General features: G+C 41.8%; 2 protein-coding genes across 2 annotated transcripts; both read right to left on the bottom strand.

The window, feature by feature from the left end:
• Positions 1–83,135: 83,135 nt before the first annotated feature.
• On the bottom strand, positions 83,136–118,707 carry LOC145418265 (uncharacterized). Its single transcript, XM_080286709.1, has 3 exons — positions 118,582–118,707; positions 94,270–95,439; positions 83,136–83,267 (listed from the first exon to the last, which is right to left on the bottom strand). The coding sequence occupies exons 1-3, from the start codon at positions 118,705–118,707 to the stop codon at positions 83,136–83,138; spliced, it is 1,428 nt and encodes a 475-aa protein (XP_080142835.1).
• Positions 118,708–120,653: 1,946 nt separating this feature from the next.
• On the bottom strand, positions 120,654–123,364 carry LOC145418264 (uncharacterized). The gene is made up of 2 exons (XM_080286708.1): positions 123,166–123,364; positions 120,654–121,171 (listed from the first exon to the last, which is right to left on the bottom strand). Exons 1-2 carry the CDS (start codon positions 123,362–123,364, stop codon positions 120,654–120,656), a joined length of 717 nt encoding a protein of 238 aa, XP_080142834.1.
• Between the last annotated feature and the right edge of the window lie 20,815 nt (positions 123,365–144,179).

The raw sequence follows: 144,179 nt of genomic DNA, 5'->3' as shown, positions 1-144,179 counted from the left end.
TCACAGTCACGTTGAACCGTAGTAATGAAGGGAATAACTGCGGAGGTTAGGGTGGAATCATTGTGGTAGTCATGTATTTGTGTATGATACTGTGTGAAGTGTAAGTGAAATGTGCCACGTATCCTCGTGATGGCATACATTATGGTGTGTGGCATACGTTAGCAATACCTTAGCAGCAGGGGTCCTCAGCAATAGGGATGCCTATGAATGACGGACATCATTGAACAGGAACTGTACCTTGGTCTGATATTTAGTGATAAATGATACTTTATGTAAAATATATGTGAACTGTGCCGCGAGTGTTCGTTTAGGTGCCTAGCGTAGGTAAGCAGTACTTTAGCGGCAGGTGTGCTGTGAAAGGTAACGATGCCAAGGAACGAGTGACGTCATTGAACAGGTACTGTACCCTGGTCTGTCATTTAGTGATAAATTATACTTTATGTAAAATATACGTGAACTGTGCCGTGAATGTTCATTTAGGTGTGTAGCGTAGGTGAGCAGTACTTTAGCACCAGGTGTGCTGTGAAAGGTAACGATGCCAAGGAACGAGGGACGTCAGTGGACAGGTACCGTACCTTGCAATGCCGGGCAACAACGGACTTCAGTGGGCAGGTACTGTACCTTTCTAAAACAATTGTTGAAATTTATGATTCTCTTCTAAAATTTTTGTGATATGTGCCACGAGTGTTCGTGGAAAATACTGTATCATGTGTTGGGGGAACGTTTGTGGAAGGAGGGGAAAATATGTCTGTGTATATATATATATATATCTATATATATATATATATATATATATATATATATATATATATATATCTATATATATATATATATATATATATTATATATATGGCACACACCCACGGACGCCAGTGGACAGTTATGAGACTGTGAAAAGACACTGAAAAGTCATCATTTATGTGAACTGTTCGTAAAAGGTGCAGCGATTGACTGTACAGAAAGATATAACATGACATGTGTAGTGCTGCTCTCAATGGAAGGTGTTGTGTGACAGTGAATAATATCTCTTCTTTTTCAGCAGAGAACCTAAAAAGCTCATACTTGACCTTCTGTGTCAGTGCTTGCCAAAATGGAGAAGAAAGGTTTGTCTTCTGACCACTGGCAAAAGGTTCTCTTTGAAGAGGAGACCGAGAGCGAAGTAGACGACGAGCTGAGTGATGTTTCAAGCGAGGAGGAATGGGACGATGTCCAAGAGGATTACCCTCGGGCGGCATTGTCCACACTTCAAGCACGACGGGATCAGACACCACCACCACCAGTGTCAGGACTATCGGCCCAATCATTGTCTTCACTTGGATGACAGACATCGCCTTGGCTTGGACCTCTCACTCCTACAGCCATCGAGATCTCTCTACCTCGAGCCTCCAGTTCCCCCTTGGCCGAGCCTATGTCACCGCTAGCAGGGCCTAATTACATGACACTGGCACCTGCATGGCGCGCATTGTCTGTGGTACAACTGGTGCAGGAGGCGATTGTGTCGTCGTCCCGTGCCTGGTCGACAAGGGCGCTGTCTTCAACAGTGTTCATCCCCCCCGACATTTCCCAGCAGCAGGAGACAGTCTTGTCCTCCTCGTCGTTGGAACCCTCACCACCTCGACGAGGCCGGTGTGGTCCTTGTCCTCCTCATCGTTGGAACCCTCACCACCTCGACGAGGCCGGTGTGGTCCTTGTCCTCCTCGTCGTTGGAACCCTCACCACCTCGACGAGGCTGGTGTGGTCCATGGCCCAGCTATGGGGGGCGGCCTAGGGGTCCCCGAGGAGGAACAAGGGTGTCGGTACGCCGACCCACTGCCACCACTGCGTGTTGCCACAATGGATCCAGGGTGGAGCAGTGGCCATTTTCACACCAGCTAATGGGCCCTTCACAGGATCCCCAGGAATGAAGGTGGATCCGCCAACAACTCCTCTCCAGTTCTTCCTGCTGTTCTTCATGAGGGAGTTGTTGATGTATTTCACCCACAAGACCAACAGCTATGCGTCATTCCTGGGGACTGCATTGGATGCATGGTTCATCTGCAATGAAGAGGAGATGGCCAAGTTCTTGGGGCTTTACTTTTTCATGGGGGTGTTTAATCTCCCCAGCATCCGGCATGACTGGATGAGATCCTGCCTCCACAACTACCCCCTCTTTACACAAGTGATGAGTGGAAGGCATTTCAAGGCGATCCTGAAACACTTCCATGCCTTCAACTCACTTGCGATACCCCAGGACAATCAAGACTGGCTCATCAGGGTTCGCACGGTGATGGAGTACCTCCTTCAGCGGTTCCAGAACACCTACTTACTCGAGGAGCACCTCAACCTGGATGAGGGCTCACTGCCATGGAAGGGGCGCCTAAGCATCAGCCTTTACAACCCAATGAAGCCCTCAAAGTATTCCATCAAGCTGTATATCCTGGTTGAGGCTTCCTTGGGTTACATCTGGAATTTTGAGGTGTATACGGGGAAGAAGAGGGTGCTGGAGACCACCGTGTGAAGCCTCATAGAACCGCTGAAGGATCACGGATACAGAGTTTACATGGACAACAATTATAACTCTGTATCCCTGTGGAAATACCTCTTCAGTGCAGAAACCTACGTGTGTAGGACCCTACGCCTGGCAAGAGGAGCACCAAAGCAGCTGCAGGACATTGCCAGGACCACGAACCTGCCAGTTGGGGGCATGACAGCGATGCACAGGGACAATGTGATGGTGTTCCTGTGGAGGGACAGGCACATTGTCAAAATGGTCTCCACCTTCCACAGCACAAGCACCATCCAGAAGCGGGTTCGAAGGAAGACCAGGGCTCCTGACAGGAGGGCAACCTATGTCCAGAAGACCGTGGACAAGCCCGTCGTGGTGGATGACTATAATCGACACATGGGTGGGGTGGACCACTTCGACCAGATGGTCCAATACTACCTCATCCAGCGGCAGGCCGTGAAATGGACCTAGAAGATCACCTTCTACTTCATCCACATGGCCATTTTCAACACATTCGCCCTGTTCAAGAAGTGCTCACGCGGGTCAGTCAGTCTGCTTGAATTCGTGGAGGAGATAGTGGACAAGCTCCTCTACTTTCATGAACCAGAGTGGCCAGCATCAGGGCACGTCATCCACCATGCCCCTGACCTTCCAACCTGACGGCCAGCAGGACATCCAGCACCTGTGGCACCTGCTGCAGTGCCAGCAAAGGTGCCATCACCACCAGCTCCTGCACCAACACCACCATCTCCAGGAGGAGAGCCAGGACAGGAGTCAGCACCACCATCGCCTGCAGGACCAGCACAGGTGCTGAGAGAACCTTCACCAGTTCCTGGTCCGTCAGGAGAACCTGCTGCCACTGCCATGCCCGGGCCTGCAGCTGCTCCTCCAGGAGGACTTCCAGCCAAGCGTCATCGCTTCATCAATGACAGAGTGCGGTTGGATGACACACTGGGCCACCAATGGGAGAGAATCCCCACCCGGAGGAGGCTGCGGTGGACCATGTGTTTCCTGGCAAAGTTGAGGAGGGACACAAGTCACATGTGTCCTGTTTGTGACGTGGCACTGTGCGTGGGTGATTGCTTTGAACGGTTCCATGCTGAGCGAAGTATTCCCTAGTGCAGCGTACACACACACAGACACACACACACACACACACACACACACACACACACACACACACACACTCACACACACACTAACACACACACACACACACACACACACACACACACACACACACACTCAAACACACTCACACACACACTAACACACACACTAACACAGACATACACACACACACACTATCACACTTACACACACACTAACACAGACTCAAACACACACACACTCACACACACACTAACACACTTACACACACACAAACACAGACACTCAAACACACACACACACACACACACACACACACACACACACACACACACACTACATACCTCCTCATCTTCCAATCTCAGAAGGTCCTACAACTCCATCAACACCCCTGGAGGAAGTGAGTTCTCCGAATTTTGTTGATATGTATATTGACTTATTATCATTACCCCTATAATTTTCAGCCAAAGAACCGTCTTCTCCTACATATTACACATATGACAGAAAGTAAAGCTTCATTAATAGTAACTTGGAAAAAGTAGTGTTCATGTGCACTAGGTTACAACCATAAAAAAACAACCTTCAAAGATTTTAGTCTGTATGGAGGAGGCGGTGGCTCAATCGGTAGTGAGGTGGCCTGTAGTCCTACTGGACCCAGGTTCAAATCCCTGCTGGAGCGGGGAACAGTTTATGGATTTGAATTTCACAAAATCAGACTTTACCGATCTACCAGAAGACCTGCCGACATGTTGTTAAAATACCCCCAGTAATACCCATACACCAGTTCTGTATGAGACAGCCCTAACATGTATTCAATATGGACGGTGGGTGTTAGCCCGAAATGGTGACATGTAGAGGTATATGGTATGTAGGAGGACTACTGGGCCTTGAGAGCAGGCTGTGAAGCCTATGCCCAGAGTCGGACACATTAAAAAAGAAAAAAAAAAAAAAAAAAAGCTTTGGGAGCATAGTCTTTAGTCGAAGGGGGAGAAACAACTTTTTTTTTTTTTTTTTGGCTTGCGGTAAATGTAGGTACCGACCAGAAGAGTAATCTTCCTTTGTCGTCCTATTACTCGAAAACTATTGGGCATATCGGCTTCCTGTAAGAACCCTGATAAAGAGCAGTAAATTCTACATATGAACGTTTGCTGACTATAAGCCTTTGGGAGCATTTTCTGTTGGAAAAGTTGGGGGAAGAGACTTTGTTTTTTTCCTCGCTAGCGGTAAAGTCAGAAGTGCTCGGAAGAGTAATCTAACTTTGTCGGCTAAGTACTCAAAAACTATTGGATGTATCGATTTCCCTTACGAACCATGATAAAGAGCAGTAAATTCTACATATGTTCATTTGCAGAATATAAGCCTTTGGGAGCATTTTCTGTTGGAATGCTGGGGGAAGAGACTTTGTTTTTTTCCTCGCCTGTGGTAAAATCGGAAGCGCTTGGAGAAGTATCTCACTTTGTCGACCAATGACTCAAAAAGTATTGGAAGTATCGATTTCCTGTAAGAAGCATGATAAAGAGCAGTAAATTTTATGTATGTACAAGACATAACAATGTAATATCTATGATAAGAATTCGTTGTTATGTAGGCGGGAATATTGCGTATGCTCTTCGCACATCACGAAAGTGACGTACGGCAGTGAGTTCCGAGTCTTTTTTGGCGATTTACTCGAAAATTATGAGGCGTATCGAAACCATTTGTAACTCCTTAGAAAGCTGGTTAAATTCTGCATAATATTATGCAATAAAAACATAACATGTGCAAGAAAATTTCTGAATTAGAGCTCCTTGAAATTGTTCAAAAATGACATTCAGTTTTTGGCTAATTTCTCGAAAACTACAAATATCACAACCGGATTTGTCTCTTTAGAAAGCTGATGAAATTCTCTATCAAAACTTCGAATAATATTTTCCTGTATGATGGAAAACATTCTAATGGTGATGTTGGGAAGTGAATGTGATGTAGCGAAATGTTTATTCACGGCTGGCTAATGTTATTTTATTCGTGTTTTCCTTTTTTTGGGTAGTGCTTATCAGCTAGAACAAACATCGACGAATAAGATGATGTAGGTTTCATGGCAGTATATTGATGTTTGGGTGGCAAAAATAAGGAGAGAATACGTGTTATTTGCCACACGCGGGCAGCCGGGCCGGGCAGCTTCACAGAAAAAATCATGTGCCGGAAAACTTACTGAAACTTATCCTGCGCGAGAGGGTTAACTGTAACCATACTTCTTTCAGATCATCAGAGGGACAACAGCTATATATCTGGAGTTACAGCTTTAAAGTTCTTGTGGTTTTCTCAAAGCCGTGTTGCAGAGAATATAACTGTGCAGATTAGAATATGGTTCTTTCTGCTATGCTAAATGGGAAAATATTAACCTGCCGACTGCCGTTGACGTGTATATACGTCTGAACGTTTTGTCACTGTGACTCCCATTGACATATATAAACGTGCTGCAATTGCAAGATCTGTCATTTGCAAATTTTTCAAATTTTGTGCGTGATTTTTGGTACGTGTACACGGGACACCTTCCCCTACCAGATGCCAGGCATGGACAATGCTTTACCAAGCATGACCTCCACCCACCCTGCACGCCATTGTCTCAGCAATTCATCTGTTAGCAGTAACCTGGCCAGTAAAGACATGTGCCACAGAACGAAATTCAAGGCCAGAATGATTCCCCAATTGATGACAATGTGGAGGAGAAAGTTTATGTAGCATAAGAGGAGGAAACAGTCAGAAATGATGATCAGGTAATATCGCCAAAAAAGATGAGGTATGTTGATGTGTTTGGTGAGTGAATATCGCCTATATTATTGTGTGAAAACCATTATACTCTTGTACTACGTATAAATTCGTACCAAATAAATAAATACCATTATGAGTGGTATGGAATAGTTACCCTTCCCATAGAACTCGTTTTCTCTGAAGCCTGCCTCATGAAAAACACAGGAAGGTAAGGGGTACTGTTACCTGTATCTAGTATTTTAAACCTCAGGTGAGTGATTTCTCTATGAATTTTCAATGTTTCTCACCAAAAGCGGAGGTTTGAGCCAGTTTTTTTTCTTTTTCCAAAATTGGTTGGGATGGGGGGGGGGTCAGTGTTGAAAATTGGTCGGTATGGGGCGGGTTAAGCCAGAATTATTCAGCAAACATTTTTATTTGGGATTTTTGACCAGATAGCTGTATCTCAATTAGTTTCTGAGATGTTTAAATTTCGATTATGCAGTTTCAAGAATAAAAATGAGTATATCATCTTCAAGAATAGGTCAAACTCATTTCTATTTGGCACAAGGACTTAGGTTACCTTAGAGCACTTTTATGTCTAATGTCACTGAGGTTGAAGAAAAGAATGCAAAATAAATAAATAAATAAATATCAAATCAATATTGACTATTTACCTCTCCTTATAATGGAGCCGCACTAAGGAAGCTTTGTCTTCACACTGCATGGGACATAAGGTATGAATAATATAAACAAGATCTGAAGACCTTAGGGTAACTTCTTGTGTAACAACAAGATATGAGGTGAAACGTGTCAAAGAATGCATGTGTAAATTTTACGCTAGTCTCAATAACTGGCTAAGTGTACATTAACTGTAACCATATTCCTTTCAGATCATAAGAAGGATCAAAGTTGTTTATCTGGAAAGTTACAGCTTTAAAGCTTTGGTGGTTTTATCTAAAACCGTGTTGCAAAGATAAAACAAATGATTTGAATTCGGTACTTTCTACAATAATAATTGGCAAAATATTAAGCAAAAACTATTCAGCAAACATATTTATCACAGGATTTTCAAACAAATACCTGTATCTCAATGAATCTGAGATATTTCAATTTTAAATATGCAGTTTTCAGAATAAAAATGAGTATGACTTCAAAAGTAGGTCATGGTCATTTATATTTGGCACAAGAACCTGGTTTACCATAGAGTACTCTCATGTAAAATAAATGTTGAAAAAAGAAAGTGCATACAACAAGAACAACAATAATAATATCAACAAAAATAATAATAATAAAAATAATAATAATAATAATAATGAAAAGGCACTCACCATCCACTCACTTGATGTATTGCTGCTCTTGGGTGTCTGCCCTTTCCTCTCCTCCCTCCTTTCCTTCCTTCCTCTACTGTCTTTCTTTACTTTATTCTTTCCTCATCCTTCTGCCTGCGGGTGACTTTACACTCCTTCTTTTGTCTTTCTTTCCTTCGTTCTTTCCTTTTATTCTGCCTATGGGTGACTACACTGGGTGATGAGCCAAGTGGTTTCCTGCACACCAGGAAACCATTTACTACCCTGGGTGGTAACCATATAACCAAATTATGGCACCCAGTGGTTTAGTGAGTAGTTGCAGCACTCCAATCGGATTGAGCCAGTGAAGGTTTATATCTGTTATGCTTGGCGTTGTTAGGTCGGCTTCCCGCCCTAGGAATGCATAGGATGCAGCTGGGTTCCCTTTCTAGACCGGAGCTTAGACACAGTATGAGAGGAACAGGGCATAAAAACACAGGGCGACAACCTTATACATATATTAACAAATTCTCTGCTACAGAACGGGAAGACAATTCACACGATATGCCAAATAAAGTTAATACACAGGCTGAGAGATGGGTTTCATGTATCATGCAGGATACAAGTTAGGCAATGGGCTCAGTATGGGTAAAGAGATAATACACAGTTTCACAGTCCTTGTATGTGAGGCTTGTTTCACAGTGAGAGGGTAAAATATAGATTTTACTGTGCACGGGATAGTTTGAGAGTCCTTATTCTGGCATTGACACTGTTTCTCGGATTTAGGATATATATGTATTATCACTGGACTTTACCTCTCGGGTTACACGAGGTGGATATGCATTGTCACAAGCGTTATTATTACGACACCGAGTTTTGCCTCTCGTTCTGCACAAGGTGGGTATGCACTGTCACAAGCATCTTTATCATTGGCACTGGAATTCATGGCTTATCTGCACTGCACAGTCTTTGCCTCTCACTCTCTGTCTGTGGGAACTATGTATCACAATCACTGGTCAGGCAAGGGGAAAGGGGAAGGCCTGGTGACTCACAATTGTCGACCTGGAGTAGGTGGAGTCCCTTCAGGAGTCCTTTTGTCCTGCGGCCACGGGACAACTTGCAGGGGCGTTGTCTCTCATTGAGGGCTGTGGCTGGGTGTGGTGAAGGGTCCCCTCACTGTTGGGGCTGGGGACTGGGGTCTGGCCCTCCGGATTAGGGCCGAACAGGTTCTGGAGGCACTCCTGCAGGCACTAAGTGGAGGAAGGATGTCACCTTCGTCGGGGAGGGGAGAGGTCTCACCCCAGGGTCCTGAGGGTGCCCTTGAGGGTCCATTGGCTGTGGTCTCCTTCCTGCTGCTCCACTGTCAGGGTGGGGCTGCGGTGCCGTTCCCGACAGCAGTCTGTCAAAAAGGGGTCCTCCTTGGGGGCTGACTGGATGGTGAACAACCCTAGGGGTAACACCGGGCCTTCCCACCAGTCTTCGGGGTGGTAGTCCTCCTCCTGGAGGTGCCTCAGTCCAGGTGGACTGAGATGTGACCTGTGCCTCCGCTGGTAGGCAGGGCTGCTTGCAGGTCGCCCTCATGTTGCAGAGTCACAGGGGGCGAGAGACTTTGGTGGCATCCCTCCCTGGCACAGCTACCGGCCATTGCCAAGGTTTCTTGGGCAACAGACGGAAGGCGGCTATAGGCTGTCCTTTCGCTGTCAGTGTGACTACCGGCCATCACTGGGGCCTAACTCCCTGACGGTACTGCAGATGAAGTGTGGCTATAGGCCGTCGCTTGGCTGCAGGTGCAGCTACAGGATGTTGCCAAGGTCCTGTATGGAGAGCAACGTGTAGGCGAGGAATGGCTACAGGCCGTCTCCTGCCTACTGGTGCAGCTACAGGCTGTCGCCCGTGTTTCGTGCCCTCCGAGGCAACTGCAGAAGGAGATGGGGTGTACCGTTCTTTCCCCACGTGCGGCTTCAGGCCATCACGGGTTCTGCAGGGGGTTTGAGTAGCACCTGTCAGAGCGGCTACAGGCTGTCTCCTTTTTGGGGGCACAGCTACAGGCCGTTGCCTTTTTAATGTGTGGCTACCGGCCATCACAAGAGCCTTTTTAATGTGTGGCTACCGGCCATCACAAGAGCCTTTTTAATGTGTGGCTACCGGCCATCACAAGAGCCTTTTTAATGTGTGGCTACCGGCCATCACAAGAGCCTAGGTCCAGGCCGTCGCCTTATTACTGGAGTGGCTACAGGCCGTCTCCTTATTATTAGAGCAGCTACAGGCCGTCTCTTGGTTTGTGTGGCTACTGGCCGTCACTGGGGTGCTGCTTGGAGCTGTATTTTCAGCTCCACCCCAATCCTGGTGAGGGCTAGCTTGGTTGAAAGGTAGTGCACTTGGACTGGGGTGGTCATGCCAGGCGCACTACGAGGAATAGGGGTGCGCAGCCCATTGGGACTTATGTCCGTTCTGCATGGATATGGCGTGCATACCATATACCCCTGCGTAGTCTCCTCCTGGGGGTTTAGTGGTGCCCTGAGTTGCCACAGCCAGTATTTCAATATACAAGGGGTGGTTGGGGTTATTGCTCACGTATTGCCATTCAGGGATGAGTGAGGCTGGTCACTCTCATCTTAACTCGCCCCGTGCCAGTGCCGTTTTAATACGGTCTGACGTAATTGCGCGCTCAGTGCCAGTGCTGTTTTAACCCTAGTTCAGTAGCGTCATCCGGGATTCTGAATTTAGGCCTACAGTGGGGCACCAATTTTCGCGCCTAATTGGGTCCAAAAATAATGCGCGAAAGTAGAATTAGCGAAAATTGGGGCATTGTCTTTATGGCAAAAAGGCTAATTGGTTCCCGGTTATCCTAAAGTAACATCAGATTTTCATTTTCACTTGCAATACAGTACATCAAATCACTATTGTACATTGCATTGTGAGATACAAACAATAAAAACTCGACTATCTTCCTTTTCATTTCATTATTATACTGCCGTTTCTTCACTCCAACACGATACTCTCTTTTAGCCTTGGCCTTTTCTCCCGACTTTGAATGTCCCGGCCACTTTTTATCACCACCACTGCCTCCCGGCCCTACCCCCACACCACCAGGCTCTCCCCCCACACCACCAGGCCCTTTCCTCACACTACCAGGTATAGTAGAGGCCATTGAACCGTGAGAATCCAACACAATGGAGCTAGCACGCTCGTACACAATGGCAGGAATGGGTGGACAGAGTGTTGACATGACGTCATTCAAGATGGCGGTGGGTTGCGGGCGGGCGGTGCAGGAAATTCAAAGTTCAAAATATTGTCCCAAACCCAAAATTTGTGCGCGAAAATCGATTTTTTTCAAGCGAAAGTGGAAGTTAGGGAATATTTGGTGCATGCCGCGAAAGTGGATTCCACGAATCCTGCTGTAGCGAAAGTTGGTGCCCCACTGTACTTTGTGTTGTGGAGGAGACGCTCCAAGGCCTACGGCGCTCAGCTGCCATGACATCTCAGTTTGTACTCTGTCCTGTGTGTGTGAGGTGATTTCGTGTTGCTCCCGTTTTTTTCTCATCTGCTGTAGCCAATAGACAGTATTCCGTACAATGCTATTAAAATAGAACCTTGTGAGTGTACCTACGAAACATATACTGTAAAATGTCGAATTTTGTCCAGGAAGGCTGGAGCATATCGGGGGACATCTGGACTTCATGTGTGGCACAAGTCATCACCATCAGGCAACACTATGGCTGGCAGTGGTGAATAGATTACAAGGATGTAGCACTGTTTGTCATTTTTACACATTTTTTATTTTTTATTTTTTTAATGTTTAGTTAAACGCATTTAGTTCATAGTTCCTAGAGTTAAGTTTAGCATCTAATTTAAGTGAAAATTTTTTGAAATAAACTGTACCATTCCTATATGTATATTTCTACCCCTAAAATTTGTCCGGGCTTCCGGACATCGCTAGTAGGCACGTGATGCTGACAACGCTACTCTTCCAGGGTTAAAACGGTCTCAATTTCAAAATTTCACTGTGACCGCAATTTTCAAGCTAGGTGCGCAAAAATTGGTGTGCTTGTAGGGCAACCCTTCCTCTATCTGCCCTTAGGCAGCCTGGCCCATACACCCACATGCTTCCACTCACTCTGCCTCACTCTGCTTGTGTCAGTCATACAGTGCAGTGATGTCTCGCCAGAGTCTCTCTGACGAGGAGATTCAGGACCTCCTGAGGGTTCCCTACACTGGGGAGAGCGATTTGGAGGATGACGACGTGCATGATAAGGACTACATCCAGCCTGAGGAGGAAAGTAGTAGTGATGACAGAATTCCCTCACCTAGAAAATCCAGGTATGTGGGCTACACTAATCAACACGTGGTAGGAGGCCACCTGCACGTTGTTGTCTTTCACGTCACGACGATGAGGAGGAAAGAGAGGAGGAAGGTAGTCCTGCAGTTGAGGGGTGGTTGGGGAGGCAAAGGATTTCACCACGTGGGGAGGAAAGTGTGAGGAGAAAGCGTGGAAGATTTGGGAAGGATCCATTTTTGGGGGAGAGTGACTTATCTCACCCGCGCCCTCCCTTGCCCCCACGTGACTCAGCTCAGCCCAGCACCTCAGGACAAAGTCTTCCCACCTTCTCCACACCCAGCACCTCATGTGAAACCCTTCCCCCATTCCCCACACTTCCCCCATGCTTCCCCACAGCCTGAGGAACATGAAGACGATGATGATGAGGAGGAAATGATGTGGGAGTGGGAGGACGGTAGTGACTTTGTCCCCCACATTCATCCATTCACCCACGAAAATGAGGCCAGGTGTAGTGTCCCTGAACTTCACCATACCTCCAGTAGGCTTGATTTTTTCAGGAACTACTTTCCTGAGGAGTTTGTTTTGAAGATTGTGGCCCTGACCAACGCCTTTGCTGCATTTGAACGTGGGGGAACAACACAGACACGACACAGCCGATTGTTTGAACCTGACATGACCCTGGGTGAAATTTATGTGTTCCTAGCACTTGTGCTTTTGATGAGGATGTTGAAAAAATATCAGCTTCCCTCGTATTCGACTGTGGATCCAGTAACGGTGACATCATTTTTTGGCAAGGTGATGGGAAGGAATCGTTTTCAGTACATCCTGATCCGCCTTCATTTTTTGGACACCCTTGACCCTGCTAACGCAAACAACACGGACAGGATGAGGAGGATACGCCTGGTTTTTGATCATCTTCGAGAGAAATTCCGTACCTCCTTTTCTCCATACTGAGACCTCGTCATAGACGAGAGGCTAGTGCTATGGAGAGGTATTATTGTTTTTCGTCAGTATATCTCCAGCAAAAGACACAGGTTTGGCTTCAAAACCTTCGTGATGTGTGACTGTAAGACTGGGTATGTGCAGGACATAGTCCTGTACACAGGTGTTCAGACGGACATCACAGAAGATAGAAGTTTGGGACTCTTAGGAGCTGTGGTGAAAACAATAATCGAGGAATGCCTTCATCGTGGGCACATCTTACACCTCAATAACTGGTACATAAGCCCCCTTCTCACCAGGTACCTTCACCTGCAGGAAACTGGTCTGTGTGGCACTGTAAAGAAGAACTGTTGGCACATGGTGAAGGTGGGGAGGAACCTTGAGAAAAACGAGGTTGTTTTTTACAAATTACATAGTATCCTCGGAACATCATGGCACCACAACCGCGAAGTATTCCTCCTCTCGTCTGTTCATCGGCCCCTTGTACACCGCACAGACAGTGTAGATTACAGGGCAGAAGGGCGGCGCCACATCTGGAAACCAGAACCTGTCTTGGCGTACGATGTGAATATGCGACAGGTGGATCAATCAGACGCCATGATTTCTAGCATTGACTGTGCCAGGCCCATGATGAGGTATAAAAAATTATTCTTCCATCTCCTCGACATCACTGTCCCTCACTATCTCCACGCACATACCACTGGCATCCAGGAGACCTTCGAGGGCTATATTCGTGAGCTGGTGTGGGAAATAGTGAGGGAATATGGGGAAGATAACAGTGCTGCTTGCCACTGCCACACCGCCACCACACCTCTCTGTCTCACCTCTAGACACTTCTCCAAAATCGTCCCTCCAAATGGAACACATCAGAATCACCAGTGGAGGTGTCACGTGTGTGCAAACAGCACTGTAAGGCCGCGTACTCAGAGGAAGGACTCAAGGTATATGTGTGCAGAGTGTGATGTAGGACTGTGCGTATACCCATGCTTCGAAGAGTATCACACTTTCGCTAACTATTGAGAAACAATAGTGTGGTAATGTCGAGCGATGAAAAGACAATCAAAAATTGTTGTAAATACGAAAAAAGACGCTCAGGAAGTGTTATTAGAAATACTGCATACAGTGATGACATGTAAATATTTTCTTGTAAGTGTAAGGACTGAACGTTGTGGAGTAAAGTTTTACGTATGTTCTCGTAAGTGTTAGACGATGTATTCACAGTGAGATGATCGAAAATACTCTGGTAATGTCTGTGTATACTGAAGGCATGTTGTAAATAATTTACCGTAAGTGAAAGGGCTGTACATTGTGAAGTCACGTTATGCATATTTTCTCGTAACTGTAAGACAATGCATTCACAGTGATACGTATAGTGTTGCATGAGTATGTGATTTTTTCTCCCCGAAACACGATTTCTTTATGAAATACCGTAATACGATTTTTTTTGGTGTGTGTGTGTGTGTGTGTGTGTGAAGTGGACAGAAAAGTGTTAAGACCATTCCTATACCTTCCCCCCCCCCCCCAGTCACGTTGGAGAGAATACCTGAGTTTACCCGGGCTCCTACGCTCCTCATGGGGAAAGGTAGGATTAGATGGATGGATGAAAACAAGATGCTTCACCATTTGTATGGCAAAGCTTAATAATAATACTGAGGAAAACCAGAAGCTTCATCATTATAATATGGCAAAGCTCAATAATATTAATGAGAATAATAATATTATTATACCGTATCTGATTGACCTGTGCACCTAAGATGTATAGGGCAAGTAGGATGTGTTTGATTTGCGGCTGCCGATTGGCTGGCGATGATGTCATCGCAGCAGACGCCGAATGGTCGATAATACTTATTTCTAAATACTTTCCTCTTGTGTTCCTGGGGATAAAATACTCAGCTGTTCATCAAAAACACGAGGAATATACAGTATTTAATCTGATATCCTGTTTTTATCACTATAAATGTGCAAAGAGCACTTGCTGTAACAAATAAATGCTCACATCTGTCGACGGCAACACTCGTCAAGGAACGTTCGATATCCTATGATTTTGTTAATCTATCATTTTCACGAAGTTTTTGTCAGTTTCAGTTATTCGTGTGATAATGCATGAATAAACTGCAGGATTTATACAACCCCTTCAGTGACCTATGTGAAATGAGTGGCTAACCCTTGTTCGCAAATGTTTGTGCAACAACGGAAATAACTCAGTATCTTGGTGAAAACAATGGTAGTTTGCAGAATTATCTTTTTCATAGGAACAAGCATAAACGATCTCTTCAATTTACTGCATGAAAGGCGAAGGTGAAGAGGACAGTAGATAACATTATAAGTACTGGATTACACGGATACAAAACGAACAGCGTTGACTGCAGATAAAGTTAGGGCAAGGGAATACGGTACCTAATTGAAGAATTAATAGTGAAATTAAACAACAGTGATGAAATAATGGAGTTTAAAAGATATGTATTGCTAACTCTTCGTTTTGTGATGCTTTCTAGCTGCCAGGTTCAATGAAAATTGATTCCCTGTTAAATGACCTGTTCTCCTTTATACCTAAGTGACTTTTATTGTAGTGATAATTTCATTCCATTATTCTCTCACACCCTGTGGGTTTAACTCCTTTCATTATTTCCTTAATCTTCTTGCTTTACTATCAAGTGCTTCTGTGTGTTTGTGTGACAGAGAGAGAGAGAGAGAGAGAGAGAGAGAGAGAGAGGCGGAGGGGAGGGACGAAGTTAATATCTAGTGGAAGACAACAAGAAGCCTATTGACTTGCCAAAAATTGAAATACGAGATGTACCAAGGGGAAACCGCATAGAGGCGCGAGAAGAGAACGAACAAGACAGACATACTGTATGTCCACAACCACCACACACCCCTCTTCTCCTCAACAGAATCCATGAGAGGTACAGTGAGCAACAGTAGTCGTGTCGCGGTTTTGTCCGAAGATTAAATGTAATGCATGAAACATTATGAACCATCCGTATGACAGACGGCGGAATGTACCAAACGCTTAGCTCGTTAGCTTATGTTTTCACCAAATTTCACAACATGATTATTGTTGCTTACTGTACATCGTCCTGCCGCTTTACCCTCTACCTGGACCAGCGCTCACCAGAATTGGGGCAAGATCTGTGTGCTGGCAGACCCCCCAAGTAGGACCATGATGACACCCACCGTGTTTGTTGGGGAGGGAGCGCCCACCATGCTTCCCTAACCTGCAGCCCCCACTGGGAGCAGGACTGCAGTGATGCCCACTGTGCTCACTGGGGAGAGGACGCCCACCATGCTCCTCCTGCATGCAGTCCCAGGGTCTAGCAGAACCACAGTGGCGCCCACCGTGCCTGCAGGGGAGGCCCCGCCCACCATGCAGGTCTCATCTGCTGAACCTTCGGCAATTACAGAGGGTCACACCTTTGCTCATCTCACTTTTCCAGAGGCTGACGCCCCTCTCACTCTCCCCACACCACAGGGAGCAGAGCAGGCTCCCCAGTGGAGTCACTGCTGGAAGAGGTCTGGAGTGGCCCTATAATGAGTCCGGGGATACACTCACTACAACCAGCGCCCCTATGTCACCAGTCACTACCATACTCCCAGAGGAGGAGAGACCACAGGCAGCCCCTGCCGGACTCCCGCTGAAGACAAGACCTCAAACGCCAGCCACAGAGGGATGCCCCCAGGACTCCCGGCTGAGACCTCCCTAGACAAGCCAGCGAAACATCCTCCACCAAGTGCGGGCGCAAGGCAGCCCCAAGGGTCAAAACACCAATGGAGGTCCCTCCAGTTAAAGGCCTCCCTCTGCACCACCAAGCAGCCCTTACCCAACAATCCAGAGTACAATAGTGGTCCCGCGCCCCCTCAGAGAGCACACACCTGACGAGACACCTCCCACACCTGGGCACCACCTGCAGTTATCTTATTAGCCCACTAGTCTCAGACTCAGATACTTATACTTCCTATAGTGTGTTTAATCTCTCACACTGTACTGTGTCAAGTCACTGTATTCTTTGTGAGTAATATAAGTGTAAGACTGATTAGCTTGTGTTTTTAAGCCCTTTTCCTTTGGTTGCATGCTCTGGACCTGGTCTTGGAAAGAGCCCAATATCAGACCCACATACCCAGAGAGCAAGAAGTTGATCTCTGAGCATGTGGCATAACACTGGTGACAGCAGTGGTTCCAGATCCTGTCAGGAGAGAGTGCACCTAGGAACGAAAAGTGAAAATCTGACAAAATGGCAGCCAAACCACATGCACAATTACCAAAATTTGACCCTGAACATTGCAATACAGACACATACATGTGTATGATTAAACCACTACTGGATATTGGATCTGAACACGACAAAGAAAAGATAGCTGTAACACTACCCAACCTGGGAAAAGCAGTCTTGCTTATCGCCACGAAGATCGTCCTCGAGCTGACCTGGGCACAATTAACACAAATTGTGACAAAAGCAGTCACACCATCACTGGGAAAAGTAGTAGCTTTGTCCCAGCTGAATGCCCTCACCTACGACAGAAACCTGGATGACACTCTCATCCAGGCTGGGCGACTAGTCACCGCCGCTTACCCAGAGGCCGATGCAGCCACTTGGGAACAACATATTATTAACACTCTGTTAAGGATCCTCCCAGCATTGTAAGAGAACGTTTCACAATCTGAGACCTTGACAGAGATATTCAAATAGTCAGGCGTCTTCTCACTCCCCACACCACCCCACAACACATTGGCGCATTGAGCAGAGTCCCGACACATAAGGTACAACAACCAGAACCATGGATGCCCCCCACCACACCGTCTCACCAACACCACCCAGTATGCCCAGGGCACTCCCCACAAAAATGATACCCTTTCCTAAGGAAAATACCAACCTGATCCCCATAAATCCGTGGGAGTTTTCAGTATGTAATCACCAGTGCCCCATTCATGACATATGGGAACAACTTAAAGCTGCCCGACGAAAAATAGCTACCCAAGGGCGTCACAAGGTCTCCTCTATAGATGATAATTGCCACGACGACAATGCACCCTTCGCTGAGTACTCCGACCCTGGTGAAGTAGGGCTGGACAAAGAAGATGCCTGACAATGACTGGATTTTTTTCGGATCGCCCCTGCACCTCCCCACAGTGGTGGGGACCACCTCCCAAAGCTATTGCTCCCCAGTCCACGATAAGATGAGACTGAATGCAGTGAAAGTGAGGCTTCTGGTTGACATGGGAGTGGCCAGATCCTGCCTCTACCACCATTTTTAATCCCGTCATAGCTCGGCTTTTGGCCTGCTTCTCTCCACTTCAGCCCATCTCGTATATGCAGGAGAAAGCCCACTGCCTATCCGTGGGGAAACTTGGGCCTTGCGAGCCAACACTCATTAGAAAGTATCAGCCAAACATCAATTCATAATTTTTTACTCAGTCTTCCGTGCTTACGATGACTACCTATGGCTGGACCTCCTGCAGAAACATCGATTGCAACAAGCAACATCTCCACTTCCATAAGTCTCCAGACCCCCCCCTAGCCACACTGCACGTGCACTCCCACACCCTCTCCCTCATCTCACTCTCCTCCCACTATGTCTTCAACCTTACTCACCACTATTCCTAACCTTCCCGCTCCACCGCATACCAATTTCCCCGCTACCATTGCCTCCTTCCTTACCATCCCTCCTCAGCACAAGGCCTGACTCCACCTTAACAGCCCCACCAGAACCTCTATCTTATTCTCCCTTAACCTGCCTTTTGGAACCATCTCCTGTCTACTGTCTCCCACCTTCCTTCCCCCCCCTACCTTCGGGTAGTATGCATTGCCAACATTTCCACCACCCCTCTCACCCTCCTTAAGGATTAGTGATCAGAGAGATTGAAGAAACCGAACCATGTGCATCCCCCCTCCTCCCCTGCCATCCTTCCTCCTCTACCTGAACACCTGACACCACACCAAGCCGACAGCCTCTGACACCTCCTCCTGGACTTTCAAGACCTGTTCTTGTCAGGACCTTCAGATATCGGCCACACCATGTACATGACACATGAAACCCACACCACAGGCCCACCGATTCGCCAACCATCTTGGGGGGAAAACCCTAATCAGCAGGCTCAGGAAGACCAGCCGGTCGAGGAAATGCTCGATGCTGGTGTTACATCCCCATCACCAGGCCCTGGTCCTCTCCAGTTGTGTTAGTTAAGAAGAAAGATAGCACCATGCACTTCTATGTGGATTACCGATGCCCTAACAACGTGACCACAAAGGATGCCACCCCGCTACCTAGGATAGATGACTCCCTCGACTTCCTGTAGAAAGCATCCTGGTTCTCCACCTTGGATCCCTGTACACCCGGAGGGCAGAGGAAAAACAGCTTTCTCGACCAGCAACGGAAAGCATTAAGAATTCAACATCCTCCCCTTTGGACTCTGCAACGCCCCTGCAACATTCTCCTGATTAATGGAGTCAGTTCTCAGTGGCCTCACCTGGGAAATCTGCCTGGCATACCTAGATGACTTTATCACCTTTAAGCCAAACCTGGGCCGACTACCTCCAGCACCTTAAACAAGTCCTCCGCATCCGACAGGCAGGGCTTAAGCTTAAGCCGTCGAAATGCATCCTGCCTGAATGGTCCGCCTCCTTACTAGGACACGTCATCTCCAAGGAAGGCATAGCACTTGATCCTGACAAACTGCATGCTATCGCAGACCTCCCCCTACCACGAGATCTCCACAAAGTCTGTGCCTTTGTTGGGCTCATGTCCTAATACCGACCCTTCACAAAGGGGTTCGCTAACATCGCAAAACCTCTCCATGACATGAATAAAGTAGGCAAACCTTTCACCTGGACAGACGATAGCATCAACTCTCTTCACACCTTCAAGACCAAGCTCATCACTGTCCCGATCATCGCATTTCCTGACTACACCCTGCCTTTTCGCCTGTATACTGATGTATCCCTAGTAGCAATTGGAGCCGTCCTTGCCCAAGTCTAGGAAGGACGAGAACACATCATCGCCTGCACCCGTTGTACTCTCAATCACGCAGAAAAGAACTATGCTGCCACCAAAAGAGAATGCCTAGGCGTCATCTGGGCCTTGGACCACTTTCGAACCTACCTGGAGGGCACTCACGTCACCATAATAACAGATCACCAATCTTTGCAGTGTCTGCGCCAGTCTCAGACCCACAGTGCCCAGATAATCAGATGGAGAGAAACCCCTCGAAGAATTTGATTTTGATATAGCGTATCAGCCTGGCAAATTACATACAAACGTTGATGCCTTGTCCCGGCTGCCCAACAACACCATCAGCACCTCCACCAGCCTCCTACAAAAATGGCAAAGCAAAGATTGCCCTGACTGGATACCACCACAAATAATCTCTATGCCTCACCAACAGGGCGACCACCTATTCACCCATACTGGACATGTAGGGCTCGATCCTGACACTGCCCTAGAAACGATGACTCACTTACACTCAGACAATAGCATACATCCAGGGACCAAGAAACTCCAACAAGTATTTAATGATATGTACTGGATACCTGGTCCCTCCAACTTGGCCAAACAAGTCATACAGGCCTGCCGCACTTGTGCACTAAGAAAGTACATGACATGGATGCTAGGCCTTTCAGGAAGCATCACTGCTCACAAGCCATTGTAACTTTTGTCCATAGACTTAGTCAGGCCCCTCACTCCTGAAGCAGGCTACAAGTACATCATAACTTTCGTGGACACCAATTCGAATTTCCTGATTGCTTGGCTGGCCAAGGAGCACCACGCCATTGCCGTGACTGACTCCCTCGTCCACCACGTTTTTCCCTACTTCGGCATTCCCCAAGCCCTTCACTCCGACAACGCCCTGGAGTTTACCAGCAAAATATGGAAAGAACTCGCCACCATCTTCGGGTACAAGCTATCTCACTCTTTCCCATACTGGCCACAGGGAAACGGGATATGCGAAAGAAGTCATCGTACCCTCCTCAACCATGTACGAGCCAGAATAGAAGAAACACAAAACAAAGATTGGCCAACCCACATAAAAACTGTGCAATTGGGGATGAACATCTTTCCCAGAGAGGACAGCATTACCCTTCATGAACAAGTGTTCGGAGAAACTCCCCTTTTCTTATCACTCCAACAGCACCTTCATCCCCCTTCCACATCCCCCACGTCCAACCCTCTTCACCACCTCAGGCACCAACTGCATCACCTACAAAACCAACAAGACCTTCAGCTGGACATCATCCCCATCAATCCCTACAAGCCTGGTGACTCAGTTATGGTGGTTCAACTATCCATCCCAAACAAACTAACACCCCAATTCTCAGGACCCTACACAATCATCAATGTTCCCAACCCCTACCAGGTAACCATCCAATATCACAACTCTCCACGCACATACTGGAATTGCCACGTGCACTCCTCACCCATCGCCCCTTGACCACTCTCCCACCCAGCAAGTCGCACCACCACTCATCTCCCCCGCCAACATGACTAATTCATATGCGTGCTACCTCACACCTACAAACTCCTCACCCTCACCTACTCCTTATTCCACACTCACGTCCCCCACCTTACCCCCACTCCTTATTCCACACTCATGTCCCCCACCTTACCCCCACTCCACATCCTCCCTACAGACCCACTCACACATCCCTGGTGACCTAACCACCCAGTTCAACAACCACCGCCACACCGCCATCACCAAAGACAAAGATGCCGCCATCCAGCCAAGGAACACCCCACCCACCTCACCTTGTGACCCGAGCTCCACGCTGCCTACACCTATCTTACCACCACCACTCCTAGATCTGGGTGTCTCACACCTACACACCCCTCACCCTAACACTCCTCAATCCACACTCACGTCCTCCACCATACCCAACACCAACTCCACATCTTCCCCCCCCCCACACCCCCGGCGACCTTACCTCCCAGATCACAACCACCAACCACCACCACAGGGCCACCATTAAACACAAAGACATTGCCACCCAGCCCAAGAACCCCCCACCTCACCCGGCCATCTCACCTTGTGACCCAAGCTCCTCACTGCCTACTCCTGTCCTCACCACCACCACTACCAGATCCGTCCATCTCTCTTGCCCACCAGCAAGATATGCACCCACACCCTCACCCCCACCCACACCAGTTCCAACACCACCCAGAGAAACCACCTGGAGCTCCCCCACACCATATACTTCCTCCATAAACCTCAAAATGCATCAAGGGGGATGTAAAATTCCAGTGGCCAGACCAATCAGGACAATTAAGGTGTGTCAGTCCCGTACTTTTCCACCCATGCGACCTCATAAAACCTAGATCATCTCACCCATCTCCAGCATTCAGCCCAGAGTCACCGGTCAGTCACTACACACTGCACCTCCAGAAATGAAAATGAACCATGTGCTCTGGACCCCTAGCCAGGGAAACAAACAACACCTCCGAGGGATACCACAACTTCTGCGTCTCCTGCGGAAGATCACACACACCTCCACCCTCGAGACAGTATAACAACCCCACCAAGAGCCAAGTATACCCACTCGTCACCGGATCTCATTCCTCCATCATCTCATGCCAGCCTACCAGACAGCTACCTTTAACGTGTACCACCTCCAGTCATGGAGAGGTGACTTCTTCAGCTGCGACGGTGGTGAAATACGAGATGTACCAAGGGGAAACCACATAAAGGCATGAGAAGAGAATGAGCAAGACAGACATACGTACACAACCACATCACGCCCTTCTTCCCCTCAACAGAATCCACGAGATGTATGTCATCCTGCCACATTACTCTCTAACTGGACCAGCGCCAACCAGAATTGGGGCATGATCTGTGTGCCGGCAGACCCCCCCAAGTAGAACTGCAACGATTCCCACATTGCTTGTCTGGGAAAGGAAGCCCACCGTGCTCCTTTCACCCACTGCCATCTGTAGGACCGCAATGACGCCCGCCATGCTCATCGGGGAAAGGAAGCCCACTGTGCTCCTTTCACCTACAGTCACCAGCAGGACTGCGACAAAGCCCACCGTGCTCATTGGGAAGGGAATGCCCACCATGCTTCTCTCACCTGCAGCTCCCACCGGCAGCAAGACGACGGCAATGCTCACCGTGCTCGCCAGGGAGAGGACGCCCACTGTGCTCCTCTCGCCTGCAGTCCCAGGGTCTAGCAGAACTGCAGCGGTGCCCACCGTGCCCACTGAGGAAGCCCCATCCTCCATGCGGGCCTCATCTGCTAAACCTTCAGCACTTACAGAAGGTCATGCCCCTTGCTCGCCTCACTCCTCCAGAGGCCAAGTGGGACGCCCCTCTCCCTCTCCCCACACCACAGCAGGGCAGAGCAGGCTCCCCAGTGGAATCGCTGCCAGAAGTTGTCTGGAGTGGCCCTATAGTGAGTCTGGGGGTACACTAACTACAACCAGCACCCCTACATCACCATTCACTGTCGGACTCCCAGAGGAGGAAAGACCACAGGCAGCCCCTGCTGGACTCCTGATGAAGGTAAGACCGCAGACACCAGTCACAAAGGGATGCCCCAAGGACTCCTGGCCGAGACCTCCCTAGACAAGCAGGCGAACCACCAAGGGTAGGCACATGGCAGCAAGCCTACTTGACCTATTCGGCTCCAGCCCTGAGGGACAACACACAGACAGAGGCCCCTCCAGTTAAAGGCCTCCCTCTGTACCACCCAGCAGCCCTCAACCGATGATCTGGAGTACAATAGTGGTCCCACGCTCCTTCAGAGAGTAATATACCTGTAAGGCTTGTTAGCCTGTGATTTAAAGCCCTGTTCCTTTGGTTGCATGCACTGGACCCGGTCTTGGAAAGAACCCAGAATCAGACCCACATACTCAGAGAGTAAGAAGTTCATCTCTGAGCATGTAGCATAACATTAATAAAATGCCAAATGGAAGAAAAAAATATTAAAAATAACATGAGAGAGAGAGAGAGAGAGAGAGAGAGAGAGAGAGAGAGAGAGAGAGAGAGAAGTCGTGTTCAGAGCTTCCCCCGCTGGCAGTGGTCTTGCCAACGACAATGGTGTGATCATTTAATCATTACAGGAAGTACTCTTTGCTTCTTTATTGTATTTAAAGCATACAGACCGTTATCTTGTTTAACAGAACAGAGTATTCTTTGTGTTTGTTATGACCAGCTGAGTATTTTATTCCCACGAATGCAAAGGGAAAGTATTCAGAAATAAATATTTTTGATGAGGTGGGGTCTGCGATGACGTCATCGGCAACCATTCAGCAGCTGCTAATCAAACTTACGCTACTCACCCCATACATCTGAAGTGCACAGGTCAGACAAATAATAATAGTAATAATAATAATAATAATAATAATAATAATTATTATTATTATTATTATCCTGTGGACAGTCACTGCACTCCATCTACTGTTTCTTAAAATGACCTTGACCATATTGGGGAAATTTGAAATTTATTTGCTATCAGCAATAGCCCATACCAGGACACATAACCTAGGCCTTTCAGATTTCTTGCACAAGTTGCACTGAAATCTTCAGTAGACATGACCAACTTATCGTGTTCACAGCATAATACTGACATGACTCTTTCTGCCATGCCCTTCCACTGCATGCAAAGAATTTTGATTTTTTTTTCTATCAGCAATGGCCCATTCAAGGAAACAGAACCTGGTCCTTTCAGATTCCTTGTAGTCTCTGGTTCTCCTGGAATCACCGCAAGACTCTGATGCATGACCAACAGACTCCACCGATGTAGTAGGTGGAGAGCCTGTTGCATCCCGTTGAAGTATATATACGTCCACATGTTATGTCACTCTCAGTCCCGTTGACGTATATAAACGCTCATCAATTGCAAGGTCCCTAATTTGCACAATTTTCAATTTTTGCACGTGATTTTTGGTATGTATACACGGGACACCTTCCTCTACAAGATGCCAGGCAGAGACAATGCCTTACCCAGCATGACCTCCTCCCCCCCTCCGCACGCCATTGTCTCGGCAATTCACCTGTTACCAGTGACTTGACCAGTAAAGACATGTCATGCCAGGGTACGAAATTCAGGGCCAGAGTGATTCCCCAATCGATGACAATGTGGAGGACAAAGTTTACATAGCATTAGAGGAAGAAACAGTCAGAAATGATGATCAGGTAATGTTGCCAAAAAAGGTTAGGTATGTTGATGTGTTTGGTGAGTAAAACAATGCTTATATTGCCTATATTACTGTGTGAAAACCAATATACTCTCATACTACATATAAATTCGTACCAAATAAATAATAAATACCGTTTATGTGTGGTGTGGAATAGTTACCCTCCCATAGAACTCGTTTTCCTTGGAGCCAACCTGATAGCAAACCCAGTAAGGCAAGGGGTACTGATACCTGTATCGAGTATTTTAAACCTCAGGTGAGCGATTTCTCTATGAATTTTTGATGTTTCTCACCAAAAGCAGAAGTTTGAGCCAAAAAATTTTTTCTCCAAAATTGTTTGCGATAGGGGGGAGTCAGTTGTGGAAAATCAGTTGGGACGGGGCAGGCTAATAATACCAGCGAAAACACTAGTCTCCACCCATGTAGTAGGTGGAGGCTAATAAATCACTGGACTAAATGAGTTTTGATGAATTTTAGTGCCGTTTCATGAGTCCGAACCTCAGATGTGTAAGTCGTCTTTCAGGATGAAAAGGACAGTCTAATGTAACTGCAGTAAAGTGACAGAGACCTCCTTGGGCTGAAAGTAGAAACTGGGGGAGAAAATTAGATACAATTAAGATGGATATGAAGATATACAAAGATAAATGTTAACAACTGCATTGTTGACTGTCATCGGTGGGTAAAGGGGCTGGAGGGTAGGGTATGTCCTGGTGAGTTGTGTTAGATGTATGAAAAGGTCCCTATACCTAAAACATGAAAACACTGAGTAAAGTATTGCTATTTTTTATGCTGATCACTCCTGCCCGTTGGTTGAAATCTACATTAGTGAGTTTAGAAGACAGGGGTAAAATGTGTGTGTGTGTGTGTGTGTGTGTGTGTGTGTGTGTGAATTCTCTAGACTGTGAGGGCCTGTGTGCCCGTGTATGTATACATGTGAGCCTGTACCTGCTTGTGCATTCGTGTTATGGTTGTATTTACTGTATGTTTAAGACTGCTTGTGTTCTTATAATGGGCTGACTTTAATGCACTGCCAAACTTTGCCAGCCACTGATGCAGTCAGTGTGGAGGATGCCTCATGTACAGTACCAAACTTAGCAGCCTTTACGACCAGGCCAAGTTTTAAAAGCCAGATTGTATACCTCTGCCAAGAACACCATTTATGTTTTTCGTTATGCTATCGTGAGACAATTTTATTCATTTTGAACTGGCTGGGTTAAATATAGATTATATTAATCTGTTCAATGAGATGGGTCTCTCTAAATGTGTATAAGATCGTGCGACCACAGCAAAGTAATACCAAAAATGTGTCAGACGACTGAAGAAGGTAGTTTCATTAACTCACTGGGATGCAAGTGCTCGTAACAGAGATTAAGAGAATGAGTTTTACGAGAAGAATATAAAAAGATGACGTGAAAAAGGGAGAGAAGAAAGAAACAAAATAAACCTGGAGAGGATTTTGAGGATTGCTATTGCAATGCAGTGTTCATCAAATAATATAATCTATGTACTACTAAAATTCCCATTCTGTTTATCTGCTTGCCTGTTTGTACCCTCAACTTAGCAGAAACGGTGCATTACAGCGCAACAATTTTTAAATTCAACATACCTAAAATGCACAAACTTAAATAATGCGTAAAAAAAAAAAGTGCAATCGCCCTCGGGTTACCAAAAATTTTAATTAACACACGTCCATATCTTATAATACGTGGTAAATGTGACGGGGCATTTCTTTGAAGTTTCATGTCTCTGCAGAGAGAGAGAAAGAGAGAGAGAGAGTTCGTCTGCTTGTCTGTCTGTCCTCTATGGAAATTAAGGGGGATGCATATAGAACTATTTTAACGGCTCAGACAGGTGTAACTTATTACGACGAATACAAACTTTTTAAATACTGTATGTACATTACATGAGCTAAAGTGGCTCCTCTGATGGCCAAGATTATAGTTAATCAGAAATATTCAAGTCAACATGGTGGAAAGATGGTTGCCAATTACCAATGAATTTTACAGCAGGTCGGATGGGTAGTCGGATTGATGGTATGGGTGGACAGGGTTGGTGGGTGGGTAATAGGAAAATAGTTCCATGAAGAATATAATCCTGAGGAAATGGGCCCAAAAATTAAATGGGAACCCGAGGGTCTTCACCCTGAACGAGTGACCATCCAAGGTCTCAGGTAATGAACGGTCATAGGGCTTTACCCAGGCAACGCCGGGTACCCCTTCTAGTATAATTCTGTCTTTGTGTCTGTGTAGTTTAGCCTAAACAGGAGAAAGGATTGCAATGAAAATTGGCAGGCAATTTTCTTTATGGTTATTTTGGTCCCTTAAAATTATCACCACAGATTTTACATTTCATTGAATGCGTTGGGGGTCGGCCAGCATCGAAGTGGCTCTTCATCTCTTTCATGCAGTGGGATATCGAGCAGCAGGGTGCTGCTCGAATATTGTATAAAATCATGTTTTCCTTAAGAAAATGTGTGGCATGGGCATCGATATACGATATTCCGTGCAATGTTGTAAAAATTACTGCTAGCTGATATATATATATATATATATATATATATATATATATATATATATATATATATATATATATATATATATATATATATATAGCCAGTCTTGTATAAATGAAACAACTGACAGGTGCGGTAAAACCTGAACCACTGAATATTCATTTTCAGCACACAGTTAGGACACCTGAAATTAAATATGTGCAGATAATTTGGGAGACTTGGCACCAGTGCTATGTTGCGAATTGGGCTGTGTAAATAGATTTCCCATTCATTCATCCACCCTTCTGCAATTGCGAGACGACTGAAAGTGAACCGGTGTAGCAAAAAGGTCTACCCAAGTATGTCTTTTCTGATCAGCCGACTGAGATTTGAAGGTGATGCCCAAGAACCCTCCGCAGAAGAAAGTGTACAGCGGTCCTACAGGGTCGCAAAGCAATTGTCAGCATTATAATCTTAAACATTCATGACATCACACACAAAAAAAATAAAGAAATTAAACAGTATAGTTTCATTGTGTGTGTGTGTGTGTGTGTGTGTGTGTGTGTGTGTGTGTGTGTGTGTGTGTGTGTTTCTTTCTGTCTGTTTTGTGTATGGACATAAATTATTCTGATGCAGTTTTATCGTAACCTATTGCCTAGCTCCATATATAAAAGACCATATAACCTTAATTCAAAGCTATATGACGACAATGGAACAGAAACGGCAAAGGAGATTTTTTTTTATGCAAGAAAGAAGGAACCAAAGACCAGGAGCCCGCAAACCGTTCCATCCAAGAAAAAAACACCAAAACAATACAAAAGAGAGCCAAATGCAAGATTCGTTCATTTCGAGTTGCCTGGACACACTGCGGTTGAAAGACTGTAGATCATAGGAAGTAGGAAATACAAACAGAGGGAGACAGTTCCAGAGCTGACCAGTTGCATAAATGAAGGACTGGGAGTACGAGTAATAGTTAACTCTTGCATTAGAGAGCTGGAAAGAAAAGGGCCGAGAATTTGTTGCTAGACAGGTGCTACGCACCCATCATAGAGGTCGAGGGATGCAAGCAGACAGTTCACAGGAGCAGTGACCATTGAAGTAGCGATAGAAAAGAGATAAAGATCCAACAGTGAGGCGAACAGACAGAGGTTGAAGGGAGCCAGTAAAAGGAGGAGAGTTGATGAGTTAAAAAGCCTTTGACTCCACCCTATTAGGAAGAGCTGTATGTGGGGAGCCTCCCCACACATGAGAGTTGCACTCCGTGTATAAAGTCAACAACTGTGCAGGGGTAAAGAAGGTACGGCTTAGCACACCCAATCTCTTGGAAGCAGATTTTACAAGAGATGCAATATGACTTTTCCAAGATAAGTCCCTAGTGAATGAAACCAAAAGGATGTTCAACGTTGATACAGGATTGAGCTGATTATTATTAAATCTTAGGGGGAACTCCTGTGGAAGATTGTATCAAATTGATAAGTGTGAAAACTGAGTTTTTGATGCATTAAAAATAACAAAATTCTTTTTACCCTAGTCAGAGGTACGAGCCATGTCAGACATCAGGTGTGCCATAGCCTCATCCTTTGTTTGTTGAAGTAACTGCTGAGATGGACGTTGTGGAAACCGAATGGAAAGGTGAAAGGTGGAATCATCAGCGTACGAGTGGATAGGGTTAGATGTGCAGCTTAGAAGGTCATTGATGAATGAAAGGAAGAGAGTTGGTGATAGGACAGAGCCCTGAGGAACACCACTGTTGATAGATCTAGGAGAAGAACGATGGCCGTTTACAACAGCAGCTATAGAACGACCAGAAAGGAAGCTATTGAAGAAGGCACAGATAGAAAGAGAGAACCGTAAGAGGGCAGTTTGGAAATTAAAGATTTATGCCAGACTCGATCAAAAGCCTTTGAGATGTCAAGTGCAATGGTAAAGCTTTCGCCAAGTCTCGAAAGGAGGATGACCAGGAGTCTGAAAGGTAGCTGAGAAGATCGCCAGTGGAGCCTCCCTGATGGAACCTATACTGACGATCAGAAAGAAGGTTGTGATAGGAAAGATGCTTTAAAATTTTTCTATTGAGATTTGACTCAAAAACCTTTGAAATACAGGATGTTAAAGCAGTTGGACGATAGTTAGAGGGATTGAAACGGTCACCCTTCTTTGGGGCTGGCTGAATGAGAGCAACCTTCCAGCAAGAAGGAAAGGTACAAGTTGACAGACAAAGGCGAAAGAGTGCTTAGACAGGGTTTAAACACTGAAGCACAGTTCTTGAGGACAACAGGAGGGACTCCATCAGGCCCAATGCCTTATTAGTATTGAGGCCTGTGATGGCAGAAAATAAATCAGCTGAAGAAATTTTAATGTCAGCCATGAGGAAGTCAGAGAGGGGAAGTGATAAAGGAACAGCACCGGAATTGTCTAAGGTGGAATTGGAGGAGAAAGTCTGAGCGAAGAGATCTGCTTTTTCGATAGAAGAAATAGCTACTAAGCCATCAGAATAGAATAGAGGAGGGAACAATGATGAGGTAAAGTTATTAGAACTGTTTTTGGCAAGGTACCTGAATGAGCAGGAAGAATTCGAGTTGGTGAGTTGAGAGCACTTAGTACAGATGAAATTATTTTTAACAGTGTGAAGAACAGGTTTAGCACGAATCCGGGCAGAAACATAAACTAGATGTGATTCAGGGTTGGGTTGGCTTTGGTACCTTTTATAGGCCCTCTCCTTGATGTGGACAGCATTAGAACAAGCGTGATTAAACCAAGGCTTTCTTGCATTAGTCAAAAGATATGAGAAAGGAATGTATGCTTCCATACCTGACAGAATATCCTTTGTAATGCGGAAGGCACACTCAGATGGCACCCGGCCATGGAAGCAATAATCATTCCATGGAAAATCAAAGAAGTACTGTCTGAGGGACTCTCAATCTGCAGCTCCGAAGTGCCATAGATGACGTTTCTTTGGAGGGTTCACAGGCCATACCGGAGCAATAGGAGAGGTTAAGGTAATAAGGTTGTGATCAGAGGACCCCAACGGAGAGGAAAATTAACAGTGTAAGCAGAAAGATTAGTTGTAAGGAAGAGGTCAAGTATGTTGGAGCTCTCTCCAAGGTGGTCAGGTACAGGTAGGGTGCTGTACAAGCTGCTCTAGGTCATTAAGGATAGAAAAGATGTAGGTTTGTTCACTAGGTGGATCAGTGAAAGAAGAGGAGAGCCGAACGTGGTGGTGATCATTGAAATCTCCTAGAATGGAGATTTCAGAGAAAGGAGAAATTGATAGAATGTGTTCCATCGTAGAAGGAAGACAGTCGAAGAATTTTTGATAGTAGAATTATGGGATAAGTAAACAGCACAGATATATTTAGTCAGAGAATGACAAGAAAGCCAAAGCTAGTGAGTAGAGAGTTCAGAAGAATCAAGTTCAGGAACACGAGAGCAAAATAAATCATTGCGTACATATACACAGCATCCACCTTTGGCTTTGAAATGAGTATAGAGAAAGTAGAAGGAAATAGAAAAGGGTTTGCTGTCGGTTGCCTCAGACATCTGAGTCTCTGTTAAGAAGAGAAGGTGAGGTTTAGTGGAGGAGAGGTGGTATTCGACAAAGAGAAAGTTTATGGAAAGGCCGCAAGTGTTGCAGAAATGAAGAAGTGAGTCAAAGGAGTACAAAGGAAAGCAAACAGCAACAGACCTCATGGTCCTTTCGAGGCTATTTGGTACAAAATAGACTATGACTACAAGATCTAATTCTACATGCTGAAGGATAAGGATAGTAAAGCAAGAAGGCTACCCCCGCCTCCAAACCCTCCAGCCAAAACTGGCAAGAAAAACCACCACGCAGCATGGAAAAACTGACATGGAAATTTCATAGGAAAGATTGAAAAAGAAAACTACATTCTATAATACATTATCTATAAGCTACCAGTATGAATAACCTGAAAGAGAAAGTAGTAAAGTACAATGAGTAATCGAATAAATAAATAACTAATGCATGTCGCTGTACAGGTACGTTGAGTTGACGAGGCGTCTGCGGACACAGTGTGGAAATTGCACAGTGCACAGCGTGGATATTCAGGGGTGGTGTGGCAGCCTTGTCTGGCGCTATTAAGGTAGGCAGCAGTCAATCAGGCCCCAGCTCCATTCATTCCACTGAGACTAGGAACTTTCCCATGCAGGACAAGCAAACAAGTCACCTCCTGAAGCAGTGACCCCTGGTACATTAAAAAAAATCCTGATGGTGGCCACGTAACTAACAAGGACCCTCAGTGACCCACAGCCCATCACAGGTCGATAGTATGAGTAGTGACCGTTAACTCACGGCTATCTGTGTATATCCTAGTTTGTGTATATACTATATTTGCATTTAATAAATTGATCCAGGCTCTAAAAAAATAAAATAAAATAAAATAGATAATTATACATACACAAGTGCTTTATTCAGGAGTAAACATATTAAGCTGGGAGTTGGATGCCAAATACTTATCCAGGCGACCTTTAAAGGTTTGTACTGTATTACAATCTATTACGCTGGAGGGCAGATTATTCCATATATTTACATCTCTATTGAAGAAGAAATGCTTTGTTTCATGCGACTGGAATCGTTTGCCAATTATTTTATGCCCATTGCCTCTAGTGTAGTTCGAGTGATCAACTGTGAAGTATTTATTGACAACCATGTTATCATGTCCTTTGAATATCTTGAATACTTGAATTAAATCTCCTCGTATCCTCCGTTTTGTTAGCGTAAAGAGATTCAGGGCTTCTAAACGTTCCTCGTACGGTTTATTTCTAAATCTGGGTATCATCTTTGTCATCCTTCGCTGCACTCTTTCAAGCTTTTCAATATCCTTTTTATAATATGGTGACCAAAGCTGAATGCAATACTCCAAATGCGGGCGTACTAAGGAATTATACAAAGTGAGGCCCCAGTTAAACAGTTGATCAAGATCTCTCTGAATTGCTTGTCTTTGCAGTACTGTATCTGCTCTGTTACCTATTTTAGTATCATCAGCAATTTTTGAAATCTTACAACACAATCCTTCGTCAATATCATTCACATATATTAAGAAAAGAATAGGACCTAACACTGAACCCTGCGGCACTCCACTTGTAACGTTTATCCAGTCTGACTCTTTTCCATTTATTACAACTCTTTGTTTTCGTCTGGTGAGCCAATCTTCTACCCACCCAAGAACACTGCCGCTGAAACCGTGTGCCTTTAGCTTCTGAAGGAGTCTTTTGTGTGGAACTTTGTCAAAAGCCTTTTGAAAATCGACCACATCGACAGATTTAGTCTCGTCATACATGTTTAGTATATCACTGAAAAAGTCCAGCAGATTCGTGAGGCAAGAGCGATTATTACGAAAACCATGTTGCGAATCTTTAATGAGATTGGTTGTTTCTAAGTGTTTTACAAACTTGTCTCTGATAATAGTTTCAAGCAATTTGCAAACCACCGATGTTAAACTAATTGGCCGGTAGTTTTCTGGTTGGGCTCTGTTGCCCTTTTTGCATATTGGGGTTACGTTAGCAAGCTTCCATTCATATGGCAACTTTCTGCTCTTAAGTGATAAGTTAAAAAGTTCAGCTAAAGGCTTTGATATTTCATTCTGTAGTTCCTTCAATACACGTGGTGATATTTTGTCCGGTCCTGGTGCTTTATTCTCTTTTAATCTGTTTATTGCAAGCAGTACGTCGCGATCGCTGACTGTAATGTCAGTGATTATGTTCCCCTCTTCTATAGGAATGGGGGAAACAGTAGGAATTGTATGTATACAGTATTTTCTGTTGTAAATACTGATGCGAAGAAAGTATTAAGAATTTTCCCCATCATAGTTTCATCATCAGTGTGCTCTCCGTTATCTGTGACTAAGGGACCGATTGATGGAGTTATTACCTTTTTGCTTCTTATGTAACTGAAAAATTCTTTGGGATTTGATTTACTGATACTTGCAATATGTGTCTCAAAATTTTTCTTACTGCATTTTATTAATTTTTTGGCTTTTCATCAAAGGGTATCGTATTCATTTTTAACACTTTGACTCTTTGTGGTATTATATTTCTTATATGCAAGATATTATGCTTCTAGACAATGTTTAATGTTGGAGTTCCACCATTTGGGTTTAGAATTTTTGGCAGGCCTTCTGTTACGCATAGGAATACATAATTTGATGGCACTGTTGAGAGTTTCTGTAAAGTAACTCCACGTGTCATTGATATCTAAAGTTTCGACAATGGGATGCCAGGCAGCTGCACCTGCAATTGCCTTTAATTTCTTAAAATTTGCTCTCTTAAAGTCGGGCACTTTCTCACAACTGGCCTTGACACTGTCTTCACTGAATTTAATGTTAAATGTAACTATGCGATGATCACTTGTACTAAATTCTTCTCCTACAATGACATTACTCACTACATTTTCTGATGTAGCTAAGACAAGATCTAGGATGTTGGCTCCACGTGTCGGATAATTTACAAATTGATACAAAGAACTTTCTTGCAAATTTGTATATAGGTCTGACCCTGTGTGTGAGGACAGTGGTTCCAGGCATCTCTCTGAGTCGTCACCGGGAGAGGGGCTGATGGTGGGGGAATTTATGGTCCCCCTCCCTGGGGACTCCAAGGCCTGATTTTCAGATGCCGCCATTTTAAATTTTAATTTTGAAAAGGAAGTGTAGTGTATACTGTACATGGTGTTGACAGTTAGAGAAACTTGTATTGGAGAGCATGCTGGCCTATTCTCTGTGTTAATGAGACATTGAAACATTTCAGCAAAGGGGGTCGGTCAGGAACTAGTCCTGAGGGCTGATGAAATGGGAGCTCCAGCTCTCTGTCATCCACCTTGGGAGTACTGCCCTGCTCGACTGGTACTACAGCCTACTCCTGTATTGTATTGTATTGTATAGATTCGTCCATCTATTATGATAGTATGGACATGGGCAGGTGAAGCCCGTCAGAGAAAATAAAGGAAAATGGATTAATGTGTGTGTGTGTGACTATCGAGGTGGTGGATAAGAGGAGACAGTGTTGAGGAGGGCTGAGATGGAGGATAGTGCAACGATCTCAGCAGCGGTGTGAAAGTGCAACACTCGTCTGACGAGATTGCCTCGTAAGGCGGAGTGAAGAGCAGTGGTGGAGCAGCAGTCTAAGAGGTAATGGAAGAGGGGTCACTCATCACTTTGGTGACAGTGGAGGCATGGTTCAGGGGTCCCTGCTGGCAATCTGCGTGAGGCACGGATAATTCAGTCATAGGTGGCGTAATTGCACTGTAAGAGTTTGGGGTGTGTGGAGGGGGAGTGAGGGGCTCATAATTAATGGCCCTTGCTTACCAAATGGCAGAGCATGAGCCTTCTGCCACTTGGTCGTCTTGATCTGCACGCGTGAGTCTGGCAGTTGCAGCGCATACTCGTCGCTTTATTTGAGAGTGATTGGGCCTGAGAGGGAAGGTTTTATTAGGAACCGTAGTGGCAGAGCGAGCCGCGGCATTGGTGAGCTCGTTGCCAGCAATGCCCACTTGACTGGGTATCCACTGGAGGAATATTTTTGCCGCCATGGAAAAGTTTAAAAGGAAAGCGAAAAGAAAATGCAAAAACATAAATAAAACATTAATAATACACAATGTAGATAAGATACAGCTTTAAAAATCAATAAAACCTACGAGATCTATATACTACTAAAATTCCCATCCTGTTTACCTGTTTGTCTGGCTATTTGTGCCCTTAAATGAGCCGAAACGGTGCATTACAGCGATACAATTTTTGAATCAACCTACCTAAAATGCACTAACTTAAAGAATGCATTTAAAAAAAAAAAAAAAAGGTGAGCAATCGGCCTGTGGCTACCAAAATTGTTTAAATTAGTACATGTCAATATCCTATATTATGCGATAAATGCCCGATTTTAGTAGTTTATGTCTCTACAGAGAGAGAGAGAGAGAGAGAGAGAGAGAGAGACAGACAGACAGACAGACAGAGAGAGAGTTTGTCTGCCTGTTTCTCTGTCTTCTGTGGAAATCAAGGAGGATGCATATAGAATTCTTTTAACAGCTCTGACAGGTGTAACGTCTTACAACAAATTTAAACGTTTTAAACGTGTACATAACATAAGCTAAAGTGGTGTCTCTGATGGCCAAGATTAAAATTAATTAGAAATACTCAGATCAACATGGTGGAAAGATGGTAGCCAATTACCGTTTAATTTTTTACTTCTATAACCATACTGTATTCTTAGCTACAGCAGGACGGATGGGTAGACGGATTGGTAGGATGGGTGGGTAGAGGGAAAATAGGTCCATGGAGAATATTATCCTGGGAAAATGGGCCCAAGGATGAAATGGGAACCAGGGGGCCTTCTCCCACAAAGAGTGACCATCCAGGGTCCCAGGTAACGCACGATCATAGGGTTTTACCCAGGCAACGCCTGGTATCCTATTTAGTAACGTAAAAAAACAGCCGTCACTCAAAAGATTAACACAAGGTAAAAACAACATTAGATGGTGTACAGAAAAGGTCGGAGCTTCACTTAAACTATCAACTAAAAGAGGGGAACGGCCAAGACAAAATACAGATGGGAAAGATAGGCAGCTAACAGCAGTATAAAGAGGGCAATCGAGGAGAGTGTATGAGCGTAAGGTGGAGGGGGAGAGAGGGAGGGGAAGGCCGAGGATGAGATGAAAGAATCGAGTGGAGATGTATATGAGTGAGGGATATGTAAGCTGGGAGCAGGGCAGTGAAATGGCGTTGGACAGGGCGACATATAGGTGATTTGATTGTGGCCATCCCTTACCGGATTGAGGCATCTGGCAATAGATAGATAGACAGATAAAGAAGAACATGGTAACCTGACGAGTTACTAAAAAGTGCAGGAGGATATCTAGACACCAAATGGCCATGAGTCAGACGAGTATGGCCAGTCCTGAGACGTGCCAACGCCGTCTCTCAACAGCGAGTACGATGAGTAGGGGTGGAACAAGTTGTCACGAAGACTTGAACAGCATGAAGTTTATCAATGGTATCTGAGGACCAATAGGACTGCCAGCACTGAGTAAGAAGCTTTGAGATGGCATGAATGAAGTCTGACACCGAGACAGATCTTGAAAGGTATACGAGGTGATCTGATGGCAGCACACCAAGCTTACAGAAAGAGATGCTTTTCCCCAAGGGGCAGCTTTTTTGTTTGTGGGAGTACTTGATTTAACACCAAAGCCACATGACAAAGTCAACTTATTCAGTTTGATTCGATGTAGACCTAACCTGGAAATACTGAAGATGAATCATAAGCAAAGATATTCTGTTTTGGAAACAATCAGTCAAAAATCGCTGTCACAAGGCAAGGTCAAAATTCGAATTGTTTGTGTCCGTGTTAACAGTATAATTAAAAGTCACCCAGAGGGCTGACTTACTACCTTCGATACAGGTCAGTTCAAACAGTCCTGATCTGATTTGGATCAAACCTAATGTAAGGACTGAGGACCATGTGAGATGAATCATTCAGTTTTGACACGGTCTGTGGAAGGACAAGGGTACAGTACAGAATCAAATGTTCCTCCCTTAGATCATTATTTTAGAGTGCGTGTTGCATACTCTTGGCGCATCTCCTTGTTTATTACTTTGGTAGACCCGTCACCCAAATTGTAACTGTTCTTTACACAGTATCTGTATTAACACTCTCATGGTCGGGACAATTCTGATAATTTATTCTAGATAATGTCAAATGATTTTATATATCTGAGTGAGTCCTAGAATTCACAGTTATTACTGTCACCATTAACCCTCTCATGGTCGGGTCTTCTATTCTCTACGGGTTAACACCAGACAATTTTATTAGCCTGATAGTGAGTAAATGAATCTGACAGTGTTAATACCCTTTAACTTAGATTTCATTTATTATTATTCATTATTGCTACCACCATGCAGCTTCTTGGGAAAATCATTTTAGTAATGAACGTGCTAAGGAGGTCGTAATTCAGCCTGTATGGAGGAGGAGGTGTATCTTCTGAGCTGCATAAAATTATTAGTTTACAGCCAAAATGATGGGGAATTGCATTATTAAAGTCACAAATTTGATATGATCCTTTATATGAGGATGCCATTATTTGGACTCGAAGATCATTGACGTCCCGTGATTTAAACTGTCTTACCTGCAGTATAGTCTGCGCGTAAATAATATACTGATGCCTCTGCATATTATTTGTCTACTGGTAAGTGTGCAGTCGGGACAACACTCTCCAAATATTTCACCTTTTTCACATGCCTGTTTCCTCTGCTGATTAATATTCCTAAAATATGAGAGGCTTGTTATGATTTTCTGGCCACAGATGATTTTGTTTTGTTTTTTCATAAAACATCAGGTGAAAAATGGTGGACATCCCCTGGGAAGTAAATGCAATGGAATAGTAGACCAGTTTTTCTCACGGAATGTTTACGCTCAAGTGCTTTTTTATGCAAGGAAAATGGAACCAAAAACGAGAAGTCTGCAAGACTGTTCCTTCCTAGAAAAAATAAAAACATAATAGCAGAGCCATATTCAAGATCCATTCATTTCGAAATAACTGGACACACTGCATTTAACCCGTGGTTGCATGGAAATTACTCAGTCGTGCATGACTGGCATCATACTGACCCCAGAGGTATTTTACTAGTATCTGGCTGATTTACAGTGGTTGATTTTACCAGGTTTTAAGTTCAGTATAACAAGAAATTATTTGTAATTTAGAATCATCATATAAGAAATTTATATCAAGACAAACTGTTTATCTGAAGTTACAAAAATCAAACAGACCATTCCAACATTCATCAACACAAATTAAAACTCTAATACGTACCTACGTACGCTATGTTCACGACATATGAATTTGCTACACACCACACACTTCTGGCTAGTTTTCTTATTGAATCGTGGGCAAAACGCACATTTGGATCCTTTCCTGTCAGTTTCGGATGGATCCTTAAGGAGGCCTCTGGTTATCGCGTCCTTGAAACATATGATTCACTCAGTTCCATTCCCAATTCAGCGAGAAATGTACAGTGCACACGATTTTTGCTGTGCATGTACGATAGGAAAACTTCTTTGTATAGAACAAAATAATATAATGTGTTATAGTGGGCAAGATCAAACAAGCTGCACCACCACACTACCACATGCCATCATCTGTGCCTGTATTTTACACCATAGGTGCCAACCTGTTCGTTCAAACAATCGACCCTGCCTTTAGTGGCGTTGTAGTAGTGGATCACCTCGGTTTCTCCTTTGGCTCATCCACCACGCCTGGAAACTTGTGCTGAGTTGACAACACAAATACATTTTTGTTCTGCTTGGCCTTATAGGATACAAGATGTATCTGGTCTTCGGCTTAGACAAACATACTGCTGTACAGTACACTTGCGTTGCACAGCTATTTTGGAACTGCTCTTCTGTTTTGACGTTTTGTCCCCACCAAGAACAGAGACTAGGCAGACAATTCTCTGGTCAATATGGTGCTGGTGACAAAGTTGTTGGTAGTAATATTTCTTCCTGAGTTATGTATAGGTGTTGGCAACTTCATAACAACATGTGTCCCCAGCTCGTGAGTTCTTTCTTCTTCTCGTCCAGTGTGCATCATAATGCTAGATATGTAACATGTTTTGCAGCAGCAAGAATCCAAGACTTGAGTCCATATATTGCCGGTTTCGAGGGCATGTACTGTATGTATCAGCAGTGACAGCTGAAGCGGTACAGCAGCTCGTCCACAGTGACACATCCAGTGTGCCGATAGCACAATCAGAAATTGTGCATAAACCTATCTACAAGAAGACACAAAGCCGATAATTTGTCCTGGACTAGTTGGCAGTTGTGGGTAGCAGGGTCGTTGAATCGCACGCAGCGGCAGTTCACTAATATTGCCTTTGAGAAACTTGGTGGGCCGGTAGATGAGTCCCATAGAGAACGTTCTGACTGGCTCTTGTTTTTGTACACGTCTCTCAGTAAACATATCCAAATATATGCCCTTAGTTCATCGTTTGAGATAAGTTCCCTTCATGGTTTGTTTCAGAGAGTATAGTTTCATACATCACAGTATAAAAAATGATATCGAATGCTGATGATGGGTTTTCAGTGATCCTCTGACCAGCATACTCAGTGATTCCAACTTTCTCCCACATTGCGTTAAGTGACTGTCGTCATCCCTGAACAGACGGGGTAGTAGCCATTTCCCATTTTTCATCTGAAGAAGCAGTCATAACACTTACTGGAGTGGAGCTGATGTATGCTGCTGCTGTTTTTTCATCTGATGATTCTTTTGATTCTTCACTAGTAGTTTCTTCAGGAACAAAAAATCTTCATCACTGATGTCTTCATTTCATTCTTCTGAATCAGAAGCGTGTAAGATACTTCATATTTCAGCACCAGTTGTAATTCATTGTCAAGCTATAGTTGCAGCACAAGGCTATGACAATTTATGTTGGATCTTCGCCTCACTAGATAATTCTGTTTACAGCACCACACACCAGCTCTCATTGAATTCTATGCACAGACTGCCACCTTTCATGCTGCCATGCAACTTAACCACACAAGACTAGTCACACAGCACATGCCCACACATGCATATGACACCTTGTCTTGCAAATGATGACATTTTATATTACAAATGATGACACGAAACTGACCCACACATGGACGCTACGACTTCTCGCATTCGCACACCCACACCAACAGCATGTGTAATAGTGTGTTTGTGTATGTATGCATGAAAGTATGGGTATGTGTATGTTTGGATGTATGCATATGTGTATGTGTGTGCATGTAGTGCCTGTGCATGAACCAGTGCATGAATTTTACATCGATATACATTTGCACGAATTATCGAAGCAATTTAACATGAGTACGAGGAGAAAATATGGCTAAATGCACTGGCATCAATTTGACCTCAGTCACACAGAAACGTACAAACATCGTGTATCCGTGAAGTAAATACAGTAAAAAAAAAATGATACTTTGCAAGACAGTGCTCCATGCAATAATAGGTAAAAGTCATGGAAGGAAAAAGTCTAGTTGAAAGAAGAAGCAAAATTATCTGAGAAAAACAATGTTGTGGGGTAAAATTGACCCCACCATGCAACTTTTTTTTTTTTTAATACAGAACGGAGGAAGGAAAAACAAATGAATAAAAAAGATAATCCAACACCAGATTACCGGTGTCCTCTGTTCATAAAATGTCTGTATCTATGGGTTAAAAAACTGGAAATCATAAGCAGTAGTAAGTATAAAGAGAGGAAGACAATTCCAGAGGTGAACTGTTGCATATGTGATGACTGGGAGTAATGGATAACTCTTGGATTAGAGATTTGAACAGAAAAGAATGAGTGTTTGCTTCAAGACGGAAGCAATGTGCCTGCCATAGTGGTGGAAGGATGCAAGCAGACAGTTCTGAAGAGCAGTGACCACTGGGGTAGTGAAAAAAAAAAAAAAAAAAAAGATAAAGATGCTACAGTGCAGTGAAGAGATAGAGGTTGAAGACAGCCAGTGACAGGAGAGAGATGAAAAGCTTTTGAATCAACCTTGCTGAGAAGTACTGTATGTGGGGAGCCTCCCCACAAATGAGAGTAGTACTCTATACAGGAGTGAATAAAACCCCTGTATAAAGTCAACAACTGTGCAGAGATAAAGACTGCGTAGAGACAGCTTAGTACACCTAATCTCTGAGAAATAGATTTTACAGGATAGGTTATATGATCTTTCCAAGATAAACCCCAAGAGAATGAAACCCCAAGTATGTCCAATGATGATGCAGCATTGAACTGAATATTGCTAAAAAATAGAGGATAACCGAGCGTAATGTTTGATGGATTGAAAGAACTGGGGTTTTCATGCATTGAAAACAAGAATATTTCTGCCCCAATCAGAGATACGAGCTAAGTCAGGGATTAGGTGTGTCACAGCCTCATCCCTTGTTTGTTGAAGTAACTGCAAGAAGTGAATGGAAAAGTGAAGGGTGGAACCATCAACATATGAATGGATAGGATTAATTGTGCAGATTAGAAGGTCAGTGATGAATAGAAGGAAGAGGGTTGGTGATAGGACAGAGCCCTGAGGAACACCACTATTGATAGGTCTAGAAGAAGAATGGTGGTCGTTTTTAACAGAGGCTATAGAGGCCAGAAAGGAAGCTGGAGATGAAGGAACAGATAAAAACTGTAGGGAGACAGTTTGGTATATAACAGTTTATACCGGACTCGCTCAAAAACATTTGAGATATAAAGTGCAATGGCAAAACTTTCACAAAAGTCACGAAAAGAGGATGAAGGAGTGAAAGAAAGGTGAGATGATTGCCACTGCAGCGTCCCTGGTGGAACCCATACTGATGAGCGGAAAGAATGTTGTGACAGGAAAGGTCCTTTAAAACATTTTTGTTAAAAATAAAATGAAAAACTATAGATGTATAGAACATTTAAGCAATTGGGTGATAGACGGCTGGGAGTGAACATACTTCTTTCGACAGAATGAAGGAGTGAACTTACAGCAAGAAAAAAATGGTACAAGTCAAGAGACAAAGGTGAAGGAGTTTACTTAGGCAGGGTTTAAGAACAGAAGTACAGTCCTGGAGGACAACAGAAAGGGCCCCATCAGGCCCATATGCCTTCTTAGTGTGGAGAACAACGATGGCAGAAAGTACTTCAATTGAAGAAATTTTAAAGTCAATCATGAGGATGTCAGAGGGGGTAAGTAATGGAGGAACAGGACCTTAATTGTCTAAGGTGGAACTGGAGGAAAAGTCTAAGCAAAGAGTTTTGCTTTTTCTGTTGAAGAAATAGCTACGGAGCCATCATAACAGAAAAGAGGATGCATAGATAATGAAGTAAAGTTATAAAGATTTTTAGGAAGGTGCCTAAAGGAGTGGGTAGAATTTGAGTCAGAATTCTGAGCATTTAGCATGAATAAAATTAATTTTAGCAGAGCAAAGAACAGACTTACCACAGTTCCAGGCAGAGACATAAAAGTGATGAGATTCAAGAGTGGGTGGTTCTGGTACCTTTTGTATACCTTCTTCATGTTGTGGATAGCATTAGAACAAGTGTGATTGTACTTTTGTTTTTTTGCTTTAGCCAGAGGATAAGAGAAAATTATGTAGGCTTCTTGGGAGGGTCCATGTGCCTAACTGGAGTAATAGGACAGGTTAAGGTGATAACATTGTGATCGGAGGAGCCCAAAGGCTAGAAAATATTAACAGTGTAAGCAGAAGGCCTAGTAAGAAAGAGATCAAGTATGTTAGAACTCTCTCCGAGTCAGTCAGGGATAGGAGCAGGATGCTGTACAAGTTGCTTCAAAACATTGTGGATAGAAACATGTAGGCTTTTTCACCAGGTGGATCAGTGGAAGGAGACGAGAGCCAAAGGTGGTGGTGATCACTGATATCATTAGATTGGAGATTTCGGAAAATGGAAAAATGGATAAAATGTGTTCCATCTTAGCAATAAGATAGTCAAAGAATTTTTTGCAATCAGTAGAATTAGAGGCTATGTACACAGCTCAGATGTAATTATTCAGAGAACGACAGGATAGCTGAAACCATAGAGAAGAGAATTCAAAAGATTCAAGTTCAGGGAAACAATAGCAAGATATGGCATTGCCTACATAGACACAGTACCCACCTTTGGCTTTTAAGTGAGTATAGAGAAAGTAGGAGGACACGGAGCAGGGTTTGTCATCAGTCGCCTCAGACAGCTGAGTCTCAGTAAGGAAGAGAACGTGAGGTGTAGGGACGGAGAGGAGATATTCAATAGATAGAAAATTAGAGGAAAGACAGCAAATGTTGCAGAAATGAAAAAGTAAGACAGACAGTTGTTCCATGTACAGTACGTAGTCATTAATGGGGAAGAGACAGATGGTGGGGATTCTCCTCCCCTTTCCTGGATTCCGAGGCTAGTTATCGAGATGCCATGTTTCTAAATTTACAGAAGAAAGTGTGGTGTGTAATGTGCATGTTTGTTTTTGACAGTTGGGGGGGGGGTATTGAAGAGTATGCTGGCCTACTCTCTGTGTAACTGAGACACTGACAAAGTTCAGCAAAGGGAGATGGTCAGAAGCTAGTTCTGAGGGCTAATGAAGTGGGAGCTCCAGCTCTCCCTGACATCAGGTTGGGAGTACCACCCCGTTTGACTGAATGTATCAGCTTATCCATTTAACCTTCCAACTGTGATATTTAGTATTATATATTTAATTTTCATGAATTGCAAACAAATTTCTTCAGTTAGGAGAGTGAAGACGTATGTAGTAAGGGTTAATACAGACTCTATAATTTTTTCAAGACGCTATTAGAGTGCTGGGATTTACATTATTCTAGTACAGCCTGATCTCTCTATCTAAAGCAAGACTCCACCATACTGTAAGGAGGGGCCATTTGCCATTGAGTTATTTGATTTGTTAGGGAGGGGCACTAACCCTTTGCCAATCCACTTGGTGACAAATGCATACCAGTTGGTTAAACGGTTACAACCCAGCATTGTAAATGGTTTCCTTGCTTACAGGAAACCATTAGGCTTGTCACTCAATGAAAAGCCACCTGAGAAGGAAAGAAGAACAATAAAAACAACGGGAAAGATGGGAAAAATAGGAAGAGATGAGGGCAGATGTAGAAAAATAACAAATGTGAAGTAAGAAATAAGAAGCACTACATCAAATGAGTGGATGATGGTTGCCACGGATAAAGCCTGATGATTTTATATAATTCAAAATAATCCTAAGTAGTCAAGGGGTTCACGTGTGTACAGGTACAATTAAATGTATTTGAACCTTTGTATGCTCATGCGTGTATGTCTATGGGCATGTATATGTCTTTGTATCAGTATAACTTACTCAACCCAAGGATGACATTCATATTGTTACTGCAGCTACTGAGTATTCATTATAATCCATCGTGCCCCACTTTAACCCTTTCGTGCACGGTAAGTTTGAAATAGTTTCGTGTTCCACAACACATCAGCTTTTCTCCCCTCTGCCCCTGCCTGCCGCCTGCTCCAACAATGTGTATTCTCGGCTTATTTTCACCACCCAAACATATTTATTTTGCCACAAAACCCACATATTCCTGATTTTCGTCGATGTTTGTTCTACATGATAAGCAAAACACACACACACACACACACACACACACAAATCTCATTATACATACCTTAGGGCTGTGTGAATAAACATTCGGAAACATTCATTTCACTTCCCAGCATCATATCTCGAATGTTTACCAATCAATCTCAAAATGTTATACCATCATAGGAAAGGAATTTCATTAGCTTTCGAATGGGGTAGGTGGCATTTTCATACGTGGTATTGTTTATAAGTAATAAGTGAAAAAGTAAAAGCTATTTCCGACAGAAAACAGAGTTTTTGTTTGGGGAACTCTAGCGAGAAACTTTTCTCAGCAGTATTATGTTTTTATTTCATCATCTTATGCAGAATTTCATGGGCTTTCATTTGAAATCAGAACGATTCTCATAAGCCTCAAAGTTTTTGAGAAAAATGATAAAAACTACGGTGTACTCATGCCGTGTCGTGACTGTAGGACACTTTCCTGCCTTCCTCTAAGCTCCTGCACGTATTTCACCAATTCCTTGTACACTACATATGCCGACTATATTCACATGATTCACAGTCACTATTCTTATAGTTGAATACTCATATTTGGTACAGGGTAGAGGCAGTGTAGTTGATTAGAAACAGTAGCACAACCTTCTTTGGGCCAACGGCTGATAACGACCAGGAATACTTCACAAACACAAAATTTCCTATTGCAAACACGCATTCTAATCACAACAGTGCCCCCAAAGTATACATTAGCACTACTGGTATAGTGAAATATGTTGCACTGCTGGGACGGGGGTAATAGAGGAGATTTAAAGCGACAAAACTACACAGTATCTTCCCCACTCACAGTTCATTTGGTAGTGAAAAACCTGTCTGCTCTCTCGCCGGTATTGGGACCCAAAGTTGCCAATTCATTACTTTTGACGAGCGCCAGGCAAACTATGATGCCTCTAAATATGATGCAGATCGGCCTAAATATTATTTTCTGGCTAAGGTTTTTGCTTTAAAGATGCCAAATGCGTCAATGCGTATTTTCGCGGCCAGACCCTAATGACCACAAACGCATCATCGTGTACGAAGAGGTTGATATATGGTCGATGTATTTGGACAGTCTTCGCCATACAACTTGTTTCATTGCCTCTTAGGCTATCCTGGTTTGGTTTTGGACAGTTTTACAGCTGGATACCTTTCCTGATGCTAGTCCTCCCATTTTCTTGTGCTTGGGACAGGTGCCAAGTTGGGGCATCTTGCATCCCCAGTAGCTGGGAGGAGTGTTTTTAATCTGAGTGCTGCTGATAGGCCCTTCTAGTACACCACAACTTCGTCAAAGCAGCGATCAAGCCCGTTTGCCACTGTAATTCAGCACTACATGAACAGGCTTGTCTTTACCCTTGAAGAGTCACCACCACCACCTTTTCTGGCTGAGGCTGAGGCTCACGAGCATCTCAGATGAGGCAGGGGATGATGTGGCCTGGCCGACCTCTTCTATTCCCTCCTCGTCCCTGCCCTTGAGAGGCCAACACTGCCTTACCAGCTGTGGTTCTGACTCCTGAGAGTCTCTGAAAAAGTGTTTAGAGGCACTTCTGTGCCTTTCTCTTTCCGACCTCTCCACCTTTTCTGGCTGAGACTTTGCTTCAGGAGGATTTTGGGAGAGGTGGGGCTGAAATGGCTTTGCCATCAACTCTGCATCCTCCTCGTCCCTACCAGCAAAGGGTCACCAACTTTCTGGCTGGGACTCTGATCAAAAAGGTCTGAAGAGACATGAGTGGGGAACTACCAATATATCCATTCTGACTGGCTTATGACTCAGGTTGGGGGAGTGCTTTTAGTCTGACTGCTGCTAGATGGCCATTCTAGTATGGCCGCACTTATGTAGTCCAGTCCTACATGATAGAAGTACGGTAGTATTCAAGCCTGCTCACCATTGCAAAGTAGCATTCCCACAGCTGGATTGAAGCAACTAAGTAATTAGATTATTTCTAAAACAGGAAAGCACCCTATCAATGAAGGTGATAATTTAAGCTACATTTAACCCCTCTGGTAAGAAAGAAAGTCATATTGAAGCCGAATCACAGCCTTCAGATAGAAAAAAAAGATGGCATGACCAAATTGAAGGGAATGGTATTTGGACAAGGGAAAGTGTGCAAACTTGTGTAAGCATGTGTGTCTGCTGTCTGAGGGGACATGAGTCTGACCCAAGCTGGGGCAAGCAACAATCTGATTATCTGATTTCCTTAAGACACTCTTTACTGATCATCCAGACGGCTCACCAACAAGAAAAAAAAGTAAGAACGCTACTACCTTTTCAGCAATCCATAGATAACTCAGGCACAAATAACTGGGAGCTATGGATACTAGCACTGAAGTGGTAACGAGCAAAGTGTGTGATATAGTGGGACTGCTTGGCCTCAGGGAGGGTGTTAAGTCTATGCCCAGAGATGTACACATAAAAAAAAAATGTTTAGTGCGTTTATGTCCACTGTTCACCATCACCATCATCTACGTCAGAACTACTATCGAGGTCGTCATATTAACGTGAAATGACCTCGATAATGCAATATCCATTTCCCTCACCAAAAAGATGGGTAATTTACTTCAACTTTTATTCTGAATGTAAAACTAGGGGTGCTCCTCACACTCCACCAATCTGCTCCCCCTCACCTCCATTTTTTTACCCACTGGAAATAACGATGTCTGGTATCAATGAGCATTATTAACCCGAGGCGTCCCAACGACGTATGGATACATTGCCACTTTTTGTCATGGTGACACCTTACAACATATCCATACGTTTTGCAAGTGTGAGGTCCATTACTTGCATATTTTTCTAGTTTCACGGGTGATTTTTGGTAGGCATATGTGGGAGACCTTCCTCTGCCCAATGCCAGGTGCAGATAATGCCTGGTCCCACCTGACCCCCCTCCCCCCCCCCGGCATGCCATTTTCTTGGCAACTCATCTGTTACCAGTGACCTGGCCAGTAAAGACATGTTGCATCATGGTCTCTCCAATGATGAAATTCAAGGCAAAAATGATTCCTGAGGTGGAGGACAAAGGAAGAAAGAAGCCAGAGGAAGAAACAAGCAGAAGTGATGAGGCGGTAACGTCATAAAGAAAGGTGCCATATGTTGATTTTTTTGGTGAGTGAACAACGCTTATATTACCTATATTATTGTGTGAAAACCAATATATTCTTGTACTACATATAAATTCGTACCAAATAAATAAATATTTATATATATGAGTGGTTGGAATAGTTACCCCTCCCAAGAAAACATCTTCTCTGGAGCCTGGCCTGAGAGAACACGGTACCAAGGTGAGGGTACTGTTACCTGTATTTGGTATTTCTAAACTCAACTGAGCACTTTCTCTCTGAATTTTTGATGTTTCTCATAAAACGTGGAGGTTTTAGCTAAAAAAAAAACTGTTTGAAAATCTGCTGGGATGCAGGGGGGGGGGGTCAATGGTAAACAATCTGCCGGGACGTGGCGGTTAAAAGGCAAATTGATTATTCATTGTAAAAAAGGTAAGGTAAATCTCCACGATATTATCACACTCACAAATTTCTCTTTTGGTAATTATCCCTAGTTTACTTATTGCCAAGTTATTTACTTATACAGATAGATCGGTATAGATGGACAGATAGATAAACAGAGAGACTGATAAATAGATAGACAGGTAGATAAATATAGATAGGGATACATAGATAGATGGACAGATAGAGCCAGCTTCGAATCCCTGCTGGGGCAGGGAACAGTTTGTGGATTTAAATTTCACTAATGCAGACTTTACCGATCTACCAGAAGACCCGCCGACATGTCGTAAAAATAGCCCCACTAATACCAGTACACAAGTCCTGTATGAGACAGCATTCACATGTAATCAATATGGACGTTGGGTGTTAGCGCCGAAGTGGTGATATATGGAGGTGTAAGAGGACTACTGGGCCCCAAGGAGGACTACTGGAACTTGGGAATAGGCCCTGAAGCCTTTGCCCAGAGTCACATGGAAAGCTTTCAGTAAACACAGGGACATTATGAAAAGTAGCTTGCCAGTTTGTATGAAACAAAAAGTACATAACGAATGTATAATTCCAGCTATGACGTATGGTTGTGAGACTTGGTAACTGACAAAATCGATGGAAAATAAACTAATTCGTTCTCAGAGAGCAATGGAAAAGTCAGTGTTGGGAATATCTTTAAGAGACAGGAAAAGATCAACCTGGGTGAGAGAGCAGACTAAAGTCATAGATATTAAAGAAGTTATAAAAGAGCAGAAATGGAGGTGGGCAGGCCATGTAGCAAGAATAAGGGATAATCGATGGAGCAAGAGGTTGACTGACTGGACATCAGGAGATTGTAAGCGTAGCAGAAAAAGGCCAGACAGGAGGTGGAGGGATGAGAGAGAAATTTGCAAAGAAAACGTGGCAAAGATTGGCTCAGTCAAGGAATTCGTAGAGAACGTTGGGGGAGGCCTTTGTTCAGCAGTGGACATGTAATGGCTGATGATGATTATATATATATATATATATATATATATATATAATCATCATCAGCTGTTTGAGTATCCACTGCAGGACCGGCCTATCCCGACCGAAGTCGGGACGATACAGCCAATGTATCTCTGCCAAGTGGCTTAGTCTGTCTGGTAGAGATTGTATGTAGGGTGAGAAGTGCTTCTAAGTGTAATTGTAGTGTTGGAGTGGCTTTGGATGTGTGTGCAGTCTGTGAACCAAGTGTAATTGGCCCACGCAAGCCGACTGGGTGCAAGCATACTTTGTAGTATGCGACACTGGTTCAACCACAGCACCCCTTGTGTCCACCAATGCAGTACATGGCTGGGTGAACACTCTCAAAGTTTATTATCCTGGCGGGGCGCGAACTCTGGTTCACCCGTGTACGAAACGCACACTCTACCACTGTATCACAGAGGCTCCATATATATATATATATATATATATATATATATATATATATATATATATAGATATATTTATATATATATATGACCATGATGATGACGATGATAATATATATGCAATATATATATATATATATATATATATATATATATATATATATATATATATATATATATATATATGACCATGATGATGACGATGATAATATATATATATATACTGTATATATATATATATATATATATATATATATATATATATATATATATATATATATATATATATATATATATATATATATATATATATATATATATATATATGTACAGTAAATCTTAAATGGTTTAGCGTTTCTTCATATATGTTCACTCCTTTGTTTTCCCAGTCTAGCTTTCTGAAAATACTTTCTAGGCATGCTATATATAATTTTGGTGAAAGTGAATCTCCCTGACACACGCCCGATCTTAATATTTTCCGAGTCCTTATGTAATTTAACTGTACTAGTTCCCTCTTTATATATGTTTTCGAGCAGCTTTACAATGTTCTCATTCACTCCTTGTTCTTGCAGTGAATTGATAATTGCTATATGCTCTACTGAGTAGAAGGCCTTTTCGTAATGAACAAAACCTAAGCACAGTTGTTTATTATATTCTGTAGTTTTCACAGTTAGCTGATACAGTATGTGTAGATGGTCAGTAGTTAAATACCGGCTTCGGAATTCTGCCTGTTCACGAGGTAGTTTTTCCTCCAAACTTGTTATTCTGTTCGTAGGGACTTTAGTGAAGAGTTTGTAAATGATAATAAGCTAATGGGTCGATAGTTACGAAGATCTTTTGAGTCACCTTTTTGGAAAGCAAAATAACTATTGCATTACATCATGTTTTGGGATTTTTTTTAATTTTCTATACATTGGGTAAATAAGTAAGCAAGCATATTTTGTACCTCTACTCCTGCATGCAACAGTAAATCTGCTACTGTTCCATCTTCTCCTGGAGCCTTTCCTCTTTTCATATTTTTTAGAGAAATATTTACTTCGTCTGGTGCTACCTGAGGTATTTCATTTGTATCAGCTGAAAAGTTAGCTATTGGTACTACTGTCTTTGATGCGTACAGTTGTTTGTAAAATTCTTCAACTCTCTTCATTTCATTTCTGCATTATATGACTTCGCCGTTTTTGTCTTTCAGTGATGTAATTTGTTTCTTTCCTAGTGCCATTTTACTTCGGACATGTTTCAGACTTTTTTCTTTTTTGATGGTTTCATTGATATCATCCATGTTCGTCCTTCTTTTTTCTTCTTTGTGTCTTTTGTTGATAAGCTTATTTAATTCCGCTCGTTCTATTCCATCTTTGTTTTTACTTTCATTTTTTTTTTTTTATAAGCTCGATTGTCTTTCCTGAATACTTCATGGGTTTGGTCGTATCAGGTTTTCCTACTACCTCCGCTGATTCTCTTAGCACTTTTGTTAGTCTGTCATTCAGCTTATCACTGTCACATTCAGCATTACTTAGAGCCTGAAATCTATTCCATACTTCCAACTGAAAGGCTGCTTTGTTTTCATTTACTTTTATTGGGCCTATCTTTTTACCTTTAATCATCTTTCTTTCACTTCTGAAACTGATTCTGGCTGTGCAACCCACCATTCTATGGTCACTTCCTGTATTTACTTTGTTGATAACTGACATTTGTGATCGTGTTATTATCTTCTATAATGAAGTCGATTTCATTCTTTGTTTCTCCATTTTGGCCTCTCCAGGTCCACTTTCTCCCTGTTCTTTTGTGAAAGAATGTGTTCATTATGCTCATGTTAAACATTTCAGCCAATTTTACCAGCATTTCTCCTTTTTAATTCCGTTCTTCCACTCCAAATTTTCCCAAACATGCTTCCCCATTTTTCGACTTCCCAACTTTTGCATTGAAGTCTCCCATGAGTATAGTATATGTGGTCTTTTCTTCTTCTATAATCTGGAAGATTTCGTCATAAAATATTTCTATTTCTTCATCTGAGCTTTGAGAAGTTGGCGCATATACTTGTCTTACTTTCAGGGTAAATTTTTTGCACAGTCTAATTACAACCATTGCTGCTATGTCATATATATATATATATATAGTAGATTGGTCCTTACTCTTGAAGTGTGGAATTTCCTTGCTTGCAACCCCTGAATTTGGTCCATTGGTTAAGAAAGAGTCAGATATGAATAATCTTTTGGACTGAATAATATTTATAGGGCGACCCTATATTCCAAAGTTCATAATCCTATATGAAGAGTATATCTCTGGCATTACTCTCCACATAACAATTGCTTTTTTCATTATTTTGCAGACGGATATGAGGAAGTCATTCTATTTACTCAGATCAATAGTGGATGACATCAAAGGCTCAAAGCTGCCCTCATATCAACAAGCTTTTAGGTACTTCATATACCTTCACCGAAAGAAGAAGCTGACAGCCCGTGAGGCTCTCCGTCAGTCTGTTCAGGCCATAGTGGCTCTGTGGAACAAAGCAAACATTCCCACACAGAAGGAGCTCCTTGCCATGACGAATCTGGAGGCTTTCTTTAACGAATGCACATGCTTGAAGTAGCACGCCTCCAGAACCAGAGAAAGCCATAAAACCAAGGAGCCTGAGTTCATAAAACGATTGGAAGATCTCTTCGACATTGTGCATGGGGACATCAAAAAGTTGGTCCACTATCATGAGGACTTGGAGTTCCTTCAGCTGCAGAGACAGAAGGACAGTCTTGGCTCAATAGGCGGTGTGGACACCATCACACCAAGAACAAAGCTGAGCGAGTGGAAGATGAAGTGGAGAGGAAGAGAAGAGCCGAAGCTGTGATGGAGGCCAAGAATGGTAGAGTTGTACTGGTTTTTTCATCATCCAGCAGCTCTAATGAATGCCAGGATGAGGAGGAGGAGCCGCCCAAAGGAGCTGGTGGAGGAGTCCCATCCCCACCTAAGAGAAAGCGAGGCACGAAGAACGGCATGACCTCCTCAGCCATTTGCTGCCTTGGACTGGACCCAAATGTCCTCCAGGAAGGCAACATTTGTCCTAGCTGAGGCAGCTGCAAGCTTCAGGTTGAACGTCTCTGAGTACAGCTTCAGTTTGGACATCTCTGAGTACAACATCAATCGGAGTTCTATTCACCATATTCGAAGAAAAAAATTCGGCTCACTGTGTTCGTAAATGTAAACATATCTAACATTAAAACATATTTCTTTAATAATTAACTTTGCCATCTTTCAAAAAGATGCTAAAACAATTTATCATACAACATTTTTCTTCTTTGCATTTGTCCTGCTTTTACCATTTCTTAACATCTAAAATGCATTAAGCTTGTTTTTGTGTCTTGCTTTGTTTCAGAATACACACTTTTGTATTTCTAGAACTTTGTGTAGTCAAACGAGTGTCACTTGTACATGCACTTTTAGTGTAGACCAAGCTATCTTTTTTATTTCTGCTTCAAATAGCTTAATTGGTGTTTTGTTTTGATGTGTTTCAGGTCCATGAGTAACTAATTTGCATGAACAGTATGGATGACTGCTACTTAGTTACTTTGTAAGTGCAACAAACAACCAGGTTCGAAACTGTCAACTGGAGGCATCTCTAGAATAAGGTCAATCATACAAGCAGGTCAAGATCGAGGAAATGAACTTCCAACTGGTTTACAGGCAGCCATATCTGAGAATGAAAACTATACACTTTAATACCAACAGACTGTGCTTCCTCGTACTGTTCAAAGTCAAAGGTGCAAAGATCCTTGAACAAATCCAGCAGTAGTAAGCCTCCTCCCCCTAAAAAGACAAGACAAACTTTGTACGTGCAGAAAAGGAGTCTGATTGGCTGCTTCATTTATGGTGCATTTCAGAAATGCTTCCATATCTCTTTGCCTCTGGACATGTAAACTATGTCTATTGTGGACTATACCTTCTACGGACAGGGGAAGCCCTTCTATCAGAAGTATCAACCCCTTTCATGAGGGGAGAACACACCATGAGGCACATCTCATGAGCAGCAAATGCCGTGTGGTCTGACATGTTCATAGAGACAACGTTCATGCTTTGTGGCCATGGTTGAGGTGGTCTTACAGGACTGACATTGAATGACAAAGCAACAAAACGATGGGCATTAAGCTTGAATGCCTATAGCTCACTAATAAGGGACCTTGCAGAAATGAGAGAAGAAACAGAGCAAGTCAGTACCCATCATAAGGATGAAACTAAGTCAAGGATTATAGCTGACAGTCAAGATCGAAAGAAACTAAGAGAGAAGCTACAGCACTGTATTGACCCATTGGATCCAGTCGGTCACCCACCATCTCTCTTCAACATTGTATCTGGAAATGTAGGTGACACTTCTGTTAATGTGCAGAATGCAGTGCAAATTGGCAAAAATGCTCTTCAGTCCTTTGGGGAGAAATTGCCCCAGGGATTCCACGACTCTTTCAGCAGCTCGGTGGTTACCATGGCCAATAAACGGACAAAAACTGTTGTTGGATCCAAAGCCACTCTTGATACAGAAGTGATCTCCAGTCGCACCCTTGGCATCATGGGTACCACAGACTTTCATACTTCACCTCTGTTCCATTACAAGCTAGCACCCTTACCAACATCTTTGTTTCAGGATGATGGAAGCATGAGACCAGCTACCGGCAAATCAATGTTGAAGAATTATCTAGCTGTAGAAAACACCTCACGAAACTTGGGGCACCCAAATGTGATTGTGTTAGATGGATGTGCTGTTGTGTGGTGTATACACTGGCCAACAGGTGGGACTGTGCGTGATTTGGTAATGGTGAGAGCAGCATACCTTGAGAATATGTTGTCTAACAACACTGTGTACCTTGTCTTTGACAGATAGGCAGCAACAAAAGCTGTACAAGAGGATGTTGAGCATCAGCATGAGTAATCTGCATCATTTCACTCTGTAGACAACTTCGGCAGCACAGTCATTCGCTCTCATACTCACAGCAATTAAAGTGGAACTAATTGATTTTATGTGTCAAAATCTTATCAAGCACTTCCAAGAGAAGCCTGTCAACAACAGCCTGCTAATTACAACAGGAGGTGCATTGCCACATGAGATGAGATTCGACAAGGCATCCACATCCAAAGGCAGGACATGGTTGTAAACCACGAGGAGCCGGATGTTATCATAGTCCAGCAAGCAATTTCTGCGTTGCAGTATGGCGCAACAGTGTGCAGGTCATTTCTGATGACACTGATGTTCTCGTTTTATTAGCACACTTCTACACTTCACTGAATTCAAAGGAGAATTGATCATGCTTCCTACTGTACATGCCCAAAGAGAAGTGTCATCAACATTGCTGCACAGTCCACAGACACAAGCATTTGGTAGATACAAATTCTGCCACTGCATGCCTAAACAGGCTGTGATGCTGTTAGTGCATTATATGACATTTGAAAAGTAAAGGCCTTAAAATGTCTTTAGAGGCCATGAAATCCCAGCATTGGGAGTAAAAGAAACCAACATCAACAGCCTCATCAGCGGAACAACAAAATTCATAGTTGCATGCTATGACAGCAAATGTTAAGGGGGAAATGTCTGAAGTCCAGTTTAGTGTTTGGAAAACCAAGACAGCCCACAGCAAAAGTGCTACATTTAAGTTGGCAGGTCTGCCACCTACCAATGAAACATTCGTTCTTCATGTAAAAAGAGCACACTTCCAGTGTTGTATCTGGAGAGCAGCAATGGAGCGCAGCCCCCAGACCTCGCATCTTCTGATTATGGCTGGAAATGTGACAACACAAACAAGGTACTGGACCGAGAACAGTTGCCCCCAAATACACCTGCTGGTCGACCTGAAGTAATGAAAATGCTTTGCTGTTCATGCAGATCAAGAGCACGGTCATTCAAAAACTGCATATGCCAACGATCAGCCATACCATGTACTATGTTCTGTAACTGTGAAATGGAGCCAACTATTACTTGTGAAAATCCTTATAATGTCAATGCACAATCCGACACTGATGAAGAAGAATTTGAAGAGGACATTGACAGAAATGAATAGTCAGTGTATCCATTAAGGACTGTTTATGGCAACATGCTTATCATTCATAACCAACTTGAAATTGCATTACAACAAACGTGAGTGTACTGACTATATTGATATGCACAATACTTTTAATTACTTATACCATTCAGTATTATGTATGAAAATAGAGTGCACAACGTTTTTTTATTTAGCCCGAATGTATATTCTTTGTGTCATAAGCACCTGCTGATGTTCATAATAATGCCAAAGAATAAAGATTTTCTTTCCGTGTTTGGTAGCATTGTTGGTTGCCATCTTAAATATTTTAATATGAATCGTCTACAGGTAAAAAGTGACCACACAATTTGATTCGGCCACCTTCCAACCTTACATTCAGAGCCAATGATGAACAAAAACGACCAAAAAGGAAAGAAATTGTAACAAATTTTTTAGCTATATGTGGCGTCCATCTTGAACACCATCTTGAATATCTCAGAATGCTCAAGGATGCCAACTTGGCATCACTCAGATTTGAATTCTACGTCCTTTGCTCTACTAGAGTCAACAATAACTTGATTTGCAAGATGCTCAAGAAAATTGCATTTGGCTGCCTGACTAAATGGGAAATATATGTATATACTGTATATACTGTATAGATAGATAGATGGATAGATAGATAGATAGATAGATAATGAATGGAGAAAGGAAAAACAAAGGGAAAAAAATAAGTCCATGTGCCAAAAGGCATCCTCCATTCATAAAATATTTATAACAACTGGACATGAACTGAAGTGGATCAAATGTTTGTGGGAAACAACTCCCAGGAAGTAAATTCCGGAGAGTAGTAGTTCTGTGGATAAAGAATTTTGATAAGCAGAGGTTCTACATTGCTGGGGGGAGAGTGTGAATTCATGGGCGCTCCCAGCTGCCCGAGTATTTCGGGAGAAAATGTGAAGGGGAGGCACAATTGAAGCCAGTTCGTCAGAGCACTTACGGTAATAATATCTATTAAATAATGCTAAAGAAGCGACATCTCTACGTACTGATAATGGAGGAAGGTCCTGCGTGATGGCAGGATTATTGATTAATCTAATGGCTTTATTATGAATTTTGTCCAACTGCCTCAATGCAACCACTCCACATCCACTCCACAGTGGTGAACAGTATTCGATCTGAGAACGCACATGACTTTTGCATATTGTGGCAATCTCCTCGTCAGTGAAGAACTCACGAACTCTGTACATAAGTCCAAATTTTTTGGACGCATTTTTAGCAAGGGATTTAACATAAGCCGTCCAACTTCGGTTGGGGTTTAGAATATCAACTAGGATATCAATTGTAGTGGATATGGGAATGTTGACATCACTTAAAATTATGTGAGAGTCTGAGGGATTCTTTCTGTTGGAGAAATTAATGTATTTAGTTTTCTGAGCATTAAATGAGACCAGATTTGTTTGTCCCCATTGATTAATTTTAGAAAGGTTCTGGTTCAGAGAAATTGCTGTGTTTATTTGGATATTTATAATATCAAATTGCGTAAAGGAAGTACTAAATGTGAAAGAGCTATGAAGGGTCATCAGCATAAGAGTGTATTGGGTTGTGAGTGACAGATAGGAGGTCATTTATATGAATGAGAAAGAGGGTTGGCGCCAAAACTGATCCCTGAGGTACACAAGCATTTATGGAATGAAACTGAGAATAAATACCATTTACCATGACCCGTATTTTTCTACTATGAAGGTAAGAAGAAATTAGAGGAACCAGTGATGCAAGGCCATAGTGTGACATCTTAGACAATAAGGCCAAGTGCCATACTCTGTCAAATGCTTTTGATATATCTAGTGCTACTGTGTGTGTATCACCATGTTGGTCTATTGTTTTGTTAATCTGATGGGTAAGAAGGCAAAGAATGTTTACAGTTGAACGTTCTTGTCTAAATCCATACTGCCGATCATTGATTAATTTATCGATTTCGAGGTGCTTGATTATGTGTTTGTTAATTAGTGTCTCAAAAACTTTACCGACAATGGAAGTTATTGCAATTGGTCTATAGTTTGATGGATCAGAAGTTGCCCCCTTTTTAGGAACAGGATGGATATTTGCTTCTTTCCAAGAGGCTGGAAAAGTTGAGGTACGGATGCATAAGCGGAAAAATTTTGCCAATACAGGAGCCAACACTGAGGAGCAATTTTTAAGTACTATTGGAGGAATTTCATCTGGACCAGTAGCTTTGTCTGCTGAGAGATTCTGTAATAGCGCTTGTACGTATCTGGTGTGAATGATGAAAGGAAGTATTTGAGGGGAATCAAAATCAAGTACAGGAATATTGTGATTTTCTGTATTTAGGGTTGAGTTTGTTGAAAAAAATGTCAACAAGAAGGTTGGCTTTTCCGCATGGGTCACTTACTAGATTTCCATTCGGGGACTGTAAAGGTGGAATGGAAGAGGTGGTAGTGAAGTTAGTATTGAATGAATTAAGGGTTGACCAGAATATTTTGTTATCATTTGGGTTGTTTAGTTAATTTGTTAGCCTGTCTATGCAGAAAGTTTGATTTAGAAATATTGATGATAGTTCTAGCACGGTTTCTGATGTTTCTATAATAGTTAAAGGTTTCTTTGGTTTTGGTCCTTGTATAAATGTCATAGGCTATTGCTTTATGTTCTGTTACTCTAGCACAATTGTGGTCAGACCATTTAGGAAAATTACATCTTTTTCTGTAACTATGATAGGGAATGAATGTTTCCATGCCGACTTTAATGAGATCCTGTATGAACGTTATGATGATAAGCCACTTGCAGCAAGGGGTTACTACTGTACAACTCACTGTTAGGCGGTGGCAGTAGTTGCATGTTCAGAATCATTTGGACGTGAAGTTGGTAAACTGAAGGCTGAAGATGTCTGTTGCCTGCAGTCCACCATCTTCCTTGCGGGGGACAAGGAAGGAATGGAAAGATGTTTGTATAACTGGGTAGTTAAGTGGCCCAGTTTTATCGGTGCCACCATACGAAGGCACTCCTCTCCAGCACACTGCTGACCGGTAATATTGCAATACATGTTAACAAAAATCCTGTCAGACCCCCACCTGGTTTATTCAGCTGCCTTCATGCTAAATTCAACGACTGATTTCATATAAAATAATTTTAATTAGGTACGGGGTCGAGCAGCTGGGAAAGCCGAGCAAAGCAAAAATTAATACCAACAGGTATATTAATTTATTTCCTACTAGTATGTATTTCGCAAATGAATTTCGAGTGTAATAACAGATTGGGCCAAAATACTGATCGAAATATGTGTAGAATTTATTTTTTGTTCATGTGCAATTCTTGGCTCAGTGAAAACAAGAAAATAAATGAGACATGTGGGTTACGTATTATCTAATTACGTAATATTTACCTTAAGCAGAACATGCCTTTACGCACTGTTGGTTTATAACAAAAAAAATATTAACAGACTATGCGTGATTTATTTCCTATTCACGTGCAACGTTGCCTTACCGTATTGTTACACACCAACTTGCTATCAGAGGATGCGCGCGCGCGCGCGTGTGCGTGCGTGCGTGCGTGTGCGTGCGTGCGTGCGTGCGTGTGTGTGTGTGTGTGTGTGTGTGTGTGTGTGTGTGAAGGAAAAAAAAAATATTTATCTGATTTTATTTGGACATGTTCAGAGTTAGCCAAGAAGTTTACCTTTTTTTTTAAAGAAAAATTGTTTAAATGTGAAAGTCACCTGGGATGATTAATTTAAACAATGCAGTCCAGTTTACACTAGGCCATTTGGATGGGATGACGGTAAACTGACAACAGGGATACGATTTTCAGAACTTTTAGTCAAAGGTCAACGTCACAGGGGAAGATCATTTTTCGCCCTTGTGTGTCTGTGTCTTAGAGTAAATTAAAGTTTAAATTTGATTTCGACCAGTCTTCGAGGAAGGGGTCAGCTGAGGCATTAATCTATTATTGTTTAGAACAATAAGTCAAAGGCCGTGATCATCTGCTAATGTCAACTTAAATAACCTTTATCCACTTTAGACAAAAAAGAAGGGATTCAATTTTCAGAGAATTTTTACATGGATAAAGCTAAAGGGAAATGTCGTAGGTCAAGGCCAGATAATAAGATCATCTTAATTATCATTTATATGATTTAGAAAAAGTTTTATGGAATGGTTCACTGTAACTCGAGGTTAAAGGTATTCAGTGTTGACATCAGTCAAATATTACAGTTGCAAGTGAATGTCAAAATTCTTGGTCATATGGCATGGTCAACTTACTTTTCCATGTAGACCAGACAATATGGAAGAGTTCTGGGTGAAGCAAGGACGAAGGGATTCGAATCTGAGATCAGCCAAAGGTCAAGGTCACAGATTGAGGTCAAATCTTCGCCCTGTAATTCAAATAAATTTGATTTCATGTTGATCAAACGTGGTGAAATGATTGTGAACCAGTCAAGGATGAAATGATCCTGTTTTGACAACAATAGCTCAAAGGTCATGGTCACGGGGCAAGATCAACTCAAACAAATTTAATCTAAAATGAACCAACGTTCGAGAATGTGATCAGGGCCAGGAAAAAAATAAATTAATTCATTATTAGTTGAAAATCAGTCGAAAGTCAAGGTCACAGGGCAAAGTCAGTTTTCAGCCTGTAGATCAACTACAGGGTGCTGGTATAGTGATCTCCAAGTGCTTCTTCTTGGTCTTTTTTTTTTTTTTTTATGTAAGATAGTTGTTACCATTTTTACTGGGGTTCTTTCTCTTGTGCTGAAAGCTTTTCATTCTTAACACTGACTATTCAGTCCGTTCCTTGAGGTGCGGTAGTCCTACATGCCACGAATAATCAGAAACCACCTATCCGGCGTTAATCCACGTAGTCTGTCTATCTATTCCGAGACGCCTTAATCCCATACGGGGTGGCCACAAACAAATCGCCTCCCCTTCGCTCTGTCCCTCGCCATTTCACTGCCCTGCTCCCAACTCACCCCCCCTCTCTAATATACCTCTCCACTCCATCCCTCCATCTCATCCTTGGCCTCCCTCTCCCTCTCTCCCCCTCCACCTCACTCACATACACTCTCCTCGTCAGTCTCTCACTCTCCATCCTCTCCACATGGCCAAACCAACTCAGTGTGTTTCTCCTAACGCTTCCTATCACATCCACATCACAACGCTCCTTTACATCCTCATTTGTCAGTCTGTCTCTCCATGTGACTCCACAGGCTCCTCTCAAATAACACATTTCCACTGTTCTCACTCTTGTGTCCCTCCAACAACGTCCAAGCTTCATTTCCATACGTTAGAGTTGGAATCACAATACTGTCATGTAGTAACTTTTTCACTTCCATGCGCACCTCCCTGTTTCTTATCACTGATTTCAAGGAACCAGCAACCTTTCCTCTTTGCTCGACCCTTTCAAGCACTTCACCCTCCAAACTTCCATCCTTACTCATAACACTACCCAAGTACTTAAACGTACTCACATTTTCCACGTAGTACATAATGAAAATATGATAGCTTCATCCCATTCAGGACTGGTTTGTTTTCAGTCCCACACTTTCCTTCCCATCTAAAGCCGTGTCCTTCCATGACCTTAACTGTATGGGCTGAGCATTCGCCCTTTGGTAACGTCATTACGTTTGAAAACAAAAATAATGCATCTGTGCAACTGCGAGGGGTTCCATTTTAAGTGACTACTATCATCCAGTATTAAATTTAAGTTCAGATTGAGACTCCAGTAAATAACATAAGCATTTGATTTACTGTGCAATGTCCGTCATATATATTAAGATGCCCAGTTCCACCAGTCATAATAATATTGTTGAGTAAGGATTATATTATGTAATGCTGTTTTGGGGGGTTATCTTTTTTTATAATTATGTACTTTATGGCTTTCCTTGTGTTATCATTATTTTTATTAGTATGAGAGTTAATTTATATGTATAATTATAACCAACGCTACCGTTTCTCATAGCTTCACACTCATTTAGGGAAGAACTGGGTGTCGTAAAAATGGCCTCGATTATTCCTATTAAGATTTTCTGCTGAGGAGAAATTTGGTGACAAAGGTATTTAAAAAAAAAAATCACAAAATGCCACACCTCGCATCCTTGCTACTGACAGATATTTTTAATTCCTTCTATAAAAAAATGAATTTCTCACTTCATTCCCTTTGTTTAAAGATTATCTTTTCCGCCTTATTAGAGACCTCGAACAGAAATTTATACTTATGGCCCTAATTAACAAAGAGAATGAATGATAAACATGATGTTGGTGATCCCTACCATACACCCAGGGTTATCGTAACCAACGCAGTTCCAGCTATAATATCTGTTAAGAGGTTCATTTATAACTAAAGCACGAAGCATCACCGCGTCACAGCCTGTTAGATGAAACATGCTACATAATATTTTCTGGGAACATAGATGCATAGGAATAAAAAAATTGGCATATAAAGTTGCATTTTCCTCCTGGTTAAGTCACACAACAAACAGTGATACAGTATGCTCCAGACATCGCCCTTTTTCATGACCACCAACTTGTTCTCGGTATGGATTAAACCATAACTTCAGGCTTGAATATAACAGCACATCAGGTAATTTTGCGATCCTATTAACAGTATTCATTCCTGACAATTTCTATTAATTTTTCCCCATTCTTAAATACTGTGAATAATTTGGCTCTACTCTACGCTTCTGGATGTATGCCAGAAAAAAATAAATTAATAAAAAAAAGTAGTAACCATTAGAGTCCAAGGAGCCGGCAAAACTTTTAATATGCCTGGATACATCGCATCTGGTCCGCATGCCTTACGAATGTTTGGCTTCATTAACTTTGCCTGATTTTTTTTACTTCCAATGGTGCTATTGACTCATCTAGAATAGGAATAGCTAGATTAGTGGAAAACTCTTCGTCTGATATCTCAAGATTGGTGTGTGCGTTTAACGTATTCCTCCTCAAATGTCTTAAATTCTTCTGCGTTTCCACTCGTTCTGAACGCTCGGGTGAGCATCTCTCTTCATAAGTATCCTGCAGTAAACCTCTCCTGCCACCTTCAGTTGACATGCATGTTCCATTATCTTCTCCCTTACATCTTTCGTTGCTACTGTTAACAGGATCGGTCGCCTTCTATTATTTCCTTCTCTTCCCAGTCTGCGGTGTGACCGAATTTCTTCACGTACTCCCACTTTCGAGCATATTTTACTGAGTTTCTTATCATCTGAAGTTCCACTGTCCTGGCTCTCGTTGTTGTCAGGGACTCCTATCACTAAGTTTACCTCTTTTTCCTCGTGATCCACCGTCTCCAGGAATCGAGGGCAGTGATGTCCACTTGTTTGTTGACCTGAGTTTCCAAGTCTTCCAATTTTTGTTGATACTGCTACATGGTAATATAACCGATTTCCTTTATTCTTCAACATCAGTAACGAGGGCGTTGAGTTTCTTTGTCAGGGCCAACGGTAATCTCTTTTCCTGCTCTGGTACAGCAAGAATATTCTCTATTTAGTTATCTTAAGTCAGCTGGGAGGAATGAAAAAAGTGTTTAGATGTCGTTCACATAGAATGGATGTAAAGAGAAGGCTGTATGAGGGTGTTGTGGTACCGACTGCGTTATATGGGGCTGAAACATGGAATATGGGTGTAGCAGAGAGGAAAAGTTTGAATGTAATGGAGATAAGGTGTCTGAGGAGTATGTGTGGAGTGACGTGTATGGATCGAGTGCGAAACGATGAAGCGCAAAGGAGAACTGGAGTTGTTCGGGAGATGGCTGGTAGAGTTGAGCAGAGGGTGTTGCGATGGTTTGGGCATATGGAGAGAATGGATAATGAGCGATTGGTGATAAAGATAACTAGATCTGATGTGAGAGGTGTAAGGCTGAGAGGGAGACCACGAATAGGATGGATGAACAGTGTGAAGAGAGCGCTGGATGCGAGAGGGATGTCTGTTGAGCAAGGAAGAGTGGCTGTGCATGACAGATATAAATGGAGAGAAATTGTGAATGAATAAATGATGACGCAGCCCTGAGGGGATATTCTCCCGCATTTGGTCTGATTAGCTAGTCATGTCAGGTGCGAGTAAGGGGATGGGTCTATTATGATGTGGCAGTGGTAAACCAGCTCTGCTGTCGGGCCCTGCTGCGGATGTCACTGATTGCACTGCGCAGTTGACCCATGTGTGGTGTGGTGCTGTGAGGATCTGTCCCTTCTTCCCTTTGGGGCTAAGATGCAAATAACTGTGTTTGAATGGATGAGTAAATGGGGAGTGTGTCGTCCTGTCTCGGCTACCTCTCTTTCCATGGGGGAAGCAGCCTAGGTATATAGATAGAAATAGAAGTCAGCTTTGTTGGTTGATTACGGTTCATTTTTCATAACTGTCAATGATTCTGCTGTTGTCGGTTGCCTGGATTGTTTAGATTGATATATCATTAGTCCAGTAGAATTAGCCCCAAAATCTCGGAAAGGTAAAAAAAATTGCAATAGAATTAATTTTTTCACAGTGCATTTCAGTAAGACCTCTAGTTTAACATAGTAAAAGTCTACCTAAATCAATACAAAGGCATGTCCACGAAGTGAGATCATCTGGATACTGGGACCCTGCCTCCTGGACTGGTGCTTATGGACCCTAAGCCTGCCAAACTCAGAAAACCACCTACATTACTCCCTACTGGACATGCATAGCAGCTATTTAAGACCCTATTCACACAAATATGGGAGAGAAAGCATGAAAAAATGACAAGGAACCAGAGAATGAGGAATTAGAAGTGAGTATGGAAAATATTTAACAGTGTACAGGGTACTTGCAACACGTCCATGGATGTTATGAAAATTAACCCACGTCCATGGATGTTACGAAAATTAACCCGCCTCCTTTAAGACTCTGGCAGTGGTGAAAATGCTCTTGAAGCACGTACGGTAATCCAGTGTTGTGCTGCACTTAATCCTTTGCACTGTGAATTATAATTGTTTAACACTGCACATTCTGTTCTTACTTGCACCATGCCAGTTGCAATTGCCAGTTTGCACTCTGCACTTAATCCTTTGCACTCTGAATTCTAATTTCTTAACACCACACAACACTGTAAATTCCAATGTTGTCTAGTGGCGAGGTACTGTAGTTTACTCACAGTTTATTCACAAAAACGAGCACGTGCGGGATCCATTGCGATGAGTGTCTAGTCAGGACAGTAGTTAGGCAGTATCTGGGGAGGGGAGGAAGCAAGGGGCCAGCTGTCGCATATAAACACAGCTGGTCGGCGCCGCACGCCAAGTTCATACTTCAGTTGAAAAAAATTCAGACTTTTTTTTTTGCTTTTTTATGTTTTTTTGCCATTTTGGGGTTCTGAAGGCCTGTGCCCAAAATGTCCGGACATTGAGGTGTGTTGTTACTGGTCGTCCAGATAATACAGATATATATATATATATATATATATATATATATATATATATATATATATATATATATATATATATATATATATATATATATATATATATATATATATATATATATATAACTGCTTAAACTTGTTTGCTGATGATACTTTATTTTATATGTAGGTAGGTGAGAGTTACAAGGCTGGGTGAATGAGTTTTTAAGTGTGTGGAGTGAAACAAAATATAAAAGTAAATCTAATAAAGAATGAAGTTGTGGGTTTTGAAAGGCATGAAGTCACATAATGCACTGCGAGGCTGTATGGTCAGAAAGTAAATAGTCTTAAGATTTGAACAGTGTTATGAACATGAATGGAAGTTTTGAGGATGAAGTGCAAGAAAGAATATGGCAGGAAAGAAAGGTTGCAGTTTCTGGGAGAGCAGTGATAAGGAATAGAGAAGTGAGCATGGAAGCAGAAAAATATAGTTCTCACACAGTTTGTGATCCCATACTTACCACTCACAAAGGCAGCTTGGATTCTGTTGTAAAGACATAAGTGTAGAGTAAAGTTTTGGTCTTGGAGAGAAATGAAGTCACTGTATGGAAAGTAAGGCTGGATGGTGAGGAAATGAAAAATATGGGTGCATTTAAGCACTTGGGTAGTGTGATGAGTAAAGATGGAAGTTTAGATGGTGAAGTGCTGGAATGGGTACAACATGGAACAAAAGGTTGCTGGTTCTTTAAAAGCAATGATAATAAAAAGGGAGTTGATCATGGAAGTAAAAATAGTCTGGGCATGACAGTATTGTGATACGAACTCTAACGTATGGAAGCAAAGCTTGGACCTTGTTGGAAGGAAACAAGTCAGGAATAAGAGCAATGGAAATGATTTATATGAGAGGAGCACGTGGAGTTACATGGAGAGACAGACTGACAAAATTATGAGGAAATGAAGGAGCATTATGGTGTGGATGTGATAGAAAGCGTTAGGAGAAATACACTGAGGTGGTTTGGCCATGTGGAGAGGATGGAGAGTGAGAGACTAACGAGGGTAGTGTATGTGAGTGAGGTTGAAAGGAGGGGGGGAGGAGAGGGAGGAGGAGGCCGAGGATTCGATGGGAGGAGGGAGTGAGGAGGTATATGAGAGAAGGGGCTTTGAGTTGGGGCAAGGGCAGCTTAATTACACGTGACAGTACGACATGGAGACGATTTCTTGCATTTATTGTACATCGCAACCACACACACACACACACACACACACACACACACACACACACACACACACACAGAAAACAGTGTGCATACATTCAAGGCATGATTCATGAAGTATACATAAGAGAGACCAATTGCCAGACCAATGTTCCTTTCATCTCCACATCCACAACCGTACATACAGCTATGCTTACATTTATTGTACATCGCAACCACACACATACACACCCATACCCACACCCTTACAGAATTTACATCCACACTGCTTCACATCCACACCCACACCTGCACTGCATCCACACCTCCACCTTAGTTCAAAACACACACACACACACACACACACACACACACACACACACACACACTTGATCCACATTAATTTTTTGTACTCTTATTTACACGCGCAAGAGCACGCGCTCACGCCATCCAAAGTTATTGTGCATGAGATCTGAGGCGCGGGAATAGAGTTGTATCCGACCATGCCTGCCAGTGAATTCCAGGAGGCAGGAGGGCCTGATGATACAGCTTTCACACTGGTGTGTTTGCTATACCCTTGGTCGTTCGGTGCAGGCATTGACACCAATATAGCTCGGCAGCTTCTCTGCCCTGTTGCATAAATGCGCCTCTGCTCTGTCTCTGTCTTTGTCTGTCTGTCTCTCTCTGAAAGGGGGATGGCAAACTGGAGTAGGGGGCCAGTTTCAACCAACAGTCTGTCGGGTTCACGTTAATAAGATTTTTGAGCTCAGGCAGCCACAATAGTTACTACTACTACCACTACTACTACTACTGGTGCTGCTGCTGCTGCTGCTGCTACTACTACAACCACTACTGTTACTACGAATGGATCTGGTTCTCACGAATGTTGGAAGTTCTCTAGCTTATAATCACACCCACACAGCTATACCACACCCACACACCTCTACCGCACCCGCATCCTCCAACCAAACTCAAAGACCCCTCACACACACACACACACACACACACACACACACACACACACACACACACACACCATACATAACAAACACAGCTACAACATCCGTACACTCCTGCCTCACCCATACACTTCTGCCTTACCCACAACCATACACCTCAGCCACACCCATACATCGGACCATCCCAACCCACGTATAAAAATAGACAGGGTAGCCTGATGATACAACCCTGGCTATGGTGTACATTACGACATTGACCAAAGCATAGTGACATGCTTCGTGATTTGGGGACTGATATCGTGAGCTTTTCTTTGCCTACCTTCAGTTTTTCTTAGATTAATATAGAATTAGCCTGTTTGTCTGCATTGTGGGATTCGTAGTTCATATCATGCGTTGCACAGTGAAACGCTGAGATGACAAACATACTGCTCGTTGTCCCCCAGTGGCTCCTGTAGGCACTTTATGGTGGGTTGTTGGTAGGGTAGTTATGGGCCCTTATGACTGTATTACCGTGCTATGGGAATGATACGGGTTTATTACGTTACCAGGAAGCTACAGTGTGTGGGAAGAAAGGTGATTAGGTTTGATTAAGTGGAACAAAATTAAAAATAAAACAGAAATGGGAAGATATGTATGCTTTTATATATATTACGAAAAGGCCGAATTTTGTGAAGGAAAGACGGAGAAAAGGCTGAAGTAAGCTTAAATGAAACAAGATATTATATAAAATTAGTTCCACACAATATGTACTAGAATATGTATATAACTTTTTATATATATTTATATTTATTAATAGAAATGTTTTATTTACATTTCTTTATATTTATATAACTATCTATCTATCTATCTGTCCATAGATAGATAGATAGATATCCTAATAAATAAGTAAATAAATATACATATACCGTATATATATATATATATATATATATATAGAGAGAGAGAGAGAGAGAGAGAGAGAGAGATAGATAGGTAGATAGATAGATAGATATAGAAATATATATATATATATATATATATATATATGTAAATATATATATATATATATATATATATATATAGATATATATATATATTTTCTCTTTATGCGAGGAAGAAGGAACTAAAGGCCGCGAGCCCGCAATTATTGTTCCTTCCAAGAGAAAAACAAAATACAAGAGAGAGCCAAATTCAAGATCCGATCATTTCGAGATGCCCGGACACACTGCGTTTCAAAGACAGGAGATCATAGGAAGCAGGAAATACAGACAGAGGGAGGGATTTCCAGAGTTCACCTGTTGCATAAATGAAAGACTGGGACTAACGGTCAACTCTTGCATTAGAGAGTTGGACAGAAAAGGGATGAGAGTTTGCTGCCAGACGGGTGCTAAGCGCCTGTCATAGAGGTGGAGGAATGCATGCAGACAGCTCAGAGGAGCAGTGACCATTGAAGTAGCGACAGAAAAGAGATAAAGATGCAACAGTGCAATGAAGAGACAGAGGTTAAAGGGAGTCGGTAAGAGGAGGAGAGTTAATGAGACGAAAAGACTTTGACTCCACCCTATTGAGAAGAGCTGTATGTGGGGAGCCTCCCCACACATGAGAGTTGTACTTCACACAGGGGCGGATAAAACCCCTGTATAGAGTCAACAATTGTGCAGGGGTAAAGAAGGAATGGAGGTGGCTTAGCACACCTAATCTCTTGGAAGCAGATTTTACAAGAGATGTAATATGATCTTTCCAAGATAAGTCCCGAGTAAATGAAACCCCAAACATGTTCATGGATGATGCAGGATTAAGCTGAATATTATTAAACATTAGTGGGTATACCTGCAGAATGTTTTGTCGGGTTGATAGCCGTAAGAACTGAGTCTTTGATGCATTAAAAACAACCAGATTATTTTTACCCCAGTCAGAGATACGGGCCAAGTCAGACATTAGGTGTGCCATAGCCTCGTCCCTTGTTTGTTGAAGTAACTGCTGAGATGGACGTTCCGGGAACTGAATGGATAGGTGAAGGGTGGAGTCATCAGCATATGAGTGGATAGCGATAGATGTACAGCTTAGAAAGTCATTGATAAATAAAAGGAAGAGAGTTGGTGAGAGGACAGAGTCCTGAGGAACACCACTGTTGACAGATCTAGGAGAAGAACGATGGCCGTCTACAACAGCGGCTACAGAACGACCAGAAAGGAAGCTAGAGATGAAGGCACAGATAGAAGGACAGAAACCGTAAGAGGGCATTTTGGAAAATAAAGATTTATGCCAGACTCGATCGAAAGCCTTTGAGATGACAAGTGCAATGGCAAAGCTTTCGCCAAAGTCCCAAAAGGAGGATGACCAGGAGTCTGAAAGGTGGGTGAGAAGATCGTCAGTGGAGTGTTCCTGACGGAACCCATACTGACGATCAGAAAGAAGGTTGTGATAGGAACGATGCTTTAAAACTTTTCTATTAAGAATTGACTCGAAAACTTTTGAGATACCGGATGTTAAAGCATTTGGACGATAGTTTGAGGGTTGGGAATGGTCACCTTTCTTTGGGACTGGCTGAATGAGAGCAAAACTTCCAGCAAGAAAGGTATTAGTTGATAGATAAAGGCGAAAGAGTTTGCCTGGGCAGGGTGTAAGCACAGTTCTTGAGAACTACAGGATCGACTCCATCAGGCCCATATGCCTTGTTAGTATTGAGGCCAGTGATGGCAGAAAATACATCAGCTGAAGAAATTTAAATGTCAGACATGAGGAAGTCAGAGGAGGGAAGTGATGGAGGAACAGAATCGGAATCGTCTAAGGTGGATTTGGAGGAGGAACTCAGAGTGAAGAGATCTGCTTTATCAGTAGAAGAAATAGCTAGAGCCATCGGAGTAGAAAAGGGGAGGGAAGGATGATAAGATAAAGTTGTTAGAAAGGTTTTTAAGAGGGAGCCAGAAGGACTGGGAAGAATTCGAGTTGGAGAGTTGAGAGCATTTGGTATGGATGAAATTATTTTTAGCAGAGCGAAAAACAGACTTAGCACAGTTCCAGGCAGAAACGAATAAAAGATGTGATTCAGGGGTAGGTTGGCTTTGGTACCTTTTATAGGCCCTCTCCTTGTTGCAGACAGCATTAGAACAAGTGTGATTAAACCAAGGCTTTCTTGCATTAGTCAGAGGATATGAGAAAGGAATGTATGCTTCCATGCCCGAGAGAATAACCTCTGTAATCCGCAAGGCACACCCAGACGGCTCCCGGCCATGGAAGCAATAATCATTCCAGGGAAAATCAAAGAAGTACAGCCTGAGGGCCTCCCAATCCACAGCCCCAAAGTGCCACAGACGACGTTTCCCTGGAGGGTTCACAGGCCATACTGGAGCGATAGGACAGGTTAAGGTGATAAGGTTGTGATCGGAGGAGCCCAACGGAGAGAAAAGATTAACAGTGTAAGCAGAAGGATTAGTAGTAAGGAAGAGGTCAAATATGTTGGAACTCTCTCCAAGGCAGTCAGGGATACGGGTAGGGTGCTGTATAAGCTGCTCTAGGTCATTAAGGATAGAAAAGGTGTAGGCTAGTTCACCAGGTGGATCAGTGAAAGGAGAGGAGAGCCAAAGGTGGTGGTGAACATTGAAATCTCCTAGAATGGAGATTTCAGAGACAGGAGAAATGGATAGAATGTGTTCCATCGTAGAAGTAAGATGGTCAAAAAAGTTTTGATAGTCAGTAGAATTAGGAGATAAGTAAACAGCACAGATATACTTAGTCAGAGAATGACAGGAAAGTAGAAGCCAGAGTATAGAGAATTCAGAAGAATCTTCAGGAAAATGAGAACAAGATAGGTCGTTGCGTACATATACGCAACATCCACCTTTGGCTTTGAAATGAGTATAGAGAAAGTAGGAGGATACAGAAAAGGGTTTGCTCTCAGTTGTCTGAGACAGCTGAGTCTCAGTTAGAAAATGAAGGTGAGGTTTAGAGAAGGAGAGGTGGAGTTAGGGAAAAGGCCACATATGTTGCAGAAATGAAGAAGAAGAAAGTAAGACAGTGGTTCCAGGCAGCTCGAGTCGTCACCGGGAGAGGGGCGGAAGGTGGGGGCATTTATAGCTCCCCCCCCCGGGGACTCGGAGGCTACGTGTAGTGCTGCCATGACTTTTATTTAAATTTTGGAAAAGGAAGTGTAGTGTGTACTGTGCATGTAGTTTGGTGTTCATAGTTAGAGAAACTTGTATTGGAGGGTATGCTGACCTACTCTCTGTGTTACTGAGAAAAAATATATATATATATATATATATATATATATATATATATATATATATATATATATATATATATATATATATATATATACTGTATATATGCTAATGAATTAATATAGATAGATAGCTAGATAGAAAGATATAGATAGAATGATAGATAGATATCCTATTAAATGAATTAATAAATATATATATATAGCTTGCATATATATATATATATATATATATATATATATATATATATATATATATATATATATATATATATATATATATATATATATGCGAGGAAGAAAGAACGAAAGGCCACGAGCCCGCAGTAACAGTTCCCTCCAAGAGAAAAACAGAATACAATAGAGAGCCACATTTAAGATCCGATCATTTTGAGATGCCTGGACACACTGCGTTTGAAAGACTGGAGATCATAGGCAGCAGGAATTACAGACAGAGGGAGACAGTTCCAGAGTTGACCTGTTGCATAAATGAAAGACTGGGAGTAACGGTTAACTTGCATTAGAGAGTTGGACAGAAAAGGGATGAGAGTTTGCTGCCAGACGGGTGCTACGCGCCCGTCGTAGAGGTGGAGGAATGCAAGCAGACAGTTTAGAGGAGCAGTGACCATTAAAGTAGTGATAGAAAAGAGATAAAGATGCAACAGTGCGGCGAAGAGACAGAGGTTGAAGGGAGTCAGTAAGAGGAGGAGAGTTAATGAGACGAAAAGCCTTTGACTCCACCCTATTGAGAGAAGCTGTATGTGGGGAGCCTCCCCACACATGAGAGTTGTACTCCAAACAGGGGCAGATAAAACCCCTGTATAGAGTCAACAATTGTGCAGGGGTAAAGAAAGAGCGGAGTCTGCTTAGCACCCTCAATCTCTTGGAAGCAGATTTTACAAGAGATGTAATATGATCTTTCCAAAATAAGTCCCGAGTAAATGAAACCCCAAGCATGTTCAAGGATGATGCAGGATTAAGCTGAATATTATTAAACACTAGTGGGTATACCTGTGAAAGATTTTGTAGGGTTGATAAGTGTAAGAACTGAGTCTTAGATGCATTAAAAACAGCCATATTATTTTTACCCCAGTCAGAGATACGAGCCAAGTCAGACATTACGTGTGCCATAGCCTCATCCCTTGTTTGTTGAAGTAACTGTTGAGATGGGCATTGCGGGAACCGAATGGAAATGTGTAGGGTGGAGTCATCAGCGTATGAGTGGATAGGGTTAGATGTACAGCTTAGAAGATCATTGATGAATAAAAGGAAGAGAGTTGGTGATAGGACGGAGCCCTGAGGAACACCACTGTTGATAGGTCTAGGAGAAGAACGATGGCCGTCTACAACAGCGGCTATAGAACGACCAGAAAGGAAGCTAGTGATGAAGGCACAGATAGGAAGATAGAAAGCGTCGGAGGGCAGTTTGGAAATTAAAGATTTATGCCAGACTCGATCGAAAGCCTTTGAGATGTCAAGTTCAATGGCAAAGCTTTCGCCAAAGTCCCGAAAGGAGGATGACCAGGAGTCTGAAAGGTAGGTGAGAAGATCGTCAGTGAAGCGTCCCTGACGGAATTCGTACTGACGATCGGAAAGAAGGTTGTGATAGGGAAGATGCCTTAAAATTTTTCTTTTGAGAATTGACTCGAAAACTTTTGAAATACAGGACGTTAAAGCATTTGGACGATAGTTTGAGGGTTTGGAGTGGTCACCCTTCTTTGGGACTGGCTGAATGAGAGCAAACTTCCAGCAAGAAGGAAAGGTACAAGTTCACAGACAAAGGCGAAAGAGTTTGCGTAGGCAGGGTGTAAGCACAAAAGCACAGTTCTTGAGAACAACAGGAGGGACCCCATCAGGCCCATATGCCTTGTTAGTACTGAGGCCAGTGATGGCAGAAAATACAACAGCTGAAGAAATTTTAATGTCAGCCATGAGGAAGTCAGAGGGGGGAAGTGATGGAGGAACAGCACCGGAATCGTCTAAGGTGGAATTGGAGGAGAAAGTCTGTGCGAAGAGATCTGCTTTATCAGTAGAAGAAATAGCTACAGAATCATCAGAGTAGAAAAGGGGAGGGAAGGATAATGAGGTAAAGTTGTTAGAAAGGTTTTTGGCAAGGTGGTAGAAGGAGCGGGAAGAATTCGAGCTGCAGGGTGTATATATATATATATATATATATATATATATATATATATATATATATATATATTGTTACGGAGCAGAGAAAGATAATGTACACTTTAAGTGAGAATGCTAAAAAATCACTACTGTCCCGTAAAGTTCCAGGTTCAAAACAAAAGAGTTAGATAAAATTACAAGTTAAAGTTTAATGCACAAACTAACAACAAAACATTCAGAACTCATAAGGATAATGTAATGGCAAATAAACAGGTTAAATATATGGTTAACTGCAATAGCCTCTATTAACACGAAATTAGCAAGAGTAAATTTATCTAAGTCAGCCCTGATAAAATGGGATACCAGATAAAACTCAGTGAATGCCAGATAAATTATTACAGATACAAACTATTATAAAAAATGACTGACATAACCCAACATTAATCAAAAACCTCACTAGGCCTAAGAATTAACCTTATGCTACACAGTACAAGAAAAAATGCAATAACAGTTATACTCAAATTACACACAGCTGCTAGATGTTTGGAGATTTCTTGAGCACTCACAATAATAATAACTGTACAGGGGAGGACAGAGATGTGAGCAAAATGAGGAGCAGATCTAAGTGGCAATGATGCAGGGACTGAGCTCATTATATAGGGGCCAGCAGAGCTTGATACAACTTGTAAGAAGGACGCGCAAATGAAGCCATGGGGACAAAGAGATGAAAATCCCGCACTGACAACAGAAAGGACGACTTACTCTACTATAACGGTAGAAGGGGGGGACTGAGGCAGAACACGCTCGTGATCAAACATGCAGCAATTGTGCGTTAAAATTACACAAAGGATGATGAAATCATAGGCTATGTAACACCTCCCCACAAAGAAAAAAGAAATTTACAAAGGAAATTTCTTATTACTCTAAAACAATCTGTATATGGCATTACAGACCATGCAAAGGTCTTTCCTAATGGTACAAAACATGAGATCTCCCTAGCACGCTCAGTCATAGGTACTTGCCAGTATCCCTTCAACAAATCAAACTTACTTATGTACCTAGCCTTTCTGATCTTGTCTATGCAATCTTCCACACGAGGGAGAGGGTAAGTGTCTGTTTTGGTTATCTGATTAACACGTCTGTAGTCAATGCAAAGCCGCTGTGACTCACCTGGCTTAGGGACCAGAGTGACAGGAGAACTCCACTCGCTCTGACAGGGCTCAATCATCTTGTGGTCCAACAGGTAGCCAAGCTCCTTCTGGATGAGAGGAACTTTCACTGGGTTCACACGGTAAGGAGGCAATTTAATTGGCTTTGCGTCTCCAACATCGACATCATGCATCAACACAGTGGTTCTTCCTGGAGTGGCACGGAACACTTGCGGGTACTCCTGCAGTAATGCCGAAAACTCCTGCCTTTCCTCGGGAGGTAGATGAGAAAGCTTAGTCTGGAGATCATTCATGATATCAGGATTCTTCCCCAAACTATCACTCAGGCTCATACTGCATGGGAGAGCTTCACTTGCAGACTCGGGTGGAACAGCTACAGTGCAGACTGGATTATTTTCGTCCCGCCTGTGATATAACTTTAGCATGTTGATGTGACATAGTTGCTTGTTCTTTCTACGATCTGGTGTGGCGATGACATAGTTGACATCACTGAGTTTCTTCTCCACGAAATAAGGACCACTAAACTTGGCTTGAAGAGGTTGCCCATGAACTGGTAGCAGAATCAAAACCTGATCTCCTGGCTCAAAGTGGCGCAACCTGGACTTCTTATCATACCAAGTCTTCATCTTCTCCTGAGCAGCTCCTAAATTCTCTCTCGCCAGCTGTAAAGCAGTGGACAGCCGTTCTTTGAACTTCATCACATACTCCAGCAGGTTGACGTCATCTTCCTCCGACAGCCAGCATTCCTTGAGTAACTTAAGGGGTCCTCTTACTTCATGGCCAAACAGTAGTTCAAAAGGTGAGAAGCCCAGTGATTCGTTTGGAGATTCTCTTGCGGCAAACACAACGAATGGAAGACCTTTATCCCAGTCTTTCTGATGTTCCAAACAGTATTTCTTGAGCATCGATTTGAGTGTTTGATGATATCTCTCCAACGCTCCTTGAGTCTGGGGATGGTAAGCTGAAGACATGATCTGGGTGATGCCCAACTCTTTCAGAGACTGCTTGAAAACATTCGACATGAAATTACTTCCCCGGTCTGACTGTACCTCCTTGGGCAGACCAAACTTTGTGAAGAACCCTAGCATTTCCTTAACCACGTTCTTTGCTGAGATATTTCTAAGTGGAATGGCTTCAGGATAACGAGTAGCCATATCAATCATGGTCAACACATAAGAAAATCCTGAAGAAGTCTTAGGAAGAGGGCCCACAATATCCACCAACACACGGGTGAAAGGCGCCTCAAAAGGAGGAATGGGAACTAGAGGTGCAACCTTTTCGGTCTGATTACACTTCCCCACAACTTGACAGGTGTGACAAGACTTACAATACCAGGAAACATCCCTGAAGATACCTGGCCAGTAGAAGTGTTTCAAAATGCGTGCCACAGTCTTCCTCACTCCAAGGTGTCCTGCCAAACTGGAATCATGAGCCACTCGAATGATATCCTGCCTACAAACACGAGGGATGACAACTTGATGTACAACCTCCCTTTCACAGTCGGCTGATGCTGTTGGGGGTCTCCACTTCCTCATAAGTACTCCTGACTTTACATAATAACAAGTAGAAGCACCGGCTGACTCTTCTTCACTGTAAGCAGAGTTAGCTAGACCTTTCAACTCAGGGTCAGCAACCTGCAACTCAACCAACTCTTGACGAGACAAATTATCAACACTACGGGGTACTGCCTCATCTGGTGAGTGGTCCAAATCAGCAAGAAAAGTGTCAGCTAGGATAACATCATCATCATCATTATCCTCTAAATCAACAGTAACTTTAGACTTAGCCCAAGTGACAGCACATGCAGGGAACACATCAGGGACATCGCAATCCTGGGCCGCAGTCACTGGCTCAGTAGACAACTGAGGAGCTGGACACACTTGACTTCCACCAACATCATTTCTAAGTAAGAAAGTTACACCTGACATTGGGAGTGTCTCAACCAACCCAACCATAACGGAACCATTAACAAAACCAGACTCTAAATTCACTCTGCACAGAGGGACAGAGAAGTAATTATTCCCTACACCTTGTAAGATTACAGTTTCATCAGAGGAATTAACATTAGAGCCTAGAACACTGGTCAGCATAAGGGATTGGCAAGCACCTGTATCACGATATATTTTAACTGATTTCCTGTCATTACTGTCCAGAGGACTGACAAAACCATCAGACAGGAAATTAGCACATGAACTCTTGAGAGTGTCACCCACGTTACTGCTCAAAAGAGGAGCTCCATCATGAGAATTTAAGTTACCCCTCAAAGCAGGTTCAGTTAACTCAGTTAAAGAATTCTGGGAACTCTCAAGAGTGGACACTAGACTAATTGACTGAATATTTAAAGACTCCTTTTTGTTCACATCACGCTGTCTCCTGAAACATCTCTCCGTAGTATGACCAAGCTTACTACAATAAGTACATTTACTTTTCTGAAATCTAGAGGTGAAGCTGGTATTTACTTCCTGAGAAACATCATCGTTATTCTCTTTCCTGTTACCTGTAATCTGAGTAGAGGCAACGTACTTACTCTCAGCTTTCCCTTTTTCTCTAGAATATCTCTTGTGAGTGAGAACATACTCATCAGCTAAAACTGCAGCATCAGACAAATTATCTATTCTTTTCTCATCAAGATATAGGCTTACATCTTTATAAATACACCTTTTGAAGTCCTCCAGCAAAATCATCTGCTTAAATTTGTCAAAATCAGAATCCACATTCTTAGAATTTAACCACTGCTCTAACAGATCTTCTTTGATTTTTGCATACTCAACATGGGATTGCTTATCTTGCTTGTAAGTTGTCCTAAATTTTACTCTATAAGCTTCAGGAACAAGCTCATAGGCCTTAAGAATCAAGCTCTTAACTACATCATAATTATCAGATTGATCCTGAGGCAAAGATGCATAAGTTACTTGAGCTTTACCGGTGAGAACAGTTTGAAGGAGTACTGGCCAATACTTTTTTGGCCAATTAAAACCTGTAGCTACCCTCTCAAACAACTGAAAATACTTTGTTAAATCAGATTCATTAAAAGGAGGGACAAGTTTAACATTTTTAGCCACATCAAAATCATCAGAGCTAGATGATCCAGTTCCACCTTGTTTCATGCGATACTCATGGTCTGCCTGAATCCTGGCAAGTTCAACTTGTGCCTGAGCCTGTATCTGTGCCTCCTTAACGCGAGCCTCCTGCAGGGCTAGCTGTAACTTAGCTAATTCAATCTGCGTTTGCTCATTTCGAGGAGTTACATTAAACAAGCTTTCATTAATCATGTCAACAATTTGATCTTTAGAATGATGAGAGCGAACAGCAATTCCCAATTGTTGAGCAACAAGCTAAAGATCATTCTTTGTTCTGTTTTCTATATCACACACTGTTTGCACATTTGACAAAAAATCTTTGGCTTCATCAAGTGTAGTAATAGTAGACATAATTAATAAGTAACAGTCACAAAATATCAAGCAATATCCTTATGATAATATCCTGAATATCCTGATATGAGGTCGCCAAATTTATGTTACGGAACAGAGAAAGATAATGTACACTTTAAGTGAGAATACTAAAAAATCACTACTGTCCCGTAAAGTTCCAGGTTCAAAACAAAAGAGTTAGATAAAATTACAAGTTAAAGTTTAATGCACAAACTAACAACAAAACATTCAGAACTCATAAGGATAATGTAATGGCAAATAAACAGGTTAAATATATGGTTAACTGCAATAGCCTCTATTAACACGAAATTAGCAAGAGTAAATTTATCTAAGTCAGCCCTGATAAAATGAGATACCAGATAATACTCAGTGAATGCCAGATAAATTATTACAGATACAAACTATTATATAAAATGACTGACATAACCCAACATTAATCAAAAACCTCACTAGGCCTAAGAATTAACCTTATGCTACACAGTACAAGAAAAAATGCAATAACAGTTATACTCAAATTACACACAGCTGCTAGATGTTTGGAGATTTCTTGAGCACTCACAATAATAATAACTGTACAGGGGAGGACAGAGATGTGAGCAAAATGAGGAGCAGATCTAAGTGGCAATGATGCAGGGACTGAGTTCATTATATAGGGGCCAGCAGAGCTTGATACAACTTGTAAGAAGGACGCGCAAATGAAGCCAAGGGGACAAAGAGATGAAAATCCCGCACTGACAACAGAAAGGACGACTTACTCTAATATAACGGTAGAAGGGGGGGAATGAGGCAGAACACGCTCGTGATCAAACATGCAGCAACTGTGCGTTAAAATTACACAAAGGAGGATGAAATCATAGGCTATGTAACAATATATATATATATATATATATATATATATATATATATATATCTGAGGTAACACCATACGAGGTAAATTTTTGTCTTAAATAAAACGAGAGAAGGCTCCAGGGTGGAATAGTAGCAAAATTACTGCTGGATGCAGGAGTGGAAGTACAAAACAGGTTTGCTCAGTGTATAAAAAAGAAGAAAATTCTCAAAACATGGTGTAATGCAAGTTATTTTACTTTACAAAAAAGGCAAATCAATAGATCTTCGTAACTATCAACCCATTAGCTTATTTTTAGTCATTTACAAACTCTTCAGTAAAGCCCTTACAATCAGAAAAATATCAAATTGGAAGAAAACCAACCTCGTGAACAGGCAGGATTCCGGAGCGAGTATTCGACTACTGATCATCTACACACAATGAATCAGGTAACTGAGAAAAATATAGAATATAATAAACCACTGTGCTTAAGTTCTGCTGATCACGAAAAAGCTTTTTACTTAGTGGAGCATATAGCAATTATAAATTTATTGCAAGAACAAGGAGTAAATGAAAACATTGTAAAATACTCCAAAACATATATGTAGAGGGAACTGCTACAGTTAAATTACATAACGAATCTGAAAAAAATTAAGATTTAGAAGAACGTCCGTCAGGGAAATACAATTTCACCAAAATTATTTACATAATGCCTAGATAGTATTTTCAGAAGATGAGTCTGGGAAAACAAAGGAGTAAAAATGGATGGAGAAAAGTTAAATCATTTAAGATTTGCAGATGACATTGTCCTAATCTCAGAAACAGCGGAGACTTTGCAAGGAATGTTAAATGACCTGAACAAAGAAAGTCTCAAAGTAGGGCTAAAGAAGAATGGGATTAAAACTAATGTTTAATTCGCATACACCAAACAGCGTCATCAGAAAAAGCAAAGAAATTCTTGAAGTTAAGGAGTACAGTTACTTGGGGCAAATACTAAAATTAACGAAAGACCATGAAAGCAAAAAAAAAATAAATAAATAAAGACGCATTACAATTGGATGGAAGGCTTTTGGTAAACACAGAAATATTATGAACAGGAGCTTGCCAGTTTGTACGAAACTAAAAGTATATAACGAATGTGTAATTCCAGCAATGACGTCCTGTTGTGAGACCCGAAAACTAACAAATCGAAAGAAAATAAACTAATCCGTTCCAAGAGAGCAATGGAAATGTCAGTGTTGTGAATATCTTTAAGAAACAGGAAATTATCAACTTGGATGAGAGAGCAGACTAAAGTCAAAGACACTGTAAACGTTATACGAGAATAAATTGAGGTGGGCAGGCTATGTAGGAAAAATAAGGGATAACCGATGGAGCAAGACGCTGACTGACTGAACACCAAGAGACTGTAAGCGTAGCAGAGAAAGGCCAGACAAAAGGTGGAGAGATGAGAGAGAGAAATTTGCAGGGAAAACATGGCAGACATTGGTTTAGTCCAGAAATTCGTGGAGAAGGTTGGGGGAGGCGTTGGTTCAGCAGTGGACTTGTAATGGCTGATGATGATGATGATGATGATTGTGAATGATATCTGTCTGTGTATCTATCTATCTGTCTAACTATCAATATAGATGGATAGATATAGATAGATATTATATATATATATATATATATATATATATATATATATATATATATATATATATATATATATATATATCTGTCTATCTATCTACCTATCTATCTGTCTATCTATATATATCGTTTCATTTCGTTTTTAAAGGCTCCAACAGGCTTGCATGCATCGGCCTTGGTCACCTAATGGCGGCTCTCCATGCTGCACGATCTATTGCAGCCTCCCTGTTCAGTCCCTTAACCCTGAGGTCACACTTAATGACCTCGTCCCATGTCTTTCTCGGTCTACCTCTTATAACCCCACCCCCAGTATTAACACTTCCCACCTTCCTCACCCAATTATCATCCCCCATCCTCTCCACATGCCCAAACCATCACAATCTACCTCTCCTCATCACAACACCAATACACTCCAGTCCCATCCTACCTCTCAACTCTTCCATCGTAAACCCATCCCAGACCTTGGACGCAGGGACGCACCACACATCCACCTAATCATTGTCATTTCTGTTCGTCTGAGCCTGCGAATATCCTCCTCCTTTACTGCCCAGGTCTCACTACCATACATCATTACACTCCGAACACATGCTGCGTATAAGGACCCCTTAGCACGTAGGGAGAGTCCTCTCAGTGTCAGGAGAGGCAAGAACTCCCTGAACTTCTTCCAACCACTTCTCACCCTAGCCACAGAGCTAGCTCCAGCTTCACCTCCGGCACACAACATGTCTCCCAAATAACAAAACGCTTCCACACACTCAAGAGATTCACCAGCAAGTTCAGTCTTGACAATCTCCACCTGCTCACCCCGACACGCCTTGCACATAAAATCAGCATTATCTCGCAGTCTACCTTGATACCACTACATCTCTTGTGCACCCATTTATCACAAACACCGCACAAGATGGCATTACTTCCCACGCCCTTGTGGCAAACTGCACATGGCCACTCTCCCTCGTCTCTGACAGTACCACCACCAGCCCTAGATATCATCACTTTTGTTTTATCTGCATTTACCCTTAAGCCCTTGTGCCCCATACCATCTCCCTGCTTCCCAAACCTTTCCCCCGCCTCTCTTTCGTTCTCTGCAATCAACACCAAATCATCAGTATACAACATCTCCCACGGGAGTCCGTTTCTGAAGTCACGTGAGAGGGTTTCAAGTACCATGATAAACAACATGGGACTCAAAACTGACCGCTGATGCACATAACGTTCACGGAAAACTCATCACTCAAATCTCCATTCACTCTTACCTGGGTGCGATCACCTACATAAATAGCCATTACCACCCTAACCAGCCACTCCTCCAAGTCTAGCTTTCTCATTGCCCACATCACCACCTCCCTAGGGACTCTGTCAAAGGCCTTTTCCAAATTAACAAAAACAAAATACAGATCCCTTTTCTTACTAATATATTTTTCCTGAAGCTGTCGAACAATGAATATGACATCAGTGGTCCCCCTACCTGGCATAAACCCAAACTGCATCTCATCAATATTCACTCTTTCTCTAATCATACCTTCTAAAACTCTCTCCGTTACCTTCATTATCTGATCTAAAAGCTTTATACCTCTGTAATTTCCTCTTTCCAGGGCATCACCCTTCCCTTTCTACACATTTACAATTACATTCTTTAGCCAATCATCTGGGACAACACACTCATAAATAATCATATGTATCAGGTCAGTGACTAACCTCATCACTATATCTCCTGAGGCCTTCAACATTTCGGCAGTCAAACCAGACACATGTGCTCCACCTTCATCCCGCCTATTGCCTCACTCACAGTATCAGCATCAATCAAAGGCCAAGGGCCAAACACTGGATCTGCTGGCTCGAAACCTTCCCTGTCCCAGTCAAACTGCTCATTCAACAACCGGCTATAATGCTGTCTCCATGCATCTTTAATATCCCCACTGTTCACCTCTACCTTTCCTTCATTATTCTTCACACACTGCTCGCCTATAATAAACCAATTATCCCTCTACATCTGATTTGCCACCTTAAATATCATATTTTTCCTTTCCCCGTGATTTAAGTTATCAAGTAAAAGTCTCTGTGACTCAGACTTCGCCCTGTATACCTCTCTTCTAGCCCTACGCTTGGCAGTCAAGTATTCCTAATTGCTACCACCCTTCTTCCATTCCCGGAAAAGCCTTCTTTTCTCCTTAACTGCAGCTTCTACACCCTCATCCCATCACCAAGTTACTTTATGTCTTAGTGGTCCTCTTGTCCAATCGCATATTACATCAGTAACTCTGATGAGATTGTTCTTGAGGGCTCTGTACTGTTCATTAATGTCTCTGTCTACAGCTCCCTGTTCAGCCACCACTCTCCTCATCTCTCTATAGAAGGCATCCCTTACTACTTGGTTTTCCAGCTTCCATATTTTCCTCTTAGGTACATAAGTCTTTTTTTTCATCACTCGTTCTTTAAGCACCATATCACAAATCAATAGTTTGTCCTGCTGCACACAATCCTCACTTCCTAAAACTTTAACATCCCTCACTAACCTCATATCAGCCCTCCTAACCAGAAAATAATCAATCTGACTGCTATTTCCCCCAGACTCATATGTAATTAACTCTCTCTCTTTTCCTAAAATATGTTACACACAATCATGTTCGTTGCCTCCCCAAACTCGAGTATCCCTTCCCCTTCTGCATTCCTTATACCATACGCACATCCCCCATATACGCCTTCATAACCTTGTGCTGCATCACCTACATGACCATTTAAGTCCCCTCCCAAAACCACTATCTCATCATCCGGCATATATATATATATATATATATATATATATATATACGCATAATATGTTTGAGTATATTGGGATGATTATATCTGGTCATGCCAGGTAGTACTATGTTATTGGCACAATGTCATCCAGCACTTTTTGTTTCAGTATAGTATCGCAGGTTGCTAAACTAGTATTCTCACTTGTTTTGCCCAGTGGGGCGGGTGACTCGATACCCATCACGACGAAGAACACGACCTGTCAGAAGGCGGACTAACTTATGTCAAAAGCCATCTAATGAAGCAGGTGAAGCTCGTTAGTTTTGGTTGCCAGTCCACTTGGGTATCCAGCCATGGTGCCTGGGGATTTCACGCCCCTGTTTATAGGGTGGGGGTGAGTCCTTCATTCACTTGAGAGATTACGGAAAGGTTTGTACCCCATTCTAAGAAGAAAACAAAAAAAAGCACCATGAAAATTTAAAGATGGATGAGTGATCAAGCACAGCCAATCTCGCTCGACCCTGACCCAGGTCTTTTGCCACTGGGTCATTCCTTATGTGCTGGCTGTGCAGGGCTCTCATCTTAGTTTGGTGTGGGGCCCTATCAAACTAGCACCATTTATGAAGGCCGCTGGGCAAAGTCTAAGAGACCACAATAACCAGACATAGCGAGGCGGGCACCCTTCTGCAGATGACACAAAAGGTGTAAGTTACACACACAGACTTAACCTTTGGAGGACGCCTCAGTTGGGGTCTTGAAAAAGTTTAAGCCTTTTTGAGGAAGCCTGCATCTGTTGTCATAAAAAGTGGGGCACCTTGATTTTGGTGCAAGTGCAATCTGACATATGGCGACCTAACCATGACAAGATTTGCAGCAATTGTTACATATCTTCTGGTCTGGCTTTGACAATGGTGCCCGTGATAGGGGTGTTGCTGAGGTGATATTTATTCATTTTGCCTCTACTATCACTGGGGTTCCTCTGATGAGACATTAATGCTGGTGAGATTGAAGCTCATTTTGGGCATAATTTCTCTTTCTGCAGTTATACTTCTATTGACATCAGAGATCCATAGGAGAAAGAGTTGTTCTACACTAAAGATGCCTCTAATGGCATTAAGTATTGGTCTTGGTCGTCTTCAGTGAGATTACTAATGTAGACAGGAAAGGCCTCCTATGCCACTCAGAACATGGCTCTTTATATAAAGAAAAAAAAAAAGAAGGAATCTCAGAACATGGAATATACAGTGTGCCAGATTTCACGTATGAACTAAGAGGCTAATTTTGAGTAGTAAATATTAAATCAACATACATAAAATTCTCAACCATTATAGAGCTATAAAATGATATTTTAGGGATGATGTATTATGCAGACATTTTTCTCCCATGGTCTCACTAACTGTAGCTCTGTAAAAGTTGACAATTGGGTCCACGTTCATTTAACATTTTTAGGCCTTCACAGGAGAGGCCAAATATAGTACTTGTCTCTAACTGTGTCACTCGCTCCCTCACTGAGTTACTGTACTTTCTTAAAGAATGGATTCCAGGCCTCATGGGAGGAGAGTTAGGAAAACAAACTTATGTACAGTGATATAACTCCTGCTGTTCCAGGTTTCATTCAGGATGCGACCCCCTATGACCACCTCCCACTGGGGCGACTGCTTCTAATGCCCCATCTAAAACCGTCAGATAAGGCCATTTCTTTATTTTACCCAGGAACACGGATTTTTCCACAGATGTAGACCTTCACTTACGTCAGGTCATAAACATGAAGGGACCCCTGAGGACACATTTTAGAAAGGATGAAACCACAAGGCAGCCCACATCACAGAGGAGGGGGCTGTGCCTGTGGGTCTCAGCAAAATCTTTATGCATCACCATACTTATTAATCGAAGGACAACAAAATATTGTACATTGGTAGATGTTTACTGCAGCCACGAAATTGGCAGTGTGGGACCCCTGATGACCACCCAGCATGGATAGGGAGGTGGGGTGCAGGCGACAGTTGGCTGGGAAAAACCATGCCTTTTCTATGTAAGAATACACAATTTTACACAAGGGTATATCTTCACTAGGACCACATCTTAAGCAGGGCAAGACCCACAGAAGCCAACCCCACGAGAAGGGGGTGCTGCCCCAAGGGTCCTGGCCAAAGCCTTTATGCAAGGTCTTTTTTTTTTTTTTTTTTGGAACCTAGGATCATGAAGTTTATTTATTTGTAGATGCTCACTCTGGCCACGCTTTAGGTAAGGTGGGACTCTCGATGGTTACCACCCGAAGTGGGGAATGATCCCAAGGGAAGAAGAGCTATATTTTTATTCACAGGCACACGATTTGTTGTTACAGTAATATTTATTGACCTGCACCTGGACCAGAGTTTACAAAGACTCGCATGCTGAAGTTAGTGCAACACATCCTGGGACCCCCTGTTTATTTTCACTAGGACCACATTTTAAGCAGGATAAAACTCTCAGGGGCCAAATCCTTTAACTAATTTATTTATTCATTTATTTATATTTTTCTTATACTTCTGCCATTAGGAAAATTACTAAGACTAGGAGAACTCCTTATTAGAGAAGATGTGATAAAGGCTATGTATATCTTCCTCAGTTTTAACAGTCTCTCGAATTAAATAAAATGATCTGGAATAGATGTAACAAAATATAGAATGTCATCGTAGGGACGGGGCTTAATGTATACGAGGAAAGCAATATATGGAAAGAGAGGAAATTAGAAGGCGAGGTAAAAATATGGTAAATAGAATCGTATGATGATAGAAACAATGAAAATGTTTAAGAATACGTAAGCGTAGTGAAATATGAAGTGTGTGGGAGGTCAAGAGAGCAAAGGGAGGTTGAGGAAAGATAAGGCAGAATGAGAAATTACATAAATTAGTAAATGGACGGAATATATGAAAATGTAAAGCGTAAATCATTAAATGAACGGAATACTGTATATGAAAAAGCATTCATAAATAAGTTGATGGACTCATACCGTGAAGCATAAATCAATATATGAACGGAAGAAATGAAAACGTGGAACCTAAATCAGTATGTGAACGGATTTTGTAAAAATGGATGCATAAATCAGAAAATGGACGGAATCATTAAAAAGTAAGCATAAATCAGTATACGAATGGAGTAAATGAAAACATGATGTATTTTATATACTTTTTATTGGGTGGCATGATGGCATAGGGAGCTCGTTGATGCGGTTTGTGGATAAATCAAGGCACTTGAATCCGTTGACATGTGTGTGTGTGTGTGTGTGTGTGTGTGTGTGCTTGCTACTGATTCTTTTTATATAATTAAGGTGGGACGTCTTGTACAGGAAAGGGTAATGGACACACACACACACACACACACACACACACACACACACACACAATTATTAAATCCTATGGAGACGGCAAGAATATGATACTAGTTACATACTGGTACTGAATAAATATATTTATAACTATTTTGAATAGCACTGTAATGGAAGGTAATGTTTTGTGGGAGAATAACTATTGTAATTATGGAGGCTGATGGGAAACACTGGAGAAGGTGGTGATGGATAGCATTCAATCCCAGGGTGGAGCAGCACACAGTTTGATTACCTGAATTTAGTTACAACAGTCACGGTTAATCGGTCACCACTGGAAAATGTGGCTACTAGAATAAGACAAGCACTGCACAGAAGGCTACCTCACTCACTCCCTTTTAATCTTATTTAAGCCGTTAATCTTTTAACTAGTCCCAGTGTCGATACTTCTTATCGCATATATATGGTTCCATGAAGCTTTCTTTACACATATAATTAAGGTCAATGTTTAACCCAAGGGTTGCGACATACCTCACGTGGGGGTGTTTGCAAAGCTGTGACATACCTCTTGTGAGCGAGATTTTTGACAGTTCACCACAGAAGTTCTGGAAGGATCAGCGTGACACAAAATTTATGGGGTATTAGGGTAACTGGTAGCTCTTATTCCCACCCCGTATCTAGAGCCCAGATGCTATGTTACACCAGCAAAAATGACCCAATAGTATGTGCTTTATAACGTATATTTCACAATCTTATCACCCCAGGAAAGGCTGTCGTGGGTTAAAATTGTTCAGAATAACATAAAATCAAATTTAAAGTCAATAGGAAGTAATGGGACAGAAGAAGGGTGGTAAATAATGGGTGTTAAAGTACTGCCCTAAGCTTGTATTGCAGCGTGCAGAGCGAGCTGGCAACCCACTGGTGAGCAGGGAGACTGGCAAAAGCCTGTTAGCTTGTATCTACTGCCCCAGTGCTCATTACTCTCTCTCTCTCTCTCTCTCTCTCTCTCTCAAAGCATAGATTCCATGTTCCTGCCAGAAATGCAATTTCTGGCGATTAATTCTCCAAAACAACGCCAGTAGAAAATTAAATAAATGAATAAATAAACCTTGGGTAGCTGCGTGATGCAATATCCAAGCCACTGATATACATTCACCGAAATCTGTAAGTGTGACCAAAATTGCCATTTTGCTGCACCGCAGGGGATGTCTGAACGACCCCTCGTCGCAGCACACGGGTAAAGAAATGCAGAAAATATTTTTATAACTGTAAGTCTAGACATACTTATAAGAAAGCAAATACGAGAATATGTATCATGTTGCAGTAAGAAGACAAGTAATGACCGTGATTTGTCAAAAGTGAATTTCCCAATCCTCCTCTTTCTGTATAGGTATAGCAGGTATGCTCGATCTCACTCAGTTTCTTCTCCTCTGAAAATGTGACAACAAGATCGCAGTTTGGATATTTCAATTTTCCTTTTCTTAGTTAATATAAGCATCTCTGTCTGTCTGTCTGCTATACATACATACATATATACAAAAATCATTAAAGACCAAGGCGTAGCCATTGTTCACTATTTTTCTGTTGATCTTTTCGAGTTTTCTTACACATTGTTTTACACTATGACTCAGGTTGTAGATAATATGTCCAAGATCCATGTCGTAACTATATTTTATTAATTATTTATTTTCATTTTTCGTAGGACGTTTCGTGTATCCTTACACATCATCAGCGACTGTAATATAGATACAATACACTATAAAACATGACATATACAACATAAACCTATACAATATATATACTGAAATGTACAACAACGACTAATAAAAGTGTAGAGTTACAAGAGTATGGATAAAAGAGACAAACCCTTTAGGTGAAGTCAAGTATGAGCTACAGTTAAAAGTGTATGGATAAAAGAGACAAACCTTATAGGTGTAGTCAGCTATGAGCTGCGTGGTTGACTGCGAAGGTTGTATGGGTGAGTGGGTGTTTGTGGCTGTGTAGTGTTGCCAGTTGTGTTATTGTGTGTGTAATGTTCATTTGTAATTGTCGCTGCTTGTGGTCGGGCCTTTGTGTATTTAAACAGTTTGAGGGTACGATCTAGTCCGGTAGTTTGGTTGTTTATGGCCGGCGTGTTTTCACGTATGAGAAGTGCTTCTGCCAGTTGTAATCTAATGTGGTCATGACATTTTTTTTATTATATTAGTATTTTCTATTAGAACTTGTCTGTTTATTGATGTGTGATGTTGAGTCATATGATCTTTTATAGAACCGGATTGTAGGTGCATGGTTAAACGTCTGCTTAGTGTGGTTGTGGTCATACCAATATATTTCATGTGACGAAGTTTACAACCTTCGTGTGGGCAAGTGAATTCATAAACTACATTGGTATGTTGAAGTTTGTTGGTTTGTTGAACTGTGTTGTTTTTCATAATCATGTTGCTAACTTTCCTGTTTTTATAGTAAATAATTAAACTGAGCTTGTCTGAGGGGATAACACATGATGTGTTACGTGTCACAATCTCTCTAAGTACACGTTCATCCGTTTTATAAGCAGGGGACATCTGATTACCATAATACACATTGTGGGTAACAGTATGGGGAAGCGGTTGGACATTTGTGGTTGAGACTTGTTTTGAAATAAATTGACATATTTCTCTGTCAACTATTTGATTGGAATAACCATTGTTAATTAAGATCTGCTTTAATTTAGTTACTTCTGAGTGGAAGAGTTCCCACGATGAGCAGTTCCTATGAGCACGACGTAAGTATGACCTGATAACTGACAATTGGTACCGCTGCGGACACTCACTCACCGCATTAAGGCATCTACCCAAGTCCGTAGCTTTACGATATACGGAGGTTTTATAGTTACCATTCTCCTCTTCTATTAATACATCAAGAAAAGGGATTTTGTTGTTTGCACTTATCTCATAAGTAAATTTTAATATTGAGTTATGTTCCATGGCAGTTCTTAGTTGTTTAAGGTGGTTTTCGTCTCTAACGACCACATAGATATCATCAACATAGCGACAATACGTGGTTGGACGCAGGTTGGTATCTTCTAACAATTTGTTTTCTAGGTGACACATGTAAAAGGCAGCAAATGTTGGGCCCAGGGGTGAACCCATGCTGACTCCGTTAACCTGCTGATACAGCTTACCGTCTGGGCTGCGAAAGGGAGCTTCGGTGGTGTATGCTCTCAGTAATGTTTCCAAGTTGTGGGTTGAGATCTTAGGTGGGCACAGGGTTGGGTGGTGATACACATTTTCTAAAATTATCTGTATAGTTTGGTCTACTGGTACGTTAGTGAAGAGGCTTTCAACATCTAACGAAGCCAAGAGTCCGCTGGGTCGAGTAGAGCGGATAATGTCTATGAACTGGTCTGTGGACTTCAGGGATAACTTCGCTGGAATGTATGGTGTAATGATTTGATTTACTTGTCTCGCTGTTGTATACGTTGGTGTGGTTACCTGGGAGATGATGGTACGGAATGGGTTGTTGGTTTTATGGGTTTTTACATTACCGTAGATGTACCCTGGAGCATACTGTCCAACTATGGGGGTGAGGTGTGGTGAGTCTCGGCATGCGTTGTTTGCAGTAATAACTCGATTGATTTTCTTCTTGAGAGTTTCTGTTGGATCACGGGAAATCTGCTGGAATTTGGTATTGCCACTGAGAATAGCATCCAGTTTGTGTTGGTAGTCTTCTTTGTTGAGGAGAACATAAATGTTAGACTTGTTATTTCAAAACAAGTCTCAACCACAAATGTCCAACCGCTTCCCCATACTGTTACCCACAATGTGTATTATGGTAATCAGATGTCCCCTGCTTATAAAACGGATGAACGTGTACTTAGAGAGATTGTGACACGTAACACATCATGTGTTATCCCCTCAGACAAGCTCAGTTTAATTATTTACTATAAAAACAGGAAAGTTAGCAACATGATTATGAAAAACAACACAGTTCAACAAACCAACAAACTTCAACATACCAATGTAGTTTATGAATTCACTTGCCCACACGAAGGTTGTAAACTTCGTCACATGAAATATATTGGTATGACCACAACCACACTATGCAGACGTTTAACCATGCACCTACAATCCGGTTCTATAAAAGATCATATGACTCAACATCACACATCAATAAACAGACAAGTTCTAATAGAAAATACTAATATAATAAAAAAATGTCATGACCACATTAGATTACAACTGGCAGAAGCACTTCTCATACGTGAAAACACGCCGGCCCTAAACAACCAAACTACCGGACTAGATCGTACCCTCAAACTGTTTAAATACACAAAGGCCCGACCACAAGCAGCGACAATTACAAATGAACATTACACACATAATAACACAACTGGCAACACTACACAGCCACAAACACCCACTCACCCATACAACCTTCGCAGTCAACCACGCAGCTCATAGCTGACTACACCTATAAGGTTTGTCTCTTTTATCCATACACTTTTAACTGTAGCTCATACTTGACTTCACCTAAAGGGTTTGTCTCTTTTATCCATACTCTTGTAACTCTACACTTTTATTAGTCGTTGTTGTACATTTCAGTATATATATTGTATAGGTTTATGTTGTATATGTCATGTTTTATAGTGTATTGTATCTATATTACAGTCGCTGATGATGTGTAAGGATACACGAAACGTCCTACGAAAAATGAAAATAAATAATTAATAAAATATAGTTACGACATGGATCTTGGACATATTATCTACAACCTGAGTCATAGTGTAAAACAATGTGTAAGAAAACTCGAAAAGATCAACAGAAAAATAGTGAACAATGGCTACGCCTTGGTCTTTAATGATTTTTGTATAAAAGAAGACATTCTGCCTAAATATACTAATATATATATATATATATATATATATATATATATATATATATATATATATATATATATATATATATATATATATATATATATACAGGGAGAGAGAGAGAGAGAGAGAGAGAGAGAGAGATGGATAGATAGATAGATAGACAGATAGATAGACAGATGGGTAAATAGAGAGAGAGAGAGAGAGAGAGAGAGAGAGAGAGAGACAGACAGACAGACAGACAGACAGACACAGAGAGAGAGAGAGAGAGAGAGAGAGAGAGAGAGAGAGAGAGAGAGAGAGAGAGAGACAGAGACAGAGACAGACAGACAGACAGATCTATTACCAGACGCCTTAATCCCATAAAGGGTGACCGCAAACAAATCGCCCTCATGTCGCCTTGTCCCCCGCCATTTCACTGCCCTGCTCCCAGCTCACACCCCCCTGTGTCATATACCTCTCATTTCCATCACTCCATCACATCCTTGGCCTCCCTCTCCCTCTCTCCCCCATCACCTCACTCACAAACACTCTCCTCCTCAGTCTCTCGCTCTCCATATGCCCAAAGCACCTCAGTGTATTTCTAACAGTTTCTATCACATCTACATCCACACCACAACGATCCTTCACTTCCTCATTTGTCAGTCTGTCTCTCCATGTGACTCCACATGCTCCTCTCAAATAACTCATTTCCACTTGACTTGTGTCCCTCCAACAAGGTCCAAGCTTTACTTCCATGTGTTAGATTTGGTATCACAATACTGTCATGCAGCGACTTTTTTACTTCCAAATTCACTTCCCTGGTTCTTATCACTGCTTTCAAAGAACCAGCAACCTTTCTTCCTCATGCGCTTTTAAGAACTTCATCCTCTAAACTTCCATCCTTGCTCACCACTCCACCCAAATACATAAACGCACTCGCATTTTCCATTTCCTCCACATCCAACCGCACCGTACAGTCTCCAGCAAAAACAGTGACCGGCTCGACGAGCAGGTCGGTATATGTGGCACCACCACACCCCCAGTTTCACCCCACCCCCTCCCTACCTCATTCCATTCATTCGTCTACCCTCTACTCTCCCCAAATCCAAGGGCAAGAGAGTAAAGTAAGGCCTACTCGTATTGTCTCAACAACTCTTCCATCATCCATCTGTCTTGGGAAATAATGGTTTTATGATAACGAATAAAAACACATTACACAGTGTTTTACTCCGCAGTATAGTTATATATACACCACGATCTGAATGCAGGGTGATATAAAATAGTAATATATTCGTATGATAGGTAGGTATGTAATCATACAATTTATCATTTTGACGGTTGTAGCCAGTCAGTGTGTATTATTAAACAGTCGGAAGCTTTAAGTAGATGTTTGTAGTGGTCGGTGGTGTATGGAGGGGTAGCTGGCCGTCACACGTTGTGGTGGGGGCATGAGGAGAAGGAGATGGGCCTGGGGTCGACGGCTCTGCCCGGGGTGTATAGTGTGTGTGTGTGTGTGTGTGTGTGTGTGTGTGTGTGTGTGTGTGTGTGTGTGTGTGTGTGTGTGTATGTGCGCGTGCGTTTTCAACCAGTGCTCATAAACATGTCTTTATTATCACCATGAAGTGTGCATTACAATATTGTCCACTGCGCCATATAATAGTGATAATTATTCATTCATTCATTCATTCATTCATTCGGCTCCCAGGTAGGCATTTAGCCTGTCAGGTGGATCAGCCGTCTCCAGTTGGTTCTCTCAAAGGCCTCTTGATTTCTCAATGCTTCGATGTTATCCATACCTCGTCTGTCCAACAGTTCCTCCACACCATCTCTCCATCTTTTCCGAGGTCTTCCGACTGATCTTCTGCCATCAGGTCTCCAATTCCATCTCTCCTTCACTATTCTTGACTCGTCCATCCTCTCAACATGTCCTAGCCATCTCAGTTGTGAATTTTCGATTACTTTTCTCACCGATGTTACTCCAACCATTTCTCTTATTGTTTCATTCCTGATTCTGTCTCTCCTTGTTTTGTCCACTATTGCTCTCAGTGGTCTCATTTCTGCTGCTTGAACTCTGCTCCAGTCTCGGGTTGTCAGAGTCCAGCTCTCAGATGCGTATGTGAGTATAGGTGTTAAAATAGACTGGAATATAGTTCTCTTTGCCTCCAGTGGTACATATCTGTCTTTGAGTATTGGATATAGAGAGCATACACATCTGCTATATTTAGTTATCCTTTCGGTGATCTCTCTCTTATTCTTATCTCCCTACTTCGTAAAAATACACCCCAGATATTTTACAAGTTCTACTTCTTTGACCTGATCGCCCCCAACTACTATATCATCCGCGTCATCATATTGCTTTTTCACAGTGAGTATTTCTGTTTTGTTTATGTTTATTGTTACTCCTGCTTCTTCAAAACATTCCCTCCAGCACTCCAAAGCTCTTGTTAGTTGTGGCCGGCTATTACTCCAACATGCGATGTCGTCTGCGTAGGCTAATATATCCCCTTGCTCTTCATTTCCAAACCTTTCCTTGAATCTTTTAATTATCATGTCCATATAAGCAATAAACAGTAATGGGGATAGTACACTTCCTTGTTTCACCCCAGTTTCCACTTCAAACCAAGTATCTTTTTCATACCCCGTTCGAACCTTACATTGATGAGGGTCATATGTACTCTTAATGGCCCTCTTCAATCTCCCAGTGATTCCATATTCCTCTACAAGACACCTCCAAAGCTTTTTCCTAGGAATTGAGTCAAAAGCCTTTGACAGGTCAATAAAGGCAACATATAGGTCCTTGTTATACTCCCAGCATTTTTCCATCACCATTCTGAGTACAAATACCGGGTCCGACGTGCTTCTGTCCTTCCTGTACCCAAACTGCTCGTCTCCTAGTCTGTCTTCAATTATAGATCTTGCTCTTTTCTCTATAATTCTTTCGTAGAGTTTAGCTATGTGGTTTATAAGCGATATGCCTCTGTAATTATTACACAGTCCCGAATCACCCTTTCCTTTAAATATGGGCACTATGATGGTTTTGCCCCAATCCGGTGGAATTTTTCCATTTACCCATGCTTCATTGACCACTCTTAACACTGTTTCTTTTAGTCGATTACTTACATTCTTAATCAATTCAATAGGTATTCCATCGCTGCCTGGTGATTTATCGTTCTTCATCTTTATCAAAGAGTCCTCGAGTTCTCTCATTGTTATTAAGTCATCAATTTCGTCCTGTGCTTCATACTCTGCACCCAATCCATCTCTGTACTCCTCAAGATCTACTGTCTCTCTGTTTAGTAGTCTCTTAAAGTAGTTTTGCCATCGTTCATTGATTTTATCCTCGTCTGTGATTATATTACCATCGTCATCTTTCAAGTTGTAGATCATTGTTTTGTCTTTACGGTATGATTTTGCCAGTCCAAATATTTTCTTTTTATTTCCTCTGACATCTTCCTCTAAAGCTTCTCCTAAGTCTTTCCAAACATTTCTTTTTGCTTGTCTCTTTATGTTCTCAGCTTCATTTCTTGCCTCTATATACTCAAGTCTTGTCTCTGGGCTTTTATGTTTCAGCCACTTCCTCAATTTCTTCACTTTATTCTTCACTGCCAACTTAACTTCTTCCGTCCACCACGGTGTATGTCGTTTTCTGCTTCCTCCTACCATTTTTACTCCTAACTCTTCTTCTGCAATTCTTCTTATAATGTTTTCTAATTCGACCCAAGTTTGGATCTCGTCATCCCTATTTTCAAGTTGTTCATCAATTTTGTTCATATAAGTTTCCCTTGTCACTTCATTTCTAAGTGGTTCAACATTTATCATCTTTCTCTTCTGTTTTTGTTTCACTTTACTCCTGTTTATAGTTAGGTCCCCGACAAGTAATCTATGGTTAGAATTTAAAGAGTCTCCAGGAAGAACTTTAACATTGCGAAATATCCGTTTATCTGATGTTATAAAGTAGTCTATGATGGATTTTTGGTCAAATTGTCCAGTTACCGTATTCCACCTATATCGTGTGAATTGATGCTCTTCTTTGTGTTCAAAGTAGCCATTCATGATTTTGAGATTATTTCTAACACACAAGTCGATCAGATTTTCGCCTTCAGTATTCCTGGTTTCTTCACCAAATGGACCGATAATATTTTCTATTCCTTCTCTCTCTTTTCCCACTCGGGCGTTGAAGTCTCCCATAAGTATTGTTGTATGATTTGGTCTGAGGTCACAGTTATCTTCAAGAAGTTCCATATATTCCAGTTTTTCATCTTCGGAGTGTCCTTGTTGTGGGGCATAGACCTGGTATATGATATGTTTCATATTTTTTATATTCAAGGTACAGTACATTAACCTTTCATTTACAAGTTTGACTTCTTGTACATGTGGTGATAGAGCTGGTCCTACTATCATAGCTACGCCATGATTCCTTCTTCCTTCTTCCACACCACTATACATTAATACAAATCCTCCTCCCAGATCTTTTCCCTTTTCTTTTCCATGATGTCTTGTCTCTGCTAAACCTATCAGGTCTATTTTTCGTTCTTTCATTAGTTCAATTAGTTCTTCTTCTTTGTCTGTGTAAGTACATACATTAAGTGTGGCAATTCTAATTTTTGTTTGAGTATTCCGGTTCATGTCCCTTAAACGTTTCCGAGGTCGACATTGATCGTTCCGTCCAGATTCCGAGGCTGATCCATGAGTTTCACGAGCATATTTGTTGTAACTGTCGGCTAGCTAGGCCTGTCACAGTCCACCGCTGTCGTTAGCGTTACCCAGGGGGCACCTAGGTCAGATGACCTGGAGGTGACAGTCGGAATTTGCCCCCCAATGATAATTATAGTGTAACGATATGGCAAATAAGCATTTAATGGTCGGTACACAGTAAGACCTTATTTTCTCAATGTTATTCAGTCAGATACCCAGTGCAGATTATAATACATTAGAGTCTGAACGTAGCCTTTAACTCTGCAGGGTAAGTCAAGCCAGAACACCAAGTATTTAGTAAAATAATCAATATTATCACTATACCACCTGTTATTGTAGGGCAACTGGAACAGGGCGATAGCAAAGGCGGTGGATGATCCTACTCGGTGATGACAGGCTTACCTTATCACTCCCCCAGTTACCCACAACATTCCATTATCATATAAATCCAATGTCTGACCCCATTGTTTCATATCGTTTTAAAATGTGTTCTTAAATATACCGGTAGTCAGTTAGTCTTCCCTATTAAATATCTGCGTATCCAAAACAGTTTGTCCATTTTAACATCCTTCCCTCTCTGAGGCAATTGACGTTTCGGCTGCCGATAGTTGATGGGAAAAATCATGGCCACACAGATATAGTGGAAGGTAGTAACAGACATACTGTAGGGCACAAGTTAAACAGCAAATAATCATAAGGTTAACCTGACCGCTACGTCTATACGTTGCAATAAGTAACACTGACCAGTGTGAACTGTAACTCGTCAAACCTTTGTTGAACATGTTCTCGTTGAAAACGAATTAACTGAATTATCTGTTGTATGGCACGATAATGTTGCTTAGCATAAGCTACAATCGAGACTAGTTTGTTTGGTTACCATGCAGATTATCCATTCGACCAATTTAGTTATTGGTTACCTTATTCGAAATGCGTCGTGTTATAAACGTGTGAATCGCGAATTACACCCTATTGCAGTTATACCTATATACGGCAAGGTTATATTCCTGATATTGTTATCAGGAGGTGGCGGGTCCCTTGCTGGAATGAGTGGCAGTAAGTGGCTGAGGCAAGGGGTGGAGGGGGTTGGTTGTATGCAGCGCCGGATTAACCATGATGCTGCCTGGTAGGCAAGGCAGACCGTTGGCCTACAACATATAGATCTCTCTTTTCCGTTATTTCCAATGATATTTTGGCATGACCTATAATGGCCTTTTTTGATGGCCTGATGGATGGTGACACTTATCTGGACGCCCGAAGCGTATATATATTCCGCTCTGGAAGTCTGGGTGCCTGTAACAGGCCGTGGCCTGGTGGGCAGTTTCCCATTTTATCTATACCTGGTAATCCGGCCCTGGTTGTGTGGTGTGTGCGGGGTCAGCACACCACGCAGCTCACTCTACTGTTCGCTATCCTGTCTATGAAACTGACCTTGATACTTATGTCAGCAGCAATGAATGGCATCTAAATATTGACTGACCTTTGGTAATGCCAGCAACCACGTCATGGCCTTGGCTTAACCACCAAACTGTCATCCAGTCCCTGTTGCCCAATGTTATCCGATATCATGTATTAGGACATCAATAATCACGATATTACTGATCATGTCTTTTACTTATTAGCAATACTTTGCTATTATCACACGTGAGGTATTAGTAGTAACTAATGGTACTGACCTATAACAGAGTTTATAAATTAAGTGATACGTCGAGTAAAGGAACGAGCACACCACCTACCACTACAAACATCTACTTATAGCTTTGGCCTGCTTAATGTTACACACTGACTGGATACAACTGTCAAAATGAAAAATTGTATGATTACAGACCTCCCTATAATACGTATATTTTACTATTTTATATCACCTTGCATTCAGAGCGTAGTGTATAAATAACTATACTATGGAGTGAAACACTGTGTAATATGTTTCTTTTCTTCGTTATCATAGCAAAACCACTATTTCCCAGGACAACAGGATGACGGAAGAGTGGTTGAGACAATGCGAGTAGGCCTTACTCTACTCTCGTGCCCTTGGATGTGGGGAGGGTGGAGGGTAGACGAATGAATGGGAAAGATGGAGGGTGGGGAGGGGTTGAAACTGGGGACGCGGTGGTGCCACATATACCAACCTGCACGTCGAGCCACACTATTTTTGCTGGAGACTGTACATTCAGTGACTTCATTTCTCTCGACGACCATAACTTTACTCTTCCTTACATTCAACTTTAGATTCATTTTCTTACACACTCTACCAGACTCATTCACCAAGCCTTGCAGCTCTCCTTCGTCTTCACTTAACAACATTGTATCATTTGCAAACAACAGTACAGGGAGTTTCTAAACACTGCCTCCTTTCATTAGGACCAGTCCAACATCCAGTGCCCTACCTTGTATCTCCTTTATAACCCAGTCCATATACAGATTGAACAACCATGGACACATGATACATCCCCGTTTCAATCCAACCTTCATATAGTAAAATTCACTCAGTTGACTGCCCACAGCCTTAGCACGCTAATACATACTCTTCACGGCACTCAGCAACTTCCCATTTACTCCATACATTCTTAATATTTTCCACATTCCTTGTCTACAAAGTATCAGTCTGTCTATCTATCTTTCTATCTATATTTATAGATAAGGAATGTGGGAAGTATTAAGTAGAGAGAGAGAGAAAGAGAATATGGAAAGTATTAAGAATATATATATATATATATATATATATATATATATATATATATATATATATATATATATATATATATATATATATATATAAATATATATACATATTTGTGTGTGTGTGTGTGTGTGTGTGTGTGTGTGCGTTTACCTAAATGTTTATACCTAAACTGTATCTTTACAGGAATGAGTCAAGCTCATACTGTCCCGTGTCTTAAACCGTCTTCATCATACATCTTAAATTTATTACTAGTTTTGGCACACGGTATTTCATTCGGTAGTGCATTCCACTGATCAATTGCCCCGTTTGAGAACCAAAATTTCCTTACGTCTTTATCGCCTCCTTTTTATGCAGTTTTTTGCAGTGTCCTCTTGCTGATGCTTCCGCATAGGTTATATATTGACTTTTGTGTATTTTCTCCTTCCCTGATGTGCATTTATATAGCATAATCATGTCTCCTATTTTCCTTCTCTCCTGTAGTGTTGGCAGATTCAGTTTTTCTAGTCTTTCTTCGTAACTTAGATCCCTTAAGCTTGGCTCCCATCTTGTAACGGCCATTTGAACTTTTTCAATCTTATCTGTTTTTTGAGATGAGGATTCCAGATTACTGATGCATACTCCAGGTTTGGTCTGACGAATGATGTTATTATCTTTCTCAACATGTCTTCATTTATGTCTGTGAATGCTATTCTCATATTTGCAAAAAGTGTATACATGTTCCGTACCTTCTCACTGATGTGGTTACCCGGAGATGTCTGTTATTGATAATCACACCTATGTCCTTCTCTCTTTCTGATATGTGTAGGGTTTTACTTCCTTACTTATAATCCCAGTCTGGTCTTTTCCCACTTTTACCAAACTTGATTACATGACACTTGTCCACAATGAATTGCACTTGCCATGTACTACTCCATTCATGAAGTTTATTTAATTCATCTTGTAACCCTTTACAAGAGTCTGTGTTAGTAATTCTCCTTTGTATTTTTGCATCATCAGCAAACATATTATTTAGGTAGCTTTTATTTCCAGTATTACTATCTATGTCATTTATATACACTAAAAACATAATTGGTACCAGCACTGAGCCCCGTGGAACTTCGCCAGTCACTTCCCTCCATGATGAGTAATTTCCCCTTAGTTCTGTTCTTATTTCCCTTTTACTGAGAAAATCTTGAATCTAACAGTACAGATTGTCTCGGATTCCTCCTTGATTGTACAGCTTCCATAAAAGTCTTTGGTTCGGTACTTTGTCAAATGCTTTCTTGAAACCAAGATACGTACTGTCCACCCACCCTTCTCTTTTCTGTAATGTTTCTACAACTCTGTCATAGTAGTTTAATAGATTAGTAACACATGATTTTCCCTTTCTGAAACCAAACTGCCTTCTGTTATCATATTGTGTTCTTCTAGATGGTTTACCCAAACTCATCTTATCAGCTTTTCCAGTATCTTACAACACTGCTTAGTGATACTGGTCAGTAGTTGAGTGGATTTTGTCTATTCCCTTTATTTAATAAGAGAACAATGTTTGCTTTCTTCCAAATATCAGGTAGTTTACCTTGACCGAAGGATTCCTTGAATATTAAAGATAATGTCTTCTTAACTTCTTTGCACATTCATGTAGCACCCAACATGAGACTTCCTCAGGACCATTTGCTTTTCCTTTGTCTAATTTACTTAACGCCTTCTGTATTTCTTTTTCTGATATTTGTATATCTGGTAATATGTTTGGACATGCATGTTCCATATCATCCCTCTCAAAATTATTTTTTTCTTGAAAAACTGATTGGAAATTCTTATTTAGTGCTTCACAAATGTCTGTCTCTTGTGTATAGAGGATCCCTTCATCCATAATGGATTGTATTTTATCTTTTACTTTGGTTTTGCTTCGGATGTAGCTGTAAAATAGCTTTGGTTGATCACTGCTTCTATTCATAATGCCTTCCTCAAACTGTTTTTGGGCTTCTCTCCTTATTCTTGTATATTCGTGTCTTGCCTGTTTATAGTTGTTATATGCCCTCTCAGTATTGTGTCTTCTGTATCTGTTCCACAACAAGTCTCTTTTTTCGTTTGATTTTTTACATTCTTTATTAAACCATTTTTTTAGTTTTCATTTCTGCTTCTTTGTGCTGAGGGATGTAATTTTGGACCCCTATTTCATAAAGTTCAAAAAATTTTCTATATATAAAATTTAATAGTCCTTGTGGTAGGTGGTGGCGACCATCATCCACTCACTTGATGTAGTGCTGCCTACTTCTTCTTTAGCCTTTATTATTCTTTTTCTGTGCCTGTCCTCCTCTCTTCCCATTTCTTCCATCTTTCCTGTCACTTCTTATTGCTTTTCTTTCCTTTACAGGTGGCCTTACATTGAGTGACAAGCCAAATGGTTTCCTGTAAGCCAAGATACTGTTTACAGCACTGGGTGGTAACCATATACGTGTCAACAAGTGCGTTGGTGGAGGCTTAGTGCCCCTCTCTGTAAAACAAATAACTCAAAATCAAATGGCCACCCTTTACGGGATTATGGCGTCTGGTAATAGATAGATAGACAGATAGAATATTGTCCTCTAAGCTCTTTTTCCCAGTCTACTACTAAGAAGTATTTCTTTAGGTCATAATAGTTGTCCTTTTTGTAGTTAATGCTATTTTTGTAACTTTCATTACTGTTCAACTACGTCATATGCAGTCCTGAAGTTACAATTTAATAATGTATGGTCACTTTTGCCGAATGGAGGGTGATACCTTATATTGTCAATATCATTTTCTTGCCTAGTAAATATAAGATCTAGTACTGATGGTATATCAAGTCCTCTTTTTCTGGTACTTTCCTTTACATGTTGTGTTAGGAAAAACTCCTGCACAAGGTCCAGGAGCTTTTGGTCCCAACCGCTTTCCTGGCTTTTTATATCTAGAGTATTCCAGTTTATATTTATATTGAAATCTCCAGTTAGTACAATACTTTCAGATTTCTCCTCCATTCTATAGTATGTAGTAATGCTCTTAAACTTTGAATTGTACTCTCTGCCAGGTCTTCATATTTGCCTTTTTCCCAAGGGTTTGATCTATGTGTGTGTGTGTGTGTGTGTGTGTGTGTGTACGCGTTTACGGGCAGAGTGCGATGTTGACCTGGGAGAGGGTGGTTGTTTTGGTAGGCGAGGGTAAAGGCACTATTGTTTAGGTTTAACAGGCAGGTGGGTCGGGCACAGCTGGCCTTACTAGTAATTTTCCACCCTTTTCCCTCTCCATATCTCTTGTTTTATTTATTTATTTTTTTGTCTCTCTCTCTCTCCTTATTCATCTGAACCCATTCCCTCTGTTTTTGAACTGTTCTCCTCTTTTTGTAAACCATACTTTTATTTCCCATACTCCTCCCTACCCCAGAAACACCCGCTTTAATAATTCCTTACCAACAACTCTATTTATAATTTTTTTTCCTCTTCTCCTTTCTGGGCCTCTCTCTCTCTCTCTCTCTCTTTCACATATTTAATCATTACTGTAAGCTCGATGCTTATTGTCCTCTTTCCTTCCCCATCACCATTCATCCTTTTTCCCAATGCACACAGTAGTTAATGCACGATATTTCTCGGGGATGGATTCAGGTAATGAAGGAGATGGCGCATTTTCTCCCTAATGAGAATGTCTGGCAGGAGTATTTTTTGGTTCCAATACACTTAGTCATTCAGTCATAATTATTGGCAGCATCAGTGGGAGTTCAGCGAGAAATGACTCGGCAACATCTCACCTTCACTCGGGAATAGATGAGACAGTTCGACTAATCAAACCATAAAATCATCAGAAAAGTTATGACTAGATATTAACCCTTAGACTGCGGGCTTGTTTTGCTTTGACTTGCGGCTCCTGCGGACATATTCGCGCTCCGACAGACTTTCTAAAAATATTTGCCAAAAATCAGTTATTAGTCCTAGAATATTAGAATCATATATACTCATGGCACATACCTTCAGCTTTCTCCTTAGGTGTTTGTTGAGCCTTCGTCGAGTACCGTAGGACTTGTGGAGACCTCTGAAGTTGGGTAACGAAGTCTCCAATTTACACTTCCCGACAACTCGTAATATGATTACCACAGCCTGATATTATCACTAGAAACACTAATCTATGATTCTCAAATAGTTTGGAATCCATACTCCCCCCAAAAAACACTGTGAAAGCAATGAAAATTACGAGGGTGTATGACCTTCCCACTTCTGATTGTTCGCCGCTAGTGTTGTCTATTATTCATAAATATAACACTTATATATATCTACAGTCTTTATCCATAAGTTTCCTTCAGTAATAGTAGTTTATTGTCACTGTAGGGATTCAATTTCTTTCAGTAAAATACGTAGCATTCACTTTCTCGTCCTGTATACTAGCATTGAGAGTGAATGACACTTTCACCTTCACTCTCATAACTCATAGTATTCATACATGCTAGAGTGAAACTTTCACTTTCATTACTCCTAGTATATATACTTGTATTCTTATAATACCACTCATTTACATTTCTATTTACGTTCTCTACTTTATTTACATTATTTACATTTCTATTTTATTTACACTGTGTTATGCATTGTCACTTGAAGTAACTTATGAAACTATTTTCCACTGTTCACTTAAATTTACATTCATTGCTTTCTTGCTGTTTACACATTATTAACACTTTATTTACAATTCCACTTGCACTGTTTTACTCAATAAAAAGATCATAGTCACTCTCTATCAATTGTCAGCCCTTTACCTCTTTCCACACGAGGTTTAGTAGGGGGTAAAGGTCACAGGGCCCTTGGCATGGCGCTATAAAGCGGCGGAAGTTAGCAGGAGCAAATCAGACATACTCCCACTTTCAAAGACGACAGTGAACTGATAGTGGTGGCCTCCTGCCGGCTGGCTAGGGTAGGTGCAATATTACCAACTTCAGCCCTATGAGACCTGCTAATATATAGCAATGAAATGATTGGCAGGAAACCAAGACAATACATAATAAATTAGGTAGTTCCAGGTGAATGTAAATATCACTTAGGCTTCTCCCTTCCCTCCTTATATGTATATTTATTACGAAAATAGATTATACGGCATATTTCAAGGGGAAATAAACAGCGAAAATTAGCGAACGAGTGCACGTGAGGTGTTGTCAGGTGATAATTAGCCAATTCCAGGTGTATGGCACTATCACTTACCTTATTTCTTTTTTGTATATATTATTTGGTATAAGAATAGGGCATAGGGCTTATTTCAATGGATGAAATTAGTGGAAAATTCCAGGGAAGATTTACTTAGCGTAGAATACAGTGTGGTGGCCTGCAATAATTAGGTAGTTCCAGGTGAATGTAAATATCACTTAGGCTTCTCCCTTCCTTTCTTATATATTTTTTTATTACGAAAATAGATTATACGGCATATTTCAAGGGGAAATAAACAGCGAAAATTAGCGAACGAGTGCATGTGAGGTGTTGTCAGGTGATAATTAGTCAATTCTAGGTGTATGGCACTCTCACTTATCTTATTTCTTTCTTGTATATATTATTTGGTATAAGAATAGGGCATAGGGCTTATTTCAATTCCAGGGAAGATTTACTTAGTGTAGCACAGCCGGGCAGGTGAGAGCATAGGGTAATGGAGGGGAGGTAGGGAGGGGAGTCAAGAATGGGGAGAAATGGCTAAATCGTCAACAATGGATGGGAGTACAGATGAGATTAGGAGTGCTGACTAATGTTGGACATTGGCAGTACTGATAGATGATACAAGCCACCACTTGAAAGCCCGGGCGAATTCAAAATAACACAGAATCACAAAAGTGTCGCCCTGTGGTATGATCCCTTGCTCCCAAGCGTCACGAAAGTGACGCCCTGCGGTGAAGGGGTTAAAGCAACCTATACCTAACCAACTTAGGCCTAACCTAGTATTAAATTAGCATAATACCTTATTTTGATTGGGGGGATGAGGAATGTACAATGGTGCCAAGTCTTTCCTCGAAGCACTCGGTCCGACATTGCCAGGATGACTGGACGACCAAGAATACCAGGAAAAAAAAAAATCTGTCGGTATAATGGTAGACTTCCAGTAGAGGGAGTATTATGAAGGATGGGACCCCCAACGGCCGTCTCCCATGGATTGACGGCTTCTGAGGGTGGTCAGTCAGCGCCATTACGCACGGACATTTTATTTTTTTACAGAGGAAAAAAACATTCTGCATAGTGGTAGACCAACCAGAAGCAGAAATCAGACAGGATAGGGCTTCCCTTCTGGGAGAGCAATGCCACATTCTTCACCTGCATACGACAAATTTTGCACAAAGCTTGCCATCCATCTGGGGTCGGTTTTAGGCATGTGATTCTCAAAAGCAGCCTCCCAAGGGGGAAGAGATGGCCTTTAGGAGTCCTGTGCACCTCTTTCATGCTTGGCCATATATATATATATATATATATATATATATATATATATATATATATATATATATATATATATTGTTACGGAACAGAGAGAGATAATGAAAACTTCAAGTGAGAATACTAAAAATCACTACTGTCCTGCAAAGTTCCAGGTTCAAAACAAAAGAGTTAGGTAAAATTACAAGTTAAAGTTTAATGCTCAAACTAACAACTAAGCATTCAGGACTCATAAGGATAATGTAATGGCAAAAAACAGGTTAAATATATGGTTAACTGCAATAGCCTCTATTAACACGAAATTAGCAAGAGTAAATTTATCTAAGTCAACCCTGATAAAATGAGAAAACCGGATAATGCTCAGTTAATGCAAGATATATTATTACAGATACAAAATATTATTACTACTGGCTGACAGTAAAAACCCCACACTAATCACAAAAACCTCACCAGGCCCACGAACCAACACCTTATGCTATACAGTACAAGATAAAATGTAATAACACTTATACTCAAATTACACAGCTGCTAGATGGTTGGAGACTTCCTGAGCACTCACAAAAATAATAACAACTGTACAGGGGAGGACAGAGATGTGAACAAAATGAGGAGTAGATCTAAGTGGCAATTAATGCAGGGACTGAGCTCATTATATAGGGGCTGGCAGAGCTTGATACAACTTGTAAGAAGGATGCGCAAATGAAGCCATAGGGGACAAAGAGTTGACACTCCTGCTCTGAACAACAGAAAGAACGACTTACTCTACTACAAGGGGGAGAAGGGGGGAGTGAGGCAGAACACGCAAGTCCGGTCACTATGGAAGCCAAGAGGCGAATCGTGATCAAACATGCAGCACACTGTACGTTAGAATTATACAAAGGATGAAGAAATCATAGGCTATGTAACACCTCCCCACAAAGAAAAAGAAATTTACAAAGGAAATTTCTTATTACTCTAAAACAATCTGTCTAAAGTCTAGATAAGCAATCTGCAATAACATTTTCTTTCCCCTTGACATGTTGTATGTCTAATGAATGCTCCTGAAGAAGTAGACTCCATCTTGTCAATCTCTGATTTATATCTTTAAACTTACTAAGGAATTTCAGTGGGATATGATCGGTATAAATGACTATGGAGTCAAAACCAGAACACAAATAAAATGAAAAATGCTGTAAACCCAAAATCAAGGCCAAAAGCTCTTTCTCAATAGTTGAGTAGTTCTTTTGAGGTGGAGTGAACTTCTTACTGTAATAAGATACAGGGTGTTCAATACCCTGATCATCCTCTTGCAGCAAAACAGCCCCAGCTCCTGTATCACTTGCATCAACAGCCATCTTAAAAGGCTTAGCAAAATTTGGAGTAGCAAGCACTGGCTGACTTAATAGGATAGCTTTAAGTTTGCTGAAAGAGGATTCACAGTTATCGGTCCAGACAAATTTAACTCCCTTTTTCAGTAGGACTGTAAGTGGTGATACAAGAATTGAAAAGTTAAGAACAAATCTCCTGTAATAACCTACCATTACCAAAAGTCTTTGTAGCTCTTTCCTACTTTTAGGTCTGGGAAGATCACTTATAACCTGAACCATAGCTCCTGGTGGTGCAACGTGTCCATCACCAATTACGTACCCAAGGTACTGAACTTTAGCTTGACCAAACTCACACTTTGATAAATTAGCTACAAGATTAGCCTGAACCAAACGCTCAAGAAATTTACTGACATGGCATAGGTGATCTCTCCAGTTGTCACTGAAGATTAATACATCATCAATATAAACAACACACCCTGCTAAACCCTCTGTTACAACATTCATGAGCTTCTGAAATGTGGCTGGTGCATTCTTCATACCATATGGCATTACAGAACATGCAAAAGTCTTTCCTAGTGTTACAAAACATGAGATCTCCCTAGCACGTTCAGTCATAGGTACTTGCCAGTATCCCTTTAACAAATCAAACTTACTTATGTACCTAGCCTTTCCAATCTTGTCTATGCAATCTTCCACGCGAGGGAGAGGGTAAGTGTCTGTTTTGGTTATCTGATTAACACATCTGTAGTTGATGCAAAGCCGCTGTGACCCACCTGGCTTAGGGACTAGAGTGACAGGAGAACTCCACTCGCTCTGACAGGGCTCAATCATCTTGTGGTCCAACAGGTAGCCAAGCTCTTTCTGGATGAGAGGAACATTCACTGGGTTCACACGGTAAGGAGGCAGTTTAATTGGCTTTGCGTCTCCAACATCGACATCATGCATCAACACAGTGTTTTTTCCTGGAGTGGCACGGAACACTTGTGGGTACTCCTGCAGTAATGCCGAAAACTCCTGCCTTTCCTCGGGAGGTAGATGAGAAAGCTTAGTCTGGAGATCATTCATGATATCAGGATTCTTCCCCAAACTATCACTCAGGCTCATGCTGCATGGGAGAACTTCACTTCCAGACTCGGATGGAACAGCTACAGTGCAGACTAGGTTATTTTCGTCCCGCCTGTGATATAACTTTAGCATGTTGATGTGACAAAGTTGCTTGTTCTTTCTACGATCTGTTGTGGCGATGACATAGTTGACATCACTGAGTTTCTTCTCCACGAAATAAGGGCCACTAAACTTGGCTTGAATAGGTTGCCCATGCACCGGTAGCAGAATCAAAACCTGATCTCCTGGCTGAAAGTGGCGTAACCTGGACTTCTTATCATACCAAGTCTTCATCTTCTCCTGAGCAGCTCCTAAATTCTCTCTCGCCAGCTGTAAAGCAGTGGACAGCCGTTCTTTGAACTTCATCACATACTCCAGCAGTTTGACGTCATCTTCCTCTGACAGCCAGCATTCCTTGAGTAGCTTAAGGGGTACTCTTACTTCATGGCCAAACAGTAGTTCAAAGGATGAGAAGCCCAGTGATTCATTTGGAGATTCTCTTGTGGCAAATACAACGAATGGAAGACCTTTATCCCAGTCTTTCTGATGTTCCAAACAGTATTTCCTGAGCATCGATTTGAGTGTTTGATGATATCTCTCCAACGCTCCTTGGGTCTGGGGATGGTAAGCTGAAGACGTGATCTGGGTGATACCCAGCTCTTTCAGAGACTGCTTGAAAACATTTGACATGGAATTACTTCCCCGGTCTGACTGTACCGCCCTGGGCATACCAAATTTTGTGAAGAACCCTAGCATTTCCTTAACCACGTTCTTTGCTGAGATATTTCTAAGTGGAATGGCTTCAGGATAACGAGTAGCCATATCAATCAGGGTCAACACATAAGAAAATCCTGAAGAAGTCTTAGGAAGAGGGCCCACAATATCCACCAACACACGGGTGAATGGCGCCTCAAAAGGAGGAATGGGAACTAGAGGTGCAACCTTTTCGGACTGATTACACTTCCCCATAACTTGACAGGTGTGACAAGACTTACAATACCAGGAAACATCTCTGAAGATACCTGGCCAATAGAAGTGTTTCAAAATGCGTGCCACAGTCTTCCTCACTCCAAGGTGTCCTGCCAAACTGGAATCATGAGCCACTCTAATGATATCCTGCCTACAAACACGAGGGATGACAACTTGATGTACAACCTCCCATTCACAGTCGGCTGATGCTGTTGGGGGTCTCCACTTTCTCATAAGTACTCCTGACTTTATATAATAACAAGGAGAAGCACCAGCTGACTCTTCCTCACAGCAAGCAGAGTTAGCTAGACCATTCAACTCAGGGTCAGCAACCTGCAACTCAACCAACTCTTGACGAGACAAATTATCAATACTACGGGGTACTGCCTCATCTGGTGAGTGGTCCAAATTAGCAAGAAAAGTGTTAGCTAGGATAACATCATCATCATCATTATCCTCTAAATCACCAGTAATTTTAGACTTAGCCCTAGTGACAGCACATGCAGAGAACACATCAAGGATATCACAATCCTGGGTCGCAGTCACTGGTCCACCAGACAACTGAGGAGCTGGACACACTTGACTTCCACCAATATCATTTCCAAGTAAGAAAGTTACACCTGACATTGGGAGTGTCTCAACCAACCCAACCATAACGGAACCATTAACAAAACCAGACTCTAAATTCACTCTGCACTTAGGGACAGAGAAGTAATTATTCCCTACACCTTGTAAGATTACAGTTTCATCAGAGGAATTAACATTAGAGCCTAGAACACTGGTCAGCATAAGGGATTGGCAAGCACCTGTATCACGATATATTTTAACTGATTTCCTGTCATTACTGTCCAGAGGACTGACAAAACCATCAGACAGGAAATTAGCACATGAACTCTTGAGAGTGTCACCCACGTTACTGCTCAAAAGAGGAGCTTCATCATGAGAATTTAATTTACCCCTCAAAGCAGGTTCAGTTAACTCGGTTAAAGAATTCTGGGAACAATCAAGGGTGGACACTAGACCAATTGACTGAATATTTAAAGACTCCTTTTTGTTCACATCACGCTGTCTCCTGAAACACTTCTCCGTAGCATGACCAAGCTTACTACAATAAGTACATTTACTTTTCTGAAATCTAGAGGTGGAGCTGGTATTTACTTCCTGAGAAACATCATCTTTATTCTCTTTCCTGTTACCTGTACTCTGAGTAGAGGCACCGTACTTACTCTCAGCTTTCCTTTTTTCTTTAGAATATCTCTTGTGAGTGAGAACATATTCATCAGCTAAAACTGCAGCATCAGACAAATTATCTATTCTTTTCTCATCAAGATATAGGCTTACATCTTTATTAATACACCTTTTGAAGTCCTCCAGCAAAATCATCTGCTTAAATTTATCAAAATCAGAATTTACATTCTTAGAATATAACCACTGCTCTAACAGATCTTCTTTGATTTTTGCATACTCAACATGGGATTGCTTATCTTGCTTGTAAGTTGTCCTAAATTTTACTCTATAGGCTTCAGGAACAAGCTTATGGGCCTTAAGAATCAAGCTCTTAACTACATCATAATTATCAGATTGATCCTGAGGCATAGATGCATAAGTTACTTGAGCTTTAACGGTGAGAACACTCTGTAGGAGTACTGGCCAATACTTTTTGGGCCAATTAAAACCTGTAGCTTCCTTCTCAAACAACTGAAAATACTTTGTTAAATCAGATTCATTAAAAGGAGGGACAAGTTTAACATTTTTAGCCACATCAAAATTATCAGGGCTAGATGATCCAGTTTCATTTTGTTTCATGCGATACTCGTGGTCTGCCTGAATCCTAGCATTTTCAATTTGTGCCTGTGCCTCCTGAATACGAGCCTGAGATTCAGCCTCCTTAGCACAAGCCTCCCGCAGGGCTAGCTGTAACTTAGCTATTTCAATCTGCATTTGCTCATCTGGAGGAGTTACATTAAACAAGCTTTTATTAATCATGTCAACAATTTGATCTTTAGACTGATGAGAGCGAACAGCAATTCCCAATTGTTGAGCAACAAGCTTAAGTTCATTCTTTGTTCTGTTTTCTACATCACACACTGTTTGCACATTTGACAAAAAATCTTTGGCTTCATCAAGCGTAGTAATAGTAGACATCATGAATAAATCACAGTCACAAAATATCAAGCAATATCCTTATGATAATATCCTGAATATCCTGATAAGAGGTCGCCAAATTTATGTTACGGAACAGAGAGAGATAATGAAAACTTCAAGTGAGGATACTAAAAATCACTACTGTCCCGCAAAGTTCCAGGTTCAAAACAAAAGAGTTAGGTAGAATTACAAGTTAAAGATTAATGCTCAAACTAACAACTAAACATTCAGGACTCTTAAGGATAATGTAATGGCAAAAAACAGGTTAAATATATGGTTAACTGCAACAGCCTCTATTAACACGAAATTAGCAAGAGTAAATTTATCTATGTCAGCCCTGATAAAATGAGAAAACCGGATAATGCTCAGTTAATGCAAGATATATTATTACAGATACAAAATATTATTAATACTGGCTGACAGTAAAAACCCCACACTAATCACAAAAACCTCACCAGGCCCACGAACCAACACCTTATGCTATACAGTACAAGAAAAAATGTAATAACACTTATACTCAAGTTACACAGCTGCTAGATGGTTGGAGACTTCCTGAGCACTCACAAAAATAATAACAACTGTACAGGGAAGGACAGAGATGTGAACAAAATGAGGAGTAGATCTAAGTGGCAATTAATGCAGAGACTGAGCTCATTATATAGGGGCCGGCAGAGCTTGATACAACTTGTAAGAAGGACGCGCAAATGAAGCCATAGGGGACAAAGAGTTGACACTCCTGCTCTGAACAACAGAAAGAACGACTTACTCTACTACATTTGGGAGAAGTGGGGAATGAGGCAGAAAACGCAAGTCCAGTCACTATGGAAGCCACGAGGCGAATCGTGATCAAACCTGCAGCACACTGTACGTTAGAATTATACAAAGGATGATGAAATTATAGGCTATGTAACAATATATATATATATATATATATATATATATATATATATATATATATATATATATATATATATATATATATATATATATATATTAGCGTGTGTGTTTGTTTATTCAACTCGTTCACTATTATTACGTAATTTTATAGTATCCATGCTGCCTACAGAAGATACACTTGTAGTGCAAAATCTAGTCACCCTTCCAATAAGAGAGATAATCGGTGAGAAGAATAAAATCTTCCAAGAATAGTATGAACATTTTGTAATGCGTAAATCGCATAACAGTAGTAGAATTTGCAACACAAGGCTTATCTGAATGTGAACTCAGTTAACTGCAGGTTGATGTTACCCTTCTCCGGCGGTCCACCATCCTCCTTTTAGAGGATAGGAAGAGTGTTGAGGAACGTTTGTGTAATCGAGCAGTGGAGCCGAATGCTTAAATCAGTGCCACCACATAGGGGCATCACTTTCCAGCATCAATGCCATATTGAAAAGAGTTACATAACTGGTCTCGACTACACATAGTATCGATCTCCCGAACGTTTGAACACGACAGCGTGTGTGTGTGTGTGTGTGTGTGTGTGTGTGTGTGTGTGCTCTCTCTCTCTCTCTCTCTCTCTCTCCCTCCCCCCCCACCGCCCTGAGAGATTTATTGCCTACTCGCCTAGAGCAATCTCATGCATTAAATATTCAAGCATTTACGCTGTGAAAATTAAAAGAAGAAAGCGTTGGGCAATAGATTAAAAGAAGAAATTTTTGAGCAGAATTATAATTATATTTATACCTGTATCTATCTGCCTAAATCTATCTATCTATCTATCTATATATATATATATATATATATATATATATATATATATATATATATATATATATATATATATATATATATCTCCTCCTCATCATCATCATCATCAGCCATTACAAGTCCACTGCTGAACAAAGACCTTCCCCAACCTTCTCCACGAATTCCTTGCCTGAGCCAATCTTTGCCACGTTCTCCCTGCAAAATTCTTTAACTCATTCCTCCACCTCATGTCTGGCCTTCGTCTGATATATATATATATATATATATATATATATATATATATATATATATATATATATATATATATATATATGTGTGTGTGTGTGTGTGTGTGTGTGTGTGTCAGCTGGAAGTTGAAAGTGGCAGCAATCATAGCATATGCACGTTTGACGAGAAGAGTGAGAGAAAGACACGTTTTGGGATGAGCTGGATGAAGTAGTGGGAGAAATGTCCAGGAGCTATGAAATGATCATAATTGGGGATATGAATGGAAGAGTAGGTACTGGTCCTGAGGATGACATAATGGGTTGTTATGGAGTACCAGGAGAAAACGATAATGGGAAGCAACTAAAGGATATGTGTCAGGAGAGGACGTTGTGCATTTGTAATTCGTATTTCAAACACAAAGATGCACATAAATATACATGGTACAGAAGGAACGGGGATTGTGTTGAAAGAAGCCTTATTGATTAGGTGCTCGTAGAGAGGTTGATGATGGGAATGGTTGCTGATACGAAGGCTGTGAGAGGACGATGTAAAGGCCTGTCAGATCATATGACTGTGGTATGCAAGATCAAAGTGAGAGGAGTGAAGTGGATCAGGAGAGAGAGGAGCAGTCAGGGAGAAAGACTGAAAATTGAGAAGCTGAGGATCAAAGAAAGGGCAGATGATTACAGGACCAAAGAGGAGTTAGAATCAATGAATTGGAATGAAATATATCTGAACAGCCTGTGGAATGCATATAGGGAGTGCTTAGTTAGGAATGCTAAAGCGGTGTGTGGTGTGGCAAGAGTAACAACAAAGAAGAAATGTACGGCATGGTGCGATGAGGAGATTTAGAAAATGGTAGAGGAAAAGAGGAGGAAGTGGCTAAAGTGGTTGCAGGACAGGGATTCAGTTGAAATAAGAAATGAATATACTGAGAGCAAGAAGCAAGTTAAGAGACTAGTGAAGAGGAAAAAGAAGGAAGTACATGATGATCTAGGAAGAAAAATGAATGCGACCTACTCTGAAAATAGGAAGTTATTTTGTAAAGAGGTGTGGAAATGTAGAAGTAAAAGCAGAAAGAAATGTGATTGTGTGAAAGATGTAGGTGGTACATTATCATCCCATGGGGATGAAGTAAGGACCAGATGGAAAGAATATTTTGAAAGCCTGATGAACGGGAATAGAGAAAGCTCAGCAACTGTAAACATGATTGGTTTTGGGGGTGTGCAGAGAAGGAAAGCAGTGCCAGGAGACGTGACACTCGCACAAGTGAAGAGTGCTGTAGCTGAAAAATGGGAAAGCAGCTGGGGTTGATGAGGTGTATGCAGAGATGCATAAGTGTAGTGAGAGAGTGGAATGGAGTGCTTATTGGAGATATGTAAGATGGCATGGATGAATGAAACTGTGCTTGCAGAGTGGAAAAAGGTTGTGATTCTACCCTTGTACAAAAAAAAAAAAAAAAGGTGAGCTAAGTGAGTGCAAGAATTATCGTGACATAAGTATACTAAGTGTGGTAGGGAAGGTATGTGGAAGAATTATTATAAAGAGAGTAAAGTGATATCAGAAGTCCTAGTGTGTGATGAACAGGGTGGCTTTAGGAGTGGCAGAGGATGTATGGATTAAATATTTGCAATGAAACAAATAGTACAGAAGGTTTGTGAGAAGGGCCATAAGGTGTTTATGGCGTTCATGAATCTGGAAAAAGCATACAACAAAGTGGACACAGAAGGACTGTGCAAAGTTTTGCGCATGTATGGTGTAGATGGTAAGCTACTTGGTGCTGTCAAGAGTTTTTATGATTGTAGTGAAACATGTGTAAGGGTAAATGGGTATCTAAGTGAATGGTTCACGATCGGTGTGGGTGTGCGACAAGGTTGTGTGATGTCCCAATGATTATTCAGTATATATATATATATAGATGGGGTGATGAGAGAAATAAAAACACGAGTAATGGAGAGAGGGATGGCGTTGGTAATGAATGGTGATCAATGGAATATCTCAAATTTGTTACATGCTGATGATGCAGTACTGCTTGCAAGTACCGGACAAGAACTTGGTAGGTTAGAGCAGAGTTTTGCTGATGGTTGTGAGCATTGTGTCTTGAATGTAAATGTGGAAAATAGTACAGTGATCGTTATCGAGACAGAAGGTGACTCCCAGTGCAATGTTACAGTGAATGGAGAGAGACTGGAACTGGTGAGAGAGTTCAAATATCTGGGAACAGTGATAAAAAAGAGAGGAAAATGTGCAAAAGAGGTTGATAGTAGAGTGACACAAGGAAGAAAAGTAGCTGGTGCAACGAATGCACTGATAAGAAACAGAAGCTTGAGTGTTGCAGCTGCACGAGGCTTACATGAAGGAGTGTTAGTGCCAGCTTTAACATATGGATGTGAGACTATGCTGTGGCAGGAATATGAAAAGTCAGGAGTAAGAGCAGTGGAGATGGGACTGCTGAGGAATGTATGTGGAGTACAGAGGGTGAATAGGATATGAAGTAATGTGATTCATGAAAGATGTGGAGTTAGGAAGTCGGTGGAGACCAGAATCGAAGAGAGTGTACTGAGATGGTATTGTGGCGGAGTTATGAGGTTAGCATCACCACTGTAGCGTTTTAGTTATGGGATTATATTTACTACGGGCTACACGAAGGCAAATGGTAAGGATAGATAAACACAAACGTGCTGGGAAGAAACAGACAGGGGAGTGATTATTGACTTGGAACAATACAGAGTTACTGCATGATTTCAAAATAGTACAAGTTTATTACATGACAGGATGTGAGAAACGGGAGTGCTGGGCTGATGTGTTTATGTGTATTGTATATGTAAAGTTGTACCACGTGGCCAGATTTTACCAGGAGAGACGGAGAGCAAGGAGGTAGTAGCTGGGGTGAAGTTGAGAGTAGAAAGAAGGTTGGAGCTAGGTCGCCCACTCGGTTTCAAGCCCCCTAATGAGGTGGGCGGAGCACTGGTAAGCCTAGGTCGCCTGAATATTCAAATTTGATTGGTTTAGGCACCACTACAGGTGAGGAGGGAAAAGAAATTGAATTCTATTCGTTGCGCCACCAAGGGCGACGCTGATTCCGAGAACGAGATGTGGAAAAAGCCATGAGGGAAGGAAACCACGTGTGTATGGTGAAATGAGGGAAAAAGCACGAGGGAAGGAACCACGTGTGTAGATGAAATGTGAGGTACAATACTTTGTGATGTAATATACGCCATAGCACTCCCTCTCCCCCCCCCCTCCGTTTTATGGCAATAAAACAGGGAGAAAAGAGAGAGAGAGAAAATATGATTAGGGTACAAGGTACACAATATATATATATATATATATATATATATATATATATATATATATATATATATATATATATATATATATATACATATATATATATATATATATATATATATATATATATATATATATATATATATATATATATATATATATATATACACACACACACTGCTTTCAAAGTGAGCGAATGCTTGAAAGTGATTTGGATGTGGTAATTACAAATAGTAATTGTGATAGAAGGAGAGTTTCTAATGACAAGTCCATTCCATGGCTATGTGTGATGGAGTAACGTATTAAATGGGGGGGAGCCATGACTATAAACTAAGCAATAGTAGCCGGGAATAACGTTCTGTATGAAAATTTATTTAGTTATGATGAACGAACAAATGAGAGAGTTATGCCCTCCTTTACAATTGAGCTCTTATATAAGGTACGGTAGCACAAACAAAAAACATTTCAGTACCATACAAATGCAACGTAGGTGTGATGACATGGAGTGTCTAGCTTTTTGGTATCAGATTATGCTGGAGTGTAAAATTATGGTGGTTTGCTGAGACGGCCCAATTGAGTGTAGGTAAATGTGGTAGTTATTGATGTAGTTTGTAGGGTTGTGGTTATTGGTGGAGGGATTACGGGAACGACTGGTGTTGATGGATGAGGGATATTGACAGGGGGAGGGGGGCACTGGGGGGAAAGAGTGTGGGGTAGGATCGCCTGTGGTTGACGGAGAGGGTGGGTTACGGGTTGAGGGGTGGTGGGTAGGGGAGTAAGGTGAGAGGTAGGATCGTGTGAGGTTGATGGAGAGGGTGGATGAGGTGTAAGGATGGATTGAGGGGTGGTGGGTAGGGGAGTAAGGTGAGAGATAGGATTGTGTGAGGTTGATGGCGAGGGTGGATGAGGTGTAAGGACGGGTTGAGAGATGGTAGGGTTAGTGCTGGAGGTCGGGTTTGTGTACAGTATTATGGGTGGTGGTGAGGGAGTGTTTTTCATCAGTGGGAGAGGTTTGCTTGTCTGCATGTTGCCTGAGTCGGGGTGTGTTGATGACAGGTAGCGGAGGGTACGATTTGACAAAGGGGATGGTGTGTGTGTGGGGGGGGGGGGTTGGTGCACATAGGTGTTTTTTTTATTTTTTATAATGAATGGAGGAAGGAAAAACAAAGGGAAAAAAATCAGTCCATGTGCCTAAAGGCATCCTCCATTCATAAAATACTTATAACAATTGGATTTAAAATCGAGAGGATTAAATGTACGTGGGAAGCAACTCCCAGGAAGTGAATTCCAGAGAGTAGTAGTTCTGGGAATAAATAAATTTTGATAAGCAGAGGTTCTGCATTGTGGGGGGGAGAGTGTGAGTTCATGGGCACTCCCAGCTGCCCGAGTATTTCGGGAGAAAATGTGAAGAGGAGGCACAATTGAAGCCAGTTCGTTAGAGCACTTAAGGTAAAAATATCGAGAAAATAGTGCTAAAGAAGCAACATCTCTTCGTACTGATAATGGAGGAAGGTCCTGCGTTATGCCAGGATTATTGATTAATCTAATGGCTTTATTTTGAATTTTGCCCAACTGCCTCAATGCAACCGCTCCACATCCACTCCACAGTGGTGAACAGTATAGGAGGTCATTTATATGAATGAGAAAGAGGGTGGCGCCAAAACTGATCCCTGAGGTACGCCAGCATTTATGGAATGAAAATAATAAATTCCACCTACCATGACCCGTATTTTTCTACTATGAAGGTAAGAAGAAATTAGAGGAACCAGTGATGCAAGGCCATAGTGTAGAATCTTAGACAATATGGCCTGGTGCCATACTCTGTCAAATGCTTTAGAAATATCAAATGCTACTGCGTGTGTTTCACCATGTTGGTCTGTTGTTTTGTTAATCTGATGGATAAGAAGGGAAAGAATATCTACAGTTGAATTTCCTCTCTAAATCCATACTGCCGATCATTGATCAATTTATTGATTTCTAGATGCTTGACTATGTGTTTGTTAATTAGTGTCTCAAAAACTTTACCGAGAAGGGAAGTTATTGCAATTGGTCTATAGTTTGATGGATCAGAAGTTGCCCCCTTTTTAGGAATAGGATGGATATTTGCTTCTTTCCAAGGGGCTGGAAAAATTGAGGTACGGATGCATAAGCGGAAAAATTTTGCTAATACAGGAGCCAACACTGAGGAGCAATTTTTAAGTACTATTGAAGGAATTTCATTTGGACCAGTGGCTTTGTCTGCTGATAGATTCTGTAATACGGCTTGTACATATCTGGTGTGAATCATGAAAAGAGATATTTGAGGGGAATCAAAATCAAGTACATGAATATTATGATTTTCTGAAATTAGGGTTGAGTTTATTGAAAAAATGTCAACAAGAAGGTTGGCTTTTCCGCATGGGTCACTTACTAGATTTCCATTGGGGAACTGTAACGGTGGAATGGAAGAGGTGGTAGTGAAGTTAGTTTTAAATGAATTAAAGGTTGACCAGAATATTTTGTTATCATTTGGATTGTTTAGTAGTTTGTTAGCTTGTCTATGTAGAAAGTTTGATTTAGAAAGATTGATAATAGTTTTGGCATGGGTTCTGATATTTTTATAACAGTTGGTGCTGGGATATGAGGTGTTGGTTGTGGGCGTGTTGTTGGTGGGCTGGCAAGGTTGGGGGATGACGTGTGGGGTGTTGTCTATGACTGGGTTTGTGGTGTGGCCGGTTTGACTGTCTGCAGGGATTGTGGATGGTTTCCCATGTTTGTATACTGTGACTGTCTTGTATGAGTTTGTGATCACAGGGTATGGGCCTTCGTATGGGTATTGGAGTGGTGATGTGCGCTGACCCCTCCACACAAAGACCTGTTCAGCTTCTGGTAGGGAGTGCGGGATGAACGTCGTCTGGTGCTGGCAAGATCAGGGAGGGACTGGTTGTAGTGCCTGCATTGCCTGATCAAGCTCTGGGAGGAAAACCAGGGCCGACTTGCCTGGTTGTGGGTCGAACTGCCCCAGTAGCCTCAAGTCTTCCCCATACATTAGCTCCACTGGGGAATTCCTGATGTCCTCCTTCTCCATAACCCTTAAGTTTAGGAGGAGGATTGGTAGTGTGGCCACCCAATTCACTGGGTGGGGAAGTGCCCTCACTGCTTCCTTCAGGCAACGATGTCAGCGCTCAATCATTCCCTTTGCCTGAGGGTGATATGCAGGGGTTCTGTGGCGCTTGGCACCCAGGAAGTCCATTAGGTCCTGTCAGGCCTGAGATTCGAATTGGGGGCCTTGGTCTGTGATGACGACCTGCGGGGCACCAAAACAAGTGACCCAGGATGTCAGGAAGTGATATGCCACATGGTCAGTCGTAGCGTCCAGCATGGGCGTGGCCTCAACCCATCTCGTCGTTCTATCCATGCACGTTAAGATATAGCGGTTACCCCTAGATTCGCGGAGGGGGCCGAGGATGTCAATGAGGATCGTGTGGAAACGTTGAGTTGGTGTGGGCAGTGGCTGAAGTGGTGTCTTGGTGTGGCGATGCACTTTTGCTGACTGACAAGCCACTCATGCTTGGACCCAGTTAATGGTGTCACGCCTCATCCCTGGCCATACAACTCGCCGGCTAAGTAAGCTATGCATGCCGTGAATGCCTGGGTGTGCCATCTCATGTTGATGATTAAAGACTTGCCTTTGGAATCGTTGGGGAATGTAGGGCCATGCTGTCCCACAGGATATGTCACACCAGAGTTTCCGGGGTGCTGGTGATATCAAACTGTTGTAGTTGGTGAGGTCGTGGCTTGCAGCAATTCCTGGAGTTCCTGATCGTCCTCCTGCTCCCGTGCCAAGGCTGCATGGTCAAGCGGGGGTAGTGTAGGGCCAACACCTGAAACTCCATGGGACAAGGCATCCTCGACTTTGTTCAGGTCTCCACTGATATACTGCATGTTGGTGGAAAACTCTAAAACAAAGGCTAGCTGACTTGCCACCCGAGGAGACCAATTTTCACCTTTCTGAGCCATGGCGTAAATAAGGGGTTTATGGTCAGTGAAGATGGTGAATTCTCTGCCTTCCAGAAGATGCCTGAAATGTCTGACTGCCTCATATATAGCCAGCAACTCCCAGTCGAAGGCACTGTATTTGCGCTGAGCAGAGTTAAGGTGCTGGCTGAAGAATGCAACAGGCACATATGCACCACTGACTTGTTGTTGTAGGACTGCACCCACAGCTTCGGCAAAGGTGTTTGTGATGAGTGTGATGGGGGCATCTGGTGATGGGTATGCTAGGTAGGGTGCAGTGGAGATGTGGTTTTTGAGAGTGGTGAAGGCATGGTCTGACTGTGCGGTACATTGAAGAGGCTTGGAGGATGTCTTTTTTTGTCCCCTTCAGGAGATTGTTAAAGGGGGCTAGTGTGGCTGCGGCGTTTCTCAGGAACCTGTGATAGTAACTGACCATCCTCAAGAACTCCCTTAGCCTGCGAGGTGTAGCCGGGCGTGGAAAGTCCTTAATGGTGTCCACCTTCTACGGGAGGGGCGTGATACCTGTGACCCAAGAAATCCAGTTTGTTTTGCACCGAGGATACACTTCGCCGGGTGCACATGCAGCCTGTTGTCCTGCAGGCATTGGAACAGCATTTGGGGGGATGTTTTGCGCTGCTCACGGGAATTAGAAGCATTAAGGATGTCATCGATGTACGCCATGGTGAAATCTAGCCCCCTGACAACCTGGTCCATAAATCTCTGAAACGTTTGTGCAGCATTTCTGAGACCGAAATTCATATTTGTGTATTCAGACAGGCCAAAGGGGGTGGTTACTGCCATCTTGGGAATGTCCTTCTCCACCATAGAGATTCGGTGGAATGCCCTGACTAAATCAATCTTGGAAAATACACAACGGCCATGTAGTTGGTGGTGGAAATCCTGGATGTGGGGAATGGGGTACCTATCGGGAACTGTCATCGCATTCAGTTCCCTGATAGATACCCACTCACCCTGCTGTGCCTTCGGTACCATGTGTAGGGGGGATGCCCAGCAGCTTCATGATGGCCAAATGATGCCCTCGTTGAGCATTGCCTGAAACTCCTTTTCCGCTGCCTGACGACGTTCTGGGGCAAGGCGTCTGGGATGGGCGAAACAGGGTGGTCCGGAAGTGATAATGCAGTGCTCTACTCCATGGTCTGTACGGCCATTGTAGGGTGAGTGAGAGGTCAAGAGGGAAAACTGGCGTAGTATGGAATCGTATGAGGATTTCTGGTGAAGGAGTGTAATGAGTGGAGGATTACCAGCACACCCGGTTACTTTGATGGATGAGTTTGAGGGTCTGTGATATAGATTCCGTTCTCTGGTATCCATAAACAAGTCATATACCTCCAGAAAATTGATACCAATAATACGTTGATTAACATGAACGATGAGGAATGGCTGAGTAAATGACACTGATTGGGCGACTGCCATGTGACGGAGTTCCGTGCCGTATGTGGCTATGGGGATGCCGTTTGCTGCTATCAGATCAAATGTGGGTTGCTGAGCCGTTTTGTGGTCAGAGGTAGGAGGGACTATAATGAATGCAGCTCCAGTGTTAATAAGGTATTTTGTGCCTGAGATAGCGTCTTTAACCCGTCACGTCCCGAGGTTTTCTGCACCTCCAACATCCCCCAATCCCGAGGTATTTTCGAATTTTTTTTTTTGGCTAAAACCTTCGCTTTTGGTGATAAACATCGAAAATTCGTAGAGAAATCGCTCACCTGTGGTTTAAAATATCCAATCCAGGTAGGAGTTCCTCCTTACCTGACTGGGTTTTCTAACATGCTGGCACCAAAGAAAACGAGTTCTATTGGAGGGTAACTATTTTATCCACTCATAAACAGTATTTATTTATTTACTTGGTATGAATGTATATGTAGTATGAGAGTATATTAGTTTTCAAGCAGTAATAAAGGCATTATAAGCATTGTTTCACTCACTAACTAATCACCATACCTGACCTTTTTTTGGCACATTACCTGATCATTGTTTCTGGCTGTTTCTTCTTCTAATGCTATGTAAACATTGTCCTCCACATTGTCATCGATTGGAGAATCACTCTGGCCCTGAATATCTTTCCTAGCCAGGTCACTGGTAACAGGTCCATTGCCGAGACAATGGCGTGAGGGGGGGAAGGGGGAGGTTATGTGGTGTAAGGCATTGTCCCTGCTTGGCATCTTGTAGAAGAATAGAAGAAGGTGTCCCGTGTATACATACGAAAAATCACGCGCGAAAATTGAAAATTGTGCAAATTAAGGACCTTGCAATTGCACGACGTACTGGTACGTCGCCGAGACTGGCAAATGCAAATCGTTGCAACGTACCCATACATCGACGGGATGGGGCGGGTTAACCCCCCCCATCCCGACGTTTTCTGGGCAATGGTACGCCCCAGTCCCGACATTTTTGGACCTTTTTTTTTTGGCTCAAACATCTGCTTTTGGTGAGAAACATCGAAAATTCATAGAGAAATTGCTCACTTGAGGTTTAAAATACTCGATCCAGGTAGGAGTACCTCCTTATCTTACAGGGTTTTCTATCAGGCTGGCTGCAAAGAAAACGAGTTTATAGGAGGATAACTATTCCACACCACTCATAAACAGCATTTATTTATTTATTTGGTACGAATTTATATGTAGTACGTGAGTATATTGGTTTTCAAACGGTAATATAGGCATTATAAGCATTGTTTCACTCACTAACTCATCACCATTCCTGACCTTTTTTTGCCACATTACCTGATCATCATTTCTGACTGTTTCTTCCTCTAATGTTTGTCCACATTGTCATCGATTGGGGAATCCTCTGGCCCTGAATTTCGTACCGTGGCATGACATGGCTTTACTGGCCAGGTCACTGATAACAGGTGAATTGCTGAGAAAAAGGCATGCAGGGGGGGGGAGGAGGTCATGCTGGGTAAGGCATTGTTCCTGCCTGGCATCTTGTAGAGGAAGATGTCCCGTGTATACGTGCCAGAAATCACTCGCAAAAATTGAAAATTGTGCAAATTAAATTGAAAATTGTGCAAATTAGGGACCTTTCAATGTTGCCGCGTTAATTTATGTCTCCGGGATATGAGTGCACATCATGTGAGGACGTGAATTCACGTTTCTGGGACGGGGCGGGTTAACCCATGGTAGTTCCCTGGAGCCAGTGAAATGTGTCGTGGCTTTGACTGTGCTAATCCTGAGGGGGGGTTTGGTGTGTGTGGCGGGAAACACTACTAGGACACTCTCCCACCATATGTGTTTCCCATGAATATGCAGGGTGGTGCACATTGTCTGGCTTCCATGCCAAAGCATTTGTGATATGTACTCAACACAACATCGTCCCTTGCTGTTTGGGATTAACATTACGACCACGGTTCACTGGGGGTCACTGTTGGAACACTGAGGGGCTGGGAAATGATTTCCTAAACTGAGGGTCTGAGTGGTGAAGCCATTTATTTTACTTTCCAGCTTGTCTATTCTATTTGTTAAATTTGTTAACAAGGTACACAGCCCTGACATGGAACCGTTTTTGTTACCTACACTGTTCACTGACACCACTGTTTCACTGGGGGTAGCACTGGGGGCTATGGCAGGGGAAAGAGAGGAGCGTGCACTTTCTGGGTGGTTGGCATAATGCTGTTGAGTTTCATGTAGAATGTCCGCCCTCTCGATGAACCCAGCAAGAGACGTGCCAGGGGCCAGGGATGCTAGGTGGAGTCGGAAGTCTGGTGGCATGAGCTGGAGGAGTCAGTGCCAGAGGAGGTCATCTGATAGGGTCGCTCCAGCTGCCGTGAGAGTGGCTTGAATGTGGGCAAGGAGGTCCAAGGGGCGCTGCTGTTGAGAGCGAACTGCATCCAGCTCCATTAGCAGTGCCTGCTTTGATTAGCCCAGAGCCTGCAACAAACTCTCCTTGAGGGTTTTATACTTTTGCCCTGTAGGTGGTTTGAGAAGTACATCCTGAACAAGGGCAGCTACTTGAGTTGGAAGAGTGTGGACAACTGCTCTGAATTTGTCATCATCACTGGTATTGTCAGGCCACGCGACATCAACTTGTGTAAACCACGTGTTAATATTGTACGTGAATGTAGGAAGGGATTGACGGATGTGTGGTAAGGTTTCCATGTTAATTTATACACTCCGGGAAGTCACCACTGTGGCGGAGTTATGAGGTAAGGGTCACCACTGCAGCATTTTAGTTATGGGATTATTTTTACTAGGGGCTACACCAAGGCAAATGGTAAGGATAAATAAACACAAATGTGCTAGGAAGAAACAGACAGGGGAGTGATTATTGACTTGCAACAATACAGAGTTAATGCATGATTTCAAAATAGTACAAGGTCATTACATTACAGGATGTGTGGATCAATTACATGGATAAAACAGTTACATACTACAAATATGAATAATGAATTTAGTGAGAAGCGGGAGTGCTGGGCTGATGTGTTTATGTGTATTATATATGTAAAGTTGTACCACGTGGCCAGATTTTACCAGGAGAGACGGAGAGCAAGGAGTTAGTAGCTGGGGTGAAGTTGAGAGTACTGCAGAAATAAGGCCAGAGCTAGGTCGCCCGCTCGGTTTTAAGCCCTCTAATGAGGTGGGCGGAGCACCAGTAAGCCTAGGTCACCTGAATATTCAAATTTGATCGGGTTAGGGACCACTACAGGTGAGGAGGGAAGAGAAATTGATTTCTATTGGTAGTGGCACCAATAGCAATGCTGATTCTGAGAACAAGGTGTGGAAAAAGCCATGAGGGAAGGAAACCACGTGTGTATGGTGAAATGAGGGAAAAACCACGAGGAAGGAAACAACATGTGTGGATGAAATGTGAGGTACAATACTTTGTGGCCACAGTATGGTCATATGGAAAGAATGGATAACAGTAGAATGGTGAAAAAGGTATATCTGTGCGAATTTCAAGGAGGGAGGAGGCGAGGTAGGCCAAGGAGAAGGTGGAGAGATATGGTAGATGAGTGTGTGAGGAAGCGAGATTTGGAAGTTGGTGAGGCTAGGGAACCGACAAGAGATCGAGCTGGCTGTATGAATGTTGTGAGGAGAAGTGCATGATCAGGGATTTGGCACCCTTTTTTAACATGACAATGTCCGCATTGACTCAAGCAGATATGTTTATGTGAAGCTACAGAACATGGTGAATGTTTTTGGCATATCCGATAGAGCCAGGATTCCGGGGGTTTGAATGATGAGTGAATGGAAGCATGGCCTATTGCAGTGGGCAAATTTGGGATGTCTGGACAATGCTACTCCTCATCCTGCCCTGGAGTGGGAAGGGAGGTTCGGATGATGATATATATATATATATATATATATATATATATATATATATATATATATATATATACTGTTTACACACATCTAGATTCAGAAGGGGTCCTGAGACTTGTCAAGATGAAATGTAGAAGGAAGGTCAGCATGAAAACCATCGAGAAATTAATACCCTTGGAGTTAATGGCTAATCTTGAGATAGTCAATGTTGGAGAATAATTAGGTAAAAATGCGCAACCCAAAAGGGACGCAACACAGGGCTCTCGAGACGTATGGAAAGATCGTCCTAGGGGTTGTTACATAGCCTATGATTTCATCATCCTTTGTGTAATTCTAACGTACAGTGTGCTGCCTGTTTGATCACGAGCGTGTTCTACCTCACTCCCCCCTTCTACCGTTATAGTAGAGTAAGTCGTTCTTTCTGTTGTTCAGAGCGGGATTGTCAACTCTTTGTCCCCATGGCTTCATTTGCGCGTCCTTCTTACAAGTTGTATCAAGCTCTGCTGGCCCTTATATAATGAGCTCAGTCTCTACATTAATTGCCACTTAGATCTGCTCCTCATTTTGCTCACATCTCTGTCCTCCCCTGTACAGTTGTTATTATTGTGAGTGCTCAGGAAGTCTCCAGCCATCTAGCAGCTGTGTGTAATTTGAGTATAACTGTTGTTGCATTTTTCTTGTACTGTGTAGCATAAGGTTAATTCTTAGGTCTAGTAAGGTTTTTGTAATTTATGTAGGGTTCTTATTGTCAGCCATCATTAATAATACTTTGTATCTGTAATAATTCATCTTGCATTAACTGAGCATTACCCAGTGTATTTTCATTTTATCAGGGCTGACTTAGATAAATTTACTCATGCTAATTTCGTGTTAATAGAGGCTATTGCAGTTAACCATATATTTAACCTGTTTTTTGCCATTACATTATCCTTATGAGTCCTGAATGTTTTGTTGTTAGTTTGAGCATTAAACTTTAACTTGTAATTTTACCTAACTCTTTGTTTTGAACCTGGAACTTTACGGGACAGTAGTGATTTTTAGTATTCTCACTTAAAGTGTACATTATCTTTCTCTGTTCCGTAACATAAATTTGGCGACCTCTTATCAGGATATTCAGGATATTATCATAAGGATATTGCTTGATATTTTGTGACTGTGATTTATTCATGATGTCTATTACTACACGTGATGAAGCCAATGATTTTTTGTCAAATGTGCAAACAGTGTGTGATGTAGAAAACAGAACAAAGAATGAACTTAAGCTTGTTGCTCAACAACTGGGAATTGCTGTTCGCTCTCATCATTCTAAAGATCAAATTGTTGACATGATTAATGAAAGCTTGTTTAATGTAACTCCTCCAAATGAGCAAACGCAGATTGAATTAGCTAAGTTACAGCTAGCCCTGCAGGAGGCTCGTGTGAAGGAAGCTGAATTTCAAGTACGTGCTAAGGAGGCTGAGTCTCAGGCTAAGGAGGCTTGTGTTAAGGAGGCTGAATTTCAAGCAAATGCTAAGGAGGCTGAATCTCAGGCTCGGATTCAGGAGGCACAGATACAGGCTCAGGCACAAATTGAACTTGCCAGGATTCAGGCAGACCATGAGTATCGCATGAAACAAAGTGGAACTGGATCATCTAGCTCTGATGATTTTGATGTGGCTAAAAATGTTAAACTTGTCCCTCCTTTTAATGAATCTGATTTAACAAAGTATTTTCAGTTGTTTGAGAGGGTAGCTACAGGTTTTAATTAGCCCAAAAAGTATTGGCCAGTACTCTTTCAAACTGTTCTCACCGGTAAAGCTCAAGTAACTTATGCATCTTTGCCTCAGGATCAATCTGATAATTATGATGTAGTTAAGAGCTTGATTCTTAAGGCCTATGAGCTTGTTCCTGAAGCCTATAGAGTAAAATTTAGGACAACCTATAAGCAAGATAAGCAATCCCATGTTGAGTATGCAAAAATCAAAGAAGATCTATTAGAGCAGTGGTTAAATTCTAAGAATGTGGATTCTGATTTTGGTAAATTTAAGCAGATGATTTTGCTGGAGGACTTCAAAAGGTGTATTTATAAAGATGTAAGCCTATATCTTGATGAGAGAAGAATAGATAATTTATCTGATGCTGCAGTTTTAGCTGATGAATATGTTCTCACTCACAAGAGATATTCTAGAGAAAAAGGGAAAGCTGAGAGTAAGTACGTTGCCTCTACTCAGAGTACAGGTAACAGGAAAGAGAATAAAGATGATGTTTCTCAGGAAGTAAATACCAGCTTCACCTCTAGATTTCAGAAAAGTAAATGTACTTATTGTAGTAAGCTTGGTCATACTACGGAGAAATGTTTCAGGAGACAGCGTGATGTGAACAAAAAGGAGTCTTTAAATATTCAGTCAATTGGTCTAGTGTCCACCCTTGAGAGTTCCCAGAATTCTTTAACCGAGTTAACTGAACCTGCTTTGAGGGGTAACTTAAATTCTCATGTTGGAGCTCCTATTTTGAGCAGTAACGTGGGTGACACTCTCAAGAGTTCATGTGCTAATTTCCTGTCTGATGGTTTTGTCAGTCCTCTGGACAGTAATGACAGGAAATCAGTTCAAATATATCGTGATACAGGTGCTTGCCAATCCCTTATGCTGACCAGTGTTCTAGACTCTAATGTTAATTCATCTGATGAAACTGTAATCTTACAAGGCGTAGGGAATCATTACTTCTCTGTCCCTCTGTGCAGAGTGAATTTCGAGTCTGGTTTTGCTAATGGTTCCGTTATGGTTGGGTTGGTTGAGACACTCCCAATGTCAGGTGTAACTTTCTTACTTGGAAATGATATTGGTGGAAGTCAATTGTGTCCAGCTCCTCAGTTGTCTAGTGAGCCAGTGGCTGCGTCCCAGGATTGTGATGTCCCTGATGTGTTCCCTGCATGTGCTGTCACTAGGGCTAAGTCTAAAGTTACTGGTGATTTAGAGGATAATGATGATGATGATGTTATCCTAGCTAACACTTTTCTTGCTAATTTGGACCACTCACCAGATGAGGCAGTACCACGTAGTGTTGATAATTTGTCTCGTCAAGAGTTGGTTGAGTTGCAGGTTGCTGACCCTGAGTTGAAAGGTCTAGCTAACTCTGCTAGCAGTGAGGAAGAGTCAGCTGGTGCTTCTACTTGTTATTATATAAAGTCAGGAGTACTTATGAGGAAGTGGAGACCCCCAACAGCATCAGCCGACTGTGAATGGGAGGTTGTACATCAAGTTGTCATCCCTCGTGTTTGTAGGCAGGATATCATTAGAGTGGCTCATGATTCCAGTTTGGCAGGACACCTTGGAGTGAGAAAGACTGTGGCACGCATTTTGAAACACTTCTACTGGCCAGGTATCTTCAGGGATGTTTTCTGGTATTGTAAGTCTTGTCACACCTGTTAAGTTTTGGGGAAGTGTAATCAGACAAAAAAGGTTGCACCTCTAGTTCCCATTCCTCCTTTTGAGGTGCCTTTCACCCGTGTGTTGGTGGATATTGTAGGCCCTCTTTCTAAGACTTCTTCAGGATTTTCTTATGTGTTGACCCTGATTGATATGGCTACTCGTTATCCTGAAGCCATTCCACTTAGAAAAATCTCAGCAAAGAACGTGGTTAAGGAAATGCTAGGGTTCTTCACAAAGTTTGGTCTGCCCAAGGAGGTACAGTCAGACCGGGGAAGTAATTTCATGTCAAATGTTTTCAAGCAGTCTCTGAAAGAGTTGGGCATTACCCAGATCACGTCTTCAGCTTACCATCCCCAGACTCAAGGAGCGTTGGAGAGATATCATCAAACTCTCAAATCGATGCTCAAGAAATACTGTTTGGAACATCAGAAAGACTGGGATAAAGGTTTTCCATTCGTTGTGTTTGCTGCAAGAGAATCTCCAAATGAATCACTGGGCTTCTCACCTTTTGAACTACTGTTTGGCCATGAAGTAAGAGGACCCCTTAAGTTACTCAAGGAATGCTGGCTGTCGGAGGAAGATGACGTCAACCTGCTGGAGTATGTGATGAAGTTCAAAGAACGGCTGTCCACTGCTTTACAGCTGGCGAGAGAGAATTTAGGAGCTGCTCAGGAGAAGATGAAGACTTGGTATGACAAGAAGTCCAGGTTACGCCACTTTCAGCCAGGAGATCAGGTTTTGATTCTGCTACCAGTTCATGGTCAACCTCTTCAAGCCAAGTTTAGTGGTCCTTATTTCGTGGAGAAGAAACTCAGTGATGTCAACTATGTCATTGCCACACCAGATCGTAGAAAGAACAAGCAACTTTGTCACATCAACATGCTAAATTTATATCACAGGCGGGACGAAAATAACCCAGTCTGCAATGTAGCTGTTCCTCCCGAGTCTGCAAGTGAAGTTCTCCCATGCAGCATGAGCCTGAGTGATAGTTTGGGGAAGAATCCTGATATCATGAATGATCTCCAGACTAAGCTTTCTCATCTACCTCCCGAGGAAAGGCAGGAGTTTTCGGCATTACTGCAGGAGTACCCGCAAGTGTTCCGTGCTACTCCAGGAAGAACCACTGTGTTGATGCATGATGTCGATGTTGGAGACGCAAAGCCAATTAAATTGCCTCCTTACCGTGTGAACCCAGTGAAAGTTCCTCTCATCCAGAAGGAGCTTGGCTACCTTTTGGACCACAAGATGATTGAGCCATGTCAGAGCGAGTGGAGTTCTCCTGTCACTCTAGTCCCTAAGCCAGGTCGGTCACAGCGGCTTTGCATTGACTACAGACGTGTTAATCAGATAACCAAAACAGACACTTACCCTCTCCCTAGCGTGGAAGATTGCGTAGACAAGATCGGAAAGGCTAGGTACATAAGTAAGTTTGATTTGTTAAAGTAATACTGGCAAGTACCTATGACTGAACGTGCTAGGGAGATCTCATGTTTTGTAACACTAGGAAAGACTTTTGCATGTTCTGTAATCCCATATGGTATGAAGAATGCACCAGCCACATATCAGAAGCTCATGAATGTTGTAATAGAGGGTTTGGCAGGGTGTGTTGTTTATATTGATGATGTATTAATCTTCAGTGACAACTGGAAATATCACCTATGCCATGTCAGTAAATTTCTTGAGCGTTAAGTTCAGGCTAATCTTGTAGCTAATTTATCAAAGTGTGAGTTTGGTCAAGCTAAAGTTCAGTACCTTGGGTACGTAATTGGTGATGGACATGTTGCACCACCAGGAGCTAAGGTTCAGGTTATAAGTGATCTTCCCAGACCTAAAAGTAGGAAAGAGCTACAAAGATTTTTGGGAATGGTAGGTTATTACCGGAGATTTGTTCTTAACTTTTCAATTCTTGTATCACCACTTACAGACCTACTGAAAAAGGGAGTTAAATTTGTCTGGACTGATAACTGTGAATCCTCTTTCAACAAACTTAAAGCTATTCTATTAAGTCAGCCAGTGCTCGCTACTCCAAATTTTGCTAAGCCTTTTAAGATGGCTGTTGATGCAAGTGATACAGGAGCTGGGGCTGTTTTGCTGCAAGAGGATGATCAGGGTATTGAACACCCTGTATCTTATTACAGTAAGAAGTTCACTCCACCTCAAAAGAACTACTCAACTATTGAGAAAGAGCATTTGGCCTTGATTTTGGGTTTACAGCATTTTTCATTTTATTTGTGTTCTGGTTTTTACCCCATAGTCATTTATACCGATCATAACCCACTGAAATTCCTTAGTAAGTTTAAAGATAAAAATCAGAGATTGACAAGATGGAGTCTACTTCTTCAGGAGTATTCATTAGACATACAACATGTCAAGGGGAAAGAAAATGTTATTGCAGATTGCTTATCTAGACTTTAGACAGATTTTTTTAGAGTAATAAGAAATTTCCTTTGTAAATTTCTTTTTCTTTGTGGGGAGGTGTTACATAGCCTATGATTTCATCATCCTTTGTGTAATTCTAACGTACAGTGTGCTGCCTGTTTGATCACGAGCGTGTTCTACCTCACTCCCCCCTTCTACCGTTATAGTAGAGTAGGTCGTTCTTTCTGTTGTTCAGAGCGGGATTGTCAACTCTTTGTCCCCATGGCTTCATTTGCGCGTCCTTCTTACAAGTTGTATCAAGCTCTGCTGGCCCCTACATAATGAGCTCAGTCTCTACATTAATTGCCACTTACATCTGCTCCTCATTTTGCTCACATCTCTGTCCTCCCCTGTACAGTTGTTATTATTGTGAGTGCTCAGGAAGTCTCCAGCCATCTAGCAGCTGTGTGTAATTTGAGTATAACTGTTGTTGCATTTTTCTTGTACTGTGTAGCATAAGGTTAATTCATAGGCCTAGTAAGGTTTTTGTAATTTATGTAGGGTTCTTATTGTCAGCCATCATTAATAATACTTTGTATCTGTAATAATTTATCTTGCATTAACTGAGCATTACCCAGTGTATTTTCATTTTATCAGGGCTGACTTAGATAAATTTACTCATGCTAATTTCGTGTTAATAGAGGCTATTGCAGTTAACCATATATTTAACCTGTTTTTTGCCATTACATTATCCTTATGAGTCCTGAATGTTTTGTTGTTAGTTTGAGCATTAAACTTTAACTTGTAATTTTACCTCTTTGTTTTGAACCTGGAACTTTACGGGACAGTAGTGATTTTTAGTATTCTCACTTAAAGTGTACATTATCTTTCTCTGTTCTGTAACATAAATTTGGCGACCTCTTATCAGGATATTCAGGATATTATCGTAAGGATATTGCTTGATATTTTGTGACTGTGATTTATTCATGATGTCTATTACTACACGTGATGAAGCCAAAGATTTTTTGTCAAATGTGCAAACAGTGTGTGATGTAGAAAACAGAACAAAGAATGAACTTAAGCTTGTTGCTCAACAACTGGGAATTGCTGTTCGCTCTCATCATTCTAAAGATCAAATTGTTGACATGATTAATGAAAGCTTGTTTAATGTAACTCCTCCAAATGAGCAAACGCAGATTGAATTAGCTAAGTTACAGCTAGCCCTGCAGGAGGCTCGTGTGAAGGAAGCTGAATTTCAAGTACGTGCTAAGGAGGCTGAGTCTCAGGCTAAGGAGGCTTGTGTTAAGGAGGCTGAATTTCAAGCAAATGCTAAGGAGGCTGAATCTCAGGCTCGGATTCAGGAGGCACAGATACAGGCTCAGGCACAAATTGAACTTGCCAGGATTCAGGCAGACCATGAGTATCGCATGAAACAAAGTGGAACTGGATCATCTAGCTCTGATGATTTTGATGTGGCTAAAAATGTTAAACTTGTCCCTCCTTTTAATGAATCTGATTTAACAAAGTATTTTCAGTTGTTTGAGAGGGTAGCTACAGGTTTTAATTAGCCCAAAAAGTATTGGCCAGTACTCTTTCAAACTGTTCTCACCGGTAAAGCTCAAGTAACTTATGCATCTTTGCCTCAGGATCAATCTGATAATTATGATGTAGTTAAGAGCTTGATTCTTAAGGCCTATGAGCTTGTTCCTGAAGCCTATAGAGTAAAATTTAGGACAACCTATAAGCAAGATAAGCAATCCCATGTTGAGTATGCAAAAATCAAAGAAGATCTATTAGAGCAGTGGTTAAATTCTAAGAATGTGGATTTTGATTTTGGTAAATTTAAGCAGATGATTTTGCTGGAGGACTTCAAAAGGTGTATTTATAAAGATGTAAGCCTATATCTTGATGAGAGAAGAATAGATAATTTATCTGATGCTGCAGTTTTAGCTGATGAATATGTTCTCACTCACAAGAGATATTCTAGAGAAAAAGGGAAAGCTGAGAGTAAGTACGTTGCCTCTACTCAGAGTACAGGTAACAGGAAAGAGAATAAAGATGATGTTTCTCAGGAAGTAAATACCAGCTTCACCTCTAGATTTCAGAAAAGTAAATGTACTTATTGTAGTAAGCTTGGTCATACTACGGAGAAATGTTTCAGGAGACAGCGTGATGTGAACAAAAAGGAGTCTTTAAATATTCAGTCAATTGGTCTAGTGTCCACCCTTGAGAGTTCCCAGAATTCTTTAACCGAGTTAACTGAACCTGCTTTGAGGGGTAACTTAAATTCTCATGTTGGAGCTCCTATTTTGAGCAGTAACGTGGGTGACACTCTCAAGAGTTCATGTGCTAATTTCCTGTCTGATGGTTTTGTCAGTCCTCTGGACAGTAATGACAGGAAATCAGTTCAAATATATCGTGATACAGGTGCTTGCCAATCCCTTATGCTGACCAGTGTTCTAGACTCTAATGTTAATTCATCTGATGAAACTGTAATCTTACAAGGCGTAGGGAATCATTACTTCTCTGTCCCTCTGTGCAGAGTGAATTTCGAGTCTGGTTTTGCTAATGGTTCCGTTATGGTTGGGTTGGTTGAGACACTCCCAATGTCAGGTGTAACTTTCTTACTTGGAAATGATATTGGTGGAAGTCAATTGTGTCCAGCTCCTCAGTTGTCTAGTGAGCCAGTGGCTGCGTCCCAGGATTGTGATGTCCCTGATGTGTTCCCTGCATGTGCTGTCACTAGGGCTAAGTCTAAAGTTACTGGTGATTTAGAGGATAATGATGATGATGATGTTATCCTAGCTAACACTTTTCTTGCTAATTTGGACCACTCACCAGATGAGGCAGTACCACGTAGTGTTGATAATTTGTCTCGTCAAGAGTTGGTTGAGTTGCAGGTTGCTGACCCTGAGTTGAAAGGTCTAGCTAACTCTGCTAGCAGTGAGGAAGAGTCAGCTGGTGCTTCTACTTGTTATTATATAAAGTCAGGAGTACTTATGAGGAAGTGGAGACCCCCAACAGCATCAGCCGACTGTGAATGGGAGGTTGTACATCAAGTTGTCATCCCTCGTGTTTGTAGGCAGGATATCATTAGAGTGGCTCATGATTCCAGTTTGGCAGGACACCTTGGAGTGAGAAAGACTGTGGCACGCATTTTGAAACACTTCTACTGGCCAGGTATCTTCAGGGATGTTTCCTGGTATTGTAAGTCTTGTCACACCTGTTAAGTTTTGGGGAAGTGTAATCAGACAAAAAAGGTTGCACCTCTAGTTCCCATTCCTCCTTTTGAGGTGCCTTTCACCCGTGTGTTGGTGGATATTGTAGGCCCTCTTTCTAAGACTTCTTCAGGATTTTCTTATGTGTTGACCCTGATTGATATGGCTACTCGTTATCCTGAAGCCATTCCACTTAGAAAAATCTCAGCAAAGAACGTGGTTAAGGAAATGCTAGGGTTCTTCACAAAGTTTGGTCTGCCCAAGGAGGTACAGTCAGACCGGGGAAGTAATTTCATGTCAAATGTTTTCAAGCAGTCTCTGAAAGAGTTGGGCATTACCCAGATCACGTCTTCAGCTTACCATCCCCAGACTCAAGGAGCGTTGGAGAGATATCATCAAACTCTCAAATCGATGCTCAAGAAATACTGTTTGGAACATCAGAAAGACTGGGATAAAGGTTTTCCATTCGTTGTGTTTGCTGCAAGAGAATCTCCAAATGAATCACTGGGCTTCTCACCTTTTGAACTACTGTTTGGCCATGAAGTAAGAGGACCCCTTAAGTTACTCAAGGAATGCTGGCTGTCGGAGGAAGATGACGTCAACCTGCTGGAGTATGTGATGAAGTTCAAAGAACGGCTGTCCACTGCTTTACAGCTGGCGAGAGAGAATTTAGGAGCTGCTCAGGAGAAGATGAAGACTTGGTATGACAAGAAGTCCAGGTTACGCCACTTTCAGCCAGGAGATCAGGTTTTGATTCTGCTACCAGTTCATGGTCAACCTCTTCAAGCCAAGTTTAGTGGTCCTTATTTCGTGGAGAAGAAACTCAGTGATGTCAACTATGTCATTGCCACACCAGATCGTAGAAAGAACAAGCAACTTTGTCACATCAACATGCTAAATTTATATCACAGGCGGGACGAAAATAACCCAGTCTGCAATGTAGCTGTTCCTCCCGAGTCTGCAAGTGAAGTTCTCCCATGCAGCATGAGCCTGAGTGATAGTTTGGGGAAGAATCCTGATATCATGAATGATCTCCAGACTAAGCTTTCTCATCTACCTCCCGAGGAAAGGCAGGAGTTTTCGGCATTACTGCAGGAGTACCCGCAAGTGTTCCGTGCTACTCCAGGAAGAACCACTGTGTTGATGCATGATGTCGATGTTGGAGACGCAAAGCCAATTAAATTGCCTCCTTACCGTGTGAACCCAGTGAAAGTTCCTCTCATCCAGAAGGAGCTTGGCTACCTTTTGGACCACAAGATGATTGAGCCATGTCAGAGCGAGTGGAGTTCTCCTGTCACTCTAGTCCCTAAGCCAGGTCGGTCACAGCGGCTTTGCATTGACTACAGACGTGTTAATCAGATAACCAAAACAGACACTTACCCTCTCCCTAGCGTGGAAGATTGCATAGACAAGATCGGAAAGGCTAGGTACATAAGTAAGTTTGATTTGTTAAAGTAATACTGGCAAGTACCTATGACTGAACGTGCTAGGGAGATCTCATGTTTTGTAACACTAGGAAAGACTTTTGCATGTTCTGTAATCCCATATGGTATGAAGAATGCACCAGCCACATATCAGAAGCTCATGAATGTTGTAATAGAGGGTTTGGCAGGGTGTGTTGTTTATATTGATGATGTATTAATCTTCAGTGACAACTGGAAATATCACCTATGCCATGTCAGTAAATTTCTTGAGCGTTAAGTTCAGGCTAATCTTGTAGCTAATTTATCAAAGTGTGAGTTTGGTCAAGCTAAAGTTCAGTACCTTGGGTACGTAATTGGTGATGGACATGTTGCACCACCAGGAGCTAAGGTTCAGGTTATAAGTGATCTTCCCAGACCTAAAAGTAGGAAAGAGCTACAAAGATTTTTGGGAATGGTAGGTTATTACCGGAGATTTGTTCTTAACTTTTCAATTCTTGTATCACCACTTACAGACCTACTGAAAAAGGGAGTTAAATTTGTCTGGACTGATAACTGTGAATCCTCTTTCAACAAACTTAAAGCTATTCTATTAAGTCAGCCAGTGCTCGCTACTCCAAATTTTGCTAAGCCTTTTAAGATGGCTGTTGATGCAAGTGATACAGGAGCTGGGGCTGTTTTGCTGCAAGAGGATGATCAGGGTATTGAACACCCTGTATCTTATTACAGTAAGAAGTTCACTCCACCTCAAAAGAACTACTCAACTATTGAGAAAGAGCATTTGGCCTTGATTTTGGGTTTACAGCATTTTTCATTTTATTTGTGTTCTGGTTTTTACCCCATAGTCATTTATACCGATCATAACCCACTGAAATTCCTTAGTAAGTTTAAAGATAAAAATCAGAGATTGACAAGATGGAGTCTACTTCTTCAGGAGTATTCATTAGACATACAACATGTCAAGGGGAAAGAAAATGTTATTGCAGATTGCTTATCTAGACTTTAGACAGATTTTTTTAGAGTAATAAGAAATTTCCTTTGTAAATTTCTTTTTCTTTGTGGGGAGGTGTTACATAGCCTATGATTTCATCATCCTTTGTGTAATTCTAACGTACAGTGTGCTGCCTGTTTGATCACGAGCGTGTTCTACCTCACTCCCCCCTTCTACCGTTATAGTAGAGTAGGTCGTTCTTTCTGTTGTTCAGAGCGGGATTGTCAACTCTTTGTCCCCATGGCTTCATTTGCGCGTCCTTCTTACAAGTTGTATCAAGCTCTGCTGGCCCCTACATAATGAGCTCAGTCTCTACATTAATTGCCACTTACATCTGCTCCTCATTTTGCTCACATCTCTGTCCTCCCCTGTACAGTTGTTATTATTGTGAGTGCTCAGGAAGTCTCCAGCCATCTAGCAGCTGTGTGTAATTTGAGTATAACTGTTGTTGCATTTTTCTTGTACTGTGTAGCATAAGGTTAATTCATAGGCCTAGTAAGGTTTTTGTAATTTATGTAGGGTTCTTATTGTCAGCCATCATTAATAATACTTTGTATCTGTAATAATTTATCTTGCATTAACTGAGCATTACCCAGTGTATTTTCATTTTATCAGGGCTGACTTAGATAAATTTACTCATGCTAATTTCGTGTTAATAGAGGCTATTGCAGTTAACCATATATTTAACCTGTTTTTGCCATTACATTATCCTTATGAGTCCTGAATGTTTTGTTGTTAGTTTGAGCATTAAACTTTAACTTGTAATTTTACCTCTTTGTTTTGAACCTGGAACTTTACGGGACAGTAGTGATTTTTAGTATTCTCACTTAAAGTGTACATTATCTTTCTCTGTTCTGTAACATAAATTTGGCGACCTCTTATCAGGATATTCAGGATATTATCGTAAGGATATTGCTTGATATTTTGTGACTGTGATTTATTCATGATGTCTATTACTACACGTGATGAAGCCAAAGATTTTTTGTCAAATGTGCAAACAGTGTGTGATGTAGAAAACAGAACAAAGAATGAACTTAAGCTTGTTGCTCAACAACTGGGAATTGCTGTTCGCTCTCATCATTCTAAAGATCAAATTGTTGACATGATTAATGAAAGCTTGTTTAATGTAACTCCTCCAAATGAGCAAACGCAGATTGAATTAGCTAAGTTACAGCTAGCCCTGCAGGAGGCTCGTGTGAAGGAAGCTGAATTTCAAGTACGTGCTAAGGAGGCTGAGTCTCAGGCTAAGGAGGCTTGTGTTAAGGAGGCTGAATTTCAAGCAAATGCTAAGGAGGCTGAATCTCAGGCTCGGATTCAGGAGGCACAGATACAGGCTCAGGCACAAATTGAACTTGCCAGGATTCAGGCAGACCGTGAGTATCGCATGAAACAAGGTGGAACTGGATCATCTAGCTCTGATGATTTTGATGTGGCTAAAAATGTTAAACTTGTCCCTCCTTTTAATGAATCTGATTTAACCACGTATTTTCAGTTGTTTGAGAGGGTAGCTACAGGTTTTAATTAGCCCAAAAAGTATTGGCCAGTACTCCTTCAAACTGTTCTCACCGGTAAAGCTCAAGTAACTTATGCATCTTTGCCTCAGGATCAATCTGATAATTATGATGTAGTTAAGAGCTTGATTCTTAAGGCCTATGAGCTTGTTCCTGAAGCCTATAGAGTAAAATTTAGGACAACCTATAAGCAAGATAAGCAATCCCATGTTGAGTATGCAAAAATCAAAAAAGATCTGTTAGAGCAGTGGTTAAATTCTAAGAATGTGGATTTTGATTTTGGTAAATTTAAGCAGATGATTTTGCTGGAGGACTTCAAAAGGTGTATTTATAAAGATGTAAGCCTATATCTTGATGAGAGAAGAATAGATAATTTGTCTGATGCTGCAGTTTTAGCTGATGAATATGTTCTCACTCACAAGAGATATTCTAGAGAAAAAGGGAAAGCTGAGAGTAAGTACGTTGCCTCTACTCAGAGTACAGGTAACAGGAAAGAGAATAAAGATGATGTTTCTCAGGAAGTAAATACCAGCTTCACCTCTAGATTTCAGAAAAGTAAATGTACTTATTGTAGTAAGCTTGGTCATACTACGGAGAAATGTTTCAGGAGACAGCGTGATGTGAACAAAAAGGAGTCTTTAAATATTCAGTCAATTGGTCTAGTGTCCACCCTTGAGAGTTCCCAGAATTCTTTAACCGAGTTAACTGAACCTGCTTTGAGGGGTAACTTAAATTCTCATGTTGGAGCTCCTATTTTGAGCAGTAACGTGGGTGACACTCTCAAGAGTTCATGTGCTAATTTCCTGTCTGATGGTTTTGTCAGTCCTCTGGACAGTAACTATGACAGGAAATCAGTTCAAATATATCGTGATACAGGTGCTTGCCAATCCCTTATGCTGACCAGTGTTCTAGACTCTAATGTTAATTCATCTGATGAAACTGTAATCTTACAAGGCGTAGGGAATCATTACTTCTCTGTCCCTCTGTGCAGAGTGAATTTCGAGTCTGGTTTTGCTAATGGTTCCGTTATGGTTGGGTTGGTTGAGACACTCCCAATGTCAGGTGTAACTTTCTTACTTGGAAATGATATTGGTGGAAGTCAATTGTGTCCAGCTCCTCAGTTGTCTAGTGAGCCAGTGGCTGCGTCCCAGGATTGTGATGTCCCTGATGTGTTCCCTGCATGTGCTGTCACTAGGGCTAAGTCTAAAGTTACTGGTGATTTAGAGGATAATGATGATGATGATGTTATCCTAGCTAACACTTTTCTTGCTAATTTGGACCACTCACCAGATGAGGCAGTACCATGTAGTGTTGATAATTTGTCTCGTCAAGAGTTGGTTGAGTTGCAGGTTGCTGACCCTGAGTTGAAAGGTCTAGCTAACTCTGCTTGCAGTGAGGAAGAGTCAGCTGGTGCTTCAACTTGTTATTATATAAAGTCAGGAGTACTTATGAGGAAGTGGAGACCCCCAACAGCATCAGCCGACTGTGAATGGGAGGTTGTACATCAAGTTGTCATCCCTCGTGTTTGTAGGCAGGATATCATTAGAGTGGCTCATGATTCCAGTTTGGCAGGACACCTTGGAGTGAGGAAGACTGTGGCACGCATTTTGAAACACTTCTACTGGCCAGGTATCTTCAGGGATGTTTCCCGGTATTGTAAGTCTTGTCACACCTGTCAAGTTGTGGGGAAGTGTAATCAGACCAAAAAGGTTGCACCTCTAGTTCCCATTCCTCCTTTTGAGGCGCCTTTCACCCGTGTGTTGGTGGATATTGTGGGCCCTCTTCCTAAGACTTCTTCAGGATTTTCTTATGTGTTGACCCTGATTGATAAGGCTACTCGTTATCCTGAAGCCATTCCACTTAGAAATATCTCAGCAAAGAATGTGGTTAAGGAAATGCTAGGGTTCTTCACAAAGTTTGGTCTGCCCAAGGAGGTACAGTCAGACCGGGGAAGTAATTTCATGTCAAATGTTTTCAAGCAGTCTCTGAAAGAGTTGGGCATCACCCAGATCACGTCTTCAGCTTACAATCCCCAGACTCAAGGAGCGTTGGAGAGATATCATCAAACATTCAAATCGATGCTCAAGAAATACTGTTTGGAACATCAGAGAGACTGGGATAAAGGTTTTCCATTCGTTGTGTTTGCTGCAAGAGAATCTCCAAATGAATCACTGGGCTTCTCACCTTTTGAACTACTGTTTGGCCATGAAGTAAGAGGACCCCTTAAGTTACTGAAGGAATGCTGGCTGTCGGAGGAAGGTGACGTCAACCTGCTGGAGTATGTGATGAAGTTCAAAGAACGGCTGTCCACTGCTTTACAGCTGGCGAGAGAGAATTTAGGAGCTGCTCAGGAGAAGATGAAGACTTGGTATGATAAGAAGTCCAGGTTATGCCACTTTCAGCCAGGAGATCAGGTTTTGATTCTGCTACCAGTTCATGGGCAACCTCTTCAAGCTAAGTTTAGTGGTCCTTATTTCGTGGAGAAGAAACTCAGTGATGTCAACTATGTCATCGCCACACCAGATCGTAGAAATAACAAGCAACTTTGTCACATCAAAATGCTAAAGTTATATCACAGGCGGGACGAAAATAACCCAGTCTGCAATGTAGCTGTTCCTCCCGAGTCTGCAAGTGAAGTTCTCCCATGCAGCATGAGCCTGAGTGATAGTTTGGGGAAGAATCCTGATATCATGAATGATCTCCAGACTAAGCTTTCTCATCTACCTCCCGAGGAAAGGCAGGAGTTTTCGGCATTACTGCAGGAGTACCCGCAAGTGTTCCGTGCTACTCCAGGAAGAACCACTGTGTTGATGCATGATGTCGATGTTGGAGACGCAAAGCCAATTAAATTGCCTCCTTACCGTGTGAACCCAGTGAAAGTTCCTCTCATCCAGTAGGAGCTTGGCTACCTGTTGGACCACAAGATGATTGAGCCATGTCAGAGAGAGTGGAGTTCTCTTGTCACTCTAGTCCCTAAGCCAGGTCGGTCACAGCGGCTTTGCATTGACTACAGATGTGTTAATCAGATAACCAAAACAGACACTTACCCTCTCCCTAGCGTGGAAGATTGCATAGACAAGATCGGAAAGGCTAGGTACATAAGTAAGTTTGATTTGTTAAAGGGATACTGGCAAGTACCTATGACTGAACGTGCTAGGGAGATCTCATGTTTTGTAACACTAGGAAAAACTTTTGCATGTTCTGTAATCCCATATGGTATGAAGAATGCACCAGCCACATTTCAGAAGCTCATGAATGTTGTAACAGAGGGTTTGGCAGGGTGTGTTGTTTATATTGATGATGTATTAATCTTCAGTGACAACTGGAAATATCACCTATGCCATGTCAGTAAATTTCTTGAGCATTTAGTTCAGGCTAATCTTGTAGCTAATTTATCAAAGTGTGAGTTTGGTCAAGCTAAAGTTCAGTACCTTGGGTACGTAATTGGTGATGGACATGTTGCACCACCAGGAGCTAAGGTTCAGGTTATAATTGATCTTCCCAGACCTAAAAGTAGGAAAGAGCTACAAAGATTTTTGGGAATGGTAGGTTATTACCGGAGATTTGTTCTTAACTTTTCAATTCTTGTATCACCACTTACAGACCTACTGAAAAAGGGAGTTAAATTTGTCTGGACCGATAACTGTGAATCCTCTTTCAACAAACTTAAAGCTATTCTATTAAGTCAGCCAGTGCTCGCTACTCCAAATTTTGCTAAGCCTTTTAAGATGGCTGTTGATGCAAGTGATACAGGAGCTGGGGCTGTTTTGCTGCAAGAGGATGATCAGGGTATTGAACACCCTGTATCTTATTACAGTAAGAAGTTCACTCCACCTCAAAAGAACTACTCAACTATTGAGAAAGAGCATTTGGCCTTGATTTTGGGTTTACAGCATTTTTCATTTTATTTGTGTTCTGGTTTTGACCCCATAGTCATTTATACCGATCATAACCCACTGAAATTCCTTAGTAAGTTTAAAGATAAAAATCAGAGATTGACAAGTTGGAGTCTACTTCTTCAGGAGTATTCATTAGACATACAACATGTCAAGGGGAAAGAAAATGTTATTGCAGATTGCTTATCTAGACTTTAGACAGATTGTTTTAGAGTAATAAGAAATTTCCTTTGTAAATTTCTTTTTCTTTGTGGGGAGGTGTTACATAGCCTATGATTTCATCATCCTTTGTGTAATTCTACCATACAGTGTGCTGCCTGTTTGATCACGAGCGTGTTCTACCTCACTCCCCCCTTCTACCGTTATAGTAGAGTAAGTCGTTCTTTCTGTTGTTCAGAGCGGGATTGTCAACTCTTTGTCCCCATGGCTTCATTTGCGCGTCCTTCTTACAAGTTGTATCAAGCTCTGCTGGCCCCTATATAATGAGCTCAGTCTCTACATTAATTGCCACTTAGATCTGCTCCTCATTTTGCTCACATCTCTGTCCTCCCCTGTACAGTTGTTATTATTGTGAGTGCTCAGGAAGTCTCCAGCCAGCTAGCAGCTGTGTGTAATTTGAGTATAACTGTTGTTTCATTTTTCTTGTACTGTGTAGCATAAGGTTAATTCTTAGGCCTAGTAAGGTTTTTGTAATTTATGTAGGGTTCTTATTGTCAGCCATCATTAATAATACTTTGTATCTGTAATAATTTATCTTGCATTAACTGAGCATTACCCAGTGTATTTTCATTTTATCAGGGCTGATTTAGATAAATTTACTCATGCTAATTTCGTGTTAATAGAGGCTATTGCAGTTAACCATATTTTTAACCTGTTTTTTGCCATTACATTATCCTTATGAGTCCTGAATGTTTTGTTGTTAGTTTGAGCATTAAACTTTAACTTGTAATTTTACCTAACTCTTTGTTTTGAACCTGGAACTTTACGGGACAGTAGTGATTTTAAGTATTCTCACTTAAAGTGTACATTATCTTTCTCTGTTCCGTAACAGGGTCATATTACATGATACTGCATATCATTTTTCTCTCGGCCCCAGTCTGTGGAAACTACTTCCCCCAAAAGGAGATATCCTGTATGTAGCACTATAACCACACTTTTCACTATAGTTGTCCTCTTTAAAAAGCAGAGGAATTTACCAGAGAACATATAGTGCTGGTTCAAAGTAGTTTAACCCCTTAACTGCGGGGCGTCACTTTCGTGACGCTTGGGAGCAAGGGATCATACCGTGGGGTGACACTTTTGTGATTCTGTGTTATTTTGAATTCGCCTGGGCTTTCAAGTGGTGGCTTGTATCATCTATCAGTACTGCTAATGTCCAACACTAGTCAGCATTCCTAATCTCATCTGTACTCCCATCCATTGTTGACAATTTAGCCATTCCTCCCCGTTCTTGGCTCCCCTCCCTACCTCCCCTCCATTACCCAATCCTCTCGCCTGCCCGGCCGTGTTATGCTAAGTAAATCTTCCCTGGAATTTTTCACTGATTTCATCCATTGAAATAAGCCCTATGCCCTATTCTTATACCAAATAATATATACAAGAAAGAAATAAGATAAGTGAGAATGCCATACACCTAGAATTGGCTAATTATCACCTGACAACACCTCACATGCACTCGTTAGTTAATTTTCGCTGTTTATTTCCCCTTGAAATATGCCGTATAATCTATTTTCGTAATAAAAATATATATATCAGAAAGGAAGGGAGAAGCCTAAGTGATATTTACATTCACCTGGAACTACCTAATTATTGCAGGCCACCACACTGTATTCTACGCTAAGTAAATCTTCCCTGGAATTTTCCACTGATTTCATCCATTGAAATAAACCCTATGCCCTATTCTTATACCAAATAACTTATACAAAAAAGAAATAAGGTAAGTGATAGTGCCATACACCTGGAATTGGCTAATTATCACCTGACAACACCTCACGTGCACTCGTTCGCTAATTTTCGCTGTTTATTTCCCCTTGAAATATGCCGTATAATCTATTTTCGTAATAAATATACATATAAGGATGGAAGGGAGAAGCCTAAGTGATATTTACATTCACCTGGAACTATCTAATTTATTATGTATTGTCTTGGTTTCCTGCCAATAATTTCATTGATATATATTAGCAGGTCTCACAGGGCCGAAGTTGGTAGTATTGCACTCACCCTAGCCAGGCAGCACGAGGCCACTACTATCAGTTCACTGTCGTCTTTGAAGGTGGGAGTACTGTATGTCTGATTAGCTCCTACTAACTTCCGCCGCTTTTTATCCCCATGCAAATGGCCCCTGTGACCTTTACCCCCAACTAAACCTCGTGTGGAAAGAGGTAAAGGGCTGACAATTGATAAAAGAGTGAGTACGATCTTTCTATTGAGTAAAACAGTGCAAGTGGAATTGTAAATAA

Source organism: Coenobita brevimanus, chromosome 113 (assembly GCF_032717465.1).
Source record: "Coenobita brevimanus isolate Jiangsu-jjx chromosome 113, ASM3271746v2, whole genome shotgun sequence".
NCBI classification, from domain to species: domain Eukaryota; kingdom Metazoa; phylum Arthropoda; class Malacostraca; order Decapoda; family Coenobitidae; genus Coenobita; species Coenobita brevimanus.
The sequence above is the reverse complement of the archived record's forward strand: the minus strand, read 5'-3'. Positions and strand labels throughout refer to the sequence as shown.

Excerpts from the sequence above, each read along its gene's own strand:
- LOC145418264 (XM_080286708.1), bottom strand. The coding sequence starts at position 123,364 with ATGCCACCAGACTTCCGACTCCACCTAGCATCCCTGGCCCCTGGCACG. Across the intron at positions 121,172-123,165 it reads GGTGTCAGTGAACAGTGTAG|TCCCTCCTACCTCTGACCAC; the intron begins GTAACAAAAACG and ends CATTCATTATAG.
- LOC145418265 (XM_080286709.1), bottom strand. The coding sequence starts at position 118,707 with ATGGAGAAGGAGGACATCAGGAATTCCCCAGTGGAGCTAATGTATGGG. Across the intron at positions 95,440-118,581 it reads TCCTCCCAGAGCTTGATCAG|GTCTATGCCCCACAACAAGG; the intron begins GCAATGCAGGCA and ends ATCATATACCAG. Across the intron at positions 83,268-94,269 it reads CTATTGAATTGATTAAGAAT|GTCGTGTTCTTCGTCGTGAT; the intron begins GTAAGTAATCGA and ends GCCTTCTGACAG.